Source organism: Anas platyrhynchos, chromosome 11, assembly GCF_047663525.1.
Source record: "Anas platyrhynchos isolate ZD024472 breed Pekin duck chromosome 11, IASCAAS_PekinDuck_T2T, whole genome shotgun sequence".
NCBI lineage: Eukaryota > Metazoa > Chordata > Aves > Anseriformes > Anatidae > Anas > Anas platyrhynchos.
In genome coordinates this window covers 281,444-387,243 of record NC_092597.1, presented here as the reverse complement: position 1 = coordinate 387,243, position 105,800 = coordinate 281,444, and the positions used below count along the sequence as shown (strand labels likewise).

Sequence of the window (105,800 nt, the reverse complement as noted above, 5' to 3'; positions counted from 1 at the left end):
GGCAACCTTTTATCTCCATCACTTGCAAGTTTCAGTACATACTGTTTCATTTATAGAGTGTGCATTGCACAAGGTGTATCTACTCTTTATCTTCATGTTTTGTTTACAAATTAATGAACTAACATTGTGTTTGTTTACTATAACATTTAAAACCCATTTTGTTATTACCCGCACATTCCTTGCTAGGTGAATTCGCTAAGATAATCAATAATGCTATTGTCTTAACCTCTGCATTTTCCCAAGTTCACTCTAAGAGAACTCTAAACTTCATCCCATGTGTAAACTTTGTGGCAACCTTTAATGACTTCAGATATTTCAGGAATTCTGCTGCTTTGGAAAAAAAAAAAAAAAAAAGGCTTAATAAAGATATATTAAGCTGTAACTCCCTCACTTACTCTACTCTCTGAAAAGTCTCATCTGGCAGAGTAAATGAAAATGATAACTTACAGCCATCCATTAGAATACCTTTAAAAGAGTTAATGGATGCTTTAAAGGAACATTTTGAAAATAAACAGCATGGATTTCCATCATTCCATCCTTTCTATTCTCATGGAGCACAATCAAACGGGACAGGCTTTGTATATTTTTGGAACCCATTACCAAGACAGACTTCAGGTCATGCACCAGAAAGAACTCACCCACTGTGAAAAGCTCTAAATTAGAAGCCAAAAAGTGTGTGCACATCTTATGCAAAGAGCTTCAACTGAAATCTCATTAAGCAGTCACTGAAACAACCCCTTAACAGATAAGAGTGTAGAAACATAAAAATATGTTTTTTCCCTTTACATTTAAAATGGAAATAAAATTAAATTCAATTAGGCTGCTTTTCTGCCCGTGCTAAAAAGAGCTATTTGCATCAGGAAACAGCCCTACATACCTTGATAACAATCACATTTAAGATTTAATTGGACTTCCTTACTTCTGTCACCAGACCTTCCTGCAGCTTTGATGCTAAAAGAAACACTTATCTATTACATCTCTGCTCTGGCCTGCCATGCTTTTAAGAATGTATACCGCTGCTAGCTAAGACTAGGTTTTTTATTGTAAGAGCAAAAAGACAGAAGTTGAAAACTTTCAAAGCAGAGCATGATGCAAGACAGGACAGAGGCTGTAATTCTCAATAGACTAAAAGCTGATTTTCAGTTAGGGTAAAGTAGAATATAGATAGTATCAGGTGTGAGTAAAAAATCAACCTCAAATCCAAACTTCCTCATTTCCCCAGCCAAGTAAAAGATTTAAAACGTTGCAAACTATGGGTTGATGACAAACTTTACCATGTCATACGTCTCTAGGAAGGCTCTTCACCTAAATCACAGATACATCAAGATACTTGTTTTTCTAGGTCTTCAGAGACCCAAAATAACATAAAAAAAACGTGGTAATATTTTTTAAAAAGAGAAGTTCAGAATGCTCACCACTTTATGTAAATTGTTAAATGAATTAGATTTATTGGTAACTGCACAGCCAAATTCAAAACCTGAGTGACTGCCAGATCTCTACAGCACTGATTTATTCCTTTTCTCTTATCTATAGATCTTTTCAAGATCTATACAAGATCCTGGAGTGAAAGGAAAAACAAGTAAGAATTGCTTGGTTCAAAGAATGTACATTATCATGTTGTTTGATGATCCTTGTACAGGTTCAAAAGAAATTTTAGTGTTAAAAGCTATCAGTTTTTATTTCCTTTTGATTTTTAATTAAATCAAACAAATACCTGTTTGTAACCTGAGGGCAGAATTTCACATTTAAATTTTATGTTGTAGGAACAAAGGAAAATTTTTAAAGAGGAATCCTCTGCACATCAGAAGATTCTTAATCTATACAAAAACAGTAAAATTGACCTAAAACAAGATACTGTTGGAAATACTGTACTTAAATGATCGTACCTAGTACTACTAATTTATTTTAAATCACTATTTTTTTAATTTATTTTAAATAATTTATTTTAAATCATTATTTTAAAATCGATATTTTTAACTAGGAACACAAAATAAAATCATGCAAACAAAACCAGAGGAACCAGCGTGATGTTTATTAGTTTCCAAAAATACACGGTATTGTTAAGAACTTTTTCCTCCACTGTATAAAAGGATGCTTGGTTATTAGGTAACTGTTTTAGCTGTATGTACTGTGAGTTTTCTCATGTTCGGTGGCAGCTATGATAAATTATCCCCAGAAACTAGCTGCATCCAAGCTTGACTTAATGTTGTGCATATTTTCTCGACGTTGTTTGGTATAAACGTTTGCCTCTCCTTTCTGTAGTCGTCGCCTCAGAGCAGACTTCTGCTGTTTTGTCAGCTGACGTTTTATCTTCCTTTTCACCAGTTCCTACAAATAAATAAACAATTCAGTATCAGAAGTTTTTGAACATCATTTAGTACTAACATTACCATAATGATACTGTATTCTCAGTACTAACATGAACATGTGGTAGTGAACCTGTCGAGAAGACCACCATGCGCTGAGCAGCTGGTGATCCACACCAGGGTTAACTCGAGTTTGCCCAGGCCTGCCCCGTGCTGTGCTGCCCATACTGTGTGGCCCCAGAACCCCCTGTGGGGCTGCACAAATCCCTTGGCCTGGGGCAAACTCAGCCAGCTTCTTGGGACAGAGGAGCCTGCAGGCAGCTTCCGCCTGGTTCCAGTGATTACCACTGCTCTGTGGTCTTGCCTTTATCTAACAGAGCAGAAAGAAGTTATAATAAGAACTTCACCTCTTCTCAACAGCAGAAATTGAGCAAGCAGAGTTGTTTCTTTGTAAGAAAATCATGTAATTATCTCAACTGAGTGAAAGGGGAGAACCTCTGCTACAGACAAGGTCTACAGTATAGCTATGTGGTTTGGAGTCAGGGTCAGGGCTCTAGCATTTGAAGGGGTGTACGATCACCTGTGCTATTTTTTTTTTCTTTTAGCGTTAGCTCTAATAAAAAGCATCTTAGGTGATATCTTGCAGAGTTTAGGTGCCTTTCATTCAGGAATCATAATGAACCAGTACTTTTCAGTGCAAAACATATGCCTTCAGCAAAAATGATAATGTCCTGTGCTTGGAGATTTGACAAACATCTTGTAAGTAGAAAAAGGACCAAGAGAGTTTGCTCCAGCACAAGGAGAGATCTCCTTGTCCTTATCACAACCCATGAATATTTTTTACGTCATCATGTTTTCTCCCCCTTTTTCCACCTGAGGACAGGGCTAAGAGAAGCATGGAGGAGCTGAGGTACCTGCTGGTGCAAAATTACCCCACAATCTAGTAACATTTCTTTTGCATTTACCCCAATTTCTCTTGCCTTGTTTTTTGTTTATGATACTGTCAGCACATTAAGTAGTAAGTTGGTAGTTAAGTCAGGAACCAGAAAGAATTCTTTTGGCACTGTTTAAAAACTGCTGTGACTAATACAACTAAATTATGCAAATACAAGGTAGTAAATAAATCCAGGTACCCAATCCTGATTTCAGTAAGAATGCTGTAGTAATTACATAGTATTCACCTGAATAGTAGTTTCCTAAGCTTTACCACATGCAGGTTGACTATCAAAAATGTGAATAAAAAGAGTAGTATAAGATCTGTCTTTCTTTCCTCGGAAGCTTAGCAGAACTCAGTATTTAAACAAGAGCATTTTGGAAATTAAATCTGTGAATGCTCTTTAAAAATATTCCAGAAGAAATTCCTGAGGAAAGCTGGTAAGAACTAGTTTAAATTGGGCCACTGATGTTTTTCTTCTGTCAGTAAGACAATTGTCATCCTCTGCTTTTTATAGGCAGAGCTCTGAAGGAAGGCTTCTCTACTTCTCCCACTTCAGTGGACAGATGACTTCCTTCACAGTTCATACAAGGCTCGCTAGAAGAAACTTTGCAATACAAATACCAGATATTTTCACTATGCAAAAATGTAAATTCACAAAATACTACTGCTCAACCACAGCATGCAAGTCTCACTAGTCTCTCCATCATCCTAAGCCTGACTGTAAGCAAAATGAATAAACAAATCTATCATTTATTATTTAAACTTTTGCATAGTTTGCATTATTTCCTATAATTAAATTGCAGCAGTCCCTACAAAGATTTGTACAAGCACAACAAGACATTTTATTTTGTCTGGAATAGCTTATTGTCTGTAACTCATAAGGCTTTCTTTTTGGCAGTCACCCAGCTATGACTGCACCTACTGCTATTACTGCTATTGTTTATACATGCCCATATGAATTCCTTCTGTGTGTTTAATCTGGAAACCTGCTTATGTTTTAATGTGTTTCTTCATTGAGAAAGCTATATAAACAACAGAGAAGTGCTAGAAGCAGTAACAGGCATTGGCTCTAAGCAGCTCAGTGGGTCTTACTGCAGTGCCTTTTGTGTTTTTCGTTTTGCAATCACGTTCTGATGTTACAAATAGCTCATCATGCATATCCTTTCTTTAGTTCTAGTATTCAAAAGTTCAAATAAGATTTAACAATGGGCAGAAACATTTTACTTAGCGTAAGAGCATATAAATGGAAAGATTACACAAAGTAAATTGACACAGGATGTTTATGTGGCTGAATCTCTTGAAAGCTGCTTCTGCTTTTATCTTTCTTTTAGAACAGAATATTAGGTACTTAAATGCCATTTGAATATTTTAACAAGTTTGATGTGTCTGCCTACAGAAAAAAACATGTGTTCGCTAAACAATCAGGAAGGTTTCTACAGTGAGTGACCACTGCTACCACCTACTGGTGTACAGAAATATAATTTCAAATAGGGATCTATAGGCGATTCCAAAAGAAATCCTACACATTTAGGTTAGCAAACTGAAAGGGAAAAAATATGTATCGCATGGATCAGAAGCCAGGCGATTCCTAGCATTTATCCTAGCATTTATCCTAGCTCTTCTTTACTTCATTTCATAATTCAAGGCTAATTCTTTTTCTCCTTAATAAGGCACAAGGCCATGTCCTACAGTAAGAACAGGGATGACTAACAAAAGTCTCTCTTTCCTTCACACGAAGTCCTGTAAAAGTCTTACACAACTTGCAAACATGCTGTTCCCTAACACATTTATTTATGCATAAAACTGGCCTTTCTTCCATTTAAAATTTAGACACACTCTTTAAAATGTGATAGAGGTAGCCATACTGGATAGTATACTGAGTAGGGATGAAGAAAGATGTAAAATTCTGCCACAAAGTATTGATTTATGTAATGCTGAAAGTCAAATTCATATTGCCAAAGACACCATGACTACAATGAATTCATATCTATGTTTCAGAAATGTGGTAAGAGATGTGTTAAAAAGACAGATGAAAAAAGGCCAAGTTAAATCTTTACTCACGCATGCAAATTTAAAATACAAAAACATTAATTATGGGCAACAGAATTGATTTCTAGCAACAGAAATGAAATTAAAGTTGCTAATGCCGGAGTAGAGCTTTTGTGAAAGAGCAAAGAACAACACATGAAGTACAGCACTGGATATAATTCACTTGTAAACATGTAGAAAGCATCAGACCTATTTTCTGTGAACATGGAACTACAAACCAAAAGATGTACATAGTAGTAATCAATTAAAGACAGTTACTGATAACTACGTATTTGTAAAAATATCTTCAACAGCTACGTCCTAAGATGGTATCAGAGTAAACTAGACAGTAGCAGTAATAATTACCGGTGGAATGGTTGAACAGCTCCCAACACTGCTGGCTGACGTACTTTTAGTTCTTGTTCTGTGCTCCGCAATATGAACCATACTGTCTTCATTTCTAAAATATGTAAATTAATGTTTTATTCCATTCAGTGAGCATCATGTTTCAGTCATTTTTTTGATATACAATCAAAAGTGCTAGCAGAACATTTGAGTACTACAGAAAGAACATTTACATTTGAAATATTAACACTAGTTCAAAAAACACGTTTTATGACAGGAAGGATTATAGTGCAATAGCCACATACATACTACACAAAGTAGTGTAAGAAAAAGAAGCTTCAGAACACTAAAAAGATTAATTCAGATTCTGTACATTGCCTAGGCGTAGAATTTCATGAAAAAGGAAAAATTCAAAAAGAAAACAGGGTATATGAACTTTATATATGCATTCAGGTACATGGGGAGCTTGCAAACTAATAGTTTGAATTTTATATAAGAAGGGGTTAGCTTAAAGGTAAGAAGGAATTTCCAAGTGTGTCAGTAAAGGCATTAAAAGCCACATGGTATGACGTTCAGTAAAATATATTTGAATAATATATTCCAAAGAGCTTGTTCTTGCTAATTTCAGCCGAATGAGGGGCAGAGGCTGAGAAAGACCACTCTAATTATAAACTCACTTGTCAAAGCTACTTAGCAGCAGCAGCGTTTTAATATTAAAAAAAACTTTTACTCACATTATTACTAGAAATAAAGAAAAAAGAAGAAAATTTCACCACACCACTAGACAGTAAATATAAGTATTTACCTGTAAGGTCTCAATTCCTTATTTAAAGTTGACAAGTCAACCAGATCAGGGCATTCATCGTTGTCCTTATCACTGCTGCCCTCTGTCTGATTTTCAGCAGCATCGTCAGGTATTCTTTTGTGCTCAGAAAAACCAAGCGCACAACTCTCTGCATCTTCACTGGACTTCGAAAGCACAGGCTGCCCTTCAACCTTTTCTAAGGCTGAACTCAACTCTGACATACTCAGTCCTTGTGAATTTTCACTACTTTCTGTGGCTTCAGCATCTTCACTGTGATAACAAGTCTTCAGAGGTTCTGCTTTCAGAAACCACTTCATATATGAAGTCTGCATTGTTTTCTTTATCTTGGCTGAGGAAGTTGGCGTTACTTTCAGCATCTTCTACAAATTCCCTCTCCTCTGTTGTATGATCATCCTCATCAGAGCACTCTGGGAAAAGCAGCTCATCATCTTCCTGCATTTCCTTTGTATAACCACTGGCAGCAATCTCTATGTCAAGAGAACTCTCTCTCCTGAAAGAAATAGAAGTGAGCTTTCTTTTAATATATCAAATCATTATGCTGTATTTTGGATTAAAAATACTATCAAGTTAGACTATAATTACCATGCTATTAACAAAAAGAGTATACTCCATTGGAACATAGGTAACATATTACAGTGCAGGGCTTTGGGTAGTTAGCAGAATGTAGCCTGACAGAACCAGACTTTCATACAAGATGATTCCATCTTCATAATCAGCACTTACTGAAAGCAAACAATTTGATTTTAACAAATATAATACTTAAATTATGCTTGTGCAAACAGAACGATGAAGGACATGTTGACACACACACAGACAATTCCCCTTTGAGAAAGGGCTCAGAGTGATATAAAACCCTTTTAACTGAATCAGCTTTGCTCTTAAAATATGTGAGAAAATTGTTTGCTTTTCAAAAGGGACAAACTACAGTAGGAAAATTTTGAAGATAATATTTGAAGAGGCGGTCACCACATGTACTAGCATTTTGAAAATTAAATTTAAAATTAAAAACTAAGTTAATACTTGATCCCCCAGGACTGTTAAATATGGTTTTAAGAGTCAGAGAAACTAATTCTGCGTCACCGTAACATTTACGGCATTTGGATGTATCTCTTTCCCCTAGCTGCAAGAGGTAAGACAAAGGAGACAGCAGATTTTAAGACGTGCTTCAGTTTTTGGAAACCACTTTTAGTAACTGCCAGTGAAGACAGTATGGATCCTTTTTACTGTAAGAATGACAAAAATATTTCAAATTGGCTCTTTTTCCCCCTGTTCACTTCTAAAATCATCTCTCAGAGGCATCCATTTTTCTCAGAAAACCAACGTAACTACCATAACATGGGGGAATTACGAGTCAGCTGGCATTTTTTACCTGATATCTTGGAATGATGGGAAGAGCTCACTCTTATAGTTGAAGCGTTTCTTAAAAAACTCCTTAATGCAGTTAACATCCCTGTCAAAATACCTGTTTAAAAAATACAGAATTGTAAAAATGCAATAATCAAGGAAATTAAGTCTACTGGTATGACAAACTTTTACTCTACTTTCTTGCCTTTTATTTGAATATTAATAACCATCAGTGACTCGAAGTGAGAAAGTACACGTGTAGGTATACATACATAAATGCAGATTATTTCTATTCATTTCTTAATTGAAAGAAATAATATTAACTGAGAAGCAATTAATTACACATTTATCCTAAGGAGATTTCTACTCATTCATGAAACAAATTGCATTTGTAATGTACGGTGAAAACAGTAGAAAAAGAATTTGAAGCAGGCTTATGAAAACAAATCATGGTTGACTATTTGTTGTTATCAGCACTTAACTGGTTTATTTTGCATACATCATTTGTACGTACCATTCAGCATTTGGATGTGATGTTGATATCATCTGAGGGAAATCAATCATAGTGACATGATCATCATTATCCAGTATGAGATTAAATTCATTGAAATCCCCATGAATCAAACCATGATTGCCAAGTTTTACAATTAGATCCATTAATTCACTGTAGACAGCAGCAGGGTCTTCGATGTGGTGTACTTGGCATCTGGAAAGTTAAATAAAAAAGAAAATATCCTGAACCCTGAAGGAATTAATTTAAAAATATAGACAAGACATATGAGTTACATCTGAGAGAATGACAGGGTCACAATTTGAGTCGTAAGGGATCTCCAGAGGTTACAAGTCCAATACTCTGCTCATAGCTATGTCAATTCTGAGATTAGATGAGACTAATCAGAGCTCTACCAATGCGGGCTTGAAAGTTTCCAGGGATGGAAACATACTGTGCAATCTCCACCACACTGCCCTCATGGGGAGAAAGCTTCTCCTATCTCCAGGTTAAATCCCTCGTTTTAACTAAAGCCCTTTGTCTCTTGTACTCCTATCAAACACGATGGTTATGCTGCCTAATTTAAACAATGGATCAGCGAATTTTTATGTCTGGATTGTTTTAGGTAACTTAGGTCTTCTTGTATTCAAATGCCATTCAAATGTCTCACAAAAAAGTGTTTTCAAGACTAAGCTGGGGATAAGGCAAAGCCAAAAAAAAAAAAAAAAAAAAGCTTAAAGCACTCCAGAATATACTCCAGCATAAACTCCAGAATAAAAGCAAAGTATATGTTTTGCCCCAAAAGTGCGCAGAATAGACATCACCTTATTTTTACAAGCAGAATAAATAGGCAGCTGTCTTATTATACCAGGAGCTGTCAAGAAGCCGTCATTTACAGCTAATTTGTGATATATTTTGGCCTGAATGCAACACTGTAGTGTTATGAGAACATATCAGTTGCACATACAAACAAAACACAATGGAATTCAAGCAGCTCTGTAATAGGCTGCTGTTGAATATTTTCATATTAACAGCAAAATTAATTGGTGACATTTCTTATAGCCAGAGGTCTGTATCATAAAATATATCATTTGTTCTTTGAATTTGGAAGTCATCTAAACTGGTATCTTCTGAGATGCTGATCACCTGAAATAATTTCTCATCTAGTACAGCATCTCCTTCAGGAAATGCTTAGTTAAAATTGCAGAACTGGGATAGCATGGTAAGCCTCACCTGCAATGCCCACATGTAACTTTAAAGCTTTCTGTCTACAGGACAGATGTGGAACTATTTAACAAAGGCGGGGAAACGGGATAGAATAAAGTCTTAAAAGGCACTTCTTCAATGTAACTCTTCAACTGTATACTTTGGGATTAATTACACTGAACCTTTGTTACTGTACATTATATAGAGTTATCAAATAGCTATTTTGCATTCTGCTATGGAAACAAAACAAGCCATTCATTCACATACAAAATTCAACATTTTTTCATGTTTCTGGATGTTGAAAAACTGAAGAAAAGTAATTTTCCTTGAGCAAAAAACAGCGTTCAATGCACACAAATACATAAAATAAAAAATAAAACAAACAAAAAACAAACACCCCCCAAAAAAATCAACACAGAAGTTCTACAATGGCAACTGTACAAGTTGTAATCCTACCTGAATCTTTACCACAACATGGATCATGAACTGGAGCTCAGAACGTGGAGGATACACAACTCAATACTGAATATTTGATATACTGAATATATCAATATTGAATATCATTGAATAGATAACATATAGAACATAAAATTTCTGTGTAGAAAATGGTTGTAGCACTAACCTCTGTATCACATTGCTCCTCTGATGTATTCCGTACTTAAAAAAAAAAAAAGTCTATTTCCACCAGTCTTTTTGGACAAAGAGAGTATGTTTTTAGTTTTCCTTCTCTCACCAATTTCTCCAAATATAATGAAGCAGAACCCTAGCTGTTCTGGGCCTGACTTTATTCATGCTTTATTCAGCATGATCAGAACTGACTCACACGATAAGGAAAAACGTCATCCCTGCTGTCTTACTGAACCTATCGTTGTTAGGGTTTCTGTAAAACAGACTTCAAGCTTCCAAACTTACAAAGGGTAGCCATCAAGGAGTTCCATAATAACTGCATGCCTGTTGTAGTCTACAGGTTTTGGAACAGGAAATCCTCTGTCATACAAAGCCTGGAAAGAGACAACATATTGAAAAAATAAAAGATAACCATTAAGAAAACATTACATACCTGACAAACTACAAATATAAGATAAGCAGTTAAGCACCATTGCGGAAGCAGCATCCTACACATTATTCAACTGCTAACTGTAAAAGTCAAATCATGTGCTTAAGGAGGAAGAGCAATCTGAACTTTCACTACTAACTATGCTTCTGTATTTTCCAGAGTTTAGTTATCCTGCAGGTGGCAGGAAAACACAACGGGATAGAAAAACAGCAGAATCGTATCTGGTCTGTTAGCTTAAGAAACCACCAGCAGATAATTGGCAATAGGGTGTTAGAAAAAGGTTCAACAGTTCTTGTAAATACAGTTTGGCCTGGTCAGGTAATCCACACTCAGTCTCAGTAAGGCAAAAGTTTCTTCTTAAATATTAATATCCAGTATTACACTACATTAAAGATTAACTAAAGGTAGGCCATAGTATTTTGTAGCTCTGTTAGCTTGCTCTAACCATATTTACCAAATCATTCACTTGATTCACAGAATGGCTCAGGTTGGAAGGAACCTTAAAGACCACCTGGTTCCACCCCTTCTGCCATGGGCAGGGACACCTCCACTAGACCAGGCTGCTGAAAGCCCCATCCATCCTGGCCTTGAACACCTCCAGGGATGGGGCATCCACAGCTTCTCTGGGCAGCCTATGCCAGTGCCTCACCATCTTGAGCACAGAATTTCCTCCTAGTATCTAATCTCAATCTACCATTATTTTAATTTAAAACTGTTACTCCTTGTCCTATCACAACACTCCCTGAAAGAGTCCCTCCCCAGCTTACCAGTAGGCCCCCTTAAGTACTGCAGGCTGCTATTAGCATTCCCTTAAGCCTTCTCTTCTCCAAGCTAAATAACCCTGACTCTCAGCTTTTCTTCACAGGAGAGGTGCTTCACCCCTCTGATCACCTTTGTGGTCCTCCTCTGGGCCCACTCTAACAGCTCCACATACTTCTTGTGCTGGGGGCCCCAAACCTGGATGCAGCACTCCAAGTGGGGCCTCACAAGGGCAGAGCAGAGGGAGACATTCACCTCTCTCCACCTGCTGGCCACTCCTCTGTTGATGCAGCTCAGGAGGCTGCTGGCCTTCAGGGATGCAAACAAATACTTCTGGCTTATGTCAAGCTTTTCATCCACCAGAACATCCAAGTCCTTCTCTGCAGGGCTGCTCTCAGTGTGCTCTTCTCCCAGTTTGAAACTCATCGCTTACAGACCTAACAAATACTCTGTAATTATGTTTGTGGAAGTGATCCAAATTGACAAGACTAAAATACTAGTAGATACTTCACGAATTTTCCCTAGCATATAGTCTTTCCTAAGACAAGGTTAAGTGAAATGGCGATAGTTTATTCACTGCCTTTATTAAGACTCAGATGACTGGACAGCTTCACCTGAAATTTTATGGAAATTGCTTCAGTTCCATACGACTTCCATGGCAAAGTTTGATTTTGTCACTTGAAAGTATACAAAATGCATCAGCACTGTCATTCACTGAAATGTATACTTTAAGTCCACTAAAAAAAAACAAATAAAAAGCATACATCCTAACATATACTGCAAATATGAAGTGATGAGAAGATAATCTGAGAAGTACATTCCAGACTATTACATCGTTGTTAATATGGTGCAAACAACCACCTACCTTCATGTAGGCAAACTCTTTCATTGCTGCTAGCCGGGATAAATACAGCCATGACATTTTGTGCCTGTGCTTATGGTAGTCACGCTTATTTTTCAGGCTGCGAAAGGAAGTTCTTCCAAGCCTGTGCAATTTCATTGCAAACTGCTGCTCGTCTTCATTTGCAACAATATAAATATCTAGGAGAAAAAACAGCAGCACAGATCTGAGAAATAAATGGTATCTGACAGGTATATAATGCAACAGTGCAGTGAGAAATCGGTTACTTGACTTCTTGTAACTGCTATTTCTGGAATAGCAAAGTCTACTACACTTCTTTTAACAGAAAAGACAACCAAATTTGTATATTATGTATTACAAATCTGAACAAGAAGAAGTCATTGGTGAAGAGATTATGCTGCTCCACTAGTAGAATATCATAGAATCATTACGGTTGGAAAAGACCTCCAAGATCATCTGGTTGAACCATCCATCTGATCTGAAACATATTTCAGACTAGGGGATAAGAAGTAACTTAATGGCACACTAGAAATGACTTCTCCTGACTGGACAGAAAACTCAAGGTACCTCTTACTTTAAAACAGTGTTAGCAATTGGCTATGTTTCATTTTTACCATTTGTCCCCAATAATCCTCTTTTTTTTTTTTCGTCATTTTTTAATGACAAAAGACATGCTGTGCCAAATTACAATCAACATATGAGCATGAGAAACCAAGATAGCACTCCAATAGTTTGGACTGTATATTACTTTTTTTTTTTTTAGGTGGGATGAAACATTTGATGTTAATCTTTTTGACAGAAGGCTTCGAAATTCTTTGCAAGTCACAAGACAACTGTCACCTGTTTGCAAAATACCTTTTAAGGAACCATCCAAGAATTGTACAAAATGGTCAAAGTGGAACAACACTTGTGAAAAAAATCAGATGTAGTCAAGACTCACACAGAACTTGAAGTGACCATAAATTTTGGTGTTTGACAGATTAACTGATATGACTATCCAAAGGTAAATTCACCAAGTTTCCAACAAATTAACAAAAATACAGACCCATTTCTTCTAAAAAAAAAAAAAATTATATACTGAAAACACTTTTTTAAATTACCTGATTCTTTGCCAACACCCATCTGGTTTCCAACAGAACTGATGACTTGCCGGGAAGACAGAGTTCTCAAGGCAAGGTAATCATATCCTGCATTAGTTAACCGATAGCCCTGGACAGCTAGGAAAAAATAAATTACACAACATTTCATTCCATATTATGCACGTATTTCTTTTAAAAGAAGTTTCATTTTGGTCGCTCTTTTATTTTTTTCCTGCTTATGGTACACAACACTCAAATAGTATTTTCACTGTTGGCTAATATCAACCCAACTTGACAGTAAGTTTAAATTCGTGCAAGCCTTTTGAAAACTAACTGGATAAAAAGTAGACATTTTGTTAGCCCCTTGGTAACGCAGGCAGTGACAATGGTTCAAATTGCATAGGATTACTTTGAAAGATGATTACTTAGGAGACACGGCAAGGATTCAGGATTGTTTCAAAGACCTAAACCAAACCTTAATGGTCTGAAAAACGGAGACAAAAAGGAGATGAATTTCATGAAGACTCCCACATTGTGCTTGCAAAGCCAGATGCAAGTGCAAGACTAAAGGAAATCCAACGCTACTAACAAAATGGGACAGAATAAATACTACTTTAGTGATCGTTCCTGACCGGCTGAAGGTATAAGGCTTTTGCAGTCCGCTCCAGTTTGTCTGCTGTAAGACTGTAACACATTTGGGCTGATCCCTATGTGAACTTAAATACTACCTTAGCTAACAATTATTTATTTTATCCACGAATTTGGACGAACGAATCCATGAATTTCAGAAATCACCAACACCATTTGTTGCTGAAGGAGTTCACATTCCCCAGCTAGCCCCAAGGCGAGACGGGGCTCACAAACGCCCCGGATACCCGAATGACCAAGCTACCGCACTTCTGTGGCGCTGAAGAACCGGGAGGGCCGGGAGGAGGCTCCCAGCGCAGGCCCCACACTCACTTTTGGTCCGCTCGTAGACCAGGAGCTTGTGCTTGGCCAGCTCCCGCAGCACCTTGTTGCAGCCGCCGTGCTTCAGGCTGGCGATGGGCGCCACCAGGCTGCCAGGCACGATCTCGTGGTTCTTCATGCCCATCTCCACCTGCCGGGGGGCGAGAGGGAACGGTCGGCGGCATCAGCGGGGAGGGGACGGAAGGGGAGGGGGGGAGCTGCGCCTTCCCTTCCCTTCGTTCCCTTCCCTTCCCTTCCCTTCCCTTCCCTTCCCTTCCCTTTTCCCTTCCCTTTTCCCTTCCCCTGTCCCCGTCCCGTCCCGTCCCGTCCCGTCTCACCGCGGTGAGCACCCTGAAGTGCTGCCCGCTGAGGTACCGCAGCACGGCCACGTTCAGCTTCCCCATGGCGGCCGCGCCCGCACCCCCCTCACAGGGCTGGCCGGCCTCACGCGGACGCACCGCGCATGCGCACGCCCCCCTCTCCCCTACCTCGCCCTACCGGCGGAGCCTGTTTTGGGTCCTGGCAGCTACATAGAGACGCGTGTCCTCCGAAGTATCTTCGCATACCGAGCCGGTAGCAAAGTCACTTACAACTCAAAATAGAGACAAAACAAGCCTCTACGAATCGAGACAGAATAAGCCTTAAGGTGATGGCTTAACCCCTCGCTCTACTCTAAAAGAGTTAATGGGGTTGCGTGTGTATCTGCCCAGACCGATCCAGTGGGAACACCACCCAGGGCACCAGACACCCAGAGCGCTGCCCCCGGCTGCAACTGCGCATGCGCGGCCACCGCCCATGGCCATGAGGGGGGTGTGTGGGTGTGTGGGTGTGGGGGTGTGTGGGTGTGGGGGGGGGGGAGGCTCCCAGTGCGTATGCGCCTGGCAGCCCCGCTCGGTGCGCACGCAGAGGGCAGTGGGGCGGGGCGGGGCGGTTCCAGACCCGGGGGTTGCGGGTTCGAGTCCCGGGGCGGACACGTTTCTTCGCCGTGACACCCCGTTATTGCCATAACTAATACCGGGGCCCAAAGAGGCAGAAATACAGCTGCAGCCATCCCATCCGTGTGTGGTTAGGTAGCAATACCTGGGAACAAATCATGTCTAACCTGCGGTGTGATGTTGCTCACGGAGGCTGGTTTTCCATTATATGTTATCACGGTTACCTCTGTCTGCACCGGTTAACGCGAAAACGCCCAGCAATGTTTCTCAGGCGCTCAAATTTTGCTCGAATTTTGCAAATTTTAGCTGACAGAGCTGCAGCTCGCGAACCGCTGCCTCTGGGGGGCGGCAGTGTTTTAGAGATGAAACTGAAGTGTTTTTTGGTGGTGGTTCCTTCCCCCTCCGTCCTGCAAGATGGCATGGCAGAGAAATTATTTTCTGGTTTCTCATGTAGGTCCTCGTGTAGTCCTTCTTATAAGCTGCCTATATGGACTAGTCTATAAAGTATTTCTGCTAGAAACATGAGGAATATGTGACTGCAACGTGAGTATCCAAATGAGGTAACTCCATGCAAAAAAAGGGGATGTTAACTCCCTGTATAATCAGCTAATTAAGAGGCTGGCTGTTTCAATATATGCATAATATAGTGGACAGTAAGGCTATCCAGAATTTAATTCTTGGCTCTTAAGGCATCTGGAAAGTTGAATTTGTGAAATCAGATCTTAAATTTCAGCATGAACAGACGAACAGTTCAAACAAACAAACAAAAAAGCAAAAAACAAAATGTGATCTTAAAGTCAGAAGTTTAACCATGAAACTTCTCTAGAAGTCTGTACTGATGTAACTGTTAATAAGCACTGTAAAAAATACTGTTATTTTTGACTGGTCAGTATACTTCTAAGGACCTGGCTGACATCATGAAGAATACACATAAGTACATTCAATTTTTTGTATTTTTAAGCATTATAGGTTTCACCTATTTTATATGCATGCATGTATATGTGTATGTACATGAATGATCATTGTGGTGTCAGAAAAAACTCAGCGTTTATAAAGTTTTTCTAATGAATAGCAGAATCCATGCCAAGTGTACAAATGCTGCACATTTGTTGCAGGAAGCACGGCCGAAAGCAGGACAGACACACAGTAGAGTCAGATCATGCTCCATTTTATTGCCCGAATAGCCTAACTTTTATAGAGAACTTAACAGGGGTGGACAGTGTTTCACACAAGATTATTGGTCAAAAGCACTCAGACAAACAACTGCAAGAAAACAACCCCACCTGCAAGAAAACAACCCCCTTGTGATTAGCAGTCACATAGACCTTGTCCTTGAAGCCAGCTACTGGTAACAATATTTTTCTGAGTTCCTCAATTGGGCGATGTGGGAACACTGTCATGGGAACTTCTCATAGTTGCCCTGGTAGCTTGGTTTGCTCAGCTACAGCAAGCCATGGGATTTTTGCTGTTTCAAGAAATCCCTCAACAATTCCCCCTTCTTCTTTTGAGCAAACCAAGCCCGACACAGCAGTTTTACAAGTGACTCTATAGCTGTACTTACAACACACAACAATGATTACCACCACCATAAACCAAATCCTTAATCCCCTTGTGACTAAACCCAGCAACCATCTACACCTTGTTTCAAACAAGTCAGTGAACCATTGATTGAAAGGATTGATACCATACTGAATCTTTCTCATATGCTCTTTCAGGAAAGTAATGGATTTGTGAATTGGCTCATTATGATCAGAAAGGTTTAAACAGTACATTCCCTTAAAGTCCTCACACCCATTCCTTTGAGCCAAAAGCAAGATGTCAATAGCAGCTTGATCCTGTAAAAGCAGATGTCGCAGACTATTTTGATCTGGTAACATCTCCTCAAGTATCTCTGTCGTGGCATAGGCTTGCCTCTCGGCCCAGCATTCCAATTTTTCTAAGTTGTTATGTGCGGCCGCAGATGCCACCCCAGGCACTGAAATTGCTAATGCCGCTCTAGGTGCAACCCCACACAATTCAACATTATCATTGCAATCCGATGCAAGCAATGCCCATTTATGTCTGGTGATCTCACACAACTGTAACAAGCTAGGAGCAAATACAATGAGTTTATCTAAGTAACATGGACATCTGATAGCATTTGCAGGGATACCTTGCCAGGCCCCATCCCCACAAATCAGAAGCACATCAGGAGGTAAGGCCAAAGCTGCACAATTGTTCCAAACACTGTAGTTGTTACCCCTTGTCTCCATGCTACAAACCCCTAAACCCTGCTTAGCAGCGTCATTGTAATCACAGGTGTTATTTGTGTTTTTGTACCAGTATGGCCCTTTCCCGGTTCCTGTAGCAGGATTCACCTGATAGCCACGGCTACGTTCACATTTGTAGCCACCTTTCAGGTTGATACAGATTTGACTACAGATACCAGGGTTTTGACATTCATCAATATCTCCACAGTTTCTCTTGTCTACAAACTCAAACCCAGCTGGACAGTCACATTCATGTATGTTGCATTCCTTCAGGGGCTCATCACCCCAGTCCTTGCAGTCTCTCTGCTGGTTACACACTTTATTGATATCTATGCATTCTCCACTTCTGCACTTGAATTTGCCAGGTCCTGAGCACTGAATAACATCGTTACAGTTTGCTTCATCAGTGCCATCCAGACAGTCTCTCACACCACTGCACTGCCTTCTTCCGTGGACACAGTTCCCATCTTCACATCTGAACTGGTCTGGCCTGCAGGTCTGAGAAGGGCAGTTAATTTCATCACTTCCATCCTTGCAATCAGGATCTCTGTTACAGTCTTTTTCACCATCACATTTCCAGGACACCAGGATACACTGGGTTGACTGAGGACCACAGCTGATTTCATTTACCTGGCATGTTCTCATATAACACAGATCAGCAATCTCATCAGACCCATTTTCACAGTCCGGATCCCCATCACACTGCCATCTGTTTGGCACACACTGACCACTGTTGCACACAAAGTCAGATTCAACACACATCTTCTTCACACAAGCACTCTCATCACTGCCGTCTGAGCAGTCTTCACATTTTGCTCTAGCACTGTCGGCAGCAGTGCACAGGCAGGTGAGGGCGAGCAGCAGGCAGAGCGCCCCACAGCGCAGCAGTGCCTGCCGCCGCCCTGCACCTATGTCACTTATACTACTCCTATTACCTGTGCTAGTAGTGTCAGTGGCATCCTCCTGGTACCGTTTCTGTCTTTGCCGCCCCTTACTCTCCCCCTTTTCTTTTTGCCACTGACCATTCACCACAAATGGATGAGACACATGATTACTAGTTAGGAAAGAGAGTGTAACGTCTGCTATACGGCTGCAGGCAGTGCCGGCTGCAATCCTAGAAGCTGTTTGTGAACGAGCCTGCCGGTGGGCATTTGGCAGTGTAATCTGCGTCTCTGCACTCCTGCCCTGCAATAGAGCTAAATCGTCATTAATAGTCCGTAGACTGAGGCAACCCCACGGAATGTTATCCAGAAACATAGTTATAACACCGATCTGGGGACGAAGAGTCTTTTTTGCATTGCAAGATAAACCTCTTATAAAAAGAATGCCAAAGAGAAGCAGCACAGCCGCCGCTGCCTCCATGGTTACGTCAGACAGGCTGCAGGGTCCTGATGTCCGCCCCTCTGCTCTGTGCCGACTCGCCACACGGTGAGGGTCGGCTGCCGGTGTCCACTGATGTCTCTGGTCTCCCGTAGCAACTCGATCTCGGATGTCCCGCATCACACCGTGATCACGTCAATTTCCCGCGGCCCTCCGCAATTCCACGTCCCGCCGCGACTCTATTTCCCACCGTTTTCCGCGTCTCTCAGCGGGAGTACCGCGTCTCACCGTGAGGCCTGTGTACCGTGTGTCCGGGCCGGTGTCCGGTCTGCTGAAGCGCCGGTCGGATGGGCGCTCCGAAGTCCCGACGGCGCGGCGAGATCGCGGCGCTGCTGGTCCCGGCGCCGCCGGTCCCGGCGCCGCTGGTCTCCTGGTCTACCTGCGTTCCGATGTGCCGGTGCTGCTGGTGTCCCGCTGCGCTGCGATGTTTGCCCCGGCGCCGCTGCGATGTCCGTGCTCGGCTGCGATGTCTGCTCCGGTGCTGCGATGTCCTGCTCCGGTGCGATGTCTGTTCAGGTCCTGTTCAGGTCTCAGCCTGTTCGGGCGCCATATGTTGCAGGAAGCACGGCCGAAAGCACGACAGACACACAGTAGGGTCAGATCATACTCCATTTTATTGCCCGAATAGCCTAACTTTTATAGAGAACTTAACAGGGGTGGGCAGTGTTTCACACAAGATTATTGGTCAAAAGCACTCAGACAAACAACTGCAAGAAAACAACCCCACCTGCAAGAAAACAACCCCCTTGTGATTAGCAGTCACATAGACCTTGTCCTTGAAGCCAGCTACTGGTAACAATATTTTTCTGAATCCCTCAATTGGGCGATGTGGGAACACTGTCATGGGAACTTCTCATAGTTGCCCTGGTAGCTTGGTTTGCTCAGCTACAGCAAGCCATGGGATTTTTGCTGTTTCAAGAAATCCCTCAACACACATTCTCTTCTGCAAGGAGTTTTATAAATCCCCAAAAGCTGTAGGTTAGTGTAAGGTTTGAACAGTGCAGTTCATATAGTGGGCTCTTTCATAGTAGTTTTAGGAAACTACTGTTCTCAAGATAGATATGAATGCTTAGCAGTTTTATTGCTTCAGGTGTTCCGTTTCAAATGAAAATTATTAATAAACCTAAAGGGAATAGATTGTGGGAGCGTTAAAGTTTATAGTTTAGGTAATTGCTAAGGTGTGTGAATTAGTAAAAAAAAAAAAAAAAAAAAAAAAAAAAAAAAGTAATTGCTGTATGTATAAAGAGCCCACAGTGGTGGCTCTATGTTACCTACATGTTTATATCTGGAATTTTAGATCAGCATTTGGCACTTGTCAAGTGTTTAGTCACTTCATGAGCCTTAGTTGGTGGTCAGACAGCTCCGTTTGCATTGGAGTTGAGGCTTGTCTGATACGTGTGAGGTCTAGCTGGGGTCTATTCCCCCATCGTAGCTGAAAACAGCCTCCAAAAGGCTGTAAAGCAGGGTAGTGGATATTTTTAGAGTGGATAACATGGGAACCTTTCAGCTTTAATTCAGTGATACAGAATATTTAACACTTAAGTCTTTCCTAAAATACTTACTAATTCAGCTTTTCAGATTCTTTTATTTGTTAAAAACTATAGGGCTTGCAAAGCACACCATTATTTTAATGCTCATGTTGAGCAGTATGTAAAGCTTAGTGCTCGTGCAGTACATTAGTGAGGTTTCTTTCCACACATGCAGGCTTCTCAGCTCTGCCTCATCGTGGTGGTACTGCTCTCAGTAGTAGGGATAAACATAAAGTCTGAAAGGTTGGCTCGTTTGCTAAGCTAGTTAAGTTTCTTATGTTTGGTGAGAGACTTCCAACAAGTTCTATACACGGTAGTGTGTTTTTTAGACATTAAACATTTAACATTAAAGGCAGGTAACAGCCCCTTCCTGCAGACTGAGTGGTGCTAACTTAAGGTGTGTGGAAGTCAGAGGTGGGTACAAGTTGATGCCATGTGGTAAAATTGTATACATGTATATGCCATTGGCAGTTCTTCTGACTGGTTACTAAGGTTCTGTAAGCCAAATTCTATAATCATCAATCATCTGTTGTTTGCATATGTCTTAAGGAGGGCAGTCATTTTTCTTTGTCATTGTGATAACTGCTTAGTTTTCAAAAAAGGAAGGAAAGACAGAGAGCTTTATTATTATTATTATTATTATTATTATTATTATTATTTGAATTTGAATTGCTGTCCAGCCAGAGACATGGGTGCAGAGGGAGTTTGTCTGTCAGATGCCATTTAGAGAGCTCTGGTACATAAATTAGAGTGGAGAGATCAGAATGAGCCTCGATACTACTTCATTTATTTGATCACAGTGTGGGGAGAATTGAGACTTTGAAGCCAGTTTCTATGTGTTCAGATGGAGAATAAAACCATGAGAAGAAAAAGAGTAGAGCTCTCTCCTGGGCATAGAAAACTGGCAGGCTGTGACAAAGCGAGAGCTCTCAAAACCTTCCTATCAAACCTCAAACTTGGACCTGTCATTTTCTGGATGGCCAGTTTCCTGCCAGCCCACCTATTAGGTCATTAGAGATTGGAGGTATGTCCCTTCTAGGCCCTGGGTAGACTACCAGAGGGGCAGTGTCTAGCATCAAATGAACCTAGCTGCTCATTTTTGAAGCAGTAAGGACCTAGTGTCAGAAACTGGTTTTGTTATTTGAGCCAGGTTCTACTGACTGCATATGATTGACTCCAAGCCTGGACAGATATTCTCTCCACTTGAATACGTCTTTTACCAGAGCATAACAATCACTTAACAATCAATTAACAATCGACCTCATCGCAGTCTACAACTTCCTAGTAAGGGGGTGTCGAGAGGCAGGAGACCTTTTCTCCATTAACACCAGCGACAGGACCCGCGGGAACGGGGTTAAGCTGAGGCAGGGGAAGTTTAGGCTTGACATCAGGAGGGGGTTCTTCACAGAGAGGGTGGTTGCACACTGGAACAGGCTCCCCAGGGAAGTGGTCACTGCACCGAGCCTGTCTGAATTTAAGAAGAGATTGGACTGTGCACTTAGTCACATGGGCTGAACTTTTGGGTAGACCTGTGCGGTGTCAAGAGTTGGACTTGATGATCCTTAAGGGTCCCTTCCAACTCAGGATATTCTATGATTCTATGATTCTATGAATTTATGCTGACATACTTCTCAATTTTTATGTTTTTCCACCTGTAGATTGCATCTCACTGTAGGTTGCATTTTAGTCTCCTAATTTATTCCCTGGTTTTTATTTTTGTACCACCTCATTAGTGAATGTAGAAGAAAATGCATACTAGCTGGGCTGCATCCGGAAGTGCAAACCAAAGTGCTATAGATAGCATGAATGTAGGAAAAACACACTTTATTGTCTTAATGAAGAAAAATAAGCTTTAAACTGACTTTAAATATGTCATAAGACTTCGTGGTATTAGAAAACATGCTAAAACAGGCTGAAAAAACTATTATGAATCTCTCGTTTTCCAATACATTCTTAGACCAAATCCTTTGAGATTCAGAGCTATTGTCCTCACTTTAATGTGACCTTCTTTAATGCAACCTTATAATACCTTGAATATACATCTCTATGAGCCTGTGATAATATTAAACAATCATAAAGTCAATTGTTTTATAACTATTACATTATGAATTCTTTGTGTTTGTGGTACACTGAAAATTTGTTCATTGATCTTTTGCTTAATTCTACAGATACTTTTCTTACTACAGCCTGCATACAGAATGTTCTTTAAATGAGCACAGAATGTGCTTCAGGTAATTTAAAGGCTTCCTGGCTATCTTAAAAATTATATTGATTTTCACCTTGAATATTCACCTGTCCTTTATTTTTAGAGATATACAGGGAATGTGGGAGGGGAAGTGCGCCTTTTCCCCTTTTTTTTTTGTCACTCAGCACAAGGACAGTTATTGCCCAGCAATAACAGTATGTTCCATTTAGAGTCCAAAGCACTAATATCATTACTTTTTCTCTAGCTTTGATGTAAAAAAGATCCTGATTGTGGTTACAGAATCATAATCCTTCAGTATTTATTTTGAGGAGCTGTGAAGCCAACTTTTAACTGCCTTTGTATTCTACAGCTTTTTGTTTACAGCCTTTCTTCCTCTCTTTTTTCAATCTTATTTTTAGAAAAAATATAATAATGTTGCTGATAAGAGAAATGTAGCAGTCTTTCAGGCAAGTAAGAATAACCAGTATTAAACAAAAGGTAGAAAATCAGAAAACTATTGGCTAAAAGCTGCTATCTTGAAATGAGACTTGTTTGTTTTCAATAAGTAATTTTCTTATTTCTCTTCAAGAATGAAAGATTCTCAGTGAAAGCTAGTAGTTAAAATTAATATCCACTTGATGTGAAAATGGAACAAACATCAGAAGGACCAAGCATTTTGCTTGGCTAAAGAAAGTGCAGTTCTCAAGGTAGGATAATAATTCTAAGTGAAAAATTTTCGTTTTTAAATACTTTTAATATTTCACTTTTAGAATTTGCATTTGCTTTCAAAAAGCAAATGTGGTTGGATTAGAAGGGTGTAAACTTGTACGTTCTAGTTTATTTTTAAAAGTGTTAACTTATGATTTTTTTATTTTTATTTTTTAACAGAGGAGGAATTTATCTACGTTGGGAATTTGTTAATAGATAATTGATGTATACAATGGATATGCATATACCATTTGGATTTTTTTTCTACTGTAGCTTCACGCAATTTTTGGCATTGTAATCTTTCAAGATGTCAATGCTTCTTTATACATTTCATGCGCTTATATGTAAAGTATGTTTAAATAAGCCACTGTTTTCAGTAGATCCTGCTTTTTCAGTGAAACTCGCGTTTTGAATATTGTGGTTGTCAGAATTCTGAAGCAGCAATGCAATAAAAGAAGTTGTATAAGATCTTTTATATACAGAAACCTAGATGTACACTTTGCATATATGTACAAGTGCTTTTCTCTGGTTACAGTGTTTGCAGTCTAGTGCTAGTAATCTTTACTATGAAAGGACTTTCTATTTTTAATCCTTTAGATAATTTTTCTTTATAAAGAAATATAATTAAAAGTGACTTTATTGCGAACAGTTTTGAAGTGCTGAAATTACACATGCTGCCTATTTTTCAAAGCCTGTTACTGCTAATGAGTTTTTTATCATTATTCTGCAAAGAATGGTGATGTTATGAATTGGTATGTTATATTGTCAACAAGCATTGTTTTTGAAGAAAAGGTTTGAAGATATTCAAAACTATCACTGTTGCAACAAATCTATTGCTTTCTTTTAAATAGTTGCGCCATCCATTACAGTCCTTTGAATTCTGACAGTAATTCAGGCAAACAGGAGGAACCAAAGACCAGATGATGCTTGTGTAGCAGGCATTTTTCTGTTCATTGCCAAGTGCACAGTTCACTGTTCGGTCACCTGTGTCGGCTGGTTTAGTGCCTTTAATGCAGTTCTCTGCATGCTCCCTATTCTATAAAGCTTACTTGGGGACTTCAGACATGGCCTGTCTTATTATTCCCTAAGGAAGGGTAAGGCCTTTACTGTCCAGCTGGAAGGATCACTAATTAGAGCCCTTGCTTTGGCACAGAGTGTGTCAAGCCTGCAAGCCTTCCTGCTGGGATCAATGGCATTCATGTTTGCTTTCATGAATGCACAATGGACAGGGATCTTGGCAAAGAACTGCCTATTTAGCTTGTGCTGAGAAGCTGAGTCTTCACAACATTTTAAAGTAATTGTAGAGGTAGAAAGGGAGCTATAAGAATACACCCTTATTATTCTGCTCAAAAAAAAAAAAAAAAAAAAAGAAGAAAAGTATTCTCTCTAACGAGAATCCAATCCGCAGTCAAAACCCAGCATATATTTTTGCCCACGTAATGCTCGTAAAGAAATTTAGAGTCATTACTCCTCTATGCTTGCAACTTTCTGAGAATTTAGGATACATTTGTATTTTAACCATCTATAAAAATTTAAAACTTACCTTGCAGTAAATGCAAACTCTGTAAGCAATATGATTAATTCAGACTATGTGTGAGGTGTTGCCATTAATAAATAATGGTTATTGGCAGGGCAAATGCTTCATTTAATTCTTTCTTTTTTTCCTCTTTCCCTTTAGAGACAGGTATGTTTCTGCAAAGGGGGTAAGATTTTTAAAATGAGCTTGTTTTGGCATGTATTTTTCATGGAAATACAGACCTGGGTCTGTATTCTGGAGTGTCTCTTCAGGGGTCACCCAAATACACCATGAATATTATTTACCAGTAAAACAGCTTGACCATGGCAACTGCCAGGTGCCCACCTAGCCTCCTCCAGCCTCCCACACCCTGTCCTTGACAGGGCAGGGTGGAAAAGCTCCTAACCTGTGATAAGAACATGGAAATCACCAGTTACCATCATGGCCAAAAAACCCTTGACTAGGGGAAATTTATTATAGTTTATTGTCAAGTAAAAATAGAGAAGCGTGGTGAGAAACAAAACAAAAACAGCTGCCCCTCACCTGCTCCTTCTTCCCAGGCTCAACTTCACTCCCAACTCTTCCACCTCAGCACCCTGAGCCCTGAATGGTGTGAGAGGCTGGCAGTGGAGGTTGTGGTCTCTTCGTAACAGGTAGCCTCTGTCACTCCTTCCTCCTAACAAGTTCCCCTTTCTCCCTGGCTGCCATTCTTCAAGAACGCTCCAGTGGGGTGCAGTCCTCCAGCAGCAGACTGCTCAGGCATGGGCCCAACTTGGGCCACAGTTCTGCCAAAAAAACACCTGTGTGGGCTCTCCATGGGCAGCAGCATTTTTCAGAGCACAACCAGCTGCTGCAGGGGCCTCCGTAGTCTGCAGGAGGACTGCTTCACTGTGGTCTTCTCCACAGTCTGGAGGGCAATCTCTGCCAAAACCTTGCCTCATAAACCCAACACAGTGTGGTAGATACTGGATGCCTTCACTTTATGTTCTTTTATCATTAGAAATAATGGATTTTTTAAAATAAACTTTAGAATAAAAATTTGAGCATGATGTTAATATAATAAAGGATGCTAGCCCCAGTAAATGAAATGTTATCTAATTGTATTTCACAGAATCACAGAATTTCTAGGTTGAAAGAGACCTCAAGATCATCGAGTCCAACCTCTAACCTAACACTAACAGTCCCCACTAAACCATATCCCTAAGCTCTACATCTAAACGTCTTTTGAAGACTTCCAGGGATGGTGACTCCACCACCTCCCTGGGCAGCCCATTCCAGTGCCTAACAACCCTTTCAGTAAAGAAATTCTTCCTAACATCTAACCTAAAACTCCCCTGGCGTAACTTTAGCCCATTCCCCCTCGTCCTGTCACCAGGCACATGGGAGAACAGGCCAACCCCCACCTCGCTACAGCCTCCTTTAATGTACTTATACAGAGCAATAAGGTCACCCCTGAGCCTCCTCTTCTCTAGGCTGAACAAGCCCAGCTCCTTCAGCCGCTCCTCATAGGACTTGTTCTCCAGGCCCCTCACCAGCTTCGTCGCCCTTCTTTGGACCCGCTCAAGCACCTCAATGTCCTTCTTGTAGCGAGGGGCCCAAAACTGAACACAGTACTCGAGGTGCGGCCTCACCAGAGCCGAGTACAGGGGGACGATCACCTCCCTAGCCCTGCTGGTCACAGTGTTTCTGATACAAGCCAGGATGCCGTTGGCCTTCTTGGCCACCTGAGCACACTGCTGGCTCATATTCAGCTGACTGTCCACCATCACTCCCAGGTCCTTCTCTGCCTGGCAGCTCTCCAACCGTTCCTCTCCCAGCCTGTAGTTCTGCTTGGGGTTATTGCGCCCCAGGTGCAGGACCCGGCACTTGGCCTTGTTGAACTTCATACAGTTGACCTCAGCCCATCGGTGCAGCCTATCCAGATCCTCCTGCAGAGCCTTCCTACCCTCGAGCAGATCGACACACGCACCTAGCTTGGTGTCATCTGCAAACTTACTGAGGGTGCACTCAATGCCGTCATCCAGATCATTGATGAAGATGTTAAAGAGGACCGGCCCCAGCACCGAGCCCTGGGGGACGCCACTAGTGACTGGCCTCCAACTGGACTTGGCTCCATTTACCACAACTCTTTGGGCCCGGCTATCCAGCCAGTTTCTAACCCAACGAAGCGTGCGCCAGTCCAAGCCAAGAGCAGCCAGTTTCTTGAGGAGAATGCTGTGGGAGACGGTGTCAAAAGCCTTGCTGAAGTCAAGGTAGACCACATCCACAGCCTTTCCCTCATCCACCCAGCGCGTCACTTTGTCGTAGAAGGAGATCAGGTTCGTCAAGCAGGACCTGCCTTCCATAAACCCATGCTGGCTGGGCCTGATCGCCTGCTTGCCCTTCAAGTGCCGCATGATGACTCCCAAGAGGATCTGCTCCATGAGCTTCCCTGGTACTGAGGTCAAACTGACCGGCCTGTAGTTCCCCGGGTCTGCCCTCCGGCCCTTCTTGTAGATGGGCGTCACGTTTGCTAGTCGCCAGTCAGCTGGGACCTCCCCCGATAGCCAGGACTGCTGATAAATGATGGATAGGGGCTTGGCCAGCTCCTCTGCCAGTTCTCTCAGTACCCTTGGGTGGATCCCATCCGGCCCCATCGATTTGTGGACATCCAAGTGCCGTAGCAGGTCACCAACCAGTTCTTCGTGGATGGTGAGGGCCACATCCTGCTCCCTGTCCCCTTCCACCAGTTCTGGGTACTGGGTATCCAGAGAGCAACCAGTTTTGCCGCTAAAGACTGAGGCAAAGAAGGCATTGAGCACCTCCGCCTTTTCCTCATCTCTTGTAACTAAGTTTCCCCCTGCATCCAGTAAAGGATGGAGATTCTCCCTAGTCCTCCTTTTGGTGTTGATGTATTTATAAAAGCGTTTTTTGTTATCTTTAACAGCAGTAGCCAGATTGAGCTCCAGATGAGCTTTGGCCTTCCTAATCTTGTCCCTGCACAGCCTCGCTACATCCTTATAGTCCTCCTTAGTGGCCTGCCCAATTTTCCAAAGATTATAAACCCTCTTTTTTTTCCTAAGCTCAAGCCACAATTCTCTGTTGAGCCAGGCTGGTCTTCTTCCCCGCTGGCTCATCTTTGGGCGCATGGGAATAGACCGCTCCTGCGCCATTAGGATTTGCCTCTTAAAGAGCGCCCAGCCTTTCTGGACCCCTCTGCCCTTCAGAACCGCCTCCCATGGGACTCCACCAACTAGTGTCCTGAGCAGCCCAAAGTCAGCCCTCCGAAAGTCCAATACAGTGGTTTTACTGGTTCCCTTCCTGGCCCCGCCAAGAATAGTGAACTCCACCATTTCGTGGTCACTCTGCCCAAGACTGTTCCCGACAATCACATCCTCCACCAGTCCTTCTCTGTTTGTGAAGAGAAGGTCTAGCTGGGCACCACCCCTGGTAGGTTCACTAATCAGCTGCGTCAGGAAGCTATCTTCCACTTTCTCCAGAAACCTCCTAGACTGCTTCGTCTGGGCTGTGTTGTGCTTCCAGGATATGTCAGGGAAGTTGAAGTCCCCCACGAGTACAAGCGCCGACGATTTCACAACTTCTGTCAGCTGCCTGTAGAACTCCTCATCCGTCTCCTCATCCTGGTTCGGCGGTCTATAGCAGACCCCGACCAGGACACTAGCCTTGTTGTCCCTGCCGATCCTAACCCAAAGGGACTCGATCTTGTCATTCCTAGCCTCGAGTTCTACAACATCGAAAGACTCTCTGATATAGAGAGCCACACCGCCACCCCCTCTGTGCTGCCTGTCCCTTCTGAAGAGCCTATAGCCAGGCATCGCAGCACTCCAGTCATGAGACTGGTCCCACCACGTTTCCGTGATGGCAACCAAGTCGTAGCCTGCCCGCTGCACGATGGCTTCCAGCTCCTCCTGTTTGTTACCCGTGCTGCGTGCATTGGTGTAGATGCACTTCAGCTGGGCCTTTACCTTATCCTCCGGCCTTGCCATTGCTCCCCCTGGCACAGCCCCAACAGTCCTTGCTTCAGCCCCATCCCCCTTCTTACCTAGTTTAAAGCCCTATCAATGAGCCCCGCCAGCTCCTGGCCCAGGATCCTTTTTCCCCTAAAGGATAGGGACCCGTCTACGGCCATCAGACCAGGTGCTGAGTAAACTGCCCCATGGTCGAAAAACCCAAGATTTCTGCATAGGCACCAGCCCCGGAGCCACGTGTTTAACAGGTGGGCTTTCCTTGTCCTCTCCATACCCCTCCCTGTCAACGTAGGGATGGACGAAAATACTACCTGCACTCCTGCTCCGTCCACTAACCGTCCCAGCCCCCTAAAGTCTCTTTTGATAGCCTTCAGGCTTCTGTCATCAATGTCATCACTGCCCGCCTGGACTATCAGGAGAGGATAATAATCAGAGGGGCGTACCAGGTTGGGGAGCTTCCTGGCAACATCCCTGACCCCGGCCCCAGGGAGGCAGCAGACTTCCCTACGGGTAGGGTCAGGCCGACAAATAGGGCCCTCTGTTCCCCTAAGGACAGAGTCACCCACAACAATCACCCTTCTTTCGTTCTTGGTGGAGGCAGTCCTGATGCGTGGAGTCGACCTCCTCACCCTAGGCATCCTCCTGGGAACACTTTCTATCTCTTCCTCAGTTGCTGGTCTCTCAATCTCCAGGGCCTCAAACCTGTTTTGTAAGGGCACCTGGGAAGGTGGGGCCGGAAGGGGAGGGCATCGCCTGCCATGTCGCGCAGGGACCTGTCTCCACTCCTCCTCAACTCCCAGATCCCCTCCCTCTGCCCGACGGCGACAGGGCAGGGGGTCCACCCCCATTTGGGGTGTCTCACCCCGGTACCTCTCCTTGAGGCCCTGCAGGGAGTTGCTCCAGGAGTCTATCTCCCGCTCACATTCCCTGATGGCCCTCAGCCTCTCCACCTCCTCCTTGAGCTCCGCCACCATGCGGATCAGGTCATCCACTTGCTCACATCTCACGCACGCAGTGTCTCTGCCTCCCGCCGACGGCAGCAGCAGGCTCTGACACTCCCTGCATCCGGTGACCTGAACCGCTGCATTCTTTAACGGGCAGTCGGTCTGGGTGTGTACCGACCTCCTGCAGAGCGCTCCGTGCCTTGTGGAGACCATTATCGCCTAGCTAAAGACCGTCGTTAAGAGGCGTTCGTGTGGGCGGGGGTTGCTCTCCTCCCTTCCTGCTCGCCCTGCCTGCGCGACCTGTTTGATTTCACAGTGGAGAAGATTTTAAAAATGACTAATCTAAGAAGAACAAAAGGCAGGCTGCAGCAGGGAAAAGGTAAAGTTGCTTTTGTACTTTGCAAGATGTGGTAAAGTATCAGCCTTTTAAGGCCAATAATAATTCAATTCTCTGATTAAAAAATGAAAGAGGTGAGAGGAAATATGTGAATGAAAGGATTATGGATAATGTTGAGTTCTGCTGTGCTTCTGTTTTTAAAAGGCAACCAAAGTGCAATATCTTGTTACATTTCATGTGTGCTGGAAATGAAACAATACATTCTGGGATAGCTCAAGTTTCATATGAGAGAGAGATTTTTAATTTTAATTTTTATTATTATTATATATTTTTTGAGATAAAGGGGCTACATGAAACATTGTCAGGTTGTCAGGACTTGCATTTTAAAACAGAAGTGCATCAAGATTCTGTTCTGGGTCTTCTATGTTTTCTCTGAACTGTGAAGCGATAGACTAAGCAGTTCTCTTAATGCAGTAAAATTTAGTTTTGCATTGCATTTTGTGGATGCAAATGTAGTACTTTAGCACTGGCAGGTAATTGGTGAAAGAGACAGCTGCTGTCTTTCTCCTAACTTTGCTCTCCAATTTAAAATGCACTAGGTGAGTGGGTGAGTCATTTTTTTTTAAATAATTACTAACTTTTGACTCTGTTTTTAAAACCTTAAATATTCTCTCCTGTCTTTGGTAAGATAGTGGTTTTATTGTTGATATTGCTGATCATAGGACACCTGTGCTATTGCTACTATATGTTTTTGCTCCGTGATGAAATTCTTGTTTGTACACGAAAGTAGCGTGTGAAGAGTTCCTCTTTCACTTGTGTGTGTGTTAGCTCCCTGTCAGATTTAACCCCCCCGCCTTCCAAACCAGTAATTTGCCTTTCATGCCAAATGCTATGTGAAGTTACAGTGTTTGAGTGGTGATCACTCATGTGGGTAACATTGCCTGATTTTTCCTAATATGAGAAAATATCTGGATGCTATAATGTGCTGATTTTTGAAAGAGATACCAGAGAAGAGACCTTGTGCTCTGTATCTCTGTTGTGCTCTCATGCCATCATTGGGTGTGCACCCCTTCCCCCGTGTGCCCTCTGTTACGCACTCTCTTCATTTTACCTCTGGCTCACTTGCTGTCTCTCATTGTCTTGGCTCTTGCCCTTTCACTTGCTGTTCGTCAGTCTTTTGTATGCTCCTTTGTGTTCAGTCATGGGCACGTGCTCTCTTGCTCTGTCTTTCTCACACGTGCTTCTTCATGCTTAGTCTTGTGTGCTTGCCCAAGTCTTTTTCTTACACAGTCACATTGTCCCTCTTCATCTCTCATACCGTCTTGTGCTCTGGCTCACTCTACTTTATTGCTTCTTCCAAATTTCTCATTCACTTATACACTACGTACATCAGGTACAGAGGCATACACTACATCAGTTGTTTATTCTATATAGTGGATATGTTGAACCCTTCTTTGTAACATGTTGCATGTTTTATGGCTAATCTGATGATCCATCAGTGAATGACAAACTGCTCCATTAATTGGATCATTAATATTAATCCAATATTAATGCTTGGTTTTGTTTACTTCCACTACTTTATTAATATTATTCTCATTTTGTTTCAGAAACTCCAAGTGGAAAATAAAAAATCAAGTATTAGAGAATTTAAGGTCTTTGGGATTTGCTAAATTCAGTTAAGAACTGATTTCATTATTAATTCCAATGTCCAATAAAAATTGAATCTCACTGGGCAGGGTTTAAAATTCTGGCAAGGGTATTATCCATACAACAGCCTAGTCTGTCAGTGGCTAAGCATGTTGCAGTGGAAAAACTGAAGTCATAGCTTCAGGTAGTACTGTAGTCCAGCAGAAGGAATTTAAAAAAAAATAAAAATTAGGACTGTAGGCCTACTGCTAGCTAATATTTATCGACCCTAGCCTTGGTTAAATGATGCAAACACTAAGCAAATGTTTTCAGTAATATGGTCTATCAGAATTCATTGGAACTTAGAACTGAAACGTAATTAAAGTCAAATATAAATTATTGAGAGCAAGTAGTTTCAGGTTAAGGAGTTGAACAAAGATAAGTTAGTAACTACTTTCCTCCATGAGAAGGGATGATGTATGAAGAAATTACATATTTCCATTAACTTTTTGTGTGTTGCCTGCAGTCTGCTTTGGAGAACATACCAGTTCCTCAACCTGAACTTATATATCAAATTCCAGGTGTCAAACCAACAAGTAGATGTGTCAAAATGTTTGATTCCTGGGTTCTCAGTTAGAGGTTCTGAACCCTCTACAAAGAAAAATGGGCAGAAATAAATGGGTCATCTTGAAGTTGGGGGCTAATAATGATGGAGAAGAAAAAGAAATTTAAGTAAGCAGAAAATGTGACAAAAAGAAGTGGCTATCTCTGAGAGAAAAACAAAACAAAACAAACAAAAAAAAAAAACAGGAATCTGTAGGTGCTGCTAAAAGACTTCATGTAGACCTTCACTCAGCTTGATGCAGAAAGTGGGCTTGTCCTACACATGTATGGAAGACTGGTGACACTGACTGTGTAGCTTTGTGTCAAGGAAGCTGCAGCATAGTCCTGACTGTACGTGATCGTCTCTAGCACAGAACACAATTATCAGATTCAGTTCAAAGAGAAATTCCAGACTTTGGTCAAACATACATTGAAGGTCAGCTTATGATTTTTTAATTATGTATTTTGTTTCCTAGAGATCATTATCATTATAGATGAAATGGCAAAAATTTTTATCAGTTTACTGAAAGCACAAGTAATACAGTTGTAGAGGCTAGTAATAACGTGAAAGAACGCAAAATTATTACACAAGTTTATATTTCAAAGAATCATTCCTGATTCTGTTTCTTATACAGGAATATCAAAGAATGGCATTCATTCAATTGAAATGAGAGTGCACTATAGCAGTTTCCAAATATTAAGATTGCTGGAGGGAACTCCTGTAACAATAAGTATATATCTTCCAACATACTTAGGTATGCACAGCAGAAACCGATGCCATTTACAACAAAGTGTATTGGTTCTTTTCTTTGTAATCGTCTGTCACTTCTTGCCTGGTAGTAACATGCATTATTCATTGATAATAATTTATATTTGTTATAGTTTTTGAATTTTATAGAGGTTTTCCTCATTATTGAAACATTATGTACACAGATTTTGTTAAACTCGGAACTTAGAAAATGGAAAGAAGTGGTTTCAAGTAGAGTATTTGGAAGATCATAAGAATGTGGATGAAGAACTTCATGCTTCTTGTCATCTTAAATGAATTTTATTATTTAAGTTCCTCTTTGGCTGTATATAATTGCTTTATAAATATTAAAGTGTCTAATAATCACTAATATTGAAACTGTGAAGGTTTACGGATATCTTCAAGGCAAAAATGGCAGGGAGAGTAACATTTTTAGCTAGACCAATACAGTTAAAAAAAAAACAGGCAAGCTTTTGGATATGAAGCCATTTTCTGGCACCTACGCAAAAAGACACTTAAATAAGGCATGAAATAAATTCTCTTATGTTCCTGCAAGATTGAGAACTGTTGCAAAACTTTCATAACGAGTTATAATGTAGTTCAGAAACATCTGTCAGTGCTGTTGGTCTAAATTTCTTGATACTTTTAACATCCATTAATAACTTTTTTTCCATTTAATAACTTTTTTTTTCTCTCTAGATTTATAGTTTAAAGAAAAAAAATAGCCTATCACACAGAAATATTTTCCTATTAAAACTTTATTAACAATATATCTTCTTATTAACAGTCTCTTATTTAAAGAAAAGCAAACAGACACTATATATGTTTATATATATGTTTATATATATATATATATAAACAGTAATGACAAAAGAGCCTCACAACATTTACATCCATATCTTTGTTTTTTTCTTCTTCCTCTTCTTCTGAATGTTTGTGTAGAGTCTGCTTCCAAAGAAAAAATGTTGATGGCTTTATTTCCTCTTTCACATAAAAGGAATATTTAATGCAAGAGGCTATCACTGAAAATTGCAAGTTCTGACCATCTCCTAAATTCCTGGTTTTATGCGTGTCTGAGTATTAAAAAGAGTAGCCACTGGGTGGCTGCTGTGGTTGAGAGAATAATGAAATTCTTTGTAATGGTTATAGCATGACATTCTCTTTCAGAGTAAAGAGTGCTGTAGTGGATGAAGATCTTCATTTTCTTCTGTTATGGATTGTCCTATCATATAAAAGAATGCATTTTATGTGATATAAAAGTATCTTTAAAAATGTATTGGAACTCTGAGAACCCACTTGCAAGAATCTAAATGATTTTCACTTCATTCTTGAACACGGCTAAGTGCTTTAGTTGTTATTACTGAATATGATTTCATCCTGTAATTAAGTAATTCAGTGTGAGGCTAATAAAAGTTGTGTTTTGCAATTTGTGCATAAGAACAACAGAAAATATCATGAGAATCACCTTGACTAATTTTAAATTAATGAAATAACATTATCTTTAATGTCTTGCTGAAAGCAATTTGCAAATTATGTTAAAAACAAACAAACAAACAAACAAAAACATAATGGGAAAGAGTAGTTTGGGGGTTAAATAGTAATTAGTAAGATTAGAATAGTAAGACGGAAATAAAGGATCAGTGCCTTAAAAGATGTCAGGGTAAAAACTTCCATTCTCTAGAAGGACATTCTTTCACTTAAAAAGAAAATTTTGGGTGTCTAGTATGGAGGGGGACGGTAAGCTGGTAACAATGTCACTACTAGCAAAGACTGGTACTTGGAACAAATGACAATTATTTGCTCTAACGAGTAATTGCCCAAGATTAGGAAAGGTGCTGGGGCTATATGGGTGAAATTATTTTAATCCCCTTAATAAATAAATAAATAAATAAAAGTTAAAAAAGAAACAAAAATCACTTCAAGATTCATTTAGAATACCTGACTACAAGGTAACATTCAACGAAATCAAGCTCTTCATGATGGATAGATTCCACTGCAATAGTGTAATCTTCAAATTGAGAGTGGAAAAATAGTAAAAGAAAGTGTCAAAAATGAGACTTCGGAAGAAGTAATGAATTCTTTTAAACTAACTTAGTACTTAAGAAGACTTAAAAAAAGAAAATGGCAAATGTAGTAAAAATAGCAAAAGAGTAATAGGAGAAGTGGCAAGGGAAAAAGGAAGATATAAATACTGATAATAGGGATAACCAGATATGTAACTCCATTGAAGAATGGATTTGATTATTAATTAGTTGTGGTCAGCATGCCACTATAGAGGTGTTCGTGTGGAATGGGGGAAGTCTCATAGACATAGGAACATATGTCTAGACATAGGAACTTGATCTGCTTGAACCCCAGCTCTATAGGTTAACTAACGAAAGTAATTACAAAAATTAAGATGATGTTCAGAGAAAATAGAAAGGAAGCTAAGATGTGTGGTCAATAACATTGTTTCTTGAGTCAGTGAAGTCTGGAAGAGATACTAAGGAATTTCTGATGAGGTAGTTTTTGGAAACTGTAGATCTCTCTAACAGTATTAAAGGGAAAAAAGTAGATAGGAGTGTTCACTCTAGTCATATATGACATTTTAGCTTTCTAAATATGGATTATGGGGAAAAAAATGGTAGTAATAATCCAAGAGCCTAGGTACTGACATTCAACCAGTATCTTCATTGATTTCTTTGCCATGACAAATCTGATATTGAGGATTAAGAAAAAATTTAGGAAAAAACAAAAGAACTTTAGATCCTATGATTCTTCATTGATTTGCTTTAACTTAAATGGGTAAACAGGAAGAGATCTTTAATGCCCTTGGTTTTTAAAGGGCAAACTCAGAGAAATGAAATATTTACAAATACAACACTGAGGAGCCCAAATACTCAAAAGTGAGACATAAATTCAACATGAAAATTTGTTTTTGTTCCCAGAAATGTAAGTTGAAAGAGGGCCTGCAGCTGTCTGAAGAGTACTGACTTCCAAAAGGGTAGTAAGGAAAGAGGATGTGAGAATCCCAGAATCATAGAATGGTTTGGTTTGGAAGGTACCTTAAAGATAATTGAGTTCCAAGCCCCCTGACAAGGGCAGGGACACCTCCCTGGTGCCCAAGGACCAGGTTGCCCAAGGACCCATCCAGCCTGGCCTTGAATACTTCCAGGGGTGGGGAAGTGTTCCACATCTTCTCTGTGGGTAAGTGCATCCACAGCTTCTCTGGGCAACCTGTTGCTGTACCTCTCCACCCTCAGAGCAAATAATTTCTTCTTTATATCTAAACTAAGCCTCCCCTCTTTAGGTTACTCCTTGCCTGTAAAGCAATTCCGTGTTTCTCTTAGATAAACATTATTTTACCTAAAGTTACTTAGTAATGCACCAGGAATTTATTCAAAATAGTATATTGCTTTTTGTGTGTACTAATATTTCTAACTAATTTAAAATTTATGTACTTCCTTGCAGTAAACTTACGTTTTGTCTTCTAATCTTTTCTAAATGAAACATATTTGGTAAGGTGTCACTCTCAGCTCTGTTTCCAAGCAAGTGTTGGAAATAGGTGGAGAATTCATTCAAAATTTTAGTAAACTGCACCAATTTTGTGATTCTGGAGATGAATGAGGTTAACATTATTTAAGAGAGAACATGGTGAAAGCAGTATTGGACCATTTGCATGGAATTGCTGAAGTGCCTAAATTCTCCATACAGATAAGAATGTTTGAAATTGAATGGTTTTCACACATGCCAAATAGTGTATGCATGACTTCCCTGCTTAAATGCTTTATGCTTCCTGAAATTTGGTGACTTGTTGCCTCTTCAGGTGTAGGTAGAATATGTGTTGTTCTAAGACATTAGAAAACAAGAAGAGAAATTATTTTTGTGCCCTTATTTCCTTTGTTGGGGAAAGGGGCATAGGCCAGTAAGATTCTGAACAACTGAAATGTTAAAGCTTGTGGGCGTTGCAAAACAATGACTACATATATAAGTCTTTGCAACTGTTTGGAGCTGCTTTTATGAAAATGGTAATATACAATGAGAAGTAGTCCATGGAAACTAGTGCCTAGAACAAAAAGCCAATGTATTTTTTCTTTATTATATAATGTTCAATTATATGTGCCCGATAGCCATCCTGTGCAAAGAACATATCAAGAGCTTTAAACAAAATCTGATTATAGTTATATTCAAAGCTATTAGAATTGATTTCAGAAAAGCTCTCCATAACATTTACAGAGCCATTTGCAATTCTGGCTATAGCGGTGGGGGGGGGAGGGGACAAAGAGATTGTGGTCTCCTAGAGTACACAAACCTTTACAAAATCTTTTCTTACTCTTTGCTCCTATGAATCTCTGTGGTCAGTAATTCTGAGAAATTCCTTTGTTACCATTAAGATGGCCAATCCTTTCAGTTCTCTGAAGTACACTTGTCTAAAGCTAAACCCGTAAGTATAGACTATGTTAGAGGGAGGACTGCCATTTGTCTGGAAAATAGGAATTAAACCTGTGTTATCCTCATTGCGTTCTGTTAGGGTTTCTAGAAAAGATAGAAACTGCAAACAATTCAGCTTGATTTCCATATCTGTGTGGACATAAAACAGGTCAGGTGCTTGGTAATTCCTTATTTTGTAGCTCAACCGTGCATACGAGAGAAACTGACTTCTTACCAAGAGACACAAATGCATGATGTATCTAACTTCAAAACTGCTCACTCAGAATTAATTTGCTGTTTGCTAAGAAATGTGCAGATGCATATGGAGTTCTTTGTCTTTTTTTTTTCCTTTCAGTGCCATGAGCACTAGGTTAATTGAGGTGCTGGGTACTATCATTTAAATGTTAAAATTGCATTGTGGTTATCTTCTTCAACAAAGATATGTGCCTTGATGTAATAAACTTGGCATGATATTTAATTATTTGTAATAAGTGTGGTAAAATCACGGTCATTCATATTTTACAAAATCACAGAATCATCTAGGTTGGAAGAGGACTCCAGTATCACCTATTCCAACCTCTGACCTAACACTAACAAGTCCTCCACTAAACCATATCACTAAGCTCTACATCTAAACGTCATTTAAAGATTTGTTACAGAAAATGTCCAGTGCCGATCCATTAAAAAAAAAAAAAGTAATAAAAAGGTGTGCTTGTATATATATGTATTTAATAGTGGAATTTTAATTTGCAAGTGTAATTATGCAAATACCCAAAATATATTTGAAGGCTTTAAACTTATGCTGGCTTCGTATTTTTATAGCAAACTTTAATCTGAAAATAGACACAGCTCACAGCCTGTTAATAAAAATATATCTTCATCAGTATTAATTTATCTTCAATCCATCCATGATTCTTTTTAATTTTATTGTCCACTTCCCATCCCACAGTTAGAAAGACATAGTCTAGAAATGAAAAATTGAAAACAAGTGGTCTGGAAATTAAAAGTTGTGCTTAGATTGATCATAGCAACTATTAAAGAAGTTTCCTATTATTGTTTTTAAGACGTTCATGAAAATTTTAACTTCCATGTTTAAGGTTTCCATGATTTGTCTACTGTAGCATGCAGTAGGCAAGCAAGCATATTGTCCTTATCATTCTGCTTTCTCCTGAACAGGCAGAAGGCACAGTACAAAAACATACCTGGTACAAAAGGCTTGACAAGCAGAGATAAAACAAGGCACTTACAAAGTTATAAGTTGAGAAAAGTGGTATTGCAGTAAACTGACTGCGCCACCTGATCCTCCTGTGCACATCGGATTACTTGCAAACTAGCTGGATGCAGACGTTCTGTGTCTGAAGAAACAGATTGTTCTACCATTTTCTGAATTTGTATTGACCATGTCTTTCATCTTCATTTTATGACGAGATCAGTTGACTGGACTTAAAAAGGTCTAGGAGCTAATGATTTACCTTGAAGGCTTTCCATCATAGCTGTTTTTTTCCTGGTGGCTACAGCCTGTTGCCTTTTTTTTTTTTTTTTTTTTACTGCTCATAGTGAATTGAGCGTCCTGCCCTAGAAGTGAAGAATGGGAGATAGTTAGAGAAAGAATGAAGTGATAAACTGTTCCCTCCTTGTCACATTCATCCTGGTTTCCTAATAAGGGACTTTTTAAAATTGAGCCTTGCGCTACTGTGCATCAGGAAGAGATCTAAGCAACCAACAGGTGACATACATAGAAGTTTGCTGTGGTAAGTGGAAAGTTTAAATTCGTGATTTAAACTTTCTGGCTCAGCTCTGGCCAGCAGCCAGAACCTTTTGGAGCCGGCCGGAGCTAGCTCTGCTCTGACATGAGGCAGCTGCTGGGCTCTGCTCACCCCTGCAGCCAAACCCTTACCATGTGTACCCAGTACACAAAGCTTGGCTGGAATGCTACAGTACAGTTCCAACAATTCATAGAATCACAGAATGGTTTGCATTGGAAGGGCCCTTAAAACCACCTGGTTCCACCCCTTCTGCCATGGGCAGGGATACCTCCCACCAGACCAGGTTGCTCAAAGTCCCATCCAGCCTGGCCTTGGGCACTTCCAGGGATGGGGCACCCACAGCTCCTCTGGGCAGCCTGTACCACTGCCTCACCACCCTCATAGTGGGTGAAATTTGTTTAATGCACTTCTTCACAGATTTAGTCTTAATTTCTGACTCTGGGATTAAAGCTACAGCTGCCTAGAGGAGCCTGCTAAAAATTGATCAAGGGAACTGTCATCATCTTTCTTTTTCTCTTATGAAGTATGTATTTCTGTATGGACACCATTGGCACACAGAGATGAGGTAGGAATGGAGCACAGATGTGTTAAAACTTCAATTAAAAGCAAATTTCAAGCCTTAGGAGAGGTGATACTTTGGGATAGGGTGCGTGTGTTTTTCTTTCTTTGTTTTTCATGAAAAGCAGATAAAAACACTCATATCCTTATGGACAGTACTTAATAAGTTTATCTTTTTATTTGACGTGAGGGTATGGAACTGGATTTAATTTTTTTTTTGACCCATACAAGTGACTGGAAATTTTGGTACAGTTGCCAGAGACAACATCTGATTTTTTCACTGGTCTCTATTGCAAATTATATTTCCATCAGAATACTTTTCATGACGAATTGTTCATGAAAATGATTTCAGGAGGTAGAGCACCTGCTGAAGTCCTGCATTGCATATTAATGTAAAGGCGACAGGTCTTGCAATTCTTGTGTGATGTTCAACTCTGGCAACATGCAAACTGCTTTTTGTTAATGAATTGTGCTAAGTAATGCTTTACTCTTTTATGTATGTAATTATTAATATGTAAATTACCAATGCAGGTTGGCAGTTTGGCAGAGCAAGACCTTTTTATAGTTTGTCTTGTTTAGACTGAAGAAAATCAGAGGCAGTTATGGAAAAAAAAGGAAAATGGCTGAAATATATAGTTGCAATAGTTGTAAGCTGTGAGTAGGCATGAAACATTAGTTAAAATACATTAAATGTTTACTTAGTCAAATAGTGACTTCAGTCATGCAACAGAATGGTTCCCTGCTAGTTCAATAAATCTAATGAGGCAAAGCAGTACCTTTCCTGATGTTACTGGTTTACAGCCATTCAAAGGATACTACAGTGAGCAAATGGCTACTTCATTTCTTGATGCCAAGGACATTTAGCATAGCTAATGAGGGACCAAGACAAAAAAGGCTGTAAATTATTTTTGACGATTGGAGCTCCTGGATTAGTGAAAAACTCAGAGTTAAATCTCGGTGTCTGTTGCAGGAAATCTGTGCTTTTGGGTCTGTTCTTGTTTTAAATATTTATTGCCATATGAAATCAGGCTATGTCTAGCAAAAACATTGGAAGACTTGCAGAGAAGCAGGATCCAGAAAGATTAAAAATTTGGGCAAGTGCTTGGGTTATTGAAAGACCAAAGCAAATTTTGTCTGTAGACTTTCAGACTTTGGAAAGAGTTCAGTTACTTTTTGTTTGTGATTGCTATTTTCTGTCTCTTAATGAAATAAAATAGAAATCCATGTGTTCATATGAGATGTTAATTTGCATGTAATTATGAGAAATAATGATTCAGAACACTTCGAATCAAAAACAGTGATAGGATTCAAGTTTCCATAAAAATATCATCTTTAAGTGGTAGTTTTAATTCCAGGTTCTTTGCATTTCAATATGAAATATAAGACTTTACATCAGAGATTTTACATTACTTTACAAGCTATGTAATAAGTTGTAATAAAAACTTCCCATTTAAAAAAAAAAAAAAAAAGAAAGAAAAAAAAGAAAAAATAAAGATAACCAGCTGATGCATTGCCTGAGTACATATTTTCTCAGCCATTTGCCTCATTTTATGTACAGCTTAATATGTATTTTCTCTCTACTTTGTCTATAAATATATATTTTCATATCCATAAGAATATACTCATGTTCTTAGTAAATGAAGGCATGCTTTCAATAAATTGAATGTCCAGCTGGCTGAAGATTTAAACAGAAAAAGGATACAAGAAGATATTTGGTAGATAAACATGTTCTTGTTTAGTCTTTTTTGATACTGATTGTTTAGAACTCTGAATGCTTGCTTATGCTAGCTTTGGGCTGTTCTTCAAAAAGTCAATCAGCACAGTCTAGATGGTGGCTTTGATCTTTGTTTTTATATTTGTTTTAAGAGACTAAAAGACACGAAATTTGTGATTACATGGTTTGTGAGATCATCCCCCCCTCCACACATTATCCACAGATGGTTTAAGGGGACTAAAGAAAGGCTGCCCGCCTGAGGTTTTGACATCTTCATTATAGTCCCAGCAGGCTACTTTATAAACATCAGCATTTTTGCAGTTGTTCTTGCAGGTGCTTAAAGGAGATTGTGGCCTTTCACCTAGCATAATCAGCTTCCTTTTATTTCGCAACATTTACTATTCCTTTGCATAGCCTTATTGTTTTTACACAGTGCTCTTAAAGGAAAACTTAACGAATTATTCCAACACCTGCTTGCCACAAGGCAAACACTGATCTTCATGTTAGTCCTATGAGAGCTTACCACAGCCTCCCTAAGGCACATTTATCATGCAACTAGACGTCATCAGTCTCTGAAGGAATGTGATAGTGACTTGCTTACTTTCACATCGTGTGTCATCTGCACTGTGCAAAATTTACATTTCTAAACTTTGTATTTTATAGTTCAGTAAATAATAAAACCAACTTTTACAGACTTTTGGCAGAATATTTCTTAGGTCCAAATCCTTACATTTTAAATCACCTAAATTATGCTTGCTGCATTTGTCTGTTGCTTTTATGCATATCATTTTCCCATGTTTCTAGTTATGCTTCTCTATGCTTTGGATAAGTGGATAAGTATGATAATCAAAGTTTGTTTGTAATTTAAAATATTTATCAGCATGAAGAGTGATGCACATAAGCAACATTACACCCTGGAAAGGAACTGTGATAAAAAAGCAGATATGTTAACAACTGTTAAACCAGTGCAGAAACTAATTTTGCTTCTATTACCTTCTAAGCTAGCAGACTTAACCTTTGGTCTGAAAGTGGTCAGGCTTTCTGTTTGGACGTTATACTGCCGGATGAAGCAACAATATTGTAAGATCTTGTTAATGAACTCTTGATAAAGCATAGACTTACAATGAACCTTATTTTCTCACTGCTACAGTACCGATGCATAGGCAACAGAAATTATTCAAAAAAACCTTTTTATCCGGAATTAATACCTATAGACACACACGTGCTTGAAAGCCATCTTCTGCTTACAAGGGCCAAGTATTTAGAATTTCAGAAGCACAGAAAGCTGTCGTGTTGCTTACACGGGGGGTATGATTTTAAATAGTTGTGATTACTACACACCAAGCATTCCTCTGATTTTAATCCGTCTGTTTATGCCCACATGGAACTATTTTTTATTAGTTATATATTTCAGCAACCATGGCTCCTTATACTGCCCCCCACGGATTAATTCTGAAGCACAAGAAGAAGCATCGAATAGGATTTCTTTACAAATGTCTACCAGAAACACTCCAAAGCCTCGATGGGTATCAAATGCTGCCGGATCCCAAACACATCTTCTGCTCTTCTCTTGCTGATTCTCAGTCAAGGAGGCTTTGCAAGAGCCTGAAATCCTGCTCATTTCAGAAAGGGCACGGCAATCACGAGCACATACTGAAAACTTACTGACTCCCCCCCCCTCCCAAAATGACACCCAAACCAGTCGCGGGAGGGGAGGGGCGGAGGAGGGGAGAGATCCCATTTCCTACTTCCTCAAACAAACACCAAGCAAAATGCCGGCTCAGCGGCGCTGTGGGGCGGCTCCCCCCAGCCCCAGCCCCGGCCCCGGCCCCGTCGCTCCCCGCTCCAAACCTGCTCCGGGCGGCGGGAGGCAGCCTCCGGGCGGGCTGAGGGGCCGGCGGGCCGCGCCTGGGCCGCCCGCGCTGCTGGTGACAGCGCCTCGCTAGGCAACGGCCGCAACCTTCGGCGGCGCCGCCCCGCCGCGCACAGCGGCCCCCCGCGGCAGGAGGGCGCGGGCGGAGCGGGGGTTGAGGGGTGGGTGTGAGGGGACACCGGGGGGCAGCCCCCGGCCCCCAGGGACGCGCACAGCTCGCCCTCGAGTCCTGGGGAGGGTGGAGGGGGCCGTCTGCTTGTGGTCAAAGCAGGGGTGCGAAATGCGGCTTCCATCGCCGCGCTCGTCATGGAGGAGAGCGTCTCCTTACGGCTCCGGTGGAGCTCAGCGGTAAAGGCTGAGTTTTCCCTCAAACACAAGCGGTCTCCAAGTAGGCGAGCCACGCTCACAACTGCTCGCAGCTGCTGGCCCAGCAGCCGCCGGGAGTGCCCAGGCACACGTCCACACACAGACACATCTGTAGACACAATGCCGACAGAGCTCAAGGAGCAAAACGCGAACGGATTCTGTCAGATTTGTATATGAAAAACAACAGATAAGACCGAGTCGGTCCCATTCATGACATGGAACACTGCTTTAGCAATTTGTAAGTGCACAGAGCTTACTCCACCCTAAAGACTTGATAAACAAAGAGACATTTAGAAAGCTAAGCTGTGAAATGACTGAAACAAAAAGGTGTATTTCCAGCTTCAGTTCCCTAAAGCGTGTAAGTACTTCTCAGAAACATAAGACAGGACAATGTAAAGATGTAATCTGCGATTAAGTAGTTCTTCTTTCACAGGGAAAACCAAAACCAATGACTTTTCAGGGACAGCAAAAACTCTTGATGAGACAACAACCTTACTCACTGTTGAAAATACAATCCCTTTACATCATTGGCCTCACTCTGCTGCTGTTCTCTCCTTTTTCTTCTTTTCTCTCTTTTCTTCACATTTATAGATCTACACCCTGAAGCTAGAGATTTACCAGCACGTCGGCCACTTCTGCCTTTTCCAGGCTCTGAATCAGTATCACTTTCCAGTTGTAGTAAGGCAAAACGAGATGCAGTGGTAGGGACTGAACTGATTAGAGCAGATTCCATTGCCATGTCTGAAATTCTACTGAGCTGGCTTCTTTTAATTATCAGTTTCCTGGGAAAGTAGCACAGAAGGTAGAATGAAAACATTGTTTGATCAAACAAGCAATAATTCATATCATTAAACCACAGAAGTGTTTTTTTTTTGGCTCAAAAAGCATAAGACAGGGCTGGAATTGGGGGAATGAGGGAGAAATCAAAAAGATACAGTATAATTTATTTATATTGTAACTGACTACACTGTATTACCTTAGGTAAATAAAGAAGAATTACATAAAAAAAAAAAAAAAAAACAACAACAACAATCTACCAAACACATTTTAGGCTAATACATTCGCTCTTGAGAGATTTTGTGGAAAAAAAAGGTGGCTCTAAAAGAAGCTGGTCTTCATGTTCTGGGCGGAAAAAGACACAATAGAATAGAATAGAATAGAATAGAATAGAATAATTTAGTGCTTAAAAACTATTTCAGATGCCATCCCCAGAGCCTGACAAACACAATTTAAAAATGAAGTAGATAATACACATACACAAGCTCCAGTTTGGGGTAAGCAGCCTTATCTCTTCTTTTACAAGAAGTTTAATTTTGTTTGCAATGCACTGGAGATTCAGCAAGCAGTTTTCTCCACAGGGAGGTGAACCCAGCATTTCAGCTGGTACCGTCCACAAACATCAAGTTCACCTGTTCTTACAGCAAGACACAGAGGATACACTGGGGGGAGACGGAACTGAGCAACACTTATGCCTTCTGTTGTTGCCTGTAGCTAAAAGCAACGTACATCCCTGGGACACCATTCTAAAGATCAAATCATTTACCTAACATTAAAGCTAGATCCTGGGTATATCTATGTTTGTCCAACTGCAGTTTTTCCATGCAGAGTTTGGTCAATTAGCAGAGTATTGAAAGTGATGATATCCATCTCTGATTACAAATTTCATAGAAAACAGACATCTAGATATGCTGACATATTATGACAGAGGTGTAGTGAGATAATACATACTTCTTGAAATTACTGTTCAAAAGGAATCTTTAGAGTTTGAAACAAGTTCTTGAGTTATCTGCTTAGATAACCTACAAATCTGTTCCTTATTAAGTACTATTACAAAAGAACATGAGACTCTGCAGAAGTTTCCACAGGCTCTCTTTACCACTTAACTCCAGAATTTCTCCAGTCCAAAATTGTATAGGTGCTCCATATATACTCAGGTATGTCAACATGCAACAATAGCATGGCAGAGACCATTCCCCAAAATAATGATTTAAAAGGAATATGTCATTTCACTTTTCAGAGATGAAAGAACCATGCTCTACTCTTAAGTTTACAGGAGACAAAAAGGTTACAGAAAAGAGCATTCTCGTCACACAAAGTTACTCAACTCCATTTCTCTCAAAAGAAGAGAAGATGAAGCTGGTCATCTTAGGAGAAAACGGCCATTGAGCTGTGAATCTACTTGATGCTGATATTCAGATTAGCTGATCAGACCACAACTATGTATCTAGAAAATACAGGTCAATCATATCTACATCATAAGTAATTCATATTTGTCACTCTTTCAATGACAGAACAGGATACATTTGGATTTTTGTGCAGACAAGACTGTGCACATATGCACACGTGTGCATACATTGACAAATATTTTAATGCTAAATAACTATATAGTTAACCAGCTGAGGAAATTAGTTAAAGTTGAGAGACTTCATGCTCTTACTAGCTGGACACGAAATATGTTGAAACTTGAAGCTCAGAGAAAAGATTACAGGTGCATCTTTACAGCAAGAAAAAGCACCAGATAAAAGTGCTCAGTCATGTTCCACAAGAACTTATGATGCTGGATGTTGCTCTAAAGCAGACAACACTCAAAGTTTTGTCTGCAGACTCCCTGCTGTGCTTGGCTTAAGAAAAAAAAAAAAAAAAGAACTATAGTATGACTCTTCAGTAAAAGCTTGGAATTTCTAGTCTCTCTCTACTGTGGTGTATTTATAGTTAATGTAAACAGTACAACGGCACAACAGTCTTTATTTGTACAGTGGCAGCAGTGGCTAATGCTGCCAAATCCTTCTTTTTGCACATACAATCTGAAAACAATTACACGTAGCTGAACCTCTACACAGGTACATAAAGTGGCTGCAAACTCCCTTCTTTCGTCTATAAATACACCAATATAAATACACCAGTAAGTATACCTTTGCTGTCTTATCGTAGTTGGCATGCAATTAAGAGCCCAGCTGACAAGTACATTTAACAAGTACTACCCATGGAATTCTGCTGTTCCAATTCACTGAAATACTACAGTGACAACATGATATCAATTTACAAAATCTTATTCCTGAATTCGGTGTTTCTACATCATCATCATCATCATGGATGGCAATGAGTTTATAAAGTGAATTGCAAATACATGAGATTGCAGGTTATTTTCTAGTTGAGTCGCAGATAGTTGTTAACATTGCTAATTCAGTTGGTAGGACATTTCAATACTATTCATATTACAGCAGGATCAAATTATCCCACTTCTGCAACACCTAAAGATGGATCCAGTGATTCACCAAGGCCTACCACCATGCCAGGCTTCATATTTTAGCACCACACCTACAATTCTGGCAGACCCATTTTATTAAGCACCTAGCACTTCAGTTTCAAAGTATGGCTCCCATTCCCCCCTCCCTGAAAAAACAATGGGCTGATACCTCAAAAGCTTTCAGCTAATTAGAGGTGCTTGCTAGCACCCTTTCAGAGGCTGGTATAGTTCCCCCCACCTCAGGAATTATGAGCAGTGTTATTCTGTATTGCTATAGAAATAACCAGCCGTAGAAAATTAAAAACACACTGGTGTAATTGAGCTTGAGGCTGTGTTTAAGGAAGCTTTTTGATCACAGAAAGAAAGTGTTCAAATATGATTCAAAGATCGAAGCCGAAATTCCTTTAAGTGGTATATTCTTTATTGCAGCGCTGGATGCACGGGGGATCTCTCCACCTATCGTGCATACCCAAAGCGGAAAGCAGTCTTGAATTTATACAATCAATCTCTCAATATTCTACAAGCGCCTATACATATTCCTTACCTATCCCCCCCTTCCCTCGCTTCTCATGCTAATTAGCCTTTTGGCACCTTGCGCCTGCGTAGAGCCTCCCAAGAATTGTGGGCAGGGGTCTTTGGGACGTGGGCAGGGGTCTTTGGGAGGAAGACCCCGAGTCTTCCTCACAGTGTACTTTTCACCTTTGGTCAGGAATCTGCTGAGCTGGCATGTTTCTTAATTGCAAGTGCTGGTTGTTGCTAATTCTTCCATTTGTTGTACCTTTATAACAAATTCCAATGTCCAGTTTTGAGATTTATAGTCCTTCCATTTGTTTCTCTGTCCGTCTGCCGCTTCCTTATCATGAGTTGCAGCGTCTTGTTTCGAGATATACAGTCCATGTCTGGGGATTGTCCTTGCCTCCCCAATGCCTCCCCAATGCCTCCCCAATGCCTCCTTAATCAAATACCACAAGGAGTTTCATAATTCCACAGATCAAACTATGACCTGAAGCATCATTTCAACTTCTACAGTAGTTTTCAAGTAAGAGTTTTGAAGTGCGGTAAAATATTGGAAGTAAATAACAGCCTGTTGCCCAAACCCTATTTATCTGAACACAATATTCCCTACTACATAGGCTACAGGAAAAATCCGCATGAAGGTAAAAGGAAGCAAAGCCTGCTGGCAAGTATTTGAAATTGTTTCCATTTGTGTCATGTATTAGCAAGAGCCATAGTCTTGAGAGAAGACTTTCACTAATGTGTCAAGGAAGTAAGTAACTCTGTTACAAAAAGAGCCCTCAATAATCCAAGTTGCAACACCATCATGGCATGGATTGACAGCTCCCATAAATGACCCAGTTTCCCAACTTTCTGATCTGCATATCACTAGCAGGCTGTTAGTGCAACTCTCTGTGCAGTCTGCTCCAAGCAGTAAGAGTTGTGAACACAGCTCCTGCAGCCAAAAGTACCTGTTATTCAGATTCATACATCACCAACAGAAGATGAGCATTGTGAGGAATGTGTTAACAATTCGTGTCCATAAAGAATAATTCTGTTTGAATCCTGTCTGCCTCTGGGTCCTGCACTGGCAATTTAGTTCTTGAACCACAGATGCAGTGTGTCCCAGTCTCCCCCTCATTCTAGCCAATTTATCAGGTCTTCAGAAAACACTCCTTAAATTTATGAACCTGTTTGCTTTTGTTATTCTGGACTTCTATTTCTAACAGTTACAGGGTTTTTTTTCTGTCTTCTTCGAGATTAACTTAACACTGCTATAGATGTGTCTGTGAATGGCTGGGGAAGAAAGTTTTAATTACTCGTGAAGCGTCAAATAAGAAAGCTGTCTGTGTTTGATGTCTGGGAGTTTCAGAACAACTGATAACAACTAGTGACTGTTATGGGATACTATGCGGATCTTTGGTATCTGGCTAGGAGGCCAAGAGATTAAGAGGAAGGAAAAAGAAGCTGAAGGACGGCTGGGAGACAAGACCTGTAGAGAGTGTTCCATAAACTTGGAATAGTGCCGAGTGAGTACAAAGGGTGAGAGGAAGACTACGAGCCTTCAGCATGAAAGACCCCTAGAGACCCCCAGAGGAGACTGGTGCGCATGCTCCAGTAGGAGGAACTGGACCCCGGAAGCTAATTATAATAATCTATTTTTTTAGAAGTAGTAATGAATATGTATTAGTCTAGGAGCATAAAAATCAGCTGCTTGATGTAACTGGTGTGCGTCCTGGTGGAGCGGAGACTCCCGGTGCACCCAGCGCTGTTTGCTTACCTCTATTCCTTTATATTCTTTTAATAAATCCTATTTTTTTATTTAATCCTAATTTGAATCCTGAGCCATTTATAACAAATCTGTCCAGATCTCTCTGCAAGGCCTTTCCACCCTCAACAGTCAACAACTTCAAGTTTAGTGTCATCAGCAAATTTGCTCAAAACACCTTCTAGTCCTACATCCAAATTGTTTATAAAAGCATTGAAAAGAACTGGCCCTAAAACGGAGCCCTGGGGGATCCCACTGGTGACCAGCCACCAGCCTGATGTAGCCCCATTTAACATAACCCTCTGAGCCCTACCTGTCAGACATTGTTCACCCATCGTATGATGTTTTTTATCTGTGCTTGACATTTTTAATGGGATTGTGTATATGGTTTGCTTTTCTTGTTCTCTAAAATGACTTTCTGAGAAATCCTTTATATAATGAACATGAAGTTGAGGAATCACAGACAAGACAGGTGAAAAGAACTTCTGAGGTGCTCAAAAGAGTACACACCATAAAAATATCCATTTCTGCTTCCTAGCTTTTTTCCTAATCTGTTATAAGTGCATTGTCATCTTTCTCCCGTGACTGCATTCTACAGGGCTGAGTTTTTGGGATGCTAGCTAGCACTCCTGAGCACATTACTTCAGGTTTCTAGGCCAGTCTAATAAGCGTCTTCCACCACTGAGGCACCAGTATGAATATGAACCAGTCCTTTTTGTTAGAATTGTAGGGGTTGGAAGGGACCTCCAGAGATCATCGGGTCCAACTCCCCTGCCAAAGCAGGTTCCTTAGAGCAGGTTGCCCAGGTAGGCATCCAGATGGGCCTTGAATATCTCCAGAGAAGGAGACTCCACAACCTCCCTGGGCTGCCTGTCCCAGTGCTCCGTCACCCTCACCGTGAAGAAGTTCTTTCACATGTTGGTGCGGAGCTTCCTGGGCTCCATTTTGTGGCCATTGCCCCTTGTCCTGTCCCCACAAACCACTGAAAAGAGGTTGGCCAAATCCCTCTGTCCACCACATCTCAGATATTTATACACATTGAGGAGATCCCCTCTCAGTCTTTTCTCCAGGCTGAACAGCCCCGGGTCTCTCAGCCTTTCCTCACAGGGGAGATGCTCCAGGCCCCATTATCGTCTTTGTTGCCCTCCGCTGGACTCTTTCCAGGAGACCCCTGTCTTTTTTGTACTGGGGAGCCCAGAACTGCTGAACACAGTGCTCCAAGTCTAACTTTTCTCAATTGTTTCAGGATCTATCTATGCTATATAAACCATGGAGCTTTCTAGGCAAACACTGGCAAATCGTGAGCCAGGTGCAACTCAATGCCGACGTTTCCGTCAGTGTGTTAGGTGTGATAAATTAGTAGGGGTTTGTTCATTGTCCTTGAGAATTTAAAGAATCTACTGAGGAGATAAGGTTTCACAACTCATGGCATTGTAACATGGGGACAAATGGGGAAGGGGGGTTGGGTAAACATCCTTGTTAAAACAAGGATTTTGTAAGATACCACCCACCCACCGTAAGACATCCTATTTTGCCCCCACCTGAACACAAGCACAACGCATGATCACCGGAGGAAGAATAACGACCCCCAACAACAGACTGCGCAGCCTCAGAACAAGTCTCGACAAGTCGACAAGTCGACAGGTCAAGTCTCGACAAGCCAGAACTTGAATGCTCTAAAACAGCGACACTGGAAAGGGGAAGTTGCGTGCTGTGGTGGAGCGGAGACTCCCCAGCCACCCAGCGCTGTTTTGCTTGTGTCTGCTTACTTGATTAATAAAATAATTTCAATAGACCAGAAAATTGTGTGGTCTAACTTATAACAATTTGGTGCCGTGACTCGGATAAAGGCATCAGACTGAGGCGCATTTCAGGGGACGCGCCCCGCCGAGTTCGGCGGCCTCTGAGAATGCAGGCCTCACTTGGGACCTTTTACCGACGAACCCTAAATTGGATACAAGCAAATAAAACCGGTAAACCTCAGGCAACCTTTGTGCACGAAGACCGAACGAAGACTCAGAGGAGGAGTGAGTAAAAAAACGATAGGCCGGTGTTCCGTTCGGTTGGGGCTGGGTTTCCCAGAGTGTGACAACTGAGACGTCCAATTGCGGACGAAGCGAGAGCGGACCCCTCGGTAGTGCGGTTCCCACATCCCGCGAGGGACTGGGCCACGAAAAGGGGGAGTGTGTGTGTGTGGGGGGGGGGGCACTCTGGAAGATGGGCCAGAAAAAGAGTAAGCTTTCTGGTTCCATGGGTGGGGGAAATAGTGGTAAGGATATGTCCTCCATTCCCCCCCGATAGTCCTCTAGGAATAATGATTAAAAATTGGAATGATTCCCCTTTTAGGCGGGGAAGGAATAAAGTAAAAATGATACGTTATTGTGTTGAAGTTTGGGGTGGTAAACAGATTTGAGGAGACCACCTTTACTGGCCTGTATTTGGGTCTTTTGAAGACTGGGTTTGTCAGGCCTAAATATTTATGTAAACTCAAAGGAACCTTTTAGTCTGGAAGAAAGTGAGTATGCGCACCTCTGGATAAATTCAGATATGAGGACGCATCTACATCTCTAAAAGAAAAAGGAGGGCAGGATAAAAAGAGAAAGGACTTAGAAGTCCTAACACCGCCCCCACCCTATATTCCACCGCCCGCACTAACAGCTCCTGTCCTTAATGGACTCCCCGAATTAGCTAATCCAGGAGAATCGGAATCGGATCATGAAACACAGGGGCCGGTAACCAGAAGCAGGGCAAGAAATCAGAAATCTGCTTTAAGGGAGGGATTATATCCCCTATGAGAAATAGTGATGGGGGGACCCCAGACAGGAATGGAATATGTGGCCATCCCCATTAACTCTGGGGATGTCTGAGATTTTAAGAAAAGGACAGGAGGAGGGTAAGCGAGCTTTAATGGCAACTGGCATGTTTGCAGCTGCTGAGGAATAATTCTAACTGGAATAATAACTGTACATTGTATATTGTATATATATAAAAGCCCGGGCATTTTTGTTAAAGTACACTTTTATACATATGTTAATATGTAAATATGTAAATATAAGGACTGCCATTGAGGTGTATGTCTAAGGGAACAAAATTTGCCCAGGCATATTATCGGCTCATCAGGTTTAAATGTCCTCAGTGTAATTGTCAAGAGGCAGTTAATTTACAGTGGTCTGATTTTACTTGTGTATCTATATATTGTGGATTTTGGAGGGATTGGGATTGACTACTAAAGAGCTTCTAGGAAAACAGTGGAATATTGACCACTGTAGATTACAACAGGAAAAGTTCAAAGCAAAGAAATCCCGAGGAAAAGCCCTCTAGGATGTATACTAACACATTGGAGGGATATAGTGGGGTGAAAGGGTACAGAAAGTAAAAGAACTCTTATCAAATATTGTAATCAGTGGTGGCCACTTTATAAACTAGAGGATGGAGCAGAGTGGCCCCTAAATGGAACTATTAATTATAACACCATATTACAGTCAATGTTGTTTTTGTGGAAAGAAGAAAAATGGGATGAAATATGGTATATTGATTGATATGTTGTTTCAGTATCTTGGAGGGAAAAGGTATGGAATTAAGTTGGACTCTGACTGAGCCTTTGGTGCTGGTATTAGAAAAGTACAGGCTGGAGAAAGATAAAGGAAGTGTTAAAAGGGTTGCTGAAGGTGTTAAAGGTGTGGCATGCAGTATTTAACAGAGCTATTTGAAATTGAATGAGCAGGGAAAGGTGATGTAGGCATTCTAGAAGTTTTGGTATATTTGCATATTTGCTGTGGTGTTTGTTCAGTTTCCCAAGCATTGGGGAGGGGGGAACAGCCTGCTCCACCAGGGGCCTCTCCAGTGGCCGCAGGGGGGCTTCGGCTCCAGCGCCTGGAGCGCCTCCTCCCCCTCCTTCTGCACTGACTTAAGTGTCTGCGGGAGGGTTTCTCGCTCTCCCAACTGCTGTTGAGCAGCAGGCTTTTGTTTGTTTCTTTGTTTGTTTTCGTGGATGTGCTCTCACAGAGGCACGGACTGTGTTGCTTATGGCTTGGCTCTGGGCAGCAGTGGGCCCCTTTGGGGCCAGATGAAATTGTCCCTTATCTATCACGGGGAGGTTTCTGGGTTTTTCTCACGGGGGCTGCCACTGCAGTTTCCCACCCCCACACCCATCACCCCCCCCCCCCCCCCCAGAACCTTGCCATCAAACCCAATACACTGGAGCAGCTAAGTGATTACTGACTTGTAAAGTATCAGGGATTAAATTAACTAATGAAACCCTAAATGTGATGGGGGTAGAAGGGACTGGGATAACAGTGCCACTTTTGGGGAATACTAAGCTGAGACCAGGGGATAAAATGATCACTGGACAATTATTGTATGTATCCAAGGCAGGGACTAACTTGATGGGAAGGGATTTGATGATTAAATTGGGCATTCAAATAGTAAATTGTTAGACTGGAATAACAGTGTTATTAATGGAGTGCTCTCTGGCCCTGAGAGGAAACATACATGTATATTCACCTCTGACTGGAAAGACCCTGAAATGGGGGCAGAAGCAACAATATAGGTGGACAATTTTACCTCAGGGGTTTACAGGGCCACCTATCTATTTGGGTAAATTCTAAAAAAAGATTTTGGAGCAATTACAACCTCCCAAGGAGGTATTAATGTTACAAATATGTGGATCATTTTAAGGAAAATCGATACTCCCCGATGGGAGAGAAATGCTGAATAAAGTGATAATGAGGCAAATATTAACTGTTTTACATCAGAAGAGTCATTGGGAGGTGCAAGCAATGTGTGATGTTGTTCTAAGAAAGCATGTCTGTGTAGGAATATATACTTTAGGGAAACACACATGCAGAGGATGTACTATATGTCAAAAGGTAAATAAAAAGGTCTTCTGTAACCCATCTAGAGGGGGACGGGAGCCAGGGCTTTGACCTTTCCTAAGTATACAGGTAGACTTTACTGAGTTACTTGTTTGTCCTAATTGACCACGTGACTGAATGGGTGTAAAGCTTTACTGCAAGGATTAAAGCAGGCCTTAGAGATTGAGTGGGATTTTCACAGCCCCTGGCACCCCTTCTCTTCTGGAAAGGTAGAGCGAATGAATGGTGAAATTAAGAAACAACTAACAAAACTTATGCTGGAAACTAAGTCTTCTTGGGTAAAATGTTTACCCCTTGCACTGTTAAACATATGGACACAGCCCAGAACTGATGTAGGAATTTCTCCTTTTGAAATGCTGTATGGTATGCCCTATGACTTGGAATTGCCACTTGATCACCCTCAATTCTAATTAAGACTTGGAAAGAGACTTTTTTTAACACCACGATGGGGAAGGCCCCTATGTTGTTTTGCTTACTACAGAAACAGTCGTCCGGACTGCGGAGAAAGGATGGACACATGCCATCCGTGTTAAAGGACCCATCTGTGACAAGAAGTGGGAGATCGCTCCAGGAAACAAAGACCTGAAGCTCACATTGCGACGAACTCGATAGGTACCGTGGGTTAAGGTAGAGGCTCTCCCCTGAAGAACACTACTGCTGCCAAGAAGAACTAAAACCTCGTAGTTGGCTGCAACCCAACTGACGAGTGAGGCAGAGGAGTGAATAAGTGGGGAAAGAAATGGGCCTCAGCCATTCCTATCGGTATTTGGGGGTTCTCGCAGTGATTTCATCCTGCATAGTGACTCAACACCACCCCCACCAACCTTTTAAATGGACTTTAAGTCGATTCGAAGATCAACAGGTTATTGCAACCCAGATAACATCGGGGGGGGCCAAGCTTTACTTCTACACTATGTCAGCTGATCTCGAGGCCCTGATGCTGGGAATATATGGGATTTTATTTCTGCCCAAGTTCTAACCTGGGAAAGGGGTACTGTAAATGCCTGAATGTGTATTATTGTGCATACCGGGGGTGTGAAACCATTGCTACAGACTGGACACTCGGGGCTGGTCAGGATAAATTCTTACAAGTGGGATATGGGCTGCAAGGTTGTAACCGACAATTGGATCCTTGTTACAGGTGGCGAGGGCATGGTATAGGGTATACAGGAACCTTCCACGGAAATAAAGAAATTTGCAAGGTTCTGTATATAAATATAACAAACTCAGACGATACTAGCTGGGTACTAGGGAAAAATGTCAGATTTTACTAACATGGAACAGATAGGGGAGGACTCATACCAATAAAGAAGGAAAAACCCGAGACTTCCAAGGTAGTCGGGCCTAATAAAGAGTTATTAGGGGAAGGTTTGGTTGTCCAGACTGTAAAGATACCTGGGACTGCCCAACCTACTACAGTGTTTTCTAATAAGTCAACAGAGTTATCCTTACCCACACTGCTTCCAAGCATTGTGAAAAAAAAAAAAAAAAAGAAAGGGGTTGTACCCGAGAGTAGTATGTGGAAAGTTATAAATGCTAGTTTCCAGGTACTAAATCGAACTAATCCTGAGATAACTGAAGGGTGCTGGCTATGTGTAAGTGTTAAGCCCCCATATTATGAAGCTATAGGAGATATGGGGAGGTCTGAATATTCAAACGAGTCAAATCCTTCCAAGTGCAGTTGGGGTCAGGAAATTGGGATAACTTTGACTCAAGTTATGGGAAAAGGTAGATGTATCGGCACAGTTCCAAGAGATAAAAATGATCTGTGCCATGCCACTGAAAAAAAAAAAAAAAAAAAAAAGTACCAAACACACAAATGATTAATTCCTGCAAATAACACTAGGTGGGTATGTTCATTGTTGAGAGTCACTCCTTGCCTATCTTTAAAATTGTTTAACACATCTCACAATTTTTGTGTACAGGTGGTCATTATACCAAGGATTCTATACCACACTGAAGAGTATATGTATACCCATCACACAGTGGCTGAATACCATCTGGTAAACATCATACTGGGGTGGTAAGAGATACAATGACTAAATTGCGGGAAGGATCAGAAAAATGCAAAAGGGAAAATGAGGCTCCTCAGAATTGGTATGAATCCTGGTTTAATTACTCACCTTAGCTTACTACACTGCTAACAACCATAGCGGGGCCCTTGTTGTTACTTATATTAACACTGACTTTTGGACCATGTATATTCAATCGAGTAATTGCAATTGTGAAAAGACAATTGGAAGCTGCTCATCTGATTAAGGAGGTATTGGGGAGGCATTGGGGAGGCAAGGACAATCCCCAGACATGGACTGTATATCTCGAAACAAGACACTGGAACTCATGATAAGGAAGCGGCAGACGGACAGAGAAACAAATGTAAGGACTATAAATCTCAAAACTGGACATTGGAATTCATTATAAAGATACAACAAACGGAAGAATTGGCAACAACCAGCTCTCGCAATTAAGAAACGTGCCAATTCAGCAGATTCCTGACCAAAGGTGAAAAGTACACTGTGAGGAAGACTCGGGGTCTTCCTCCCAGAGACCCCTGCCCACGTCCCAAAGACCCCTGCCCACAATTGTTGGAAGGCTCTACGCAGGCGCAAGGTGCCAAAAGGCTAATTAGCATGAGAAGCGAGGGAAGGCGGGGATAGGTAATGCATATGTATAGGCGCTTGTAGAATATTGATAGATTGATTGTATAAATTCAAGACTGCTTTCCGCTTTGGGTATGCACGATAGGTGGAGAGATCCCCCGTGCATCCAGCGCTGCAATAAAGAATATACCACTTAAAGGAATTTCGGCTTCGATCTTTGAATCAATCTGGCACCCCAGATGGGACGACCTCTCTGCCGGACCGCAGGACCCGCTGGGGACAGGACTCCCTAGGGTACCCCCGGGATTTCCCGGAGGGACTCCTCGACTCACCGGATCACTGCGGAGGCAGACAAGGACCCCATCATTGTAAGTGAGTATATTCTTTATTCTGGTTTGGTTTTCTGGTAGACCGGTCATCTGGGACTGTCCAGTAAGTCGGAAGGTGACTTCTGCAGGACAGTATTTGGTATATACTTTGTGGTTAGTACCACAAGTATATCTGGGGACCTTGGGGTCCATCTGTATCTGGAACTGTCTGTAAGTCAGAAGGTGATCTTCTGCGAGGCAGTGTTTGGTATATACTTTGTGGTAAGCACCATAAGTATATTTGGGGACCTTAAGGAAAGAGCTCGCTTTAAGGTCCATCTGGAATTGTGTTGTTTATTTCGGTTTTCTGACTCATGGAGTATGGTATTTAACTCTGGTTATTGTTACTGTGATTTTGGCTATTTTTCTGGTGGTAACAGTAGGTTCGTGGCATTGTTATAAGAAAGATATCGTTATGGTGTTACACAGTTCGGTTTTCTGACTTATCGCATGTGGAATTTGACTCTGACTATTGTTATTGTGATTTTAGCAATATTGCTGGTAATAGTAGCTTTGTGACATCGCTACTGAAAGATATTGCGTGCCTGTAATTTTGTGAGTGATACGTTTTTGTGATACGCTTTTGTAAGTAACACGTGTATTCTGAAAGTATAAACTGGAAAATGGGGGGGCGAGTAAGCAGTGAAATTCCTAAGAAAAGTGCGTTAGGATGTGTTTTGAGTCACTGGAAGGATATTGGAGGATCTGCCGGTGGAAGTGTGAACAGGAAAACATTGATAAAATATTGTAATCAATGGTGGCCGCTTTATAAGCTGGAATGTGGAGAAAAGTGGCCCCTAAATGGAACTTTAAACTCTAATGTTTTGCTACAGTTAATGTTGGTTTTGAGAAGGAGAATAGGATGAAATGTTGTATACTGATGTTGTTTCAGCATCTTGGTGGGAAAAGGTACGGAATTAAGTTGGCCCCTGACTGAGCCTTTGATGTTGGCATTAGAGAAGTACAGGCTGGAGAAAGATAAAGGAAGTGTTAAAAGGGTTGTTGAAAGTGTTAAAGGTGTTTGAAGTTGAATGAGCAGGGAAAGAGGATGTAGGAATGTTAATAGTTCTGCCTCTGCTCTAGGCAGAGATCTTAAAATCATGGGTGTTAGCCCTTCAGGGCAAAGGGATCATGATGGGTCCGAGAGAGAGTTGTTATGGAAACAGAAAAACAGTTAACTCTTAAAACAACCTGAGTTCATGTGCGAGCTCAGATTACCGATGGGACCGCTCAGGGAACTGTGGACAACTGCATTCCCCTGACCGACCCCACTGAGACCCGAATCATCCCTAAAATTATGAACGGCTAAGTAAATACTAAAATCTGGATGAATTGGGAATTGAGAATATGCTTCCAACAAGGTCTAAAAGAAAACCCTATGGAATTTTTGGACCAACTCTGAAATGTAATGAAAATAAATAAATAAATAAATAAAACAAAACGGTTTGGACCTGGCTTCGGAGGACAAATTGACTAGCCTTTTTCTAGGGTAATCATTGGTCCCTGATTTCAACAGGAATAACGGGGACCTGGGGAATCTACCCTAGCGGATCCTCCACTGATTATAATGAAGCTAGGGGAGGAATGGAAGTGAAATTTCTTATTGATATGGGGCAACGTATTCAGTTCTAAATCAAGCATTAATGCCTTCACAGAATTATTATGTTAGGGTAAAAGGTGTGTTGTGGTTTAACCCAGCTGGCAGCTAAACACCACGCAGCCGTTCGCTCACCCTCCCCCTCCCTCTCTGAGACGGGGGAGAGAAATGGAAAGTGAAGCCCGTGAGTTGAGATAAAGACAGTTTAATAAGACAAAATCTAACTGAAACCAGGACAAGGTGTAACCGAAAAGGCTTATTTTTGTGAACCTTTGAAGTACAAGTTAGGGAAACAATGGGGCATACACAGATTTTTATATACGCCTAACTCCTCATGGGCACTCTTAGGTAGAGATTTATTAGAGCAATTAAGAGCAGAAATTGTCGTTGAAAAAGGGAAAATGAAATTAAGAATAGGAGAAGAACAACTAATAAATGTATTAAGCTTAGCACTAATACAAACTGACCCTAAAAGTGAAATACCTTTAGAGATCACAGATCAATATGTCCAGGAGTTTGGGCTACCGAAGTCCCTGGAAGAGCAAAAATGTGACCTTAATAATTATTAAATTAAAGCCAGGAGAGAAACCCGTTAAGGTTAAGTAATATCCTTTGAGGATAGAAGATAGGAAAGGAATTAAAGAGATAATTGATAAATTTTTACAGTATGGATTATTGATTGAATGTGAATCAGAATACAATACACCCATATTGCCAATTAAAAAGGCAGATGAAAAAGCTATAGGTTAGTTCAGGATTTGAGGGCCATAAGTAAAATCACTGAGGATATACATCCAGCAGTGGCAAACCTTTATACTTTGCCGACTAAATTAAAGAATAGTCAAGTCTGGTTTACCGTACTGGATTTAAAAGACGCCTTCTTCTGCCTAGGCTTAGCCACAGAAAGCCAAAACCTATTTGCCTTTGAATGGGAAAATCCCAATTCAGGCAGAAAGACGCAGCTCACGCGGACATTACTACCTCAAGGATTCAAGAATAGCCCCACTATTTTTGGAAACCAATTAGCAAGGGAACTCGAAACACGGATGCCTCCGGACACTGAAGGGACTTTGTTACAATACGTAGATGATCTCTTAATAGCTACCGAGACTAAAGGGAGCTGTATTCAATGGACTATAAGTTTTCTTAATTTTCTGGGTTTAAAATGGATATCAAGTCTCTTGACAGAAAGTCCAGCTGGCTCAACAAAGTGTGACCTATCTGGGATTTGAAATTTCGGGAGGACAACGAGAACTAGGAACTGAACATAAGGAAGTCATTTGCCGGACTCCAGAACCTCAAACGGTAAAGGAGCTACAAACCTTTTTAGGAATGACAGGTTGGTGTCGCCTTTGGATTTATAATTATGGACGATTGGTAAAGCCTCTATGTGAATTGATAAAGATTAACCAGTCAAAGTTAGTCTGGACTGGAGAAGCACAAAAAGTCTTTAAACAACTTAAACAAGAATTGATGATTTTAAAATATCAAGCAATATTAGTAGAACAAGATGATGTGGGAATTGTGGTCATTAACATCGTAAATCCAGCTTCCTTCCTTAGTGGAACTCTGGATCAACCCATAACCCATGATTGTATAGAAACAATGGAGACTGTGTATTCTAATCGACCCGATCTTAAGGAAGAACTTTTAGAAGATGCTGACGAATCTTGGTATACTGATGGGAGCAGCTTTGTGAAACAAGGACAACGTAAGGCATGGTACGCCATTACAACCACTCAACAGGTAATCAAGTCCAAACCATTACCCCTGGGACGTCCACCCAGAAAGCAGAGACAATTGCTCTTATGTGAGCACTGGAACTAGCAGCAGGAAGGAAAATAAATATTTGGACAGATTCTAAATATACATTCGGCATGGTACATGCTCATGGAGCAATTTGGAAAGAAGAAATTTTAAAATTGTTAGAGGCTGTAAAACAACCAGAAAAGGTAGCTATCATGCATTGTCAGGGACACCAAAAGGGGAACACTGATTTTGAAATTGGAAATCGATTGGCAAAGGCTAAGCGGGCAGCTGAAATAACTGAGGTGAAGGCATTGTCTTTGATACCAGATGGTAAAATCCAAACTATATCCAAATTATACAAAAGAAGACTTAAAATTAATTGAAGATTTGAAAGGTAAAATGAAACCAGATGGACGAGTATATTTAAAAGATAACCACATAATAATACCCTCTAATTTGACATGGCTCATAGTTCTTACAGAACACAATAAAACACATTGGGGAGCTGGCACACTGCATAAGATCCTGAGTCAGATATTAGTGGAACAAAATTTATATAAAACAAGTAACTCAACAATGTAGCATTTGCTTACACAATAACCCCAATACCAAGAATAGAATAAAATTCGGAATAATCAGTAAAGGAAATTATTCGGGGCAACTGTGGCAAATTGATTTTTCCGAACTCCCTAGAAAAGGGGGGTATTGTTATTTACTGGTTCTGACTGACATGATTTCAGGAAGGCCTGAAGCCTTTCCCTGTCGAACAAACAAAGCAAGAAGAAGTGGTTAAAGTCTTGTTAAATGAAATAATACCATGCTTTGGGATTCTAGTAGCCATGTCTTCTGATAGAGTTTCACATTTTTGTGTGCAAGTGGTACAACAGTTAAGTAAGATTCTAAAGATATTCTAAAGACAACTGCATACTCTTTATAGACCGCAGGCAAGTGGACAGGTAGAAAAAATGAAACATTTAATTAAACACTAAAATCGGACAAGAATCTAATTTGTCATGACCTCAATCCCTCCCTTTAGCATTACTTAGAATTTGAGTTAAACCTAGAATAAAAGGGAATTTGAGTCCCTTTGAAATCTTATATGGAAGGCCGTATCCATTTCTATTTAGTGGAGAGGATCGAACGCAGTTAGGATTAGAATATTTATATGCATATATAACTGAACTTCAGAAATAATTAAATAAAGTACATAAATTTGTTCTCAGGACCTGGGCTAGACGGTTGGATCAACCAATCCACCCTTTTAAGCTCAGGGATTATATATATAAAGACTTTTTCAGGACAACCCCTAGAGGAAAAACGGAAGGAAAGTGGACAGGACCATACCAGGTATTACTGACAACACACACCGCCATTAAGATTAAGGAGCAAGCAGCTTGGATCCACGATTCGAGGGTGAAGAAGGCCCTGGCGAGGATATGGACCACCACTCCAATTGGACCAACAAAATTATGGTTTTCCAGATCCTAATGATTGCAGGGGTGTGGTTCTCAGATTCGGGGTGGGCAGTTTGGGATGAGAACTTACACCTGTCCCTGATACAAACAATTTCTCAAGTAATTAATAAGACGAACTGTTGGGTATGCACCCATCTGCCACAGCATGGGAATAAGGGTGTATCGTTAATCAGGATTCCCTTGCCTGCAAACTTACCTTGGACTAATTTGTGGGAAAACACATCTTGGGGTCAAAAATATGAAGAAGTTTTGGAACTAGAAGTTAGTAGCTTCGTGCCATTGGAATCTTACTATGTATGTGTACAAAGGTGTAACCCGCCTAAGGGTATGGGAAAACAGGATTGTATAAATACGGGTACTACTTATGTGGGAAATCAGACATCTTGTAATCAAACAATTGATATTAGTACAACTAGCAGTTGGGCAAATTCAACCAGCTGGCCAGTTCCAGAAGGAAAAGGGTGGTATTGGCTATGCAATGATACAGCCCGTAAGGTCTTGCCCGAGAACTGGAAGGGAACTTGCACTCTTGGAGCAGTAGTCCCCAGTATGACAGTACATGATGTAGTGCCTCGAGGTTACTTGAGAAATCATATCTGGAGAATTAGACGAAAAATTAACAATCCATTGATAGAGAGACACACCGCTTTTCATAGTTTTGTTCGATGGTTTATCCCATGGTTAGGAGTGAATGAATTGGAAAAGGCGATAGTTAATATTTCTGCAATTATAGAGAAGTTAGAAAACAAAACTCTGGATGCTATAAAGGCTCAACAAGAAGAGATATCTAGTTTATCACAGGTAGTATTACAAAATCGGATGGCCCTAGACTTGTTACTGGCCGCTCAAGGGGGAGTCTGTACAGTAATAAATACAAGTTGTTGTATGTATGTAGATCAGAGTGGAAGGATCTCTACCGACCTGGAAGAAATATGGAAGCAGACAAGGGTCCTACATGAGATCAGTAAAGATGATCTTTCATGGAGTTTTAGTGAAATATGGAATAAGTTAACCTCCTGGTTGCCCAACTTCCAATGGTTGGAACAAGTGTTCATTGCTCTAATCACATTAGTAGTGTTAGGAATATTTGTGTGCACGTTGTTTAGATGCCTGCTTTGTTGTGTTACTGTATATAATGAAAGTATCTGATGCAAAAGAATTTGCATGGGAAAAGAAAAGGGGGGATTGATTAAGGAGGTATTGGGGAGGCATTGGGGAGGCAAGGACAATCCCCAGACATGGACTGTATATCTCGAAACAAGACACTGGAACTCATGATAAGGAAGCGGCAGACGGACAGAGAAACAAATGTAAGGACTATAAATCTCAAAACTGGACATTGGAATTCATTATAAAGATACAACAAACGGAAGAATTGGCAACAACCAGCTCTCGCAATTAAGAAACGTGCCAATTCAGCAGATTCCTGACCAAAGGTGAAAAGTACACTGTGAGGAAGACTCGGGGTCTTCCTCCCAGAGACCCCTGCCCACGTCCCAAAGACCCCTGCCCACAATTGTTGGAAGGCTCTACGCAGGCGCAAGGTGCCAAAAGGCTAATTAGCATGAGAAGCGAGGGAAGGCGGGGATAGGTAATGCATATGTATAGGCGCTTGTAGAATATTGAGAGATTGATTGTATAAATTCAAGACTGCTTTCCGCTTTGGGTATGCACGATAGGTGGAGAGATCCCCCGTGCATCCAGCGCTGCAATAAAGAATATACCACTTAAAGGAATTTCGGCTTCGATCTTTGAATCAATCTTATGCTTGTGTATGCTAAGTATGAATCTCTTGAGCAGGAGGAGGACGACGCAGAAACTTTGATGCTCAGCAAGAAAATATTGCAAAAATTCAATGAACAAAATATGTTAGAAAAAGAAAAAGGAGGGATTGTGATAAATTAGTAGGGGCTTGTTCATTGTCCTTGAGAATTTAAAGAATCTACTGAGGAGATAAGGTTTCACAACTCACGGCATTGTAACATGGGGACAAATGGGGAAGGAGGGTTGGGTAAACATCTTGTTAAATCCTTGTTAAAACAAGGATTTTGTAAGATACCACCCACCCACCTCAAGACATCCTATTTTGCCCCCACCTGAACACAAGCACAACGCATGATCACCGGAGGAAGAATAACGACCCCCAACAACAGACTGCGCAGCCTCAGAACAAGTCTCGACAAGTCGACAAGTCGACAGGTCAAGTCTCGACAAGCCAGAACTTGAATGCTCTAAAACAGCGACACTGGAAAGGGGAAGTTGCGTGCTGTGGTGGAGCGGAGACTCCCCAGCCACCCAGCGCTGTTTTGCTTGTGTCTGCTTACTTGATTAATAAAATAATTTCAATAGACCAGAAAATTGTGTGGTCTAACTTATAACATTAGGGGTGGCAGCTTTTTCCAAGACTGACCTACGCCTGGCACCTAATCTGCGTTTCAGTAGACGTACAGAAGGGAACAAAGAGCTGTGTTGTTAGCACTGTATTTAAAAAGCTACCGTGAAGAAGATGCCTGTGTTGAGCGGACAACAGGAAGCTTTCATTGCATCTCCAGGCAAAGGAGAGGAAAAAAACATATCACTGAGGCAAAAATGTGTTTCTTCTTATCCACTTCAAGACGATGTTGAAAACCTGGTATCCTAAATGCATCTTTACCTATGGAACCACAGTCAGCTCATTGCATTGCAACTGGAAAATTTCATACTTAAAAGGGAATGACAGGCAACGAGGAAGCAGGAGCGTTCCTGGCATCAAAACTTTTGCTCTTCGAAGTTTTGGGCAAACTTCTCCCCGTTATTAGTCGGGAGAGAAGAAGACCTTCACAGTTAAATATATATAAAGGCGTAAATCTCGGTTGTACATGAACAGCTGTCACAGCTAAGGGTTCCCAGAAGCCCCATTCTGTTTTTTCTGACTTGGGGAAAAGATCAACTTTTAGCGTCTGAGGTAAAAACATTGCTAAAAGCAGCGGTATGTGGAAACACAGCGTATTGAAGAGAAGTACGTAGTGGGAGTTAAAGCAAAACGTAGACTAAGATATCTGGACACGTACTGAAGGAAGAGCTCCTCTTTATTCAACTTGGAGGTGGAAAAAAAGGGGGTTGGGGGTGGGTTTTTTGTTTGTTCGCTGTTTGTTTGTTTTTTCTCCAAAGGTTTTGGGGGTGTCCCAGCCAGCCCCGGAGGGCATTCCTCCCTCAGCACCGGGCACCTGAGGGGAACTCGGGGCTGGAGAAGAAGCCGAGGTCGGGGAGCCGGGCGCCCTCAGCGCCTTTATGCCCTGAGCCGAGGCGAGCCGAGCCGGGCCGGGCCGGCCGCCGCCTGCCGGGCGGAGCGGCTCCGCCCCGCTCCCTGCCGGGGGAGGCTGAGGCACCGCGGCCCGCCGCTGCCCGGCCCTGCCCGGCTCTCAAACCCTCCCGGAGACGGGGCGGGGAGGCTGCGAGGCGCCAGGAGGATGCGAGTGGGCGCCGCGGGCTGCGAGGCGAGGGCCCGGGCGGCCGGCGGAGCTGGGACTCGGCGACGGCTCAGCGCCCGCCCCGCCGGCAGCGGACGACTCCCGGAGACGCAAAACGGCGGCGGCGGAGGAGGAGGCAGGCGGCGGGGCTGAGAGGAGAGGGGGGCGAGGCGGCTGCGGGAGGCGACCCCAAGCGGCCACGGGAGACCCCCGGGGAGAAGGCGAGGCGCTCCCCTGGCCGGCCCTGAGGAGAGGGGCGGCTGCGAGCACCCCTTCCCCGGCTCTGTGAGGGGGGAACGGGGCGCGGTTGGGCTGTGACAGAGCCGGGGGTATGGGGGGCACACGGGCAGGGCGAGCAACTTCGCTTTCCGTGCCTTGAAACGGGACGGAGCCAGCCGAGACCGGGCTCCCCCCCCTCTCTATATACACACACGCGCTCGGTGTGGCGGTGGGAGGGGAGCGGGGCCATGTCCCCAGCCCTGCCGGGGGTTTTTGCGGTGCCGGGGGCCGCCCTGACGCCCGTCTGTCCCCCAGGTGCTGCGCGGCGCTGGAGATCGGCAGCCGGCGGGGCGAGGCGAGGCGCCTAATGGAGGCGGCGGCGGGGCGCTGAGGGAGCGGAGAGGCTGCGGCTGTCAGCGCTGCCCGGTAGGTGCTGGGGCTCCCCGTCAGGCTTGACGGAGGAGTTTGGCTTCGTTGAAGGGTGAGTCAAGGCTGAGGTGGCGGTCCCAGCCGGGACAGGCGCCCCAGAGAGCGCCTTGGGGCTGTCAAAGTGCACGGCGATCCGTGCAAAGGGGGCTTTGTTGTGGAAGGCCTGAGGTGAACACGAGCAGCCCGCTGGAGGGGGAAAGGAGAGGGGAGTTTGGAAAGCTGCGCTGCTGGTGTTAAGCAGCAGCCTGTGCTGCGTTGGTGTTTGCTCAGAGGGGTTTCACGCACGAGGAGCTGGTGGGTGCTCTGAGGAACCTGGTCCAGCTGTGGAGAACAACCTGTATGAGGCAAACCCCAGGACCCAAATGCCATAGGCTGTAAGTCCAAACCTCCCCGAACAAGCAGACATTAAGTAGAAAACCCATTTGTTACCGTCTTGAAACATTGCCAGCAAGGCAGCCTCTTCCAGTTACGCTGTTAATTGGGTTCCCCGGAGCTCGTTAGAAGGAGGTGCCATTTTTTCTAAATGAGGTGACTGCTAACTTCAGGCTGGCAGTCCTACTAGCTTTCCTCAGCCAAAAAGCCCTCTGCATTTCCGTAAAGCACCTGTGCACTGTGCTTGTTTAACAAAGACAAGTTTGAGACATAACACTTGGAGGTAGGGCACGCATTCTCTTTGTGAGGCTTTCCTACTCCTTGAATGCTTCTTGTGGCTCTCCTGGACTCTCTCTTCTCTTGCCAAGCCCTCGATGACCTGTGCCTGCTTCAGCTGCATCCAGCGCTCCATTTGCTAGGCGTAATTGTCGTCATTTATCTCTGCTGGTTATTACTGGGAAAACCGATGTTTATCGCTGCGTGTCCACGCATCCCTGGAGCCTGTTAGAGCTGGCTTTTGAACGGTTCTGCCTTTTGTAAATTTCTCTACGCTGAAGAATTTCTGTCAAGTGATGGACTTTGTGCTGTTGTTAGGATTCCTTTTGTTCCTAATGTACCAAAAAGGCTGTTTCCTTGGGTCTTTTGCTTCCCTTAGCAGTTTGTGGTGTTTCACTTAGGCTTATTACTATCCTTGCGCTGTTTTCTCCCCAGTCACTTACAAAGCCTGAGGGACAGGATTAATTTTTTTTTAATCTAGTTACCATTAATATAAATGATCTTTTTGTTTGGATGTGACTTCTGAATTCATAACAGTCTTACTTCAAAGATCTACGACTGGTTTTGAAGTCTGATGCTTTCTTCAAGTTTGAGTTGAGAATTTCTTCCGTCTTTATGGAACTAACTTCTAAAGCAGCAAGTCAGTGTAAACTGTTTTTCTAGTTCTGCTTGCAGGTAATAAATATAACCGAGGCATACTCGCTTGTGGCTGAGCTCTGGCCAATCTCTATTTCTATGGTCAGTTTCGCTTTGTGTCTCAAGGCTGAAGTCTAGCTGAGAATTCCCCTGTGCCAGATGCAGTATTTTTGTATATTATGAAATTAGCCTCTCTAATTCTGAGAAATCCTGAGCCTGTTGCAAAATTGACAGAACGAGCTCTTTGGGGTCTGTTTAATAGAAGTCCTACGTGATAAGTTTTGGGGTGATGAGGGGAGGGGACATTCTGACCACATTTGGCGCAGTGCAGGAGGGCCTGGACGCGCTGTTCCCTTCTGCGAACTCACGGTCGGTATTCCCTCTCCGTCCTGTGCCAGAGACGTGAGGTCACTGATCCATAAATGCCCGAGATGGTTTGCCTCGGAGTTGCCGGTGACTTGTAAACAAGTGATGCAATTTTCAGGATAGCACGGTTTCCCCTCCTCCCTTTGTTTCCTCGCTATTTCCCAGTCAGGTACCAGTATCAGTGTTCAAGTCCGGCTGTCGGTTGTATCACCTTTGCCGAGTGTGTGCTCACAGGAATCCAGTTTTGTGGTGTTATTAATTAACTTTCTGACACTGTCACATCAGGCACTAAAGGTGCTTCCTCCTGCAGTCTACACAAGGGATGTGATGACTCAAGTTTTCAACATCTTTATTGTCATTGGTAGTATTAATTCTGATGTTCATCTTTTATTGCAGTCCATCATGTTAGTTTGGTTTGGTTTCGGTTTGGTTTGTGGTTTCGTTGTTGGTTTTTGGGGTAGCTCAGGGCCTCCTGAAATACTCCAACCACTCTGCTGCATAAATAGTTGTTTCTTTTTCTGTGGAGATGGGAGCCACCAAAAATGCCTCCTTTCCTTATCCTGTAGCAGCCAGATGGCATTTCGTAAGGCTGCGCCGTGCCTCCCTTTGGCTGATGGTTCATTTCCAGTTCTCTTGCCTTTCTGAGAGCTGGAAGGAACCACACCAGGACCACTCACCTCTTTTCGTGTACCCTTCAGAGTGCAGTGAGCTGCAAGGTGTTGCATAAAGCAGCATCTCTGCTTCCAGGGGATCCTTTCTACCCAGCTCTGGAAGTCAGCCCAAAGGGAGCACACGGCTGCTGACGTGGGAGAACGTGAAGGGAAATACAGGCAAGAACTCTGACCACGTTGCTACTAGCTCTTAGAAGACCTTGGAGATAGATCATGGAGAGCTTAATGATGCAAACATGCTTTGAGAGTTTGACTTCTGCTTGCACCTAACAGGTCCACAAGAGCTCACTTCCAAAAAAACCAACAGGCTTCCAGTTGTGTTTGGAGCCGTTCCAGAAAGCCACTTGGTGTTGCAGGTTCTCGTTGGGTGCCTTGGCCTTCTTGACCCACAGCTTGAAGCCGCTGCTGGAGCCAGCCTTGGAGCCAGCAGGGAGCTCCTGAACTTTGTCATGGTTATGGCAAAGGCTGCAGGTGTTCAGCGCCCTGAATCTGGAGAGCATCTCTCAAGCCACATATAGTTTGTGAGACCAGAAAGAGCTGCCGGCTTATGTTGCAGGAAGCACGGCCGAAAGCACGACAGACACACAGTAGAGTCAGATCATGCTCCATTTTATTGCCCGAATAGCCTAACTTTTATAGAGAACTTAACAGGGGTGGACAGTGTTTCACACAAGATTATTGGTCAAAAGCACTCAGACAAACAACTGCAAGAAAACAACCCCACCTGCAAGAAAACAACCCCCTTGTGATTAGCAGTCACATAGACCTTGTCCTTGAAGCCAGCTACTGGTAACAATATTTTTCTGAATTCCTCAATTGGGCGATGTGGGAACACTGTCATGGGAACTTCTCATAGTTGCCCTGGTAGCTTGGTTTGCTCAGCTACAGCAAGCCATGGGATTTTTGCTGTTTCAAGAAATCCCTCAACAGGCTTATAATGAGTGCTGTGACTTAGGCGCACGGTTTGTAGAGGTTTTAAGGCGTAGTGCATGAGTGCCAGGCTCCTGTTTGGTCACTGGGACAAAACGAGATCTGGGAATGTTGGATGTCCTAAAAAGAGTACAGGGGAGACAACCGGGGAGGAGATGTGGCTCTTGTTGGCCTTGTTTAGCCCCCAGCCCCTCTACACCCCACAAACCTTAGTTACAGCTGTGGGCTTCTGCAGAACGTCACAATGCCTAGTAAATCTTCGGGATATACTTTAAAAGCAGGAAAATACTGTGTTGGTTTCTTTTTTTTTTGTATACATAGGGCAGCTGCCAGCAGCAGCACCTGCTGGAGTCGAGGGTGCTGAGCAAGGCAGGGTCGTGTCCCGAGCAGCAGTCACAAGGGGAGCTGAGCGGAGCCCGTCTGAAAACTCGGGGGGTTTCTGCTTCTTAGCAAGCCGAAACACAGCTCCCCGTCCCCAGTACTCCTCGCTGTGAGGATGAGGACTGAGGAAGGCTCACCCTGCCTGCAGCTTCTTCAGTTCTTCGTGCGGGGAACTCGTGGAGGAGCCAGTGCCTCTGGAAAGAAAGCACCTGTTGGTACTGTGGGCATCTGAGCGTGATGCTAACCCACGCAACGCTGCCCCTTGCATCTGACAAATGTTTTACAACTTCAACTTCTTTGCAGGTTCTACTTAAATTTGGTGGAGGAGGCTGTGGCTGAGCAGAGAACTAATTTGTTATTTCACTAACTGGAATAATTTACAATGGAAAGAAGCTTTTTTTAGTTAAAAGTTGTGTTTCTGATTACAGCTTCCGGTATTTTACCACAAACACTCTTTTTAAACTTGATTCCTGACAAGTCGCTTTTCTCAATTCTCGCGTTCTTGGACTCCACCAGGGGAAAAGGAAGGCCCTGCTAATATTGCTTGGCTGTTTCCTTCCGGAGGAAGGAGGGGAGAGTTGAGAAAAAGAGGAACGAAGTAAAATGAATTTACTCTTTGCACACGTGCTGAAAGAATAGGCAGGTGTTCTTGGGAATATCTCATTTAAATCTCTGTGTATGTGTTTCGAGAGGATGCGTCCTCACTTAGAGGAGCCAACATCCCATTGCTGGACCTAATCCTGATGGGGCTGGCATCTGAGGGTTACGCGGGCTGCTCCCGGCAGGGCTCTTCCCACGCGGGGAGGCCGAGGGAGTCGGTCGAGCACTGCTCCGCTGCCTGGAAAGATTCAGTCATTTCCACCCAAAGCGAGGAAATAAAAAGCTCGGTCAGCCATTTCATCTGGAGATACCCCGCCCTCCTCCAACAAATACGAAAAAGGGAAAATGTAGGCTTGGGCCCTCACATATCCCAGCAGTTTGCACCCATTCGGGCGATGCGATTGGGGTCGGGGCAGGCAAAATAGAAGTTACCTTTATTTTTTTTTTTAATTTCGGCAGAGGAAGTTATAAGGTTGATGTTGCCCCTTTGATATTTGATTTAACCCACTGACTGCCCGGGAAGGAAGGAGTCTGTTTAGTTTACCTTTGTCCTAGATTCAGTTTTAATATCTCATGTTTAAATGGGGGGGGATCTTTATTCTTAATGATTCATGCCGCCTCAAAGCACAGTGGTTTCTACTTGTGTGCTGCCTTTCCCACTGGGGGATGCAAACACAAGAACAATCATTTCAGACTCCTCCTTCAGTTTCCAAGAGAACCTTAGCTGCTCAGGGATAGCTCTGAATTTTAAAAGCATTTTTTTCTTCCAAATTATGTATTGATTGCACATAAAATAGAAGCACCATAATATGCAATTTCAAACAAATGCACGGGGGTGCTTGGTTGCTTTTAATGCTCCTCCTTTATTTTTATTTTATTTTTTTTCCTCCAGCAGAAAACAAAAAGTGGATTCTGTTCCCATAAGCCGCTCTTGCAAAATCCGCACAAACATTTATTAGTCTAGACACAGAATATTCTCAGCCGGCCTCAGCCTGATGATGGCAAAAAGAAATAAAAATAATAATAATAAAAAAAAAAAAGAAAAGGCAAGCTAATATTGTACTTGGCTGTGAAAAGGGAAGGGGGGAATCATGCCCCAGGCTAGTGAAGCTGTAACATTTTGCTGGGGCTGCCTGCAACAACAGATGCATCTCGTTCCCCTGGGCTTCCAGTCCTGCCTATTCTCTTCTGCTGAACTTGGCCGCTCGCAAACATTCCCTGTGAGTACCACACCCCGGGCTTCTCCTGGACGCTTTTGATTTGATTGAATGATGGCCCCAGGCATGCTCCTCTTCACCAGGCCTGCTCTTGTGCCCCAGAAATCATGTAGCGAATTCATTGATTGGAAAACGTGCAAAATAGGTGGGATCTGGGGTGACTGGTAGAAATCAAAAGGGTTTGAAATAGGCGATGTGACCGCAGCTTAAACCTGCAGGAAGGGAGCATCGACCCGAATGGTTTATCTGAATCTTCAGCTGCAACTTCTGTAAATACCAGCTCCTTCTCCTCATTTGCTACCATGGCAGTTTGCAGACTTTTGCTGTGTTAAAAGGACAAATCATAGTTGTGCGCGTTTGTTTGATCAGGCCTTTACCTCAGTGCTCATGTTCTCAGACTGCTGGGGTTTTATATTTTTGTCATTTTCTTAGAAAATGGCGAATGATGCATATCCCGGCTTCCAGATGATTAGTTCCTGTTGCTCCCAATTTGTGTCAGGCTGCGTTTGGTTGGAAATGAAAATGTAATTGCAAATTCCCCTCAACAGCACAACATGTCTGTGGTATTAATTAAAGCACTGTAAATACGTAGAATATCTGAGAATGCATTCCTTCAAGCGTGGCCGTGTTTTTTTAAACCTACAGAGGAGGCAAAATACGGTATTTAGGCTTAGTAGATGAAATGTATTGCTTCTGTGGTGGCAGATCCGTGTCTTGAGACTTTAAACCTGGTGGATCTCGTGCTCGAGCCTTCAAAGGAGATGTTACATAGACAATAAAACGTCCTGCTTTTCGGGGAGGGCTCTCCTTAGGTCACTCAGAAAACGCCTTCAGTCTTCACTCACTGCAGCATTCACAAAGTGAATGCCTTCCTGTAAGGTTAGTCACCGATGGCCACTCATTCCATGCTTTCACTAAGAAAAACCTTCGCAGCTTTGAATCCGAATTTCCTGCCCCGCGTTTAGGTGAGCCCGGAGCGGCGTCAGGCATTGCTGGGCTCCTCGTCCGGCGGCGCTGGTGAAGTGAAAGATGCCAAAAGTGAAGTTTGACAGTGAGCTCGGGGGCTTGTGCTGGCCCGGTGGCACTCTAAGCCCCCGTGTCTGAGCAGCGGGAGCATCCGAGCAGCACAGGACGGAGCTCAGCAAGAGGCTGGGGTCAGGGCACTGCTGCAAATAGAAATGCTTTGCTGGCTGCAGAGGTTAACCAGGTACGCAGCGCTGTTTTACTACATGGTGGAGACCTACGGAGAGTGTTTCTGCCCTCCTTTTTAGCTGAAACATCCCCAGATTCTAAGGGGAAAAGGAATAGAAGGGACTTGCGGAGTAATGTTCTAGTGAAACCCAGCCTTCCTAAAGAAGCCTGCCTGAATAATTCCTGTGAATAACAGACTGTGTTCAGCTATTTCCTAACATAGAAACGGTGCTGACTGCTTCTTCAGAGTAACATAAGTTAGTGATGCTACTGAAATAGTTGTGGTTCAGACGTAGATCTGATTTCTCCTAAGCACGCTGAATTCACAGCTGTTGATCCTCCAGAGGAGGCTTTGCAATTGAACACCTGGAGAATAGGTAAATTTCCCGCTGCTGTTCTCCTCTCCTCTTGTTTTGTTTTGTTCTGTTTTCCTAGTAGCATAGGCTTTAGACTCTGAGGAAACGGGCTGCTTTTTTTCATTTCCAACACTGGCTGTTCCTCCTGAGCCCTGCCTTCTATTTTTGCAGTCACAGGATATGTGAATGTAAATTCTTGGGAGAGAGGTAGAAAACTCTGTTTCAACTGGTGTCTTTTTCGGCTATGTTGGGAGACCAAATAGGGTGGTTTTGAATCTTCTGGCTCTTATTCAGAGCAGCAGCATGTGGAGGGAGACAGATGCGTTTGCTTTTTTAGTGCAATGGCTTCAGAAGCAAGAGGGGAAAAAACACTTTCTCTGGGAGCTGGAGAAGGTGTCCTAATCGCAGGAGAGGTTTCTAAATGGCATATCTTTGCGAGTGTTCCTGTAGTCCGGAGGTTTTTGTTTGTTTGTTTGCCTTTGGAAGGTTTTACTGTTAATCTTCACATCCTTCAGCAGAAGTGAGAAATGTGATTTTATTTTGTGCAGTGTCGCGGACCCTCTGAAATCTACTGGGAATGATGAATACCTCGCAGAGTACCGATGTGATGATGGTGGAGACAAGGAGAAACCAAGAAGATCAAAAGAACGTGACCTCATTTCAAAAGAAAATGTTTTGTACGGCAAAGAGTCTTCTGAGCCTGGTGAGAAATTGCGGCAAACTTCCTCTCTCAAGTGTGACACTGAATGTAGCTCTAAAAAGCTTTCCTCCTCATCTATTGCAGAGAGATGCCAAGGTAGAAAGGACAAGACTAAAAACACTGAGAAAGAGCATTACCAAAGCAAGAGGGAACATGCTCCTAGTGAAGAGAAGGAGAGTCAAAAAGCAGGTCCTTCCAGCGGCCAGGTTCAAAAGGCGTCACGCTGGAGCTCCGAGTTCGGCAGCATTCCGAGACCGTTTTGGCGGTTGTGGAGACGGCCCTGGCTGAGGTGGCTGCTGCTGTCGCTGCTGTCCCCTCTGTCCCCGCTGTTGCCGCTGTTGCCGCTGTTCCCGGACCTTGGAGACCCCCGGCGGCTCCCTGTGACAGGCCCTGTGGCCCCGGGGAGCTGCCCGCCGCCTCGTCGGCCAGCCCGGCAGCAATCCTGCCAGCACAGGATAGCTCACTGCGTTTCAGGGTAAAGTGACGATTAATTTCTATTTCCTGGCCTGGGTGCTGCTTCCTTCTTTAAGGAAGCTTCAAGGTTAAAGGTTAAGCTCAGTTATGTCAGGGCCCAAGTCTGTTTCGTGAAGGGGCTCTTGTACAAAAGCTTAAGCTGGGATTGACTCTCCGCTAAGCGGAGGCCAAACGTGTACCTACTGAGAAGCAGGTCCTAAGTGATAACGTTTTCTGAAGAGACTGCTAAACACATCTGAACAGTGCTGCTGCAAAACTCTGAATGGGGGGATAGCAACTGTCTTAACTGATCTGGAATCTTGAGTTTACTTTTCAGTGGACAAGAGGTGTGTCTCTCAAGGCAAACAAAGAGAGGAGTAACACCCGATACTCATGTCAACATAAATTTATGCTCAGAGCGTAGGTGTAGGAACAGCATCGGTATGTATATGGAACATCGGGAGAGGAAGCTCTGTCGGTATTTACAGTTTTTCTACTACCTTGTCAGAGAGACGTTATCTCCACATTAGAAATGGATGTATTTTGAAAAAGTGGTGGTGGATCGGATTTCTTCTTTCTAGTGTTAATATTTGCTCTTGAATCGTACTTAATACCTGGTAACGCCTCAATCAGTTGTCAAAAATAAACTTAAAAATGTGTAAGGCTTATCTCATTGGTCAGTATAAAGATCAAGGCCTTTCCTTTTTTCCTTTTCCTTTTCCTTTTCCTTTTCCTTTTCCTTTTCCTTTTCCTTTTCCTTTTCCTTTTCCTTTTCCTTTTCCTTTTCCTTTTCCTTTTCCTTTTCCTTTTCCTTTTCCTTTTCCTTTTCCTTTTCCTTTTCCTTTTCCTTTTCCTTTTCCTTTTCCTTTTCCTTTTCCTTTTCCTTTTCCTTTTCCTTTTCCTTTCTTCTTCCCCAGTATTGTTTTTCTGTTCTCCTTCTCACTGCAGTCTTGATTTTGTTTCTTGTCCCTTAAATGTGTTTTCAATGCGTTGCTGAAACATTTTCTCTTTCAATCCGAAAAAAGGAGCTGTCACTGGTGAAGATCGGAGCTTATCTGAAAATCCCTGAGCCCAGGAGCTGTCACCTTAGTCTTCCAATCGGACAAGGACGACTTCATTTCTCGTGTAAATGCATTTTTCAGGTTTGCGTATTGTTTTTTCAGGAACGGAAAGTGTGTATAGAATGGATTTAAAATCAATCTTAAATGTAAAATGTCAAGGGAAAAAAGTTCTAGTTACAACCTCTGCACACAATTTGCCAGCTGTGGGACTAGGAGTTTTCTTATTTACTGTGTTTTGTTTAACGTGTGTGAAGTTTAATGGATAGCAATCAAGGCGTGCTAGAAATCTGAAAGCACTTTATGCTTTGTTCTCTCAGTCATTTTGGTATAACAAACTAGCTTATGTTTTAAACCCTCCATTAGGTTAGTGGTTTCCCTATAGGTAACAAGTCCCTGTGTGCTACAGTAAGACAGTAACAAAACATGAAGTATAGAAGTTCATCCTGTCATTATTCAGCTTCTGCCTACGGACACACAATTATGCTTATTTAAAGCGGTATCACCTTGAAACCTAATCAGCATTTTAAAAAGGACTTTGTAGCAGTTATTGGCTTTTGTCCTGGAGGGCTGAGGTTTGTTTTGTTTTGTTTTACATTCAGCATTTCCGTTTCTAGCTTACATTCCCCTGTTGTTTTGCATGAGGAAAACGTGCAACTTTAGAAAGCAGAACGGAAAGAGCTGCTTTTTAGTCTAACGTTTCAGTTTTTTGTAGGAGTTTTAAATGTGGTAGGAGTAAAACACCAGAAGTACTGCTGCCAAAGTTCTATTCAAACTCGTATTTCTTAGAGAAGCAGAAGAAGCCCAGGGAGAAATAAATTTGCAAACGTGCTCTTCATGCTCTCCTTTCCCAAGATTTCTCTGAGATATAGCCCATCCTCTGTGGGTTTTGAGGTATATGGTTCCCAGGAGTGAGAAGGAGGGCCAAACATCTCTCTTCTTGGATCTCAACATGCCAGGGCTTTAGTGTACTGCCACTTACGGCTCCGCTTTTTCACCTGGAAAAAGCGACCACATGATGTAGACTGAGGAGCTCTCACAAATTAACTTGCTATCACAAAGTGACGCCCAGAAAAGGTGTATTTAAAAGCTAGGCTCATTATAGAATAACAACAACCCCCTCGTGATTGGTGCAGTAGACAGTGAGGTAGAGGGCGATCCCTGGAAAGACAGAAGAAAAGGAGCAGTGAGTTCTGGGTACCTTTGTGCACACGAAACAGAAAAACGCAGGCAGTGAAGTAATAGTGTTCCGTTACTAACGCCAGCAATAGATAATTGCAACAATTATCTATTAGATCATAGGTAATAATTAACAGATAATTGTGCAACTCTGGAAATCAATAAATAACTGATTCCCCTCAGAGAATGTCTTCTACATTTTTATATTAAAAAGACTCCAGAGTTGTAATGGATTAAAATCCTACGGAAGTGAAAGAAATGGCATCAGCCACTAGTTCTGCAGAAGCTAAAAGTAATACCGATAGAGTTTAGATGGAAATTTTCACTTTGTGTGTTTGGTTTGGGGATTCTTTTTAAATCATTCATACCAGCGATTTAGTTCTTAAGGCTGTTTCTTTGAGATTAAGTGACAGGACTTCTGCTACTCTTTTCTTCTTGGAATGCTTCTTGATATTCTTACGTCAACCAGAACTTCTGTCTCTGTCGCAGATGTCAACAATGACCGTAGTTAAGAAGCCCAAATCTTCAAAGTCTAAAAAGCCCCCTTCAAGGCGGTCTGGCAAATCCAAGAAACCAAGTACTAAAATACTGATGTCACGCACCACAAACTGGGGCCAGATACCGCCTGCAGAAGATTCAAGCCAAGTCTCTGTGGCCCAAGGACGTGGAGGTGCTATTTACTGTAGATCATCTGAAAAATCTAAGGCTTTTGCCCCAAGAGATCTAAGTAAGTGTGAGCTTTATCCTGACTCCATTTTCTTCAAAGCAAAAGTAGAAAATGCAGTTCTTACTTGTTGCACTGATAGAGAAGGGGACTAGTGTGAACAAAGACTTCAAAAGCAAATCCCCTGAGGCAGCTGAAGTGACTGATGTTACAGAAATTAATTTTGATATATTTACAGTCAACAGAGAAATCTGGGGAGCTTTGTGTAATGCACAGATTCATCCATGTCTTTTCCGTTTTGCAAAGAAAAGTGTTTGATTGTTGCTATTCACAGCTTCCATTTTTCACACGTTTTTTGAATGATAACATTGCTCAGGAAAAGATCTGGTATCTGTAGGGGTACCGTCATTCCTAGTTACTACTTTTTACCTTTTTTCCGTATAATTTCAAGTCTAAGCTTGTGGTTTAAGTTATAATAAGGAAAAAAACAGTAGTTGAGTTAATCAGGTTAAAGATTATAGGTGGAGAGGAACTTGGCATTAGGTACTACAAACAGAATGGCAGTTAGCCTTGCCTTAGAAAAATTAAAATGGTTGACGAAAGTTTTTTTTTTTTTTTTTTTTTTTTTTCCCCAAAACATTGTGTTGACCAGCCAATTTGAATTTGGCGGTATTAAAGCTGTCTGCAATAAGTTTTTCTGGCTGCGATTGTAGCTAGCTCCTCTAGGTGCTCCTGCAGAATAGTATTTTTTTAAATACCTTTCTTAGAAACAAACAAACAAAATCTCTTTTAAATTTAACTTTCTTGCAGTCGTTAATGATGGAATTGCTCCACCACAGAGCATTCTTTTTCCACCTGAGAAGATTTGTATGGATTGGCGAGAAACACAAAGTGTTGGAGTTGGCCTGTACAATCTTGGCAACACATGTTTTCTTAATGCTACTCTACAGTGTTTGACCTACACACCCCCACTTGCCAATTACATGCTTTCTCTCGAGCACGGCCAGTCATGTGAGTACTTTCTAACAGTATTTCGAATCTGTTGGACAGCTGTGAAGGTGAAAGAACAGCAGTGATTCTGAGACAAACTTATTTGCCTGATTTTACCTGTAGAAGCTGGCTTTGAGCACTGTATTAGCAGTGGGCTCCGAATAGCATACGGAGTGCAATTAATGCACTGTTTGTTTAATGAATGAATTTATTTATTTATTTATTTATGTATTTATTAAAGGATCATTTATTGCTTCGTGGGAATAATGAAGTGCATTGGACAGTAATGCATTTAGTAGTAATTTTAGAGAGTAATACATTTTTCAGCCTGTGGAGTTCACATTCCTGTCAGCCTTTACAAATGTGACTTTGCAGTAGTCTTTTAGATTTCTCATCACAAAATGCATTTGAATACAGGCTTAGTGGATATTTTTATTCTGTAAAGTTGTGTGAAATGAAATGTTACAAGACTGTTGGGACATTGGCATCTTGGGAGAATAGAATGTAGCAAGGAGAGTGGATATCGTATCTATAGTTTAAATTTTACTTAGATGTTTGTTTGTAGTTATGGATATTTTGCTGGACTGGGATGCTTTCTTCTTTCACTCTTCAGGTCGTGAACAAGATTTTTGCATGATGTGCACAATGGAGACTCACATTAACCAGGCCCTGCGTTGCACTGTTGATGCCATCGAGCCTACGCATGTTATCAGTAATCTCAGTCGTAAGTGGCTTCAGATGTGTTTCTTTTCGATAGCTTGTAATCTTCAAATACTTATTTGATGTGTATAAGTGGTTTTAACACTAGAAAGAAGAGAGATTTTAGAAATAGAAGAATGATTTCATTTTTAAATGAGGTGAATACTATCATCTTCTTCTTTAGGAATAGGACAACATTTCCGTTTTGGCAGTCAAGAAGACGCACACGAGTTCTTGCGCTATACTGTTGATGCTATGCAGGAAGCGTGCTTGAATGGAAGCACCGAGTAAGCATAAACAAGTTCACTTTCATACATTCTCTAGCACCTTCTAGTCCTTTATTTAGTATGAAAAATGATCTCTAGCACCTTTTAGTGCCTTATTTACAATCAGCAACGAAAGTGTACATCATCCTTAGTTTTCATAAAACTCTTTGAAGAGTTAACTGTGCGCCTTAAATCTTCTGAGGTCTGATTCTAATTTATTTCCAGATTGGACAGATCTTCTCAAGCTACCACCATCATTCATCAAATATTTGGAGGATTTCTAAGATCGAGAGGTACTTTAAAAAATATTCCTGTCCTTAGAACTGATCTGTGTCTTTTGTCGGTAGTAAAGCAGTCTGTAGTTTGTCTAAAGTAGTATCTGTCAACAACTTGAATTTGGACAGTTAGTCTCCTTCACATAAGGTTAAGCATTTATATTTTGCTTCCAGTGAAGTGCTTGAATTGCAAAGCAGTTTCGGATACGTATGAGGCATTTCTTGATATCGCTTTGGATATAAAGGTAAGATGTTTTCTAAATATAATTCATGATGTTTAAGTACATGCCTAACTTTCTAAATTAAACTTGTTTACCTTAAAAAACCAAACCACATATAATGTTAAAACGTAAGAGCTTGGTGGTGCTAAGGAAGTGGATTGGACTTTGTCCGTCTGTGGAACCCATGTAAATAGTCTCCACATTTGCATTGGGTTTAAGGGGAAAGAATTCTCTTTCTGCAAAAATTATAATGCTGTCATACTTCTCTGTTGTTCTACCCCAATGTACATCTAATTGTTAGACTGATGAATTTGTCCCCAGTATTGATGACAAAGCACACTATAGATGCTGTCTAGGCTACTGGAAAAGTATTTGTTCCGAAGTCAAATGACTTCCAGGTGAGGTCAATGCTGAGCATGCTCTTTCTGCCTCCTTCTTCACAGTGCTCATAGTAGATCGCTTGAGTATGTTAGTAAGATTCTCTTATAAACCACTAGTACGTCTCTGGAATTTTGAATTTACGGTGACTTTACGCTCTTCTTTCTCGCTCCTCTAGGCGGTTTCATCTGTTACCAGAGCTCTGGAACTCTTTGTGAAACCTGAAGAGCTGGGTGGAGAGAATTGCTATAAATGTAGCGAGTAAGATTTTGACGAATTAGGTCTTAATCCTAGATGTCAGTTTTATATGTTGCATGACTCTGTTGGACTACCTCTAAACTTTGGATCTACTTACGAGTTTTGTGGAAGTTTATAAAACACTTGGATTTTTGTTTCTTTGGAGGGGGGAAGTCTTGTTCAGAGGCATTCCCTATGGGTTTGCAATTCTCTGGCTCGTATTTTGCCATCAGAATTCAAAAAGAGATACTTTTGTTCTTTCTATTTATTAGCTCTCGACAGTACTTTTCTTGATGTAAACTGCCCAGTTTCCGTTGTTCTCTGGGCTGGCGGCTAATTTTCACTGCTTACGCTGTAGGTCCTACCTTGGAGCGGGCAATGTATCAAACTGAACTATTGTGTTTCAAAGGATGGCAGACAGTTTCAGTGTCTTTCCAGACAAGCTCAGTACATGAAGACTTCCTACTGTTAAATGTCTCCCTCCTGTAGAATGACCACGTGCTTCTGTTGTATTTTTGATGTTGATAGACGACCCATGTTGGAGATTATTTGCAATTTCTAGTCCTGGGGACCAAGGCTTTCTTGTTCCACTTTCATTATTTGTATTTCCCTTGAAAGCTGAAAGAATGTATTCAGGATTGGAGTTCAAATAGCCACTTTTGTAGACCAAGAAATGGTACCTTGCCATCCAACCTGGTAATACCCTTTCGTGAGAGATTCCTGTTCCCGCTATGCCCGGGGTTTTGGGAGAATTTACCTTCTTCACTGTATTAACAAACCTGACACGCAGTGCATGGGTTTATGAAAAGAAAAAAGACCAACCTATTATGCAAGTAAATGTCATTCAAATAGCATAGGCATGCGTGAGACATTAAAACGAGTTTGTTTTGGGGGTGAAAAAAGAAGATGCCTTCAAACACTTATCTCTGCTTGTTTTTAAGGTGTAAAAAGATGGTTCCTGCATCCAAGAGATTTACCATACACCGTTCTTCCAAGGTTCTCACAATATCACTGAAAAGATTTGCAGATTTCACAGGTGGAAAGATCAACAAGGTATATTTACCACTGTAATGCAACTATATCATTGTGTAATGGGACATCCCCCAAAGCTGAAAGTCGTTAATATTTTCAGACAATAATTGTAGACTAACGACTATGGCTTATTCTTTCTCTTACTATCAATAAAGTTCCCGCTTGACAAGAAGCATATGCTTTCCTCTGAGAAGGCTGATTCATCAGGAAACAGTTCTCTGCAACTTCTAGTCTTCAACATTGTTTATGGGAAGACTTATTTGTAGTGAATCAAGAAATATCTTCTAGAAATATATTCTAGAAATAAATTCTAGTCTGTGTTTTTTGGAAGTGTTTTTCTCTGGCTAGTCCACGAAGTACTCTGGGATAATTTTTCTATCTTCTTGGTCTCTCTTTAGGAGGTGAAATACCCGGAGTATTTGGACCTGAGAGCCTACATGTCACAGTCAATGGGAGAACCAGTGCTCTATGCCTTATACGCGGTGCTGGTACATCACGGTGTCAGCTGTCACTCAGGACACTATATATGCTATGTAAAGGTAGAAGTCAACAGCATTTCTAACAGGGTAAAGGTTGTGCTGGCAAACCAATGAAAGCGTGACTAGCAGCTACTGTTTCTAGGGAAAAAGATTTCATTATATTTTTATTTGACACGTGTGTATTTTGTTCCTATCCGTGATTTCATTTGGAACACGTGCAATTCACCTAAAGAAATGGTTGTCTTTATTTGCAGGCTGGTAATGGACTTTGGTATCAGATGAATGATGCTAAAGTAGTCCGTACTGACATTAAGAGAGTTCTTGGTCAGCAAGCTTACATACTTTTTTATATCAGGTAATAACAAATCTTAACATGTGTTCAGAAGAGATTTACTTTCTTGTTATTGATATTTTTCTGTTTTGCAAGTGTTTTTCTTGCTATCCCAGGGAAAGATTATTATTTGTCTAATTCAGTTCTGTCTAACCTGAAATTCTCTGTGTCATTTATTATCTTTTGTTGCTTGGCCTGAAACTGCAGCACTTGTGTAAATTGCTATCTATGTGTTACCTGTAGCTGGCTAATTTAGAGAAGGAGAGAAATGAAGGTCATCTGTGGTGTAAGAATGAATTATTGCTCTGAAAGTGATAGTCTTAGTAGGAAGACTGTTCTCTCCTTTTCAGTTTGTAGTCTTGGCGAAGCCTTCTGTAGAGAAGGCTTCCATATCGTATGAACTGTTCCTCTAAAATTATAGGATGGGATTTAATCCAAGAGTAGGCTGAAAGAAAAACTAAACTCCGGTCACTGCTCTTTTCTGAAGGCGCTATGATTTGACACTTGGAGAACGTGCGTTTTACTTGCCAGCACCATCTTATCCCTGTTCATTCCCTCCTGGTCAGCAGGGGGCTAATAGTAAGCAGGCTGGATTTATGGGACCACGACTTCTTTCTCATATGATTAAGGTAATTCAGGGAAGTGGGAGGGCAGGTAACGGCACCAAACTGCTAGTGGGTTTGGGGTTTGGTGTGGGGTTTTTAGTTTGGTTTTCGGCATCTTAGTTTTGTTTTCCTTCCCATGCTGCAGCTTTCTCCACAGCCCTCATGCTACAGCCAGAGTCATTCAAACAGTGGTTACTGCTAAATTGTGCAGCCATGCGACTCCATTACTTAATACCTCCAAGACAGCTTTCTAAAGCACAGAGAGCTACGCTCTTTGACAATTTAAGCAGAGTGTACTAATCCTGGAATCATTTAAAAGAGGACTTGTTTTTCCTATCGTTGTCACTTTAGCTAAGACAGGGAAAACTAATTGTCTTATTCCTGAGCACCAGAACAATTACTTCAGGCTTTTCAGGGTATGTTTAAAGGGGAAAATAAATATATTTGGGAATAGCAGCAGGTAATGTTAAGTTGTTTGGCTGGTTTTCAAAGATGATGTTAATTTGATTCCAATCGGCTGTAAACCAAAAGCAGGAATTGAATACGCTTATTGGACTTGCATTTATCTTTAAAGGGCAGTGTGTTTTTCTTTGTAGGTGTTAAGACCATTTGTAGAAATACTCAGTAGGAGAGTTTTGTGTTTCAAAATGTTAAATGCAGTGTTTGCGTTAATCCATCTTGCCATTTCTTCTTTTTAAATACAGAATTCAAGCCGTTTAAATGGAAATGGATCCATAAAAGAGGACGCAAAGACCACTGGTGTCACCCTAAAAAGGCCATCTTCAGCACCACCAATGGCCTGTGTTCAAAACCAGACAATTACCAGGCCTTCAATTACTGATCCGTCAAGAAAACAGAAGATCACCACCAGTATTCACAATAAATTGCCTGCTCGTCGGACTGCGTCACAGCCTGACTGTCTTAGCAGTGCTGCGGAGGATGAAGATCTCTACCAGGCTGTTCCTTCATCCACAATTACAAATTCGGTAATGCAAATGAAGCAAATGCAAACAAGCAAAAAAGTTTCTGATGAGATTTTTGTGGAGCCAACAGTGAATGAAAATCCTAAACTCAGCTCTGATAACACAGTCCCTTACGGTGCAGAATCTTCAGGAAAATCTGAGGAGGAGTCAAAGGGCTTATTTAAAAGGAATTGCAATGCAATGTCCTCTAATGGAATTTTGGTTGGAAAGGTAGTCCGTACATTGCAGCATTCCAGTTCTTCCTGTCAGAATGCTGACGAAGGAAGATCCCAGCATGAGCTGCCAAAAACCAATTCACTAAATGGTGCTATTAGGTTAGTTAATGAATCTAAAGAAAACGCACTGAAACTTGATGATTCCACTTGCCGAGTTGAACCTGTTAAACCTTCTGAGATGTTCTTTTCCAAAACAAACGGATTGCTTGAAACATAGATTCGCTCCATCGAGAATTTCTCACCTATGATGTATTCGGGAGTGTTTAGTGTGTTCCTAATTCAGGTGAAATACTGAGAAAACACAGCACAAATGTGATTGTAAGACTTTGTGGTATTATCCCATTAGAATTTGCAGACCTGAGCTTACATTAGAACTTGCCAACTGAAGCTCAGCTGAGATAAAAATTCCTAAGTTTCATAAAGTAGATTTTGGGAGGTGAGTTGGGGTTATCTTTGAAGTGTAGATAATGCATACAACTCAAAACGGTCTTGCTTACCATTTAATGGAGAAATTCTGACAAGACTAGTCCTCAGTACTACTACAAATAGTATTTTTTTTGTCTGCTGACTTGTGCGTTTTGATTGCAGATGCCTGGAGCTATGCCTTCAGTCAATCGAGAAGTCATCACAGAGTCCCTCACAGCCAGCCAGCTGAACAGCTTGTCAGAGGAAACGAGGTAACATGAGCACAGTCTGATTAAGACAAGACCTTTTGGAAGTTCGATACGGTTTTATCTGTCTACTAATAGTATTTAATGGAGGGATTTAAATTAGTACAATTCCATACTGTATGTCCAGCGTTACGAACAGAACTAATGATCAGCACTGAGCATATCACTCTGATGCAGGTTGGTGCCTCAAGGAGAACTCGTGTTCCTTCATAGAATGTTTTTCCATTTTTCTCCACTGTCTGGAGAAACATTGGCTGTTCCCCGCTCGCCCCTATGCCTTTTTTCTCAGAGCAGCAGGTATAAGGAGACGGATGTGTTTGCTTTTTTAGTGCAATGGCTTCAGAAGCAAGAGGGGAAAAAGCACTTTCTCTGGGAGCTGGAGAAGGTGTCCTAATCGCAGGAGAGGTTTCTAAATGGCATATCTTTGCGAGGGCTTAAGACTCTGAAGAAAGAGGCTGCTTTTTTTCATTTCCAACACTGGCTGTTCTTCCTGAGCCCCGCCTTCTATTAATGCAGTCATAGGATATGTGAATGTAAATTTGTGGGAGAGAGGTAGAAAACTCTGTTTCAACTGGTGTTTTTTTGGCTATGTTGGGAGACCAAATCGAGTGGTTTTGAACCTTCTGGCTCTTATTCAGAGCAGCAGCATGTGGAGGGAGACAGATGCATTTGCTTTTTTAGTGCAATGGCTTCAGAAGCACGAGGGGAAAAAACACTTTCTCTGGGAGCTGGAGAAGGTGTCCTAATCACAGGAGAGGTTTCAAAATGGCATATCTTTGCAAGTGTTCCTGTAGTCCGGAGGTTTTTGTTTGTTTGTTTGCCTTTGGAAGGTTTTACTGTTAATCTTCACGTCCTTCAGCAGAAGTGAGAAATGTGATTTTATTTTGTGCAGTGTCGCGGACCCTCCGAAATCTACTGGGAATGATGAATACCTCGCAGAGTACCGATTTGATGACGGTGGAGACAAGGAGAAACCAAGAAGATCAAAAGAATGTGACCTCATTTCAAAAGAAAACGTTTTGTACGGCAAAGAGCCTGGTGAGAAATTGCGGCAAACTTCCTCTCTCAAGTGTGACACTGAATGTAGCTCTAAAAAGCTTTCCTCCTCATCTATTGCAGAGAGATGCCAAGGTAGAAAGGACAAGACTAAAAACACTGAGAAAGAGCATTACCAAAGCAAGAGGGAACATGCTCCTAGTGAAGAGAAGGAGAGTCAAAAAGCAGGTCCTTCCAGCAAGAGGAGGTGTTCCCAGAGCGTGGAAGTTGTTGAGCAAAAGCGTCACAAGCAGGAGCACTGGGAGGGAAGCAGGTGCAGATCTTTCCCTGGTGAAAGAAACAGCCCTGAGAATGGCAGAAGAGCAGTCAAATATTCAAAGTCCAGATCTGGCAGCGGAGGAAGATCAGAACAAGGTAGCAATAGATATTACCGATCCAAAGGGGAAAGAAGTTGGAGCAGAGAAAGATACTATCGAGATGAAGCACGGAGATGGGAAAGATGTAGCTATTCCAATGATTACTATTCACCTCATGCGACAGGAGACAGTAGAGAGAGAAAGTTCTCTCACGGCGATGCAGCCTTTGACAAATGGACTGCAACTTACTACGGCAGGTCACATAAGCATTATCATTACAAAAGTGGATGGCCTCACGGTTCCCTCTTGAGAGATGAAGATGTACGTCGCTTTAGCACACCCCGAGCAGACTTGCATCGTTGCTCGGTATCTCAGCAACATTCTGGAAGACATTCTCGTGAAAGACATGCGCTTCCACCTGTGTCAGCTCATTTGGAGAACTGTCGCCAGAAAAATGAAACAGAAGGAAACAGAAAAAGAAAATGTACCCGTGCAGAAGGTAGTGAAAGTGAAATAGAAAGGAAAGACAGAAAGATAGAAAAGGAGCTTTTAGGTGGTGAAAAAAATGCAAAAATATCACAAGTTCTAGAAGAAAAAGAAGTCTAAGGATAAACATGGAGAGAAGGATTCCAAGTAAGCAAGGATTCCAGCATACTCCGCATTTTTTATCCTAATTCTTTTCTGGGTGCTTCTCATGTATTCCTTTTTTTTTTTTCTCCTTTTTTTTTTTCTCCTTTTTTTTTCTTCTCTATTTTCTTCTTTTTTTTTTTTTTTTGTTTTGGTAGTTTCTAAGTTACTTAGATAGCATCAGCTGGCTGGGGATCATGTTGTTAGGTTGATCGGTGAAGATAGGAAAGCTATTGCTGAATTGTGTCAGAGCACTAGCTTTGGACCACATAGTTGGAAACACATCCGTACACCATTCTGGATTAGGTTAAAAGTTTTTTTCTGCTTGCACATATTCCAGAGCTAGCCATTGTTAAGGATCTGTGTACAAACCAGGACCTATGGTCCTTCAATCTGAGGGCTTAAGTTTGCTACATCTAAAGTAAGTTGCGTGTGCACAAAGCACCACAAAATAGCTGACATGCTGCAAATCATCACCTGTGGTAAAATAAATAAAGTTTCATATAGGCAACAAGTGCCACATCTTTTTTTCTCTTTTAAACTTGCATGTTTCTTTCAGACTTCACGATTTGTGTTTCTGTGCGCTCCACTTTGACAGTGCCAAACGCAAGCGTAAAAAAAGAAGAAAAAGGAGAAGAAAAAGAAGAAAAAAGAGAAACACCAGGAAAGTGAAGGGCTCCTTGGAACACTTAGATCCTCGTTTCCAGAAGATAACGCGGGAGAAGAAGGAAGAATCCCATCCTCCAGATGGCTCTTCATGTGAGCAATGCACAAGTGAGAGCAGTAAACAACCTTACAAGGAAGGGAAGCCTTCCAGTGCAGGCGAAAGCAAGAAATACAGCTCCGTCTCATCCAACGAGTGTATTAAAGGTAAGCGGCCGCAGTGTGTCTGAGGAATTCCTTTTCTATTAATGTAGAGATTATTTCAAACAGTCTTGAAGTGCTTGATGACTTAAGAGTCTGCTGAATATTAAAAAAAAAAAAAAAGTTGATGGACTTTTTCTTTCCGTTTTTAAATGACCACTAGGAAAGAAGGCCTGAAATAAAGAGGTGAAAGGCAAATAGTTTTCATTTGGTGTGATGATTAAGTGGCAAACAAGAGGAAGAGTTGCAGGATCCCTTCTTAAATTCAGTCCAGCCAAGTAGGAAAAGTAAACGTGGACAGCTGTATCTTGGCAAAGAAGATAGTAGGGAGCAAGGAGGTTTAGCAGTCAAGATGGAAGGTGATGCCATGAGACTTACAGGCTAGTAATGTTCTAGTGAAACCCAGCCTTCCTAAAGAAGCCTGCCTGAATAATTCCTGTGAATAACAGACTGTGTTCAGCTATTTCCTAACATAGAAACGGTGCTGACTGCTTCTTCAGAGTAACATAAGTTAGTGATGCTACTGAAATAGTTGTGGTTCAGACGTAGATCTGATTTCTCCTAAGCACGCTGAATTCACAGCTGTTGATCCTCCAGAGGAGGCTTTGCAATTGAACACCTGGAGAATAGGTAAATTTCCCGCTGCTGTTCTCCTCTCCTCTTGTTTTGTTTTGTTCTGTTTTCCTAGTAGCATAGGCTTTAGACTCTGAGGAAACGGGCTGCTTTTTTTCATTTCCAACACTGGCTGTTCCTCCTGAGCCCTGCCTTCTATTTTTGCAGTCACAGGATATGTGAATGTAAATTCTTGGGAGAGAGGTAGAAAACTCTGTTTCAACTGGTGTCTTTTTCGGCTATGTTGGGAGACCAAATAGGGTGGTTTTGAATCTTCTGGCTCTTATTCAGAGCAGCAGCATGTGGAGGGAGACAGATGCGTTTGCTTTTTTAGTGCAATGGCTTCAGAAGCAAGAGGGGAAAAAACACTTTCTCTGGGAGCTGGAGAAGGTGTCCTAATCGCAGGAGAGGTTTCTACATGGCATATCTTTCTTTGCGAGTGTTCCTGTAGTCCGGAGGTTTTTGTTTGTTTGTTTGCCTTTGGAAGGTTTTACTGTTAATCTTCACGTCCTTCAGCAGAAGTGAGAAATGTGATTTTATTTTGTGCAGTGTCACGGACCCTCTGAAATCTACTGGGAATGATGAATACCTCGCAGAGTACCGATTTGATGACGGTGGAGACAAGGAGAAACCAAGAAGATCAAAAGAACGTGACCTCATTTCAAAAGAAAACGTTTTGTACGGCAAAGAGTCTTCTGAGCCTGGTGAGAAATTGTGGCAAACTTCCTCTCTCAAGTGTGACACTGAATGTAGCTCTAAAAAGCTTTCCTCCTCATCTATTGCAGAGAGATGCCAAGGTAGAAAGGACAAGACTAAAAACACTGAGAAAGAGCATTACCAAAGCAAGAGGGAACATGCTCCTAGTGAAGAGAAGGAGAGTCAAAAAGCAGGTCCTTCCAGCAAGAGAAGGATCAACTTGAATACAAAGAATACAAACTTGAGCTCCTGATGGGCTTCATGCTGAACTCTGTGCTGTTCTTGTCCTACTCTTGGTCTGTCCATAGATACTATGGTTTAAATCCAAATAGAATCATGCGATGAGGAAGATGTATCTGCAACAAATTCAACATCTAAAATCAAAGTTTACATTTTCCGTGATTTTCTTCCTGAGTAGAAGTTTGGAGTACTCCTTTTCTATTAATGTAGAGATTATTTCAAACAGTCTTGAAGTGCTTGATGACTTAAGAGTCTGCAGGTTTATTATCAAATCCAAAAAAAACCCGACTTGGTAGACTATTTTTTTCCCAGTTTTGCATGACCACTAGGAAAGAAGGCCTGAAATAAAGAGGTGAAAGGCAAATAGTTTTCATTTGGTGTGATGATTAAGTGTCCAACAAGAGGAAGAGTTGCAAGATCGCTTCTTATATTCAGTCCAGCCAAGTAGGAAAAGTAAACGTGGACAGCTGTATCTTGGCAAAGAAGATAGTAGGGAGCAAGGAGGTTTAGCAGTCAAGATGGAAGGTGATGCCATGAGGCTTACAGGCTAGTAATGTTCTAGTGAAACCCAGCCTTCCTAAAGAAAAAAGAGCTTTTCTCCCAGAGAAAGAGAGACAGACAGACAGACAGACAGAACAAAAGGGCGCCGGGGCCCTTTTGGAGCTATCTGGTGCTGGCTGTTGTCTGGACTGTTCTCACAGACGCCATCCCTGCAGGCCCCTGCTACCAAACCCTTGCCACGTAAATCCGATCGAAGTGTATGCAGCAATTACAAAGCCGCTGTGCTTTGGGCTGTCATGATCCTTCTGCAAGTGCAGGGGAGGTGCAGGGTTGCTTTGCATTTCCAAAAGGAGGAAGAAAGCCTCCAACCCCACTGGACCTCAGCCACTTGCAGGAGCCAAGCAACGCTCCCCACTTTCAGTTATCTCCCTCCCATGCACACAGTGGGAGCAAGGTTGAACAAGCACATTTTTGAAAATGTTTATCTTAATGAAGAATAAAAGAAGTCTACAACACCCAATCCCTCTGTGCACCCAAGGCAAAAATCGTGGACTATTCTGCCTCAACACTATTTTCAGACCCAATTTGTAAAGTCATCTAGCAGAGGATTTCTCTCTTGTTCACTCACTAGCTTAGTAGAGCACCAGTTTACATAGGTGCTGGAGCAGATTCCTCAACCATCTGAAGGGACTTGATCCCAGAAAAGTTCAAAACTGCAGATGACTCATGATTTTGTGGTGAAGCATCTATTAAATGAGAGCTGTTCCGCTTAGGGCACAGTGAGACAGTGTGAGAAGAACCCTGTATCTCACTGATTGAGGCTTTATAACTCTACAGAATTGTCAGTCAACAATAAATGGAAAGTGCAGGAGATATGTTCTTTCTTCCTCCTTTCCCTGCCATAAATTAGCAGAGACATTGTGGTGGGATATAGGTTCAGAGCCTCACAGAAGAAGGATTTGAAGCCAGGCTCTCCACAGTCTGCACCACTGCCTTCCTGACGGCTTTTGACTATTTTAATTAATTTTATTATTTTATTTTATTTTATTTTATTTTATTTTATTTTATTTTATTTTATTTACTTTATTACTATTATTCTTCTTATTTTTCTGGATGGTGTCTAAGTCTTGGGGGGGAAGAACCAACTGTGGGAGGAGGGAATGCTACTACTGTCTGTGACAGTGGTGATTTCTGGACAGTGTTAGCAACAGAGCTTCTGCAGAGAAGAGAAAATGACAGGCAGTCTGTCTTGTTATTCCATGTACTGAGTACTGAGTGCAGTTTTGGGCTCCACAGTATAAGAAAAAGTATAAGAACAAACCAGTGCACTGTGATAAAGAGAGTTTAATAGGGTACAAAAGGAATAAAAACAAACAAAATAAGAAATGAGAATATTGATAATTTATAATGTATCATAGAATCATAGAAGCATAGAATATCCTGAGTTGGAAGGGACCCTTAAGGATCATCAAGTCCAACTCTTGACACCGCACAGGTCTACCCAAAAGTTCAGCCCATGTGACTAAGTGCACAGTCCAATCTCTTCTTAAATTCAGACAGGCTCGGTGCAGTGACCACTTCCCTGGGGAGCCCGTTCCAGTGTGCAACCACCCTCTCTGTGAAGAACCCCCTCCTTATGTCAAGCCTAAATTTCCCCTGCCTCAGCTTAACCCCGTTCCCGTGGGTCCTGTCGCTGGTGTTAATGGAGAAAAGGTCTCCTGCCTCTCGACACCCCCTTACGAGTATAAAATATATAAATATTGTTTAATTAATAATATTAAATACTTATCATTTTATAATAATGAAACAATGCCATACTGTACAACACAGTCAATAAAGTGGATTTAATTAAATAAATAATAAAACCCAGGAAATTAAATAAAATTTAAAAATGTAAATTTAATACAAATAAAACCCATTTTTCCCATCCCAATGAGTTCCTATCCCCATCATCACTTCCCATCCCACTGATCATTTCCTATCCCAATAACCTCCCAGTTCTGATCCCAAGGCTGAATTCCCAACTCCCACCCACCCATCCATCCAGCCATGCACCCATTTTCTGCCGTCCGTGCTGGCCATGCCCACATCCATGCCCGGCCTGAGCATGGGCAGCGGGAGCGGGCTGCATGAAATAACTGAACATGAAATTATGAAATAACATGAAATAATAAATAAGGTAACTTAATTGTTGCTGTTGTTAACATTGCTTCATGACAACAGATGCAAACATGGATCTTGAGTTGAGGGCAAAGGTGACCTTGGATCTGAAGCACACAGGCGTTCGCTAATGTCCCCCCATCCGGAGTGAATCCACAACGACTCGGAAGGAAAACTAAAGTCCAAAGCAGTGCACTGGGATAAAGAGAGTTTAATAGGGTAGAAAAGGAATAAAAACAAACAAAATTAGAAATGAGAATATTGATAATTTATAATGTATAAAATATGTAAATATTGTTTAATTAATAATAGTAAATACTTATCATTTTCTAATAATGAAACAATGCCATACTGTACAACACAGTCAATAAAGTGGATTTAATGAAATAAATAATACAACCAGTAAATTAAATAAAATTTAAAAATGTAAATTTAATAAAAATAAAACTCAGTAATTTAAATAAAATTTAAAAATGTAAATTTAATACAAATAAAACCCAGTAAATTAAATAAAATTTAAAAATGTAAATTTAATACAAATAAAACCCATTTTTCCCGTGCCAATGAGTTCCTATCCCCATCATCACTTCCCATCCCACTGATCATTTCCTATCCCAACAACGTCCCAGTTCTGATCCCCTCGGTGTCCCAGTGCAAGAAGAGCTGCAGGCAGAGGCCTTGCTGAGTGAGCACCTAAGGAGAGGAATGTAATCCAGAAGGCAGCAAAGAAGAGCAATGCCCCGAAAGAAGAGCTAAGTCTTGTCTCTCAGCCCTTTGGTGTCCCAAGCAGCAGTTGCCATGGGCAAGCTTTCCCAGCCCAGCTGCTGCCAGCATCCCCCCAGCTTGCCATTGCCACCTTCCTGGGTGAGGCGCGCGCGCATTTGCCATTGGCATTTGCCGTTGCCCATCCCTGAGAGTGGCAAGCAGTGCGTAGGTCCAGCACGAGAGAGGGGAGAGGGCAAGCGAGAGGGGCAAGGGCTGAGGAGCGTGGCTGAAGCTGGAGCAGGTGCCTGCAGAGGTCTCTGTGCCTGCCTGCGTGCTGAGCGGGCCTGGGTGCTGCGGGGGCCGTCGAGGAGAAGCCTGAGGTCGGTCACGGGTAGCCGTAAGAGTAGGCTCTGGTGTGGTCCTTCTGCCGCTGCTCGAAGAATTGCCCGGGGCCGATCTTCATGTGGTGGGCCGCCCGCTGCTGCTCCTCCTGGGCCAGCTTCTTGAGTCGCTCCCGCTCAGGACGCTGCTGCGGCGTGATGGGCACCGACGACTCCTGCTCCTCCAGCGGTGTGGGCGCTGCGTCGCCGCCCGCCCAGGGCCCCACGCAGGGCACGTAGTCCCCGCGGGGCTGCGCCGGACGCTGCAGCGTGCGCGGCTGCGTGGGCAGAGCCGTGGGCAGTCCCCTCCAGAGCGGGGGGCTCTGGAGGGGACTGCGAGGGGGACTGGGCAGGGCTCTCCTGAGGGCTGGGAGAAGTTGAGGCCTCTTGAGGGGAGCCAAGGGAGGCTGGGGCAGGGTTCTCTTGTGGGCAGGGATGAATTCCTGCTGGGGGGGCCTTTTGGGGAGAGGCTTGGGCATGGGTCTCCTGCGGGCAGGGTCGGGGGGGCTCTGGAGGGGACTCAGGCGAGGCTTGGGCAGGGCTCTCCTGAGGGCAGTGAGGAAGTCAGGGTCGGGGGGGCTCTGGACGGGAGCCTGGGGAGGCTGGGGCAGGGGTCTCTTGCGGGCAGGGAGGCAGTCAGGGTCGGGGCGCCTCTTGAGGGGAGCCAAGGGAGGCTGGGGCAGGGTTCTCCTGCGGGCAGGGATGAATTCCTGCAGGGGGGACCTTTTGGGCAGGGCTCTCCTGAGCTGGGGCCGGGCTGCAGGCTTGAGGGGGGAGCTGAGTGGCGGCACAGCAGCTGCAGGGGGCTGCAGCGCCCGCCCAGCCTGCACCTTGTCGGGGTGCAGCCCAGGGCTTGAGGGGACCTCACCCAGCGCTCTGGTGGCTGCCAGTCCCTGTGTGCTGGGCTCCTCGATGTCCTCGCAGAGATTGGGCAGCTGCGAGAGGAAGCGCTTGAGGACAGGACTGCTGGGGACAGCGGCGAAGGCATCCACGGCATCGAGGCAGCTGAGCAGCTCCTCCAAGCCGGAGCTGTCCAGGTCGGCCGGGAGCTGGTCCTGCAGGTGCTGCAGCTGCTGGCTGTCCCCTGCCAGCTGGGGAAAGGCCTCGGCGAAGGCATCGGGGCCCAGCTCCAGCAGCTCCAGTGGCTCCTCAGGTACCTCTGCAAGTGTCGCCGCTGAGGAAAAAGCAAGCCAATGCAATCCCCCAAGCATCCCCCGCTGCCAGCTTTGCCATGGCTCCTGGGTGTGGGGCGCCCAGCGGCCGGCTGGGCCAGCCCCAAACTCACCGTCGGGCGTCGCCGTCTGGGTGCTGGCGGTCGCTGGAGCCTGGCCAGGCTCGGGGGGAGTGGGGCCGGGCAGCGGGGGCCCCTGGTCCTCGCTGAGCCCCACGGCATGCAAGCAGGGCTCCGGCAGCTGCCCCCGGCTGCTGCTGAGGGTGCGGGGCACGGGGAGCGCCTGTCCCCGCAGCGGAGGCCCCGGCACGAGGAGTGGTGGGGGGCCGGGGTAGGCAGGGGCCTGCAGCAGGCAGGTGCCTGCGGGGTGCAGGAGCTCCCCATGGAGCACGGCCCTGGGCCCCAAGCAGAGGGGAGCACCATCCTGGGGCACCAGCGTCCCCGTCCACATCAGCAGGGGCTGGGAGACACTGGGGGCACCCACAGGAGCGCTGTGGGGGAGCTGCCCCACAGCAGGGAGCTGCCCCACGGCGGCGGCGGGGAGCTGCCCAAGCTGCAGGTGGTGCCCCTGGGCTGGGAGGTGCCCCCCAGGTGGCAGCTGCACCCTGGCGGGGAGCTGCAGCACCTGCCCCTGGACCCCCGGCACCACGTGCCAGACGGTGGCCTGGGGCAGTGCGGAGGGGAGGGTGGGTACCTGGGGGGGCTGCAAGGGCAGCGCCATCGCTCCGGAGAGGGAGGGAAGCAGCCAGGCAGCCACCGTTGGCGGCATGGCTGGGATGACGAAGGGGGAGTTTTGCGTCTGCGGAAGCTGCGGAAGCCGTCTGGGGAAACCCTCTGTGGGAAAAAGGGCGCTGGGCTGAGCTCTGGGGCGCTGGGCTCGCCAGCAGGGCCGCAGCCCCGGGAGGAGCGGGAGCCGGCTGCTGGACCTGCCATGGTGGCTGGAGAGTGGGGCGGTTGCTTGGGGAACGCGGGCAACGGGGGTTCCGTCCCAACGGCTGACCAGCCCCTCGCCGACATCCTGGGGAGGACTGCAGGCTTTGGAGCCAAGCAGGCTGCCCAGCGCAAGACTTGGCCATCCCCAGCAGGCTTTCCCTCCCACGCAGCACTTGCCATGCCCAGGACGCTTCCACACCACCACTTGCCCGGCCCAAGGCTTGCCCAGCCCAGGACCAGCTTCTCGGCCTCAGCGGCAGTGCCCATCCTTGCCATTTCACCGCATGGCACATTCCCAGCAACCCAGACGAAATCTGCCCCATCAACACAAAGCGTTTCTTCAGCCAAAGAGACCTCGTCCCAAAGAATTCCTCTCTCTTGGAGGACTTCTCCAAGCACTTCCTTCCCCAGGGAATGGTACCCACCCCATTCAAGACTTCCCATCCCAAGGCTTTTGCTTCCCAGGGATTTCCTTCCTAGGGAACATTGCCCATTTCCTAGCCCAATGGCTTCCCACCCCAAGGAAGTCTTCCCATGCTGTAGCCCCGAAATGCCCCCAGAGGGCACCTGGCAGCTACTGGGAAGGAAATGAGCTCTGTCATGGTGAGCTAGCCGCTCAAGGCCCTGCTCTTTGGCCCAGGTGTCTGTGAGGCGGTGTTGGCAAGGAGTCCTGTTGTGAACATAAGAACATAACATAACAGAAGAACATAAAATCACATAAGAGAGAAAGAAATATAGAATAACAGAACGCGACATAAGAACATCAAACAAAGACAACTCTCATGATGTGGTCTGATAGGATGGAGGAGAAAGCAGAAATCCAGCAATGCTGTCTTTCCTACTCCTCAAAACCAATTCCGTTGACAACTGGGAATGCTTCCAGCTGGAAAAAAATGCCAGAATGAAGTGGAGGACTCCTTGCCATCACTGTGTTTCTGGAGCACACCTCTACCTTTCTGTCCAACAGGGGGTTCTTCTTGGGAGATAATTGCCCAACATGAAAAAACACAACCAAAGCCAGAGGACCCATCTCCGCAACAACACGATAAATAGAAAAGACATCTCTAGATGCAGACCCCAGAGCTCCAATTCACTATGTCCCACTAGTGGAAGTTATTTTTTAGGCTTTGTTTTTAAGGCCACTGGCTGCCTCCTCCCTTATGCTGCCCATTCTCCCTGTTGTCCTGTCTTCTTTCTCCTGCATTGCTTCCTTTCCTTGGTGGACCTTGCTGAGCTCTTTGATGTTTTGTTGTATATTTATGTATGAAGACATAAAACTGTTAGAGAGTGTCGAAAGAAGGGCAACAAACAAGAGGGTTTCTTTTAACAGGGGGATTGAGGTTTGTGGCAAGGTTTTGGTAGCAATTTAGGGGCTGCACTGTGCTGGACACAGCAACAGACGCACCATAAGCCAAAGTCAGACAATAAGCCAAGGTGTGTTCACGTGTGGTTTACTGTGGTTTACGTGTAGAAGAAAGTTTTCGCCTATTGGTGAGTATACTGCAGATTTGCTGCATTGTTCTAAATTAAATAGCAAGATAAGTGATGGCATCGTAGGCTGGGAAAATATTTCTAGAGTATTAGCGCATTTTGAGCATCATTTTAACTGTTTATGCAAACATGAAGATTATTAAAATCAGTGTTTATTTATGTCTATATGTAAACAGGTGATCATGTTGTATAGCATGCAGTAAATGGTTTGCGAATGCTGCTTGAAGAATGAAAAGAGTAAGTCAGCTCCACAAGGAATAAATGAATTTTGTTTATCTGTGCAATGCAGAGATTAGAATTAGACCAACAGCATGGAACCAAAGTCTTGCTCTGTGCCTTTTATCTGTAGGACAGTTCATGGAGGCTTCAGCAGCCCTATCTGTTTTCTAGCACTCTGAAATGTCCTCTGTGGTGCTGCACCCAGTTGAAAGCCTGCACTGATTGTGATGAACTTTCCTAACAGGAGGCACGGGTCCTTCGTCGGACGCTGGCTGGGGATGTATGCTGCGATGCGGGCAGATGATGCTGGCCCAAGCACTGATCTGCAGACACTTAGGGAGAGGTGAGTGCTGGTCCTGAGGGAACTTCGGTATTGTCTGCAGACGCTTCTTCGTAAGTACTCCATTAAAAGCACAAACCCTGAATTTATTAGTGAGACTTTCTTTGATGCCCTGGTAACAGTTCCTAATGAATCGATTCATATTCAGCTGGGTGAAATCATCCCAGCCTGAAGCAGAGAAATAGGCATAGAAGGAGAACAAATGGGGAATCCTGTCGCCATTATTTTATAAACCTTTTAGTGTAACACCCAAGTTGAGGCCAAGGGAAAACCTGCCACCGTGGGACAGTGCTCTTACCCTTCTCTTCACTACTCACTTGTCAGCAGCACGAGGTCCAAACCCCCCTGGTGCAAGCTCTTAAGCATGCATGTCACATCCCAGGATGCTGCCAGTGGAGTGTTTGGACTTTCTGTATGGATCTTATGTTGTTATTTAATGGGTGCTTAGAAATCCAACAAGGTCTAAACACAGCCTGTAGTTTTAAATAATCTTGGAAGCTCAGAGATACTGGAATGGCTATCAACACGCAGCATGATCCGTCAGAATATGTTTGCAGTTGATGTTTTTGTTTTGTTTTATTTTCCCTGTTTTTACAATCTAGCCTATGATGATAAAGTGCAGCTTGATGATAAATAACAAGCTTGGAATTCTAGGAGCTCTACACAAAATGTAAATATTCGAGATGAATTGAAATGTCTTTTAACATCTCATTATAAAGCTTTCTGCTGTCTAGACATTTGATCAGTGTAATGAAAACGTCACCATTTTTTATTCTATATCAATTTTTCCTTTCAGATTGGCAATGGGAAAAACACAAAAAACAACCAGAAGAATATCACAGAATCCTACGATGCTTTCTCAACAGGAAGGCTTGCTGTTATTCAATCCACCAGATGGGTAAGAACAAACATAAACTTTCAGGTTTTTTCCACTGAAATTTCTACTGTGTTGAATCACTAATTTGCAGTATGTTAATTCATAATTTTAAGAAGTGGATGTGAAGACAATGTGTATGCTTATACAAAAATAAAAAGGTATGCAGATGGGCGCAAAGACTAGTAGTACAGAAACATTCCCTGAGACCTAAATAAAGCCATGTACTAGAATCTAGCTCTTGATAAGCTCTGTAAGCCTTGGGTACCAGAGTCAGTAATGCTAGAATAGACAGTCTTGTAGCTTATTGCTGTAATTTGTAATAAGGGGCACTAACATTTGTTAACTTGTAATTCTCATTATAGTTTAGAAGCCTTTTGTTTATTAAAGAAACTGGCACTCCCTAAGTTTTGAAAAGAGCATAGATTGAGAAAATAATTGTTATTGCTAAATACAGATTGCAGTTACTCTAGAATGTTTGACAGTCACGGTATTTACTGTATATTGTTCCCACATTCTTTATGGTCTCATTTTTCTTTGATTTTGTGTACGTGTGTCTTTTTTTCACTGTGAAAACAGCACAGGTGGGTGTTGGAGAGGGGAAGTCAATTGGAGAATGGTTTGGACCAAATACAGTTGCTCAAGTACTAAAGTAAGTGAGATCATACCAGTCTCATTCAGAACGTACTCCCCTGGGGCAGCCAAGACAAGGCCCAGGCAGAGTTTTGAAGGCTGCATCTCCCCCTGTCCCACAGTCAGGAATGTACTTGCCATCTATTTACAAGTGCAGCATGGAATGTCATGCCACAGCTCGGTGTGCAGGTACTGAGTTGGGAATGGGTGACCTCTAAATTTTAATAAAGGAAGAGCCTGAGGAGAAGAAACTGCAGGAAAGTCTCCTGCTATGCCGTCTGCATGCCCTCACCAGTCACACCACAGATGTATATTCCTTTCTGCACAGTGGCACAGCTCTGGCAGGTCGAGAGTGCCACCGTGTAGGTCGGAGTGGTGGTGTGAAACATCAGAGAGAAGCCATCTCGGCTGAGGAGGGAACTGAGCTGCAATTCCTCCCTTTCTGAGCAGCAGTTCTGCCAGCAAGGCTACTGGATAAAGATGGGCAGCTCCTCATAGTCTGGGAGCCACACTGAAAGGAACTGAGGCTGCTCAGTTCTCCAGGGGTACGTGGAGGTGTCTTACCTCAGGCAGGGGCTAGGCTACAGGTCCTGCGAGCTCAGCAGCAAGTCTTTGACACCCTGGAACAGGCACATGATCTGAAGAGGGAGGGGAGCTGAAGCATGCCCTGGACTCCAGATCTTTCATGGCCAAGTTTTTCATGGTGAAACGCTCACCCCCATTTCTTTCTGGCTTATTTGAAACAGCTAATTCTGCCAGTGCAGCTTAAGAGTGTAGCTCCCTTCCCCAAAGGTTTGGATTTTGCAGAAGTGGACATAAAACTGTGTGCTGCTGTCTCCCACTGAAGTTTTGGTGCCCCAAACCCTTACCTGATTTAGCTTTTAATGCCCCATTTCTGCTGTGCACGCAGGCTCAGGCAGAAGTAATTCCACTGAATTCAGTGGAATTTCTTAAGCAAAAAGTAATCTGCAAAACTGGCATAGGAATTTTTTTCTTTTCCAGATGAGAAAAGACACAATTGGGCAAGAACCCATTGCAGAGACTGTCGAGTGCAATAAAAAGTAATAAACTTGATGTAGTTGAACTGTTACTGTCACTGCACTTAGCAGTAAGACAAAACAGTTTGCACATGGTGCAGCGCATATGTTTTTCCTGGTACCACTCAGTACCTATTTTTCTAAAGATATTAAACATTTAATGTTTAAAGTTTTCTTTTTCTTACATGGAGACTTTAAAAAATGCAGAAAGGATGTTTTTTCTTAAGAAAAAAAAAATGGTTCTGAGTGTAAAGCTACCCTTTTGATCCAACTAGTTTATATTAATTAGTACCTTAATGTTTTCTAGGAAGCTTGCTTTATTTGATGAATGGAATTCATTAGCAGTTTATGTATCTATGGACAATACGGTGGCCATTGAAGACATCAGTAAGTGACACCTCATCAGTTTTCTGGTAACAGTTTCTGATTTGACTCCATTTGCCAGCATGTATCTAAACATGAACAAATACTTGGGGGGCCATGGGTTTGTCTTGCAAGGGTAAGAAGAGGGAAGAAGGACATACAAACTCAGTTGTGTTTTTTGATCCCTGATGCCAACTTCTTGCTCACATCACTGGATGCGAAGAGCTCCTTGAAGAATTTCTACTGTCATCATTGCTGCCATTTCATTTCTCTGGCGTTTTATAGTCAAAGCTTGACAGTATTAATAACATTAATAGTACATGTCACTGCAGTCTTAAATTGTCATCCCCCAATCATTGATCTAACGTCTCACTTGGACGTGCCAGCACATACTGTCTGCTAGAATTACTTCTACTAAATAGCTGTAATTGCCATGCCCAGCTCGTTTTGTCTTGGGTGCCCTATAAAGATCCCTGGCAAACTAGCTTAATTCACTACTGAGAGGAAGATCTGCTTTGTGTTCCTCTGTGCGTTGACTGATTTCTAGTTTTATTCCCGCAGAAAAAATGTGCTGGTGCCCTCCTCAGAGCAGCAGCGCGTCCCACAGCAGTGCACATTTGCACAGAAGTGCTCTTGGCCGAAGCAAGAAGGCAGGAGGACTCTGCACAGGCTGGAAAGCCCTCTTGCTTATTATACCTCTACGACTAGGGATAAATCACATAAATCCCGTATATATTGATGCATTTAAAGTAAGGTTTTCTTTCAATTCATTGCTCGTTACTGTCAAATAAGTTTGGGTATCTGTGATGTCAGTAAAGAAATGAATTACAATTTCCTTTATTCCTTTTGAACTCCTAGGAATGCTTTAAGATGCCACAGTCTTTGGGAGCATTAGGAGGGAAACCAAATAATGCCTATTATTTCATAGGATTTTTAGGTAAGGAAAAAAGAAACTTATTCCAAATGTGCAGATGATCAAAAGAGAACATTTTTTGAAGGGGAAATAGTAAGGGGTCTAAGCGTGAACCTCTAGAAGTAAAGAAAGATGAGAATAGAATAAAATAAATGAAGAAGAATATCTAAAAGAGTTTAGAAACAGTATGAGATGATCCTTAACAGGAGCAGAAAGTTAACAGCAAAGCTAGGTGTAAAAATAAGTGATGACATCAACAAGAGCAACATACTGAGAATAGCTGATAGCATTTGACAAGTGTATTGGTCAAATGTCACTTTTATTTTCTTGTATTTCAAAACTGTTTCTGATAGCAGTATCTTTTTCACCTTTTGCATACCTTCTGTTATTAAGTATTGCTCTAATTAATTTAAAATGCATTCCTTCAGATTTCACCCCACTTTGGGCCAAAATTTTGCAACCCTATTTTGTCCTTTTGTAAAACCTAACCTGTTTTAGTTAGGCTTTTTTGTTCCAATTTCTGAATGAATGCCTAATGGGATTACAGATTGCATCTGTGAACATCCTGTACCTTTTAATCTGTCAAATGTTAGTGTTTACAACACTTGAGATTTTTTTAAAAAAAAAAAAAAGTACTGGATCTCACATGGAAAAATAAAAGTATGTGACAAAGATAGAACATAACCAACCAAAAAATTACAGTAATAGGTGACAATAGGAAGTTATACTAAATACCCTGTGGGAAACGCTGTGTCTAAACCTTCCGATTCTCTTAAAGAATCCCTAGCTGGAAAGTCTAGATTATACTGACTGCGATGGCAATCTAATTTCTATTTTACAGTTCTGGACCAAGTGCTTATTAATGTCACTTGCTTATTTTTAACATACAGCTTTTACCCATCCAGGCAATGAGCTGATCTATCTGGACCCTCACACCACTCAAAGCTTTGTAGATTCAGAAGAAAATGGCACGGTTGACGATGAGAGTTTCCACTGCCAGGAAGCCCCACATAGAATGAAGATCATGAATTTGGACCCTTCAGTAGCTTTAGTAAGTGTCAGGAAATCTTGAATGCATGTACTTTATCTCAAAGTAATGTCTCTCTACATTGGTAAGGGCAGCAATGCATCTCCTTGAACAGAACCAAGATCACAAAGCTGTCTTCTGTGATCAACACATAGTAGTTTGTACATAACTACATCGAGAATCTTAGGGCAAGTGGGGAGCTGTCTGTACTGTAGGGAGCTCGCTTTGTTTTCTTTACTGAGCAGCTTTTACTTCTTTCAAGAGGCATTATAATGGTCAGAGCAAGGAACTGAAACAGGTTTACGTGTTTTATTCTATCACTACTTTATGTTTGGTCACCTCTAGACAAGTTACTTAAACTTACTTTATATCATAAGTTGAAAATGTTTAAGTGGAATTATTGTATTTCACCCCAAATTACAAATACAAATGTATTATTTGTAATTCACCCAAAATGTCATGGGGGTACTGTGGTATTTGAAAAAATTGGATCTGATCCCATGCCAGTATCCTGTGATTGGGTGATTGGCAGTTGTCACCAGTGGGATGTGTTTCTAAAGCTTTAAACAATCTGTAAAGATACCGGTATCTGTCATTTATTCACATACCTGTTTTTTAATACTGCTGCTTTTTAGAAAGTTTTTTTGTTTTGTTTTGTTTTGTTTTAATACTTAACTACGTAACTGTGCAAAATGTGGCATGATGCAACGAGACAGACAAAATCATAATGAAGAGCAAATATTTTCAGTATAGATACCAGAATGGAAATGTTCCTTAGGTGGTCCATCATCTACAAGTTTTCAGCTTCTGCCGATACCTGGACTGTAGGAACTGGGTGGCGCTCCATGGAGGAGCACACAGGAGCTGCTGCTATTTTTTGCTTGACTATTTCGTTAGGGGTTTGCAGGGCCTTGTTCTCCCCGTGGGTTCTCTCCCTAGAGCTGCCACATATTTGGAGTCTTATATCTACTGATCGTACAGGGCATTACTGTATCAGAGGTCAAACCGCCTTACCTGCTGGTACCACATACCTACCATCTGCAAAGGTAAAACTCTGTGTGTTTGTTTTTTCCCCTAAGGGCTTCTTTTGCAAAGAAGAATGTGATTTTGATAACTGGTGTAGTCTTGTACAAAAGGTAAGAGTGGGAACTTAGCATCTCGATTTGTTCTTTATAAAGTCTGGTTTTTATTGTTTGTTTTTTGTAAAATTTTCCTTTGCATTTTCCCTTGTATACAAATTGTATGAGCCATGGAGAAGAATGCATTAAAGCATCAGGGTAAGGCAATACTACTGAATTGCTAATTGGAAATTGTTCAGCACTTTACCAGCCACAAACCCTGCCAGTTGGAAAATGGGTGTAAACATCCACACTTGAAGGTGTTACTGGGTGACACTTGCTTTTAACTTCTAATTCTCACTAAATGACTAAGGTTTAACTGCCATATTGTAGTGATGTATCAATGATTTGCTTCCTGATCCTTTTTTATTGTTTGACATAATAGATTGCGTGTTCTAATTATGACTGTTAGTCCCTGCTATCTTAAAGATCTGATTCTGTAAGTGCTGCAGGCCTCTAGCTCCTGCTGATCTAGGGAGAACAGAAGGTGCTGGCTGCCACAGGAAACAGACTTGAGGATGTTTCTGCATGCAGCTGTTAAGCTAAGCACCAGACGTCTGAATGTAAAGTACCATCAACCTCTAAAGGCATTTATTTAAAAAAAAAAAAAATCAGTTTGTAAATAACTGAAATACAGGACAGAAGGTAACTTCTCTTTGAAGAGGAATAGCGTTTGGCTTCAGGAACACCTTTTTTCCTGACCAAAACCTGTCCTTCAAAATCTGATGCATTTTTTTTTTTTTTTTTCCCCTTTGGAGGAGCTGATAGATCTGTCTTTTGTGCTATTGATCAACAGAAAACTTGAGGAGAGTTCTATGCAAGCAACTTTCTTTTAAAAAGCAGAAAATATTGTTATAAATGGCTCAGGATTCAAATTAGGATTAAATAAAAAAATAGGATTTATTAAAAGAATATAAAGGAATAGAGGTAAGCAAACAGCGCTGGGTGCACCGGGAGTCTCTGCTCCACCAGGACGCACACCAGTTACATCAAGCAGCTGATTTTTATGCACCTAGACTAATACATATTCATTACTACTTCTAAAAAAAATAGATTATTATAATTAGCTTCCGGGGTCCAGTTCCTCCTACTGGAGCATGCGCACCAGTCTCCTCTGGGGGTCTCTAGGGGTCTTTCATGCTGAAGGCTCGTAGTCTTCCTCTCACCCTTTGTACTTACTCGGCACTATTCCGAGTTTATGGAACACTCTCTGTACACTCTCCACAGGTCTTGTCTCCCAACCGTCCTTCAGCTTCTTTTTTCTTCCTCTTAATCTCTTGGACCCCCTGGCCAGATACCAAGGATCTCATAACAGTCACTAGTTGTTATCAGTTGTTCTGAAACTCCCAGACATCAAACACAAACAGCTTTCTTATTTGACGCTTCACGAGTAATTAAAACATTCTTCCCCAGCCATTCACAGACACATCTATAGCAGTGTTAAGTTAATCTCGAAGAAGACAGGAAAAAAGGCTGTAACTGTTAGAAATAGAAGTCCGGAATAACAAAAGCAAACAGGTTCACAAATTTAAGGAGTGTTTTCTGAAGACGTGATAAATTGACTAGAATGAGGGGGAGACTGGGACACACTGCATCTGGGATTCAAGAACTAAATTGCCAGTGCAGGGCCCAGAGGCAGACAGGATTCAAACAGAATTATTCTTTATGGACACGAATTTATGGACACGAATTGGAATTGTTAAAACATTCCTCACAATCCCTTATCTTCTTTTTACTATCCCCAATTCGTGTCTCTTCTGTTATTAATAATTGGATTTCATCAGTTTGTTCTTGGAGGGTCCAATCCTTAAGCATCATAATTGACATATTCCCTTCCTTTTTTAATGAAGTTATTACCAATGTACTATTTATCACCCGGCGTATTGATAATGTAAAACAAGGTATCATACAAGGTACAAATAATAACGTCATTACACCACATAACAATAAAAATAACACTCTTTTAACCCATGGTCCACCAGGCAGCCATGAAAATAAATCCCATTCCATATCCTTCCAGGTTTGTGTTTGCTCGCTCACCTCCCCCCTCTCCTTCTCTGGGATGGGAGAGAGAAATGGGAAAGTGAAGCCTGTGAGTTAACAAGAAAATAATAATAATAATAATAACAATAATAATGATGATAATATTACTACTAGTAATAATGTATACGAAACAAGTGATGCACAATGCAACTGCTCACCACCTGCTGTCCGATGCCCAACCTAACCCCGAGCAGTCCGGCCCTCCTCCCAGCCTGCCTGCTGGCAGGACAGTGAGAAGCTGAATTTGGCTTGGTCCTTGGCTTGGTGTAAACACTGCTCTGTAACAATTAAAAACAATTAAAACATCAGCATATTATTAACATTCTTCTCATCCTAAACCAGAACATAACATTCTATCAGCTACTAGGAAGAAACACCCTTTTTATCAATCTTTAAACAGCAATTACTAAAGCTAAATTTTCCACAGACTTCTCCTTCTTGTGCTAGTAAATAATCCAAAGCTAGGCAATTTTGATACAAAGCAGTTCTCATCATTTATAACTATTTCTATTACAGCTAATAACCTAATTATTCTATTAAGTATATATACTGGGGTCCTATAGTCCCACGATCTGTCTTCTGCCCACGTATCTGGATCATAATAGGCAAACACCTTCAGGGTTGATTCAGGCTTGTGTTACCGTTCGGCCTGTCAGGGTGATCCAGCTCCTGGAAAATGAATCACAATTTTATATAGGTTAAAAAAAAGGTTCTTATGTTATTTTCTTAGGACAACCTGACCTTAGTGTGGGAGAAGTCCAGTCGAGGCCCTCTCACTCGGCAGTCAATACCCATAGGGGTTGCCTCCCTCGGTAGACCATACACACCACAGTGGAGGGTCCTGCCCTGGTCTTGCCTTCTCCCTTTCCTCCCTTCAGGCTTGTCCCCTTTATTTGGCATCCTTAATTCATGCAGAGCCTGCAGAGCCTCGTTGCCAGAATATTAGTTCTTCCTTAGCTTGAGTTTCAGTTTCCCAGGAGTGGACTCAACCCTCCGAGTTTCAGTAGTTACTGGTCCTTTTATTCTGGATGCATGGGTCCCTTTCTGCGGTTCTCACAGCTGTTTCAGTAGTCAGTAAAACAAGGTACAGTCCCTCACATCGAGGGTTCAGTGATTCTTCCCTCCCGTGGCTGCTTGTTGAAACACTTTCTTTTTTATCTTCTGACAAGTTAAATAACAGTTATCTAATTTGCTTTG

At 42.4% G+C, this 105,800-nt stretch overlaps 2 protein-coding genes, 2 long non-coding RNA genes and 1 pseudogene across 9 annotated transcripts; 3 read left to right on the top strand and 2 right to left on the bottom strand.

The window, feature by feature from the left end:
- Positions 1-2,010: 2,010 nt before the first annotated feature.
- On the bottom strand, positions 2,011-14,682 carry LOC140003401 (serine/threonine-protein kinase RIO2-like; annotated as a pseudogene).
- Positions 14,683-15,068: 386 nt separating this feature from the next.
- Positions 15,069-23,983, top strand: LOC140003416 (uncharacterized). The gene is made up of 4 exons (XR_011811975.1): positions 15,069-15,665; positions 22,449-22,511; positions 23,055-23,172; positions 23,354-23,983. It is a non-coding gene; the product is annotated as an uncharacterized lncRNA (long non-coding RNA).
- Positions 23,984-37,587: 13,604 nt separating this feature from the next.
- On the bottom strand, positions 37,588-45,050 carry LOC113841160 (uncharacterized). The gene is made up of 2 exons (XR_011812090.1): positions 43,215-45,050; positions 37,588-42,976 (listed from the first exon to the last, which is right to left on the bottom strand). It is a non-coding gene; the product is annotated as an uncharacterized lncRNA (long non-coding RNA).
- Positions 45,051-65,740: 20,690 nt separating this feature from the next.
- On the top strand, positions 65,741-89,322 carry LOC140003410 (ubiquitin carboxyl-terminal hydrolase 42-like). 6 transcript variants are annotated; one of them, XM_072043368.1, is made up of 18 exons: positions 65,751-65,869; positions 73,417-75,146; positions 76,748-76,985; positions 77,733-77,933; positions 78,526-78,636; positions 78,796-78,898; positions 79,103-79,170; positions 79,327-79,397; positions 79,930-80,012; positions 80,930-81,041; positions 81,419-81,559; positions 81,754-81,854; positions 82,318-82,459; positions 83,140-83,421; positions 84,222-84,310; positions 85,197-85,342; positions 85,424-86,155; positions 86,843-87,000. In XM_072043368.1, the coding sequence occupies exons 3-18, from the start codon at positions 76,748-76,750 to the stop codon at positions 86,953-86,955; spliced, it is 2,733 nt and encodes a 910-aa protein (XP_071899469.1). In that variant the 5' UTR covers positions 65,751-65,869; positions 73,417-75,146; the 3' UTR covers positions 86,956-87,000. The 6 variants fall into 6 exon arrangements, with proteins under 6 accessions (XP_071899470.1, XP_071899468.1, XP_071899465.1 ...); XM_072043369.1 differs by lacking the exons at positions 85,197-85,342; positions 85,424-86,155; positions 86,843-87,000 and adding exons at positions 88,309-88,463; positions 88,545-89,322 and having other exon boundaries at positions 65,741-65,869; XM_072043367.1 differs by having other exon boundaries at positions 65,750-65,869; positions 85,197-86,155; positions 86,882-87,000.
- A 10,731-nt stretch (positions 89,323-100,053) lies between these two features.
- LOC140003432 (cysteine protease ATG4A-like) lies at positions 100,054-102,656 on the top strand. The gene is made up of 4 exons (XM_072043442.1): positions 100,054-100,251; positions 100,361-100,439; positions 101,321-101,466; positions 102,522-102,656. Exons 1-4 carry the CDS (start codon positions 100,069-100,071, stop codon positions 102,594-102,596), a joined length of 483 nt encoding a protein of 160 aa, XP_071899543.1. The 5' UTR covers positions 100,054-100,068; the 3' UTR covers positions 102,597-102,656.
- The last annotated feature ends 3,144 nt before the right edge of the window (positions 102,657-105,800 follow it).

Excerpts from the sequence above, each read along its gene's own strand:
- LOC140003410 (XM_072043364.1), top strand. The coding sequence starts at position 76,748 with ATGTCAACAATGACCGTAGTTAAGAAGCCCAAATCTTCAAAGTCTAAA. Across the intron at positions 77,934-78,525 it reads TCTCGAGCACGGCCAGTCAT|GTCGTGAACAAGATTTTTGC; the intron begins GTGAGTACTTTC and ends TTCACTCTTCAG. Across the intron at positions 81,042-81,418 it reads CAGGTGGAAAGATCAACAAG|GAGGTGAAATACCCGGAGTA; the intron begins GTATATTTACCA and ends GTCTCTCTTTAG.
- LOC140003432 (XM_072043442.1), top strand. The coding sequence starts at position 100,069 with ATGTGCTGGTGCCCTCCTCAGAGCAGCAGCGCGTCCCACAGCAGTGCA. Across the intron at positions 100,252-100,360 it reads TATATATTGATGCATTTAAA|GAATGCTTTAAGATGCCACA; the intron begins GTAAGGTTTTCT and ends TTGAACTCCTAG. Across the intron at positions 100,440-101,320 it reads TTATTTCATAGGATTTTTAG|GCAATGAGCTGATCTATCTG; the intron begins GTAAGGAAAAAA and ends TTACCCATCCAG.